This window comes from Eulemur rufifrons, chromosome 2, assembly GCF_041146395.1.
Source record: "Eulemur rufifrons isolate Redbay chromosome 2, OSU_ERuf_1, whole genome shotgun sequence".
Classification (NCBI taxonomy): domain Eukaryota; kingdom Metazoa; phylum Chordata; class Mammalia; order Primates; family Lemuridae; genus Eulemur; species Eulemur rufifrons.
The window spans coordinates 50,352,014-50,466,991 of NC_090984.1; the positions used below are offsets into that span (position 1 = coordinate 50,352,014).

At 45.6% G+C, this 114,978-nt stretch overlaps 7 protein-coding genes and 1 non-coding gene across 10 annotated transcripts; 3 read left to right on the top strand and 5 right to left on the bottom strand.

The window, feature by feature from the left end:
- Positions 1-2,899: 2,899 nt before the first annotated feature.
- Positions 2,900-14,748, top strand: PPP1R14D (protein phosphatase 1 regulatory inhibitor subunit 14D). Its single transcript, XM_069484584.1, has 4 exons — positions 2,900-3,221; positions 13,658-13,741; positions 13,933-13,965; positions 14,167-14,748. Exons 1-4 carry the CDS (start codon positions 2,964-2,966, stop codon positions 14,230-14,232), a joined length of 441 nt encoding a protein of 146 aa, XP_069340685.1. The 5' UTR covers positions 2,900-2,963; the 3' UTR covers positions 14,233-14,748.
- On the bottom strand, positions 8,605-8,711 carry LOC138381030 (U6 spliceosomal RNA). Its single transcript, XR_011232984.1, has one exon. It is a non-coding gene; the product is annotated as a U6 spliceosomal RNA (small nuclear RNA).
- A 935-nt stretch (positions 14,749-15,683) lies between the features above and the next one.
- On the bottom strand, positions 15,684-21,734 carry ZFYVE19 (zinc finger FYVE-type containing 19). 2 transcript variants are annotated; one of them, XM_069484593.1, is made up of 11 exons: positions 21,516-21,647; positions 20,117-20,238; positions 19,896-19,949; positions 19,385-19,503; positions 19,161-19,306; positions 18,708-18,816; positions 17,064-17,273; positions 16,572-16,651; positions 16,149-16,247; positions 15,890-16,017; positions 15,684-15,812 (listed from the first exon to the last, which is right to left on the bottom strand). In XM_069484593.1, exons 1-11 carry the CDS (start codon positions 21,567-21,569, stop codon positions 15,743-15,745), a joined length of 1,191 nt encoding a protein of 396 aa, XP_069340694.1. In that variant the 5' UTR covers positions 21,570-21,647; the 3' UTR covers positions 15,684-15,742. The 2 variants fall into 2 exon arrangements, with proteins under 2 accessions (XP_069340694.1, XP_069340703.1); XM_069484602.1 differs by lacking the exon at positions 17,064-17,273 and having other exon boundaries at positions 21,516-21,734.
- A 69-nt stretch (positions 21,735-21,803) lies between these two features.
- On the top strand, positions 21,804-56,285 carry DNAJC17 (DnaJ heat shock protein family (Hsp40) member C17). Its single transcript, XM_069484615.1, has 11 exons — positions 21,804-22,003; positions 43,899-43,968; positions 44,683-44,741; positions 44,983-45,070; positions 47,153-47,238; positions 47,502-47,598; positions 48,198-48,241; positions 48,681-48,758; positions 49,357-49,437; positions 50,262-50,372; positions 56,011-56,285. Exons 1-11 carry the CDS (start codon positions 21,926-21,928, stop codon positions 56,131-56,133), a joined length of 915 nt encoding a protein of 304 aa, XP_069340716.1. The 5' UTR covers positions 21,804-21,925; the 3' UTR covers positions 56,134-56,285.
- Positions 51,190-56,077, bottom strand: C2H15orf62 (chromosome 2 C15orf62 homolog). Its single transcript, XM_069484629.1, has one exon. It carries the CDS (start codon positions 53,606-53,608, stop codon positions 53,081-53,083), a length of 528 nt encoding a protein of 175 aa, XP_069340730.1. The 5' UTR covers positions 53,609-56,077; the 3' UTR covers positions 51,190-53,080.
- Positions 56,286-56,352: 67 nt separating the features above from the next.
- On the bottom strand, positions 56,353-60,287 carry GCHFR (GTP cyclohydrolase I feedback regulator). The gene is made up of 3 exons (XM_069484642.1): positions 59,831-60,287; positions 58,032-58,126; positions 56,353-56,834 (listed from the first exon to the last, which is right to left on the bottom strand). Exons 1-3 carry the CDS (start codon positions 59,864-59,866, stop codon positions 56,711-56,713), a joined length of 255 nt encoding a protein of 84 aa, XP_069340743.1. The 5' UTR covers positions 59,867-60,287; the 3' UTR covers positions 56,353-56,710.
- Positions 60,288-64,951: 4,664 nt separating this feature from the next.
- RMDN3 (regulator of microtubule dynamics 3) lies at positions 64,952-79,500 on the top strand. Of its 2 annotated transcripts, XM_069484654.1 has the most exons (13): positions 65,273-65,326; positions 65,681-65,874; positions 67,018-67,210; positions 67,626-67,769; positions 71,644-71,935; positions 72,777-72,879; positions 75,822-75,882; positions 77,423-77,498; positions 77,669-77,746; positions 77,955-78,053; positions 78,298-78,351; positions 78,490-78,570; positions 78,819-79,500. In XM_069484654.1, exons 2-13 carry the CDS (start codon positions 65,688-65,690, stop codon positions 78,870-78,872), a joined length of 1,422 nt encoding a protein of 473 aa, XP_069340755.1. In that variant the 5' UTR covers positions 65,273-65,326; positions 65,681-65,687; the 3' UTR covers positions 78,873-79,500. The 2 variants fall into 2 exon arrangements, 1 of the variants encoding a protein (XP_069340755.1); XR_011235186.1 differs by lacking the exons at positions 77,669-77,746; positions 77,955-78,053; positions 78,298-78,351; positions 78,490-78,570; positions 78,819-79,500 and having other exon boundaries at positions 64,952-65,326; positions 72,698-72,879; positions 77,423-77,497.
- A 3,718-nt stretch (positions 79,501-83,218) lies between these two features.
- Positions 83,219-109,377, bottom strand: RAD51 (RAD51 recombinase). The gene is made up of 10 exons (XM_069461489.1): positions 109,205-109,377; positions 108,045-108,127; positions 105,864-106,001; positions 101,714-101,831; positions 98,770-98,861; positions 91,425-91,519; positions 84,703-84,816; positions 84,205-84,334; positions 83,853-83,974; positions 83,219-83,374 (listed from the first exon to the last, which is right to left on the bottom strand). Exons 2-10 carry the CDS (start codon positions 108,123-108,125, stop codon positions 83,251-83,253), a joined length of 1,014 nt encoding a protein of 337 aa, XP_069317590.1. The 5' UTR covers positions 108,126-108,127; positions 109,205-109,377; the 3' UTR covers positions 83,219-83,250.
- Positions 109,378-114,978: the final 5,601 nt, after the last annotated feature.

Below are 114,978 nucleotides of genomic sequence, written 5' to 3' on the forward strand. Positions count from 1 at the left end.
CTGTGTGGTCCCCATGGCTTTTCCCTCTCATCTTATCTTGGGTCTTGAGCTCCCTTATCTTGGGCAAACTCACTAATGAATGATGACACCCATAGGCCAGTGAGGAGATGTGGGTCAATGCTGAGATGGAAGGATGTAATTAAGGAGCTTCTCCCTATAAATAATGGACATCGTGCTTCACAGTGTCCATGCTGCATGCTCATGTAGACTCTCCTCAAACCCTAGTTTATGGATGAAATAAACTCACAGGAACTCTGGGCATACATCTGTCTGTCCCTGCATAGGCATTCATGTTGCATATTTGTGTGTCCCCAATCCACTGCCAAGTTCTGTTAAAAATTACTCCCTAGATAGTTCTCCCATCTGTCCACTTCTTGTCATCAATAGCACCACCTCCCAGTCAAGCCCTACAGCAATGGCCTCCTAACTGGTTTCCACCAGCCCTTCTATGCCCTCTGATTCTCTTTCCATACAATAGCCAGGGTGATCTTTTGGAAATTTAAATCTAAACATGTCACCCTGCCCAACCACCATTGCTTAAGACTCTTCAGTGACAGCCCAGTGCCCTTAGGACGGAGACAGAACTCCTCAACATGGCTTATAGGGGCCCTTCTTCTGACTCATGGCCCATTTTTCCCTCCCTCCTCTGTTCTAGCCCCACTGGCCCTCTCTTAGTCGCTTGTACTCATTCCCATCTCCCTTCTGCCACAGGGCCTTTGCATATCCTCTGCCTGCTGCCAGGCCTATCCTTGCTGGCCCTTGTGCCTAGTTAACTCCCACTAATCCTTCAGAACTCAGTTCAAATGTCATGACTCTCTAGATTACACCCTCAGTAGACATTCTTATAGTACCTCCTACCTTTTCTTCAAGTCACTAAATGAAGTTGCAGCTTTATGTTCATTTGATTAGTTGATTAGTGTTTATTTATTTTCACATTAAAGCATAAGTTCCATGAAGGCAGGGACTGTGTCTCTTTTGGATCGCCAATCCCTAGTACTGGGCATAATGATTGGCAGACTAGGGAAGCTCATAAAATCCTTGTTAAATGAGTTAGTTAATGAATTAACAAAATCCAGTGACACTTCTGATCTGGTTCCTTTTCCCCGAAAAGGCTCTCAAACCCTCCGGAAGATAGGAATAGAAGAGGGAGGGGACTATCATAATAATGCCTGCTGGTCACAGAATGTCAGAATGACAGCTGAGTCTACAGGCTGCATGTTAGAGGCCTCCCTCCTCCTGCTCATCTCTGCCCTCTTCCAAAGAGGGCCAGGAAAAGAGCCACCACGGTGAAGCCTGGGGCCAGCCTTTGGCGACCAGAGCCTCACCAGGAGGCAGGGGGAATGGGAAGGTAAATAAAGGAAAGAAAGAATGAATGTCTACTGAGAAGGGACTCTGTTTGGATGCCATGCTAAATGTTTACACTAATCAAATCATTCCGTCTTCCCAACAATTCCATTTTGTAGATGAGAAAACAGACTCAAGGAGGTTATGAAACTTGGCCAAGGTTATAAAAGCAAGGCAGGGCAAAACTGAGTTTCACCCCAGATCTGTCAGCCTTCCTTCAAAGCCTGAGCTTCCCCAGGCTGCCATCCTCAAACACCTCCCCCACCTTGTTAACTTAGGGCCCAAAGTTCCACTGTTAAATACTCATCCATTGGCCTTTTTCTAAAGCTCTCTTTTACAAGTCAATGTATGTTAGTTGAAGTTGATATGTTGGAAACAGAAACTCAATAGCATAAAGGCAACCACTATGAGACCTAAAAAGATGTATATAAACAAAAATCGGAATGTGGACAGTAAAGGTGACGAGGAGTTAATGTGAATGAGTTAATTTCTCATCCTTCATATTGAGGAGACAAGAGATACCGTCTAATTGACAAATTCAGAAAGATATTACATAAAGATAACAGTGTTCACAGGAGAACTAAAAACAGAAGCTGTTGGTGAGGGTTGCCTCTGGGAAGAAGAGAGAAACCATCATTTTTCATTTGTTTGCCCTTCAGAACTGTTTATTTTTTAAAAAATTAATGTCCTATTCTGTAACTTAAAAAAAATCCTAAGTTCTTCACATATCAGGAAAAAAAAGTTGAGAAATTTTTCTTACAAAGGACTAAACAAACAAAAATAGCCTACCTTTAGAATGCGAGCATGTCTAGAAGTGTAATATTAGTCCTTGACACCTGAGTATAAGTTAGGTCTGCTGATTTTGTCTGTGTCAGGAAGTACCTGAATGGGGCGTAGGGGGGCCATGTTGCTTCAGGGGAACAGGCAGGTAAACTGGGCTTGATAAATTTGCCTTTACAAGCACACAGGGCCAGGCTGACACATTCAGACACACCCAGACACGAGGGGGCACTGGTCCCACGAGGGCCATGGATAACGACCCTCCAACTCCATCCACCATCCAAGACTCTGCCCACAGCAGGGCTGTACTTTGAACGGGAACCCCTGCCAGCTAGGAATCCTGCTCCCGTGGGATCTGTCTGACCACAGCTTCAGAGGGGGCCAGAGTGGATCCAGCCCCAGGAAGGTGGGATGCAAGGGGGATCTCCGGTAAGAGCAACCTCAGATCCTGTTCCAGAGTTGGCCACAGAGCACTGATCGGAGCCCTGTATCCCTTAGGACCCAAGGGCCTCTTCTTCCTCCCCGGGCAAGGCAGCCTCTTGACCTTTGCTCGCCTGCAGTTTATGTCCCTTTGGGCCCAGCAGCTGAAGAAAGGAAGGCTGGGCATGGCTCTGGAGTGCCACTTGCTGGCTGGCCGTGAGGAGCCAGGAGACTGGCATTCCCAGCACCAAAGCCCTGTTGATCTTTGACCCCCACCCCTCCCTGGGAGCCTTGGCCCTCCTCCTGCCTTCCTTTCTTGCCTGCTGGCCTCTCCCTCTGTTTGCTGTCTCCTCATTTCCTTCTGTGCCCTTCCTCTGACTGGCACGTTTTCCCACCCTCTGGCCCAGTCCAATCCTTCCATGCTGTCTTCAAGCCCTGCTTCCTGCACGTCTCCCAATCCAGACAAGGAGAACCCAAGTAAGAAGGTCCAGTGGGCTTCTGGGAGGAGGAGGAGGACATCATCCACAGACTCAGAGCCCAAGTCCCACTCAGACCCCTCCAGGGTGTCCAGGTCCCGGAGACCCAGCCGACTGACAGTGAAGTACGACTTGGGGCAGCTCCACCGCTGGCTGGATACGGAGCAGTGGGTGGATGCTCAGCTGCAGGAGCTCTTCCAGGTGGGTAGCTCAGGGGACAGCGGGGACAGATGTGGGCCCAGGGTTGGCCGAGGGTCTGAGGGAGAGGCTGCTCAGAGACCTTCACAGGAGCTGGAGGCTGGTGTGAGAGGCTCCCATGGACAGAAAGTGTTTCCCAGCAGGTGGGTTTGGAGTCTGGAAATCTGCCTGGCTCTGGTTTTGGCTGTGCCTCTAACTGTCTTTGTGATCTGGGGAAGGTCTTTTAACATCCCCAAGACTTAGTTTCCTAACCTATAAAATGGGGCCATCAATGCCTGTTATATCTCCTTTGTGGCACTTTTTGAGGCTCAAATGAGACAGAAGGGAAAATGCTTGGTCAGGCTATTATTCTTTATGTCTTTATTTACTCTTATCCTCAACATACATACATGTCTAGAGCTACATTTTCCAATACTATAGCTATCAGCCACATGTAGGTATTTAACTTTAAATGAATTAAAATTAAATAAAATTATTCAGTTCCCCAGCCACACTAGCCACATTTCAAGTGCTAAGCAGCCCCATGTGGCTAGTGGCTACCACATTGTCAGCACAGTTATAGAACTATTTCCATCATCTCAGAACGGATGGTGCTGGGCTAGAATGTTAGAGCAACCAAAGGTGAGTATTAATACCCTTGAACCTGGCTCTGACTGACTCCCCTTCAGCCCTACCCTGGGAAAAGGACGGGTCTTGGCCCCTGGTCACAGGAAGTGGCACTTTCTTACTTAGATACCTCCAAATCTGGATCCTAGAGTAGTAACAACTGCTGTTCTAGCAACAAGAATAACATTTCAGCACTTAGCTGTGTGCGAGGCACAATGCCAAGCACTGACATGCATTATTTCATTTAATCCTCTCCACAATTCCATTAGGTAGGCACCGTTTTACAGCTGAAGGAATGGAGGCTCACAGATGTTGAGTAACTTGCCCAAGGTCACACAAATAGGAAGCCATGGGACCAGGAGCTGCAGCCAGAGCTCTGGCTGCTGAGCTTGAGCACTTATTCAAGCAGCCAGTGGTACTCTACACTTCAAATACTTAAGAAAAAAAATGCTGATGCGCTGGCTCCACCTTAACTGAATTTAAATATGGTGGGATCCAGACATTGTGTATTGTTTTAATAAGCTCCACAAATAGTTCTATCATGTGGTCAAGCTGAGAACCACTGCACCAAGCCAGAGTACCTGGAGTTCACCTTGTCCACAATATGTGGTCCTTGTTTCTGCTTCTTGTTAACTCAGGTCCTTGTCTTTTGGGGCCAGCAAAGCCCTGTGATTCTTGTGGGTAGGGCCTGTCAGTAGTCCTGTGGTTGGGAGTGGGGAAGAGTAAGAGATATGGCCCAGTCCATTTTGAGGCTCACTGGATCATGTGTCAGTTTGGTCCAGGTGTTAACCATGTCCTCTGCAGCATCCTAAGCCCATTCATGGAGAGGAGGGAGATGCCTGGAGCTAGGAGCAGGAGAGGCAGACTTTGTTGGCATGTGTCTACTCTGACCTTGTGGGACACCTCCACTGCCTTTCCTTAATTCCAGCACTCCCTACCGAATCAATTTCAATTTCAGATTGTTTATTGTGCACTTGCATGAAAAGTCTCATATTTCAGATACACCAGGGCAAAATACTTCCAGGCATCAGAGAAAGACAGCAGCTAAAGAACCTTGTTTTGTAAGATAAAGGTGGAGGGTGGGAAGCTGTACAATATAATAAGCCCATAACACTGGAAAACAAGACATGTGGGAGGACCGCTCCCAGGCAATGACCGGAATAAAATGCCTGGCCTGTGGTTGCCATGGCAATTGTCCAAAGGTACCAGGTGACAGTTCCTCTTCCAATCCCTAATGTTTTCAGCAGGAAGCAGTGAAGTGGCTGGGGATTCCCCAGGTGGCTGGTCATCTAGGGCAGAGGTCAAGGCAACACAGTCTCCAGCCTTACTCTGCTCCAGTTCTACCTTCACAGAGCCCCTCCTCACCCACCAGGGATCTGCCCCATATACCCACGCTGGACAGCATCACTGGGGATGGTTCTAAGGATGCCTCACTCTACTGTGTAACTTAATGGGACCAACCTTCCTTTGTTAGAGGGCCCTATCTCTTCTACCTGGATGTACAGCCCAGTTTGGGGTCTTCAGAGGAACCATGTCTGGGAATATAAATAGACTTGGGGTCCTGGAGCTCCTGTGGTCCAGAGGTAGAGTGTGGATTTGGCTTCTAAGCAGCGACTTAAATACCCATGAGTTTCTCCTATTTTAAGGAGACCCTCATTTAACAATATTCCCCTCTCTAGTTACCATCCCCTATTTCTTGTCTCCTTAGAGCCTGACTGCTTACAGGATTTTTCCACACTCACAGCCTTTACTTTTTTCCTTCCTCTCACCACTTAATCCACTGAAATCTTGCTCCTTCTCCCACCATACTGTTGAGAGCTCTGGCCGAGGTCACCAATCACTGTGTTGGGGCTAAATCTGACGTCCTCATCAGCAGGGAACACTGTTAACCATACAGAGTTTTGAAACATTCCTTTCCTGTAGCTTCCATGACACTATCTTTTTCTGGTGCAGCTGGCATTTTGATACAACCCTTTTGATGTGGTGACATTTTCTTTCTTTTTTTTTTTTTTAAGAGCTGAGGTCTCACTTTGTCACCCAGGCTGGAGTGCAGTGGCATCATCACGGTTCATTGCAGCCTCAATCTCCTTGGCTCAAGCAATCCTCACATCTCAGCCTCCTGAGTTGCTAGGACTACAGATGCGTGCCAGCACACCTGGCTAATTAAAAAACTTCTTTTAATAGAGACGGGGTCTTGCTGTGTTGCCTAGGCTGGTCTCAAACTTCTGGCCTCAAGCAATCCTCCCACCTCAGCCCCCCAAAGTGCTGGGATTGTAGGCATGAGCCACTGTACCTGGCCTGATATGGTGACATTTAAGTAATGATCTATCAAACTTTCAACTGTAAAAAAGTATTGTCAATGAATGTGTGAAACAAACATTTGTTGGTTCATCTGAGCCTTATTCCATCGCTGATCCCCATGGTGGAGAGATCAGGAGGAAGGGGCCTCGTGTGGGGTGGAGGTGAGAAAGGGGGTCAAATCAGGTGGTGTCTGGCAGGAAACCACCCTGTGTAATACAGAGTCACAAGTTTACCACGCTTGTTCACCCCAGTAGGGGTTGTTATGTATACCTGCTTATTTTCTGAGACTTCAAAAAATACTTGAGGGAAAGAATATTTGGACTGTGATATGAGCCTATATTCTCAATAGCACACAGCAGTGGCAGTCTTACTCTCAGTAATACGCATAGCTCATATTCAATATATAGTCATGCCTTGATTAACGATGGGGATACATTCTGAAAAATTCATCATTAGGTGATTTTGTCTTTGTGTGAACATCATAGAGTGCACTTACACAAACCTAGGTAGTATAGCCTGCTATACACCTAGACCACACCTATATGGTCTAGCCTATTGCTCCTAGGCTACACACCTGCACAGCATGTTACTGTATTGACTACTGTAGGCAATTATAACACAATGGTAAGTATTTGTGTATCTAAACATATCTAAAGATAGAAAAGGTACAGTAAAAACACAATATAAAACATAAAAAATAGTACAACTTATAGGGCACTTACCATGAATGGAGCTTACAGGACTGGAAATTGCTCGGGGTGAGTCAGTCAGCGAGTGAGTGGTAAATGAATGTGAAGGCCTAGGACATTACACTACTGTAGACGTTAGAAACACGGTACACTTAGGCTACATTAAATTTATAGAAATATTTTTCTTCAATAATAAATTAACCTTAGCTTACTGTAACGTTTTTACTTTATAAACTTAAAAATGTTTTTAAACTTCTTGACTCTTTTGTATAACACTTAGCTTAAACCACACATTATATGGTTGCACAAAAATATTTCCTTTCTTTATATCCTTATCTTACATGCTTTTTTCTATTTTTAATCTTTTTTTTTTTTTTTTTTACTTTTTAAACTTTTGTTGTTAAAAGTGAATATACAAACACATACCTTAACTTAGGCCCGCACAGGGTCAGGATCATCAATATCGCTGTCTTCCACCTCCACATCTTGTCCCGCTGGAAGGTCTTCAGGGACAGTGACACTCATGAAGCTGTCATCTCCTATGATAACAATGCCTTCTTCTCAAATACCTCCTGAAGGACCTGCCTGAGGCTGTTTTACAGTTAACTTTTTTTTTTTTTTATAAATAGAAGGAGTACACTCTAAAATAATCATAAAACATACAGCATAGTAAATGCGTAAATCAGTGACATAGTTTATTACCAAGTATTGTGTACTGTACATAATTGTATGTGCTATATTTTTATACCACTGGCAGTGTAGTGAATTTATTTACACCAGCATCACCACAAACACATTGCTTTGTGCTAAAACATTATGACAGCTACATCATCACTAGGCAATAGAAATTCTTCAGCTCCATTATAATCTCATAGGATTACCATCATATAATACAGTATATCATTGATCAAAATATCATTATGTGGTGCATGACTATACATAAATTGACTGTCATAAATGATATAATAGTGGTTTTGGAGGCAGGACTAATACTTGTTTAGAGGCAAAGTTTTAATCATTAGAGTATATCTTTATTATTCTGCCCCACCCCCATGCCCCTTCTGAGATTCCAATTACACATATGTTAGACTACTTGACATTGTTTCACAGATCACCAAGGCTCTTATCCTATCTGTTGTTTTCCTCTCACCCCAGGTGTTTTTGTTTGTTTGTTTTTGTTTTGTCTGTGCTTCATTTTGGCTATATCTTTCTATGTATCTTCAACTGATCTTTCTTTCTGCAGTGGCAAATATACTGTTTATTCCACCCAGCAAAGTTTTTGTATAAAATATTGTATTTTTCATCTCTTATATTTTCCATTTCTCTCATTACTGTGTTCATGTCTTCTTTGCCTGCTAATTCCATCATCTGTGTCATTTTGGGATCTGCTTCTATTGACTGGTTTTTCTCCTAGTTGTAGGTCACATTTTCCTCCTTCCTGGAATGACGCTATTTTTTTTTTTTTTTTTTGAGACAGAGTCTCACTCTCTTGCCTGAGCTAGAGTGTCGTGGTGTCAGCCTAGCTCACAGCAAGGTCAAACTCCTGGGCTCAAGCAATTCTCCTGCCTCAGCCTCCCAAGTAGCTGGGACTACAGGCACGTTCCAACATGCTTGGCTAATTTTTTCTATTTTTAGTATTTTTAGTAGAGACAGGGTCTCGCTCTTGCTCAGGCTGGTCTCGAACTCCTGACCTTAAGGGATCCTCCCACCTCAGCCTCCCAGAGTGCCAGGATTACAGGCGTGAGCCACTGCACCTTGCCTAACTTTTCTTTTTACAATTTTTCTTTTTTTAAAATATGGAACGCTTTACACATTTCTGTGTCATCCTTGCACAGGGGCCATATTAATCTTCTCTGTATCATTCCAATTTTAGTATATGTGCTGCCAAAGCAAGTACATGACTACTAATTTTTGATTAGAAACTGGACATTGTGAATTTTATGTTTAGTAATTGGACTTTTTAAAAAATCTTCCTTTATTTAATTAATTAATTTATTTTTGAGACTGTCTTGCTCTGTTGGCCTGGGTAGAGTGCAGTGCTGTCATCATAGCTCACTACAACCTCAAAATCCTGGACTTAAGCTATCCTTCTGCCTCAGCCTCCCCAAGTAGCTAGGACTGCAGGTGTGCACCATGATGCCTGGCTAATTTTTCTAGTTTTAGTAGAGACAGGGTCTTGCTCTTGCTCAGGCTGGTCTCAGACTCCTGAGCTCAAGCAATCCTCCCACCTCAGCCTCCAAGAGTGTTAGGATTATAGGTATAAGCCACTGCGCCCAGCTAAAATCTTCCTTTAGTGGGTGTTTGGCTTTGTTTTAGTAAGCAGTTAAGTTACTTAGGGTTTAGTTTGATCTGTCTGAAGCTTGTTTTTAAGCTCTGTTAGGGTTAGAGTAGCCATTAATCTAGGGAACAATTTACCCTCCTAGTAAAATATGACCATTTGAGATGTGCACTGAATTCCTGCACGATCAACAATAACTGTCCACTCTGGTTAGTTGGAACTTGATTTGTCCCCAGTTCTGTATGAGGTCTCGGAACTGTTCACCTTGGTGCTTTCAGTGCTTTGTAGTACTTGGTCTTGTGAAGTTTTAGTGTGTGGATATGCACCTTAGTATTCAACAAGATTCGAGAGAATGTTTATGCAGATTTCTGGGGGTCTCTTTCTGCACAATTCCATCCTCTCCAGAACTTTGTCCAGCAACTTCCAGCCACCTCACTCACCCTTAACTCTGTCCCATCAATTTAGCAGGACCATTATGCTCTGTGTGGGAGCGCCGTCTCTGCTCTGTGATCTGGAAATTGGCTCCAGGAAGAAATACAGGGCAATTATAGAATTTACGTCTTTTGTTTCCCTCCTCTGTGGGATTACATTCCTGAGCTACCTGTTATCCACTGTGTGAAAACATTGTTCATATATTTTGTCTAGTTTTCTAATTACTTATCTTGTGAGAATAAATCTGGACCCTGTTACTCCACCATGACCAGACACATAAATATCTGATTAACTGTTACTCAGCCTTCAGGTCTCAGGTTAGAGATCACTTCCTCTAGAAAGCCTTCCTGAGCCCCAGGCCTGGCTAGGTCCCCCTCTCATGTGCTCCCATGGTATCTCATCAGTGTGCTGATCATCCTCCATTGTAACTGCTGTTGCGCTTGTCTGTATCCCTCAGGAAACTATTAATAGAAGCTTTTCAAGGGCAGGATCATGCCTGTCTCACCATATGGCCCCAGCACTTGTCACAACACTTGGTACATAGCACACACTCAATAAATAGGCATTAAATACTGAGTGAATACTGAGTAGGATGAGCTAGAGATCAAGGAAGCAAAGGGGAAAGTCTAGCTCTTAAGGTAAAAGGGCTAACTTAGGCACTACTTATTTTTATAGAGGTATGGAAAGATCAAAAGTGTTAACAGTGGTTGCCTGTTGGTAGTGGGAGCAGTGAGAGGGTAGATGAGATTTCTTTTTCTTTTTGCTTTATTTTCTTTCTTTCTTCTTTCCTTTTCTTTTTTTTTTTTTTACAAAATCAACTTTATTGAAGTATAATTGATATAGAATAATATTTGCCCTTTTGAAGTGTACATTTGGATGTGTTTCACCATATGTAACCAGCACCCCAATCAAGATAAAGGAACATTTCTTTTATCCAAAAAGTTCCTCAAATAGTGCTAACCTTTAAACATATTATATAACTTAATTACTTATAATTGTCTATTTTTATTATATCTACTTGACTGCCACCAATATGTAGGCTCTTTGAGGGCAGGATCTTTGTTTTGTTTACTGAAGTTCCCAAGTTCAGAGTGGCAGGTAAATAGTAGCCACTGGACACATATGTGTTGAACAGATTCCCAAGGATCTATACCAATCAAATGGAAAAGGTGAAATTCTCAAACTAGTGAAAAAATGCAAAGGCAAATATAAAATATTTGTCTAAGTCAGTATGGGAAGAACTTGCTAAGCATTAAAAAAGAAAGAAAAAAGATGCAATCCAAACTGTAAACTACCATTAGATGCAACTATATAAACATGTACACCTATTTCCCCAAACATACCACCCCAACACAAAAAATTTCCATCATATGTAGAATGCTAGGGTTAATCTAGTAATTTAAAAAGAAAGACTTACTAAATCAGTAAGAAAAATCTGAAGAACCCAATAGAGAAATGGATAAGGTAGCAGTTCTTGAAGGGTCGTCTGGTGATCCATGAGGGTTCCCAAGAATCTTTCAGGGGGTTCTGTGATTATTTTCATAATAATACTAAGATGTTGATGTCCTTTTTCACTATTTTGACATTTGTGCTGATGATGCAAAAGCAATGGTGACTTTTGGCATGAATCAAGAAAGTGGCACTAAATTGTACTAGTAGTTGTGTTTGTTCTTTACCACCATGTCATTTTCACTTAAGAAAGTCTTTGATGAAGCAGTAAAAAATTATTAATTTTATTAAATCTTGAGCTCATGTCTTTTTAACACTTTTATTTTTTAGGGACATCTTAGGTTCATGGCAAAATTGAGCTTAAGGTACAAAGATTTCCCATATACCTCTGCCCCCACACATCTACAGCCTCTCCCACTATCAACATCTGGCAACAGAGTGGGACATTCGGTATAATCAATAAACTTACTTACATTGACATATCATTATCACCCAAAGTCCATAGTTTACATTTGGGTTCAATTTTGGTGTTGTACATACTATGGGTCTGGACAAATGTATGATGACATGTAGCCGCCATTACAGTATTATACAAAATAGTTTCATTGCCCTAAAAATCCTCTGTGCTCTGCCTAGTTATCCCCCCCTCCTCCCTAACTCCTGGCAACTACTGATCTTTTTACTACCTCTAAAGTTTCACCTTTTCCAGAACATCATATAGTTGGAATTATACAGTATACAGCCTTTTCAAATTGGCTTCTTTAACTTAGTAATATGCTTTTAAGGTTCCTTTATGTCTTTTCATGGCTTGGTAACTCGTTTCGTTTTTGCACTAAATAATATTTAATTGTCTGGATGTACCACAGTTTTTTTTATTCTTTCACTTATTGAAGTCTATCTTAGTTGCTTCAAAGTTTTGGTAATTATGAATAAAGCTGCTATAAAACATGTGTGTGCAGGTTCTTGTGTGGACATTTTCCTTTCATTTGGGTAAATACCACAGCATGTGATTGGTGGATTGTATGGTAAGAGTATGTTTGGTTTTATAAGAAACCACCAAACTGTCTTCCAAAGTGATTGCACAATTTTGCATTCCCACCAGCAATGAATGAGAGTTCCTGTTGCTCCACATTCTCACCAGCATTTGGTGTCAGGGTTTTGGATTTTTGACATTCTAATAGGTGTGTAATGGTGTTTCATTGCTTTGTTTTAATTTGCGATTCCCTAATGACATATGATGTTGAACATCTTTTCATGTGCTTATTTGCCATTTCTGTATCTTCTTTGGTGAGGTGTTGTGTCTGTTCATCTTTTGCATTTTTTTTTTTTTTTTTTTTTTTTTTTAGAGATGGGATCTCACTCTGTCTCCCAGGCTGGAGTGCAGTGGCCCACTCATAGCTTATTGCAGGCTCAAATCCTGGGCTTAAGCAATCCTCCTGTCTCGGCCTCTCTAGTAGTTATGACTATAGGTGTGTGCCACGATGCCTGGCTAATTAAAAAAATTTTTTTGAAGAGGTGGGTTCTTGCTATGTTGCCCAGGCTGGTCTTAATCTCCGGCCTCAAGCAATCCTCCCATCTTGGCCTCCCAATGTGCTGGGATTATTAGGTGTGAGCCACCATGCCCAGCCATTTGCCCATTTTTAAATTGTGCTGTTCATTTTATTGTTGAGTTTTAAGAATTCTTTTTATATTTTGGATAACAGTCCTTTATATGTCTTTTGCAAACATTTTTCTCCCAGTCTGTGGCTCATCTTCTTATTCTTTTAAGCTTTCATTTTTATTTTTATAAACACTATTGTTTGATTTTTTCAATGACTATAACTTTTTAAAAGTTTTATTGAAATTTGCTTCATGTACCATACAATTCATACACTTAAAGTGTACAATTCAATGGCTTTTATTATGTTCACAGGGTTTTGCAACCATCACAATCTAATTTTAGAACATTTTATCCCCTAAAAAGAAATGCCACCCCCATTACAGTCATACCCCATTCCCCACCACTACCACTTCCAGCCGTAGCCAACCACTAATTTATTTTCTGTCTCTGTAGATTGGTCTATTTTGTACAGTTCATATGCATTGACTCATACAATGTGTGGTCTTTTATAACTGGATTCTTTCACTAACATGCTTTCAAGGTTAATCCATGTTGTAGCATGAATCAGTACTTCTTTCCTTATTGCCAAATAATATTGTATGACTGCAATTTATTTTATTTATTCATTTGTCAGTTGATTGACATTTGGGTTGTTTTCACTTTTGGGGTATTATGAATAATGCTGCTAAGAACATTCATGTGCAAGTTTTTGTGTGAATTTTTCATTTCTCTTGGGAATAGACCTAGGAGTGAAATTGATGGGTCAGATGAAAACTCTATATTTAACGTTTTAAGGAACTGCCATGGTTTTTCAAATCAGCTGTACCATATTACATTCCTAATAACAATGTATGTAACTTTTGACATTAAACATGGACATTCCTTAAAGAACCCTGGCACTGTTTCAGGTAGAACATAGTAGGTGTTCAGTAAGTTTGTTGCATGGAAAGCTGAACGGGCATTCCGAGCAAGGTGAGAAGTCTGAACATGGGAAATTGGAGGGAGATGGGTTGAGTCCAACAGTAAACTTCATTCCAGCACCATCTGGTCAGGCCTTTCTGAGCCCCATGTGATTCCCAAATAGGATCAAGCAGCTCCTTCTGAGCCTGAGATCGACCTGGAGGCTCTCATGGAACTATCCACAGAAGAGCAGAAGACTCAGTTGGAGGTAGGACGAAGGATGGAGAGGAGGGCTGGGGGTTGGAAGCTGGGCTTGGGCCAAGGGGAACCCAGAAACCTGGGCTCTGCCTCCTTGGATGTAGAGAACCAATTTAGAGGGGAGAATTTTTGGGAGACTGAGTGGGGGCTTGTGGGAAAGTGCTGTGGCTTGGGGCTTATACTCTGCTGTCTCTTACCCAGGCCATTCTCCAAGACTGCCCTCGTGCCACAGAGGTAAGGAATGTTTCGCTGATCTGGGGATAAGGGCCCCAGTGTGGGCAGGGAGCTAACAAAAAGGAGTATTTGAAAGGAAGTCTTGGCCCTGCGTCCTTCTCCCTTCCTTGGCTCTGGGGAAATAGGGTCGGGGGAGATTAGGAGGACAGTGTGGTGGTGGATGTGACCCCATGCCTTGATTCACTCTTGTTTCTTCCTTAGCCTTTTATCTCTGAGCTGCTCGGTGAACTCAAGAAACTCCGCAGACTCAGCCGGCCTCAGAAATAACCCTGAGACTATCTTCAGCAGCCTCAGCGCTGCCAGGCCTTCCCTGAACCTCCAGATCCCAGCTGAGAGGGAAACAGCTCCTTCGGACACAGACCACGAACATGGAGGACAAGGAGGGACATTTTGTACACCCCTAGTGTATGTGCAGTCAGAGCTGGTTTCTGTCAGCTGGGCTCTCTGGGAGCCAATCATGGCTGCTGCCCAATGCTTTCCTTGGCAGCCAAGTGGATAAAACCTTTAGGAGCCCCAGCTAAATGGAGTGTGGAGCCTATCTCTGCGGAGGGACAGGGGGAGGGAGAGGGTGAAGTGATACACTGGAAGGCCAACATTCTAAGTCACTAGAGGCTGTATCCACACACCTCATCCATCCATCCATCCATCCAAATAGGCCTTGAGAATTCAAAGATGAAGGTCATGGCTCTGCTTCACAGAAATCACAATCTAGCAAGAACCAGAGGCCAAGCAGAGGGCATCTGGCTGAGACACACAATATCCTGGCATCACTAACAAGAGGGTTCTCAGTAGCAAAGACTAGTTTTGAATCCCAGAGAGGAGGTAACAGGAAACACCTAGCTGGATCTGGGGGCATCAGAAAAGGCTAAACCCTCCTCCACCCACAAATGATGCAGAAGGCCTTAGGCTGAGGACTCTTTCTGGAGTTGGTTCCAACCAGAGGCAGAAAGAAAAAGCAGAAGCTATGCAGAGGGTGTAAATCGTACAGGCTGAGAAGCCAGGGGTTGGGTCAGGGGAGTTGCCATAAGTCAGATACTGAGTCTGAACGGCAGGTAGGTTGGGATGGGAGCCCTGGGACGTGGGGTCCTGCACGAGAAAGGCAGTAAAGCAGGGTATGTATCCTTGTTCCTGAATGTATTGTTTGAGTAGCAGAGAGGCTGAGAAAGCCAAGATTTTGGGGCCTGTGGCTAAGCTGGGCTGCCCAAAGAAGCAAGCACAGTTCAGGTGAATGAATATTCATGCTTACTTTGTATAAGGACACCAGGATTCCTGCCTGGTGAAGCTTATTGGATAGCTCAGCCTTTTCTCTCATTCCACAGGACTGTGCTTATAGCTTACTCTGCTCTTGCCACCTTTCACAGGGCTTAGGCTCAGGGCCCACAGAGTTCTAGACATAAGAGAAGCTGGGCCCAATGAACCAATAAAGCAGATACTTTATTAGATCCACTAAGTGCCAGGAGAGGGTCCTGAGCCCTGAGTGAGGTTACAGGGCTCAACTTAGATCAGTCTGGTCTTTCCCCATCATGCTTCTCATCCCCCATCTGGGCTTCTAGTAGGAGGGCCCCTACTTTTCCTTCCCCCGGCTCCTCTAGTCATCGTCTCAAATGGAGACTCTTTTCTTTTTCCAGGGATATGTAGGCTCAGGAAAGGGTGTATCCAGCAGCAGCAGTATAGCCGGACATACTCTCCCACTGGACAACCTGAGGCTGGGCCCAGAGGTGGGTGCTCCGGCCTGTGGGACTGCCTTTCTGGGAGGACCACAGTTTCCTCAGTGCTCTCAGCTTACGTGCAGGGGCCGGTAGGCAGATGTCTGGTGCTCTTTAAGATCAAAGGCATCATGGCCCTCCCTGTGGAGCAAAGGGATGCAGGTCAGGATTCCAGGCAGCCCTCCAGCCCTCCCGCACGACATGCTACCTGCACCCACCGGAAGCAGCGGACACAGTAGAGGTCTCCGTCACAGCCAGCACAGCGCAGGGTGGCATCTTCATTGCAGATGCAGCACCAGGGGAGCTCCTCTTCCTCAGCCTCAGGCCTGGGGTCCACAGCCTGGGCCTTTATGGACCAGAGAGGAATGGGAGAAGTAAGGCACCTGATGGTGTGTGGGAGGCTGCCATGGGAGCTGTCAGCCAAGCAGGCAGACTGACTGTGGGCAGCCTGGGGGATCTGTCTGGGGCTTTTCTCACCTCAGGCTCTGCCCTGTAGGCTTGGGCCCGGGGTTGGGGAGCTGGCTCCGCAGGGATGTTAAAGCCACTTGCTTCATCCAGGGCAGCTTCTTCAGTGAGCTGTGGACAGGGCGGAGAGGTAGCACTCTTTGCTTCAGGCCCAGCCCCCCACCCCCCACTCCCATCCAGTATTTCTATGCTCTGTGGCCTTAGCTTCAAAACTCAACTTCCTGGTCCTGCTGCCTGGGGCTGCTAATTCCCCAACTCAAGAGACTAGGGGGCAGGTCTGAGTCACAGGGACAACGTGGCCCCAATGAGAACAGCAGCTGCAGAGTGACTGCCCATCCAGCCCCAGAGTAGAGGCAGGGTGAATGGGGCCAGGTGAGAGGTGGAGCAATGAGGCAGCAAGACACAGGGTGCTCGGGTAGGTAAGCCAGGGCCAACCTGCTGCAGGACTCTCTGGATGGCTGTCTCCTCATCCTCATCATCATCACTGTCTGGGAGGCGATAGTCCTGGAGGGTCACTTGAAGAAGGAGAGATAAGAACAGGGGAAGGAGAACTGAGGGTGAGAGATTTCACCTGAGTGCCTGCCCTGGTGCCTCCAAGAACTGGTTCAGTTCCAAGGGGCACTTGTTCCAGAGCTGTGAAGCCTCTTCAGCCACTCGTTCAGACCCTCTCCCTCACTGCCCAAGCCCTGAAGGGCTGGGGGGCACCTAAATGGACTGAAGGTCCCCTGGCCCCCTGATGGCTGCCACTAATTCCCCATTAGCTGCTGTGCCCCAGTACCTTCCTCGTGGCTCTGGGCAGGACTGAACAGGTCTCTGGGCACTAGGATCCCCAGCAGCTACTCAGCTCTGGGAGGGAGAGCTTGGCCTGGGAGTGACGGGAGGCCTTGACCAATGGACATGAGTGAGTGGCTGTTTTCCATCCTTTACCTCTATCAGGGTCCTGTCCCCGCAGCACGGCCAGCCGCTTGGCAAGTGCCAGGATCCGCTCCTGCCTCGTGTTCTCCTCTCGCAGCTCAACTGCTGCCTCAGCCAGCAATCTGCTTTTCTCCTCCTCCAGGGACCAGCTGGCCTGCCCCTTGGAATTAGTGTCCTGGCTCCCTGGGCCACCCTGGCTCAGGTCATTCTGGAGAGAGGCAGCTGGAAAGACTAACACAGTCAGGGAGGCAGAGACAGTTCAAGATCTTTCCTCAGAAGCCATTGAGCCCATGTCTTAATTCTTTTCTAACCACAGATCATCAACTGTTTGCTCAGCATTAGCACCTGTGGTTTATGTTACAAATGAACTTTGTATGTCCTCCATTTTTCCAAAGTAGTAATCTTAGACATGCCCTTTTCAACCACATCCATCCCCACCCACCTGATGATACTCTGGCATGCTGCCCTTCATGTGAGTGGCCATGGTTTGAGAATCACTGCCCTTTTAAAAGGATCAGGATATGGAGAGGCCAAGGTTCAGCCAGTCTCTTTGCCTTTCAGGGCTGGAATTAACATTTCCTGGGAGCAGCACAGAAAGGGCATGAAGGAAGCTGAAGTCTTGTATATCACTGGGCAGGAAGAATTTTACCAGAGTAGGTGTGGCTCTTACAGTCACCTTCAGTTCAGAGTTTCGGAGCAAGAGGTTTGAAATCACAGCTTTAGGTTCAAGTCCTACCTCTGCCACTTAATTGCTGTGTGACCTTGGTCAAATTCCTTAAGCTCACTAGGCCTCAGTTTTCTCATTTATAAATAAGGATAATAATAGTACATACTTCATAGGATTATTGAGGATATTCAATGAGATTATGTCTCTAAAGCAGAGTTTCTCAATCTTAGTTCTATAGACACTTTGTTGTGGGAGGCTGTCCTGTACACTGTAAGATGTTGAGTAGCATCCAGGCTTCTACCCTCTAGATGCAGGTAATACCCTCCGAGTTGTGACAACCAGAAAGTCTCCAGATATTCCCAAAAATGCCCTCAGGGGCAAAATCATCCCTTGTTGAAAACCACTGCTCTGAAGCCTTCCAAATAGCACTAATAGAATTTTCTATGATGATAGAAACATTCCGTATCATGTTCTATATCTGTGCTGTCCAAGATGGTAGCCATGAGCCTGTGAGACTATTAAGCATCTGAAATGTGGCTGGTACCGCTAAGCAACTAAATTTTTAATTTCATTAAGTTTTAATTAAATGTAAATAACTTCTTCCTCCTTATTATCATCATTGCAGACAATATTCACTGAGCACTTACTATAAGCCAAGCACTTATTGGATTATCTCATTTACTCCTCATGACTTCCCCATGAGGTAGGTTTTACCATACATACCTCCATTTTACAGATGAGGAGAGTTTAAGACTTAGACTAGTCAAGTAACTTGCCCAGGGTGACACAGCTAATACATAGTAGAACTGGGAATCACTGTCTGATTCTAAAGCCCATACACTTAAGCCAGGCTCACACTGGCTCCCTTTGAGTAAGCACTTAATAAATGGTAGTTCTTATAATGTTGATCACTCTCTCATTTATGTTCATCTCCCATTTAGGGAAAGAGGTAGGGCAAGTCCCCGGGGGGAGCCAAGTGGAGGCGTTACCTGGGCCTCTTCGTTCGCAGCTTTCATCAATAGCCACCTCAGCTGTCAGCTGCGTTAGCAGATCCTGTGCCTGCTGGGCCTGGGTCCTGGTGTCTGGTGTCTGATGTGCCTGCCCAGAGGAGAGGGAACCTCAGTGGGGAGCAGGGTAGGCCACAGCAGTTCAGATTAGGGGTGGATGTTGAGGAGTTCTCAAAGCCCAAGCAAAGGGGATGGATCCAGGGCCCACAAAACTGGGTAGGTCTGCTAGTCCTCAACAGGACTGGGGTCCACTCTTTCCTGCTCTACCTAATCCTGCTGCTTGTCCCTGGTTCCTTGGCCTGGCAGCAGGCCTGAGGATCAGGAGTTAGGGGTGGCAGGCTTTGCCAACTTCTGCAAAGTACAAAGTACATGTATCTGGACTTATGCCAGGTCAATGCCCTAGGACCCCCTTCTCTCCTAAGCCATAGTACTCACCGGCTGGGGGGTCTGAGAAGGTGGAACTCTGTCCTGCAACGCGGCAAGCCGTGCTTCCATCTCCTGGGTAGAAGGGATGGAACCCTGGGGTTCATCCTTCAGTGCAGCCAGCCGTGCCTCTATCTCTGCCTGCGAGGCTACTAACTCTGCAATTGGCATGGGGGGAGCCTTGTAAGAGCCAGATGAATCCCAGTCCCAGAAGCCCCACATAGTCTTTTACTCACTGGGCTTGTTCTCCTGGCGAAGCCGTGCTAGGCGCTCAGCTATGACCTGGTCTTGTTGGGTCAGTCCCTTGCTCTGGGGAGTGCTGGGCTTCTGCTTGGCTTCCAAAGCTGCCACACGCCTGGCAGGATATGAGATAGAGGCTCTTGACTAAGGAAGAAGGCAGAAGGAATGGAGGTACCCACTTACCTACTGTTTCCCATTCAAATCATTTCTAGGCATCTAGGGAGGCCTCCAATGGGCAATCTTCTGTGGCCCTCGCTCATGTCACCTTGCAGCCCAACCCAGCTGACCAGCCAGAGGGTATGGCTGAAAGGGCAAGATCTACCAAGTGCTTTTTCTGAGGAAAGGGCTGATGAGCTGCTTTCTGAGCCTAAGTGGGCAGTCAGGAGCCTGAGAGGTAGGTATTCTGACTCTGTGCTCATCTGATCTGGAGGCTGGGAGGATAGTCCTACCCCATGCCTCTCTTGTCCTTTCCCCATCCCCATTTGTCTTTTTCTCTTCAGCACTTACTTCTTATAGTTCTGAGGTGGTGACCACTTGGAGTCATTGGCAGGAGAAGACCCACTATAGAGAAGAAATCTAGTGTCAGAAGTCCTGCCATCCTGCCAGTCAATGCCTCCCACCTCAAACACTTCCTGGGCTGACTCTAGCCACAGGGCCCAAGGCTGCAAAGGCTGGCCAGGTGCCCACTGCCACACTTGGCTGAACTTTTACCCAGATCCGCTTCTCACCTGGTCAGTACCTCGTGGCACTGCTTGCAGACTTTCTGTTGGGTGGTTCCAGTCCGAGGCACTGCTGCCCTGAAGCTGAGGCAGCCAGAACAGAAGGCCCGGCCACAATTCTTACAGCCGTACTATAAGAAACATGAAGCAGGAGGATCCACCTCTTACCCCCTCCCCAGCAAGCTGCTCCCTGGGACTCTCCAAACACATAAAGAAAGAAGGCACTGAAGTTGTGACCCAGTTGCTGGGAAGAGGAAGAGGAGTGGGCCCCTAAGGCCTAGGGAGAGACAGGGGCAGAAGGTAAAGCAACTTCTTGGTTTCCAGTCTTTTATTCTAATCAAATAAAGCTTTCTGCAGAATTCCCATGTTTTATACCCTGTTTTCAATTCCCCAGCACAGGGGTGTAGAATACAGATAGGTAAAGCCCCATGCTGTAGGTCACTGACTCTTCAACAAAGGAGAATCAGAGAGAGTGAAGAGCCCATGACTTCTCTGCTCTAGCAGCGATGGAGGGAGGCTTGGCTCAGGATGGGATGATAACAATAGACTCCATTTATTAAGTACACACTGTGTGCCAGGCACTAAACTCAGCACCTAACATTCATCATCTGATTTAATTGTCACAATTTACACATATTATTTTATTTATCCTGGTGCCCACTAGTATTATCCCTATTTGCCAGGGAGGTTATATGACTTGCCCAAACCAAGGTCACCCCATGAATAAGACAGCAGAGCTCCAATTTGAACCCTGACTCCAAAACCCAGGTTGCTAAGTGCTACACGTCCTGCCTCCCTAAGCACTATTAATTCATCCCATCTGGGCCCCATTATCTCCTGGTCTGATGCCCTGGCCACAACGGAGGCAGAAGCCTGCAGTTTACTAGAGGAACTTGGCAGGTCTGTGCTGAGGACAAGAGCCTTTGCCCTGCTGCCCTGGGAGCAGGAGTAAATTTGGTAATCTAATTCCAGAGACCTGGGAAAGGGAGGCTGCGGGATGAGGAAGGTTTCAGAGCAGAGAGAGTAACCGGCTTGGTGTAATAGACACCTCGTTTCAGAGCAGAGAGAGTAACCGGCTTGGTGTAATAGACACCCGCGCTGCAGAGGAGGAGCAGGGCGGAGAGAAGAAACAGCGGGATGCTACACTTGACCCACAGAAAAAGCACAGCTTTTCAAAAACGACAGCAACGCTCTGGCTCAAGCCTGTAATTCCAGCACTTTGGGAGGCCCAGGCAGGAGGATCGCTTGAGGCCAGGAGTTCGAGACCAGAAATGGAATCTGAGGCTCAATGACTTTATCAAAATCTCACAGCTGGAAAAAAGCTGTAAGACCAAGTCTTCAGACTGCAAGTCTTCCCTCCACTCCGCGTCCTCCCGGACCCTCTATCCCTGGGGGAGAGAAGACTCGCCTCCTTCTTGAAGAGGGTGAACTTGACAGCGCAGCCGTAACATCGGCTCTCCATCGTGGCTCCCAGCGCAGCAGAATCGGCAGAGCTGAGGTCTCGTCGGCCAGATCCAGGGCCCCTAGGACCCTCACCCAGCCCCGCCCTGCCCCACACGCCCACTCGCGCTGTCCGGCTGCGGCCTCGGGCGGGGAATCCGGACGCTCCCCCACCCCCAGCATGAAAAAGGCAGCGGCGGGAGCGGGGGCTGCTGGGAGTCGTAGTTCACGCACGACTGTCGGCCTCCCTCTGAGTCAGTCAAGCCTGACTCAGAACACGACAATTCCCAGGGGGCAAAGCGCCACTCACAGCCGGCAGGCCTCACCCACGCTTAGACTCTTGGGAGTTGTAGTACGAATCCAGTCTGGGTTGGAACCATGGCGGTGACCAAGGAGCTCTTACAGATGGACCTGTACGCCCTGCTAGGCATTGAGGAGAAGGCGGCAGACAAAGAGGTGAGAACGATGGCGAGGAAGGCTGATCCTGAGAGTCCTGCCGGCCCTTCCTGTCCTGGCGCCCCTTCCTGTCCTGGCGCCTCACTCGCAGCTGGCACCCACTCTCCAGGTTCGGTTGGGCCCTGGGCGGGGAGCGAGGGTCGGCCCCATGGCCTCAGCAGGCGGGCTCTCAAACATTTTCTGGACAGTCTGAGGGCCTCACGAGGAAGGAGGGCACAGAGGACTCCCCGCGTCGGTGGCCATGCTCTCCCTGTGCTTCCTGTCGGGTAGAGGCCGCGGGGCGAACCTGTGAGGGAACGCTAGCCGCCTCTGCGCCTGCGCAGTCTCAGTCTCGGCTTTTGCTTCTCTCTTGATTGTGGCTAGAAGTTCTTCATTTAAGTTTCTCCTTCAGGCTGTTTTAACTCCACTTCTAGCCTAAGGCAGAAGAAAGGTCAGATCTGAAGGCTCCTCCACTCCGGCTTCATGTCCCCTTGCTGGTGTGTCCTATGACCTTGCTGTCTCTGTTTTATTTTCCTCTCTGGCCCATTGACTCTTTTTCAAGTAGCAGAGCTCAGGCGTTGCCCTTCTCAGCATGTAGTAGGTAGTGGGCCAAAAGCAGGAGGCTCAGAGGGGTAAGGCAGGTGCCCTGGAGTTCTGTACTACCTTAGGTATTGATAAAGGTGCCAAGGGGTGAAACACTTATCAAGCTGGACTTAAGATTTCTGTTATCACCCCTGGATCATGGTGGTGGTTGTAATAATATATGAAGGGAAGGTATTCATTGGATGAAAATTAATCCACACTAATGCTCCTGTACTTTTGGGCTGCCCTGCTCATGGAGCGAGTGACTTTGAGAAGAGGAAGCTCTGGGGCAGAAAAGCAGAAAGACTCAGAGGACTCTTGAGGAGAGATGCTGTCAACCTGCACAGAAATGTCTGCTGCAGCTGCAGCTGAAATCAGAAGTGGCCACGGGGTGTCTACGGTGCACCAAAAGTCTGCTCCACCTTTCTCATAAGTCTTAATATTTTAGTGCTAATAATGCCTGACACCTGTATAATGCTTACTGTGTGCTGGACATTAATCTTAAGTGCTCTACATGTGTAAATTGCTTAATTAGTACTTTATTAATAATGGGAAACTATTTGGGACATTTACACAAGATCCAGCGAGTGCAAAATCTGGAGTTTGGAACCCTGAAGTTGAAAACTCCTGAGAAAGGCATTGGGGAGCCATTGATGTATATATTAATCAGAGAAGTGACATAATTAGACTTTAAAGAAAAATATCCAACATCAGTATGCAGAACGGACACTGGTGAGGGGTGAAGGGGCTGTCACTAGGAGGTCAGATGGGGCTAGTGACAAGGAAAGAGACCAAGGTCTGAGCTGGGCAATGGTGGCTGGGATCCAGTTCTCACTTAGATGAGGTAAGGGATATGTGTGAATGCTCTTTATAAAAGGTAACAGGTGCTGCTCCTGCCTTTTAGTAGGGGAGGCAAGATTCACGCACAACTATAATACAAGGGAATCATGGCAAGATCCTTAAGAGGGATGCAAAGTATGTGGATGTTCAGAGTAGGCGAAGATTGCTTTTAGTATGAGAGAAAGGGGTAGGGGAAGTAGAGAAGGCATTTGAGGCTTTGAAAAATGGGCAGAGTTTGGACATGTGAAGATGGAGGAAGGGCATCCCAAGAAAGAGGAGAGTGTTTATAATTCAATTTATCTGGAGCATAAGCTAAGAAGAAAGAGTAAAAGAAGATAAACGTTGAAGAGTAGGTGGCATCTTCAGAGAGGCTTACCTATTCTCTTTCATAGCAGCCCATTCTCTTCCTTTCCAGCACTTATTTCCATTTGCACTTTGACTACACTGGCTAGCTTCATAGTAATGGACACTTTTTAGTAGAAAGCAAGGGAGACCTAGGCCCTGGTGTCCCTTCTCCATGGTTTAATACCTGTGATAATGTCTAGGGCAGCGGTTCCAACCTTTTTGGCACCAGGGACTGGTTTCATGGAAGACAATTTTTCTACAGACCAGGGAGGGGTGAGAGGGATGGTTTCAGGATGATTCAAGCACATGACATTTATTGTGCACTTTATTATTATTACATTGTAATATATAATGAAATAATTGTACAATTCACCATAATGCAGAATCTAATGCTGCCACTGATCTGACAGGAGGTGGAGCTCAGGCGGTGATACAGCAGGCGATGGGGAGCAGCTTTAAATACAGATGAAGCTTCACTTTCTCACCCTCTGCTCACCTCATGCTGTGCTGTCCAGTTCTTAATAGCCCACAGACTGGTGCTGGTCCATGGCCTAGGGGTTGGGGACTACAGTTCTAGGGGAACCTGGAGGACCAAGAAATATTTAAAGTGTATACAAGGAAGGCCTCCTAAACTTCAGTTGTCTGACCATATAGCCTAAGAGTTCTTAATTTAGCCTCTATGGAAAGGTTCCAGGAACTAGATGTACCGCTGAAATCATGTATAATATTTTTTGTGTATTTATTTTGCAGGAGAGGAAGTAATTTTTATCCAAAAAACATTAAAGAAGCCCTGATCTAGGCAAAGCTCCTTGTGTTACTGGTGAACCTGAAGTTCAGAGAGGGTGGTTAGTGACAGAATTGGAATTAGAACTCAAATCCCCTGATGCCCAGCTCAGGTCTGTGCTCCTTCCGCTGTGTCTCCCTAGCCGTATCCAGCGTATCCAGCATCGTTCAGTGGTAATCATGAGCACCAACACTAAATTTAACCTTTGTTCAGACCACTTCTCTGAATTCCAAATCCATATATCCATCTGCCTATTTGATCTCTCCACTTAGATGATTCATAGGGGTCCAAATTTCATTACATCCAAAATTGAACTCTTGAACTTTTCTCTCCAAACCTGCTCCTTCCTTGGACTTCTCCATCTCAGTACATGGCACCACCATCCATCCACTCAAGCTAGGAACCTGGAGTCCTTCTCCATAACTCCCTATCCTCTCTCCCCTGCCATCTAATACATCACCATGTCCTAATGAGTCAACCTCCCAGTAATTCTCAAACCTGTTCACTCTCTCCATTTCCACCACCACTGCTGCAGCCCGAGCCCCCATCCACTCCCAAATGAATGTTTAGAGTAGCCTGCTACCTTATTGCTCTGCGTTCACTCTATTCCATTCTAATCTATTGTGCCTCTCCAATCTATTCTCCTTACAGAAAATGGAATGATCTTACTACTCCCTTAAAACCCAATTTAGCACTTTTAACAAAATACTCAATAGAATTTTTTACCCCTTCATACATGCTTTTCCCTCTGCCAGGAATGTTCTTCCTCCCCTTCTGTTAATATGGTTTGCTTTTATTTATCCTTCAGAACTCAGTTTAAACAGCACCCTTATAAAACAACAACTCAAAGTACTGGGGAAAAAAAAAGGCACCCTCAGAGAGCCCTTGCCTATTATTCTCTTTCATTGTAAGCTGTTCTCCTTTTCAGCACTTATTTCAATTTGCAGTTATATATTCATCTGTGTAATTATTTGTCTCATGCCTTACTTCCCTTTGTACTTCTACCTGTGAGGAGCAGATCTGATCCATTCACTTCTGTAGCAGCCCCTTACTTGGTGACTGGCACATAGTAGGCTCTCAATAAATATTTGTTGCCTGAATGAAGTAGTAGCTAAAGACACCACTGCTTGAGAATCAGGAGACCTAGGGTAAATCAATGCCTCTCTCAAGGCCTGACTTTCCCCAAATGTAAAATGAATGGTTTGAGGGGTCAGATAGCTTGTAGCCTTTTTCTAAATGGCCTGTGTTCTAAGAATGATTTTTACACGTTTAAAGGAATGTAAAAAACAAATACAACTCAACAATCAAAAAACAAACAACTCGGCCGGGCGCTAGTGGCTCACGCCTGTAATCCTAGCACTCTGGGAGGCTAAGGCAGGAGGATCGCTCGAGGTCAGGAGTTCGAGACCAGCCTGAGTAAGAGCGAGACCCCCGTCTCTACTGAAAATAGAAAAAAATTATCTGGCCAACTAAAAATATATATAGAAAAAATTAGCTGGGCATGGTGGCGCATGCCTATAGTCCCAGCTATTGGGGAGGCTGAGGCAGTAGGATTGCTTAAGCCCAGGAGTTAGAGGTTGCTGTGAGCTAGGTTGATGCTATGGCACTCTAGCCTGGGCAACAGAGCGAGACTCTGTCTCAAAAAAAAAACCAAAAAAACAAACAAACAAAAAAACAACAACTCAAGAAATGGGCAAAGAACTTAAATAGACATTTCTTCAAAGAAGATATACAATTGGCTAATAAACACATGAAAAGATGTTCAATTTCACAAGTCATTAGGTAAATTCAAATCAAAACCAGGCTGAGATACCACTTCTTATGCATGAGGATAGCTATTATGAAGAGAAAAAAACTTCAGAATATTAAAAATGTTGGCTAGGATGTGGAGAAATTGGAACCCTTGTGCATTGCTGGTGGTGCAGCTACTGTTAAAATAGTGTGGTGATTCCTCCCTCAAAAAGTTAAACATAGGCCGGGCGCGGTGGCTCACGCCTGTAATCCTAGCACTCTGGGAGGCCGAGGCGGGTGGATCGCTCAAGGTCAGGAGTTTGAGACCAGCCTGAGCGAGACCCCGTCTCTACTAAAAATAGAAAGACATTATATGGACAACTAAAAATCTATATAGAAAAAATTAGCCGGGCATGGTGGCGCATGCCTGTAGTCCCAGCTACTCGGGAGGCTGAGGCAGTAGGATCGCTTAAGCCGAGGAGTCTGAGGTTGCTGTGAGCTAAGCTGACGCCACGGCACCCACTCTAGCCTGGGCAACAAAGTGAGACTCTGTCTCAACAAAAAAAAAAAAAAAAAAAAAAAAGAAAAAAAAAGTTAAACATAGAATTACTGTGTGATCCAGAAATTTCCATATGATCCATATGGTAATTAAATATAGAATTAATATGATCTAGCAACCAAAACAAACAAAACGAAGAAGAACAAAGACCATATGTGGCCCCTAAAATTTTTACTTTCTGGCCCTTTATAGAAAAATTTACTCACCCCAGTTAAAGTTAGGGATGAGATCAACTCTCCGTTTCTGTACGTGGAACTAGCCCTTCTGCAAACATTTTCCGCTCTTACCAGCACAAACCTAGGAGGCCCAAAAGTGGGCTAACACCACCCTTCATGGGAATTTAGAAAATCAACAATTCCTGTTGTTCCCCATCCAGCCCTAGAAGAGACAGGAAGGGCAGGGTATTGTTTTCTTGTAGGAAAGCCTTGAGTTGACCTAGGTTTCTGGTGGAAGTGCTCCTGAGGTGAGCATCAGTCTCCTGCTAGAGCCTGAAGCAGTAAGCCCCAAATTGTTACATACATACTCATGGGGCAGGGCAACACAGCCTGTCAAGATGAAGAGTAGATCGCGAATTAATGCTGTTTGTAAACCTTCAAGAGAGATTCCAAAGTAATCTCAGGAATTACTTGGGTGACTGCAGTGGCCTAACCTTTTCCTATTTCTTTTCTTGCCCCTTTGATCCTTTTCACACAGCAGCCAGAATGAGCCTTTAGAATGTAAATCAGATTTTGTCACCTATGGTCATAACTCCCCAGTGGCTTCTCATCAGTCTTCCTCTGGCCCATGAGGCCTTTATTGCCTGTCCTCCATGTTGCCTACCATTCTCCCCTTTGCTCATTGTGCTCTAGCCACATTAGTCCTCCACATTTGAAAAAAATGACCCACACTTCAGTTGTGGTAAATATACATACTTAACATAAAATTTACCATTTTAATCTTTTTTGAGTATGCAATTTAGTGGCATTAAGTACATTCACGTTGTTGTACAACCATCACCACCATTCATCTCTAGAATGTTTCCATCATTCCAAACTGAAACTCCATAACCCATAAATAGTAACTCCCCATTTCCTCTTCCCCCCAGCTCCTGGTAACCACTATTCTACAGGGTGTCCCAAAAGTCACCATACATAGGCAAAATGGGAAATTGTAGCTAAATATACATTTATTTACAAAATATTCAAAATTTCAAAATTTTATAAAATTTTTCCTTTGTTTGGAGACTTTTGGGACACCCTGTACTTTCTATTTGAATTTGACTGTTCTATGAACTTTATATAAGTGGAATCATATAATATTTGTTCTTTTTGTGTCTGGCTTATCTCACTTAACATCATGTTTGCAAGGTTCATCCATGTAGCATGTGTCAGAATTTCTTTCTTTTTTAAGGTTAAATAATATTCCATTTTATGTATGTACCACATTTTGTTTATCTATTCATCCCTTGATGGATATTTGGGTTGTTCCCATCTTTGGCTATTGTGAATAATGCTAGTATGGACATGAGTGTACAGATCTGTTTGAGTCCCTACTTTCATTTCTTTCAGGTATATGCCCAGAAGAAGAACTGTTGGATCCTATGCTAATTCTAAGTTTGATGTTTTGAGGAACTGACATACTGTCTTCCACAGTGGCTGTGCCTTTTAACCTTCCCGCCAGCAATGTACAACAGTTCCAATTTCTCTACATCCTTGCCAATACTTGTTATTTTTCAGTTTTTGGATAATAACCATCCTAATGGCTGCGAAGTAGGCCTCCTGTGATATTTTTTCAAACTCACCTAACACAGTCATGCATCAGGACCTTTATACTTGCTAATCCTTGTGCTAGAACATTCTTTCTCTGGGCAGTTGTATATCTCACTCCCACACCTTATTCAGATTTCCATTGAAATATCACCCCCTTGGAGAGGTTTTCCCTGACCACCTATTTAAATTAGCTGCCCCCATACCATTACCTGCTGTGTATTTCTAAGTAGTAGATCCCACTATCCTATACGTTATGTTACATACCCATTTGCTTACCATTGGTCTCCCCCATTAGAAGGTAAAAAAATCCAGGAAGGAAGGGACCTCCTTTGTTTTGTTTACAACTGTGTCTCTAGTGCCTAGAACAATGCCTAGCCCTTGATATATGCTCAGTAAATCCTTGCTGAATGATTGAATGAACATGCATTATTATTTTCTTAGGCTGTAACATTTTACGACAAAGTGAATTACTAGAACAAAATTAAATATATTTTCAAAGTTTTGATTCATAATGCAAAATTGCCTTTCAAAAAGGTTGTACTGACTTCTCTTCCAACCAGGTAAGTAGAAGGTTGCCCATCTCTCTGTTTGCAGTCCTGACTCTGGAGAACAGCATGCTCTGTGCCCAGTGCCTTACCCAGAGCAGGTATACACTGAACCTTTTTTCTTTTCTTTTTTTTTTTTTTTGAGACAAAGTCTTGCTCTGTCACCCAGGCTAGAGTGCCGTGGCATCAGCCTAGCTCACAGCAACCTCAAACACCTGGGCTCAAGTAATCCTCCTGCCTCAGCCTCCCGAGTACCTGGGACTACAGGCATGTATCACGACGCCCAGCTAATTTTTCTATTTTTAGTAGAGATGGGTTCTCACTCTTGCTCAGGCTGGTGTCCAACTCCTGAGCTCGGGCAATCCTCCCTCCTCAGCCTCCCAGAGTGTTAGGATTACAGGCGTGAGCCACCATGCCTGGCTGCACACTGAACCTTTATTAGATCAAACTTTATAATGTTCTTCCTGGTTCTTTTTCATTTCCTTTTCTTTTCTCCATATGTGTTGTAGAGGAGGGTAGAAATATTTCCTGTAAACAACATTTTTATTAAGTGCCTACTGTGTGTCAGACTCTGAGCCTGGTGTTGGGCTGCAAATGTGAACAAAAGCGGTCACTGTAGGGTTTCCATATCTTGTCTGTTTCTTTTTTTTGTTGTTGTTGTTGTTGAGACAGAGTCTCACTTTGTTGCCCAGGCTAGAGTGAGTGCCGTGGCGTCAGCTTAGCTCACAGCAACCTCAGACTCCTCGGCTTAAGCGATCCTACTGCCTCAGCCTCCCGAGTAGCTGGGACTACAGGCATGCGCCACCATGCCCGGCTAATTTTTTCTATATAGATTTTTAGTTGTCCATATAATGTCTTTCTATTTTTAGTAGAGACGGGGTCTCGCTCTTGCTCAGGCTGGTCTCGAACTCCTGACCTCGAGCGATCCACCCGCCTCGGCCTCCCAGAGTGCTAGGATTACAGGCGTGAGCCACCGCGCCCGGCCCATATCTTGTCTGTTTCTAGCTTCTCCATCTTTTGCTCTTGGGGCCCATCATTTTGAAACACAGAGGCTAACAGTAGTTCTTCTAGAAGTTCATCTCATTTTCAATCAGATGATGATTTCCTAGAGAGGAACGTGGTATAGAAAGTAACAGTTTTTATAACTAATCTTTAACAAGTAAGGCCAAGAATTGTTGCTTGTCACATCTACCATGTGCTGAGAGGAGATGGAAATCATAATACAGGACTTGGAGCAGTGCTGGGAATTGTAAATGTGCCTTTATAATAACCTTTGTACTTATCAGCAGTTACAGTTAAGAAAGTGAACTTTGGGCTGGGCGCGGTGGCTCACACCTGTTCCTAGCACTCTGGGAGGCCGAGGTGGGAGGATTGCTTGAGCTCAGGACTTCGAGACCAGCCTGAGCAAGAGCGAGACCTGTCTCTACTAAAAATAGAAAGAAATTAGCCAAACAACTAAAAATAGAAAAAATAGTCGGGCATGGTGGCTCATGCCTGAAGTCCCAGTTACTCGGGAGGCTGAGGCAGGAGGATTGCTTGAGCCCAGGAGTTTGAGGTTGCTGTGAGCTAGGCTGATGCCACGGCACTCTAGCCCAAGCAACAGAATGAGACTCTGTCTCAAAAAAAAAAAAAAAAAACAGAAAAGTGAACTTTGGAGTCAGACTTCCTGGATATTGGCTCCAGGACTTACCTAGTTTGTGGCCTTGAGCAAATATTTAACCTCTGTGCCTTGGTTTCCCCATTTGCAAAATGGGGTTGATGATAGTCATCCTCCTTGATAGCATTCTGAGGCTTGGTCCACACAAGCACTTGGCACAGTGCCTAGCACAGAATGAGTGCTCACTACCAGTTAGGTCTTGCTGTTTTCACTATTAGTGCATTTTCCTTACGCTGTAAGCTTTAAAGTCATATGTAAATCGCCCTCAGCTTGTGTCCAAGGGTGCCCTCGACTCCATACCCCTTCTTTACTCATTCCAGTCCTGACAGGTCAGTGCTGTCAGCACACCAGTGGTTCTCAGTTGAAGCAGTGGTCAGGGTAGACAGGAGGTGAGGAATCAAGAACAAAATTGAGGATTACCAGAGTTCACTATTTGTTCAAATCAACAAATTAATGGAGTATATCACCATGGATAAGGTACTCTGTGGGCATGGTGGGACTTTAGGGCTGAGTAAGAAATCACTTTTGCTTTCTGACAGCTCACCCAGTGTAGTACTTGGTGAGCTCTGAGGTAGAATGAACGAGGTTCAGTAAAAGTCTACAAGAAAATGCTCAGCCTGGGCAACATAGCAAAATCCTGTCTCTACAAAAAAATAAGAAAATTGCTGGTGGTCTCGTGGCTAAACATTTAAAAAAGCAAAGGAAAAGAAGAGGGAAAAAAATAAGAAAAATTAACTGGGCATGGTAGTGAGCATTTGTAGTCCCAGCTACTCAGGAGGCTGAGGCATGAGGATTGCTTGAGCCAAGGAGTCAAGGCTGCTGTGAGCTATGATCGTGCCACTGCACTCCAACTTGGATGATGCAGCAAGATTTTGTCTCTAAAAAAAAACAAATTAATAAAAAATAAAAGAAAAAAGAAAATGCTGTAGGAATAAAAAAGAAGACATGATTCATACGATTGGCAAGATCAGGGAAGGCTTCCCTGAGGTATTTTCTGCAGGACCTTGAGGGGAGAAAGAATATATTACAGCAGAGTTAGAGGGATCTTGGTGGACATATACTGTGTTCATTTATAGACAGGAGGATGGAAGTCCAGAGAGGTTAGGAAACTTCTCCAAGACTATCCAACAAGTGAGCATCGGGCTCAGACTGGAGCCCCAATTTAATATTCTTTCCACTCCTCTGCAGCCTACATGTGTCTTTCTCTTCTCTCTGTAGCAGCCTTGCTTTTCATGTGAAGCCCTTTGAAGAGTATGTAGCTCACTCTATCTTGGCAGGTATTACTTGCGGAAGCCAGGTGCTTGAAAATGCCATTTCATCAAGTCTTTCAAGACTCAATTTTTTTTGAGACAGGGTCTCACTCTGTTGCCTGGGCTAGAGTGCCGTGGCATCAGCCTAGCTCACAGCAACCTCAAACTCTTGGGCTCAAGCGATCCTCCTGCCTCAGCCTCCTGAGTAGCTGGGACTACAGGCATGTGCTACCATGCCCAGCTAATTTTTTCTATATACTTTTAGTTGTCCAGATAATTTCTTTCTATTTTTTTGGTAGAGACGGAGTCTCGCTCTCGCTCAGGCTGGTCTGGAACTCCTGAGCTCAAACGATCCGCCCGCCTCGGCCTCCCAGAGTGCTAGGATTACAGGCGTGAGCCACCGCGCCCGGCCTTCAAGACTCAAATTTTAAGTCTATTGATATTTTAAAAACTACCAGGGAAACTTAGTATTGACAGTTTCAGGGAGGGAGGTTATATTGTAGCAAGGCGATTTTATCTGTATGCTAGCTAAAATATACATATTTCTCTTATGCTTTAGAGTGTGGTGCATCAACATTGCTTCTTACAAATTTAAGAAGAATCTGGTTTTGAGGATAGAGGATGGAGAAGAGCTTAAAGGAGCAGCAGGAGCATGAAGGTGTAGCAGTAAAAGTGCTTAGCATGACAAGGAATGGGCATCACCTAGGGTTTGTTGAGGATGTTGCAGGAGATGAAAATGAAAAATGTGGCCTCTCTGCCCTAGGGCGATTAGATGAGATTCTGTAGCCATCTGGGGGCCATTTCTGGATTTGAGGTGTGCCTGATGCAGTTTACTGTCTCCAGAGGGAGCCTTTCCTGTTGTCTCCAGACTAGGCACTGGGGCCTTGAGGTTGGGCACTGAGCCTGGTTTCACTTGAAGATGGTCATTCTTCACCAAGAGCCTGACCAGCTCTGGGTAGATCTAGGAGTCAGCCTTCAAGGCCTATTGGTATCTCTGATGGTTAACTCACTCTTAGGCGAAGCTGTCTGGCCAAGGCTCTGGATTTTTGAAGTTACTTGGCTGCCTGTTAAGTCAAAAAGAATGATTCATTTGTGTTTGTAAGCTGTAAGCTATTCATTAGCATTCAAGATAATACCTCACATTTATATGACACCAAAGGGCTTTCACATAAATTATTTGATGTGATCTTTAAAACAAGCCTATGAGGTAGGTAAAGGACTATTAGCTCCAATTTATAGATGAGAAAATCAAGACTCAAAGAGTTTAATTGATTTGCCCAGCATAAGGTGGCTAGTAAATGCAAAGCCCCTGCCCAAACCTGAATTTTCTGCTCCTCTTTTAGAGCTTTTTCCATGATCTGCACTTCAGGAGCAATTAGAGCAACAAGAGACGGGTCTGACTCTCTAAGTAAAGCTGCCTGACTTGGGTAAACCTAGCAGGTATTAAGCTGCTCTGAACAGCTTGAGGGACAGTGTTAAAATTTGTGTTAAAACTACTACAGCACAATGTCCATTTCACCTCAGGCAGTATTCAGAATATTTTCCATTTGCATAGCTGCTTTCCCTATTTTTTTGTTCTTCCTGAGTACTTTTATTTGGTTGTTTTCATTAAATCAACTCACTTCTTTTTACTAATATAAATTTGTTTATAAAGGAAACAAGTGCATTAAGGGAAAAAAAGAAATGAATGAGATGTAGGAAGTACCAGGGCCCAGAGGGAAGGAGTTCTACCCCTGGGAAAGGACAGAGACTGGGCAGAGAAAGTGGCTCTGGGGTTGGGGACCCAAGTCTCTAGGGGTTGAGGGTGAGAGTAGGCAGTGGGGAGAGGTGAGGGGAGCCAGACCCAGTGTACCCAGGCAGATATGAGGGGTGGGAATGTACAACCTGAGAAAAGAAGGTGGGAAAGGATTTTAGGGTCTGATCCTAATACAGGGGTACTTACTGTAAGGGTGGGAAGAAGGAGGCAGGGCCAGAGAGAAGGGTGGTGTCTGAGAGAAGGAGGGCTGTAGATGACTCCAGGTGGGTAGCTGGTTTGGGGAAGTGGTCTGAGGAGGTGGTAGGACAGGGGTTGAGACCCCGGAGGGAGTGCTAGGATGGCTAAAGGAAGGGTACCTGGAGGAGAGCACCAGAGGAATGGGAGGAGCTAAAGGGTGAACTCACCTGAGGACCCAGAGCTCAGAGGGGGCATAGGGGCCATCATTTGGGGAGAAGCAGGCCAGGCCCAGTACATGGTCCCATTTGTTCCAGGTGGCACACCTGTTCTGAGTCAGGACCATCGGCCATGGCTAGCAGCCTGAGAGAGATGTTGGTGTGAGGTGTGGGTTCCCCCAGAATCATCTTGATATCACCAGCAGGCCCACATATTAGGAGCATTGAGCTAAGGGGGCTGAGCTGGGGGTGGCTGATTCCCTGCTGTGCTGCGCCTTGGGAGCAGCCAGCAGTTTCTACAGTGCTCAGGCATTTGGGGATTTCTCTGTAGGGCTGTCTCAGAGGGGGCCACAGGCTGTAAGGAATGAAAGGACCGCAGAGGGGACTTTTAGGTAAGTGTCCAGAGCTCTGTGGTTTGCTTCCTTCCTGTGACATCAGGTAGTCACATAACTTCTGGTGTTCCTGCCAGTGAGGGGATGAGGCGATATCTGCCTCCCCCAGGCTTGGGGAGAAATGACTATCCAGGCTGTGTTCCTGACTTCCCATTACTGGAGCTGGGCCTAGTAATGGATTTCTAGCTGATTCACCCAGGATGGTTTGTTCATTCAGTACCTGTTGTCACCGCCTCCCTGTGTCCTCTTTATCTGAATCTAAGCAGTTGGCCTGGCTTTTTGAGAACTAGACCTTACCACTTACCTGGCTCCAAGTTTTATTACAAGAAAGGACAGCAGCCTTTTAAAAAAAGATAATGATGCCTTCTTTGTGGGGCCCCTTTCTTTTAAGTTAATGACGGCTATTTTCTATTTATTGGCCCCTTTAGCACTTTGCTTTTTGGGGTGAGTCAGGAGTTCTTTCCCCTCAAGAGGTGAAACTGGAGGCAGGTGGACTGTCTGTCCGAGGCCCTGCCTTGTGCTTGGGGCAAAGCCCAGTGCAGGTGGCTGGAGACCCAGCTCCCAGCCTCCTCCCCTGCTCTGGGCTCAGGTTGCTGAAAGTGGTAGAACAAGTTATGGAGCTTCTGGGGAAGGGCTGGGTGGCTGCCAATTCCTTACTCATTCTTCCCCTCTGTGATGTGGGCTGTGGGGGGATAGCATTTAGTTCCCACTGTGGTTATCCTGGCAGTCTGCTTTAGTAATTTCTTCCCTTTTCCAGACTTGGTTTTTTAAGAGAAAGTGTTAGCAGGGAGAAGGGGAAATTGTGAAATAGTGGTAAGGTCTCCTAGGGTCAGGATGGCACCCACTTCCCTCTACTCCTCAGTGTGCCTGAAGTAATTGACATAGTTGAGGCTTTCTAATTGTGTTTTGGTTGAGAACAAATCAGTGTCTGCCCTGTTCATTCAACAGATATTTATTGTGTGCCTAACTAAGTGCCAGGCTGTTCTGTGTACTGTTCTGGGCCCTGGGGAGAAGCAGAACTCCGTCTGCTAAGCACATGAACTTTATTTGGAAGGGGAACCCCATCCCTTCCTATACCTGTGTGTTCTCATTTGAGGTACAGTTATCACCAACTTAACTGTTTTTCCAGACCATTCTAGAAAAGAAGCAGCAGATTAGAAGCACTTCTGTGGAAGTGCTGGCATCTGACACAGTCTAGTAGTGGCTGACTAGGGAAGAAATAGAAAAACTATAAAAAGAGTAGAATTTAAGATCCTCAGTACCTGGAGAAGCATAGGAAAAGCCTGACTCTTTGCTCTCAGTAGCAGTGGAATATGTTGTACTGTTCAGTAGTTTATGTTCTGTATGATGATCCTGAGACATCAAAGACAGATTAAACTCAGCTAGGATCCTAGGATGAGAAAAGGGAGGTGGTAGACAGTAAGATTTTAGAAGGATATCAGGGAGCTGGGTGCAGGGGCTCACATCTGTAATCCTAGCATTTTGGGAGGCTGAGGCTAGAGGATCGCTTGAGCTCAAGAGTTCGAGACCAGCCTGAGCAAGAGCAAGACCCTGGTCTCTACTAAAAATAGAAAAATAGCTGGGCGTCGTGGCATGAGCCTGTAGTCGCAGCTACTCGGGAGGCTGAGCCCAGAAGTTTGAGGTTGCTGTGAGTTAGGCTGATGTCACAGCACTCTAGCCTGGGCAACAGAGTGAGACTGTGTCTCAAAGAAAAGAAAAAAAGGACATCAGAGGAAAGACCAAACTTAGCAAACTGGAGTTTAGACTTCTTATGGAACTACATTCATCTGAGATCTTTGTCATTTGGGCCTGGGCCTTGGAGACAGCCTAGCCTGGTCCTATGAAAAACCATGATCTGGACAGGAGACGTTGGTGGGGAAGCTCTTGAACTGTTACCTTGTTCCTCCTTTGTGAAGTCTCAGGAATGCAAGTATTTCCAAGTGCTAGGTAGACCAGGGAATTTGGGGGAAGCTTATGGGTAAAGAAGGAAAGCTGCAAGCGTTAGAGACAATCCTGGAGCCTTTGGCAACTTGCTGTGGCTGCTTCAACCCTGCCTGAGTGATCCCAGCACCTGCAGACACAGTCTCATGGCAGAGCTTGGAACCTGGGATTCCTGGGTTTCAACAGTCCTATCTTTATCCTACATCATTACATGGATTATCCCTCTATTTCTTTGTTTTTCTGAAAGTTCCTCTCCTTCCTAATTTGATCAAGTTAAGAAAAATATTGTTTCACCTTTTTACCCTGAGTCTAGCCTATTGAGCTGCTCATAAGTTAGGATTATTTCATAAGAAACACTATTGAGACCAGAAGCTTTTTCAAAGGCCTGCTTTAGGGGAGTTATGTTTACATCATTAGAAATTCTTCTGGCAGCAGTCACTCCAGGAGGGCTGGACAAAGCTGGTAATCCAGTTTGTAACACAAAGCACCAAACTCCAGGCCAACTGGTTCAAAGTCAAAACTGGCCTTCCAGGCTAAAATGAAGGAATGAGCCCTGCCCAGGGCAGGTTTACAACTAAATATAGTAATAACTAGTCAATCAGGACAGACACACACTTGACCAGCATTCTTAGGCCTGCTGAGTTTTGATTCACAGCCATTCTGGAAGATTTCAAGCTACCTACCCATGCCCTCTACTCTTTGAATGAGAGTATTTCAGAGACCCTGGAGGCTAACCAAGGGTTGAATTTTAGGACTGCCCCCAAGCAGTCTAAAAACTATCCCTGTCCACCTGAAGAATTCAAATGGAGTTGACCTGCGTCCTCTATGGACCAGGGTCCATTCCTGGAGTTCCTGTCAGGTGGGCGTCCTACTGGGCTATTGTCACAGTTTACCCCACTTCCAGGAGCAATTGAGGGAGAGATATGGGAACTTGTAGTGAATGCCTGGTTTTTGCTATGTGCTTCATATGGATTATTTTCTTTAATCCTTCTAACAGCCCTATGTGTAGAGGTTATTTTTCTCACTTTGTTGTTGAAGGACCTGAGACTGAGATTCAGTAATTTGCTCAAGGTCATGCTGTTAGACCTACATACATCTGTCAGGCACTAGAACTTTCTTTCAGTGAACCATGCTGCCTCCTAGTTTAGAATAGTAGAAAGAGGCTAAACAACTTTATCTCTTAACAGTTTTGAAAAGTAATACAAGTTCGTTGTAGAAAGTAAATATCAACTATAACCCTCTCTTTCATGGACATTTTTATATTTTTGTATTTACATCTGGCAGGGAAGAAAGTCCCAGCTCCCTATTTGGCCTTCTCTGATACCACTCTGGTGGAGGTTTGGGGTACTTGGTTACAGCCTGGTGAGGTTGGAAATCTAGACTCCCCATTTGGCATTTTATGGCATGGATGGGGTTTGGGCCACTGTTTTTTCTGTGGTTTTTGCCTAAAATAATGATTGCGTGGTTTTTCATTGAATGGATTTTCAGTATCATAATTATGTCAGTTTCCTTGTTTATAAAATGAGCATAATAATAATTTCTACCTCATAGGGATTTTGAAGGTTAAATAAGTTAATATATGTAAAGCACTTCAAACAGAGCTTGCCATATGATAAGCATTATATAAGTGCTAGTTACTGTTTTTATAGTCATTTTAGAATTTAAATGATTTCTGACTTCTCTGTTATGAATAATGATATAAATGAGCAGCAGTGTTTATAAATATTATATGAATTTCTAAATATTTCTTTAGAATAGACTCTTAGGTAAGGCCTTGTTGGGTCAAAGGGTCAACTTTTCCAAGCTTCCTAATACATACTACCAGATGTGTTCCAGATTCTTATGTTAGTTTCTATATTCACCACACCACCACCAGCATTAAATATTATCCTTTTTTTTCTTGTTGTCAACTGATAGGTCAAAAATGGCTTTTAATTTTTGTATGTGAGGTCAGGAGTTTGATTTCATGTTATTAACCATTTATGTTCTTTTATGAGGTATCTCTTCATGTTCTTTCCCTATTTTCTTATAGTTTGTTTTATAGCAAGAATTGTGTTGTCTGTTGTATTTCATTCCAATACTTCCCTCAGTTTTCATTCTTCCCGTCTTTTAATTTTGGCTATGATTTTTGGCTTAGAGAAATTTAAAAAGTTTTCATAGTCAAATCCATTCATTGTATACATGTGTATGAGAACATGTGTGTGCATGTGTGTGTGATTTCTTCCCTTGCTTTTATGTTTAGTTTCTTTAATTTTAATTTAATTTAATTTATTAAGAGAGTCTCACTCTGTTGCCCAGGGTGGAGTGCATTGTCATGATCTTGGCTCACTGCAACCACTCAGGGGGCTCAAGCAATCCTTCTACCTCCCGAGTAGCTAAGACTAGAGGTGTGCATTACCACACCTGGGTAATTTTTCTTGTTTTTGTAGAGACAGAGTCTCAAACTCCTGGTCTCCCAAAGTGCTAAGATTACAGGTGTGAGCCACCATGCCTGGCCGCTTTTTTATATTTAATGTTTTGAACTGTCTGAAATTATATTGGTATATGGCTCAAGATAAAGATGTAACTTTTTTTTACCATTTTGTGATAATAAATTTTAATGGTAAATTTTACCACATACTGAATTTTTATACTTATTATGATTTGGTTTTGGCCAGGCTTATGTTCCATTTGTCTTGCCTGCTGCTTTTGTGCTTTAAGAAACATTTTCCTAGCAGACAGAGAACATTGAGGTTCAGGTTGTTTGGGCTTGGAGACCTCATAAGCCTTCTCAGTCATCCATCCTGGTTTATTACCCTTGAACTCAGGAAGCTGTCTGCATCCAGCCCTGCTCAGAATGAGCACCATGGGGCCTTCCCTTCTAATTGTTCTACTCTCTGTTTTATGAGTCACATATAAACTCTATATTTTCAGTATCATACCTGAGTTAACGTTATCACTTTTTAATCCTTGTTTTCTCCTCCTCTTGACCTGGTTTGCATTTCTTTGCCTATATGTACACTACTCTCATACTCTAGCATTTCTTCATCCCAAGTCTGTACATTAAAATCTGTTTGTATGAATTTATTCTTTTCCTACAGTTTTCTTGTATTTTCTTTGGTTGAAGTGTTTTTTTTTTTTTTTTTAGACAGAGTCTCACTCTGTCACGAGCAGTGGTGACAGAGTAGCAACAGAATGGGGTAGAGTGCAGTGGCGTTATCATAGCTCGCTGCAACCTCAAGCTCCTGAGCTTGAGCAATCCTCCTGCCTTAGCCTCCCGAGTAGCTGGGACTACAGGCCTGTGCCACAACTCCACGATGCCTGGTGAATTTTTCTATTTTTTGTAGAGATGGGGTCTTGCTCTTGCTCAGGCTGATCTTGAACTCCTGAGCTCAAGAGATCCTTCTGCCTTAGCCTCCCAGAGTGTTAGGATTATAGGCATGAGCCACCACACCCGGCCTGGTTGAAGTTTTTTAATTAACCAAAGCATCCTTTGACAAAAGAACATTATTTTTATTTCTGTGTTTTATTGCAGCCGTGTTTCTTTCTCTTTGTGTTTTTTTCTGTTCTCAATACCTTTTCTTCATTAAAGTAAAACTTTTCTATTTCTCCTCTAATCTTGAAGAGAAATCTAACCTCTTTTATATCCTCTGTTTTGAATTTCCTTTTAGGTTCTCTGCTTGGAGAACTTCTACTCACCTTTGGAGACCCATCTCAGATATTGCCTCCTCTGGGAAGGCTTCAGGGCTAAATTAGTCACTCCTTTCCCCTGTTCCCATTCTTATGGACCACTCTTATATCTCACACACTGTAATTGTAATTGATTGTTTTCTCTGGCATCTTCTCTGCTAAGCAGTGTCCTTCCTCTTCAGTGTCAGGGAACATGCCTGATTTTTCTCTGTATTCCCAGGCTCCAGATCAGCCCCTACATGTCCTAGATGCTCCATCAGTGCACCCACAGGTGGGGTGAATTCAGTGTTACACTGAGGGGCTCCTGGAGAATTGTTTTTTCCATCCTTAGATGTCCCTCTCTGGGAATGAATACCAGCCTTACCCTGACTTTCTGGACCTCACCTCTCTCCCTACTAATATCTAGCCAGTACATGAGAGTGGTAATTTTTCCTAGAGGACCTTAAAATGTTCAACCCGTTCTACCTTTAAAAGATGGTTTGGAAATTGAGGCAGAGGCCAGGCCTTGAGGGCATGGGGTCCAGGATATGTCAGGTTGATTGAGGCAGTTATTTCTGGTTGTAAATGTTGGGAGTGTGGGAGGCTGGAGGGGTGAGCGGTAGGATGGGTTCACCCAGGTGGGGCATGAGATAACCTTGGTATAATTGTACTAGTTGCATCAAAATCTGATCAGACTATTATAGACATTTGTCAAGGGAACATATTCTACAAAGAGAATTGACAAGGAAGCAAATTAATATATGTAGATTGATTATTACGTAATTTTTTCAGTGTGAACAATTTTATTTTTCTATTTAAGTAAAAAATTAATTTTCCAATATAGAACATCCAAAATAAATTATAAAACATAAAACACTTATTATTATTATTTTTTTTTTTGAGACAGAGTCTCTCTCTGTTGCCCAGGCTAGAGTGCTGTGGCGTCAGCCTAGCTCACAGCAACCTCAAACTCCTGGGCTCAAGCAATCCTTCTGCCTCAGGCTCCTGAGTAGTTGGGACTACAGGCATGTGCCACCATGCCTGGCTAATTTTTTCTATATATATGTTTTTAGTTGTCCATATAATTTCTTTCTGTTTTTAGTAGAGACGGGGTCTCGCTCTTGCTCAGGCTGGTCTCGAACTCCTGAGCTGAAACTATCCACCTGCCTTGGCCTCCCAGAGTGCTAGGACAAAACAATTATTTATCATTCCTTCAGAATAAAATTCAGAAAGCATTCTCTTTATAAAAAAAAGAAGGAAAGAAAACAAAGGTGGTACCAACACTCAGCCCACCCGATGCCCCTTTTGTCTTGCTTTCTTATTGCTCCCTCTCGCTCTTCTCTCTCTCTTGTCCTTCTCAGGTTTATAAAAAGAACATAGGAACCACTTTAAAAGAGTCCCATGATACAAAAGAAAAAATCTGGGCCGGGCATGGTTGCTCATGCCTGTAATCCTAGCACTCTGGGAGGCTGAGGTGGGAAAATGGCTTGAGGTCAGGAGTTTGAGGTTGCAGTGAGCTATGATGATGCCACTGCACTCCCTCCCAGGTGACAGAGTAAGACACTATCTCCAGAAAAGAAAAATCTTCCACAAAATCCCGCCAAATCAGTAGGGCAGCCCTGCTAGTCCTAGTCCTGAGGAAGTTCATCCCGAGGACACTGTTGCAAGGTAAGGTCATTGACCCCCAGGAAATCAGTTGCCTCCAAGACTCTGGGTGCTTCCCCCCACCTCTTCTTCTCACCCATCTCAGAGAGAAGGTGGAGATGGGATCAGAGAGGTGGGGTTGAGGGGCCAGGAACAAAAAATCCCAGCAGATCCCTGTCAGTGTGCAGGTGCTTGTATTTGTTGGAATGATCAAGGAGGATGGGTTAGCGGGACACCCACCATCCAGTCAACTCTGGATTCTTGGTGTTAGAGGGCTGGGGAAATGGGAAAGAACATTAGCTTTTTAACTTTCTCTTTATGTATTTATGGTATTGTTTTGCTTATTGAAAACAGCAAATAAAGGGCCCTAAAATGTAAAAACTGTTTCATAAAGTCTTAGTTTAAAATAAAAAGGAAATGAGGCTGGGGCATAGTAAAGGAGGCAAAAGAGAGTGAAAGGGAGAAAAGACAAATGATAAGGGACCTAAAGAGCAAAGACGACATTGCAAATGTAAGACTGCATATAAAGCTAGCACCTCCCCTTCCCTTAGTATTGTTATTTTTTATAGTGAAAGCAGAGCTAGAGAAGGGAGGGTGAGGGTGGGGAGGTGAGCAGCAGGTCAGGTGTGCATGGGGTGATGGGGAATGTGGGGTAGGGCAGAGAGGCACATCCACAGTCTTGCCTGAGGCCTGTCCTGGGAGGGGTTCCCGCTGCCTCCAGCTCAGTCATGAGAGCCATACTGGGCTTGGGTTGCCCTGGTGGTGAAGGGGTGGTGCTGGCTGTGGCCCAGCAGGTGGCAGCACACCCCCAGAGATCCTAGGCAGGGTGGCAGCCTCATGGAGGTAGGAGTTGAGTCAGGGCACCTGCCGGGCAGACCATCCCTGGCAGATGCTGGCTGCTGGCTGCTTACCTCTGAAGGTCCTTATTTAGCACACTTGGGCACAGAAGCCTCTCTTGGTTCTGTCTGGGAAGTTTGGAAAGCCAGTCTGCTTAGCTGTTCCTCCAGGAGGTTGGAGCTGTAGGTAACACATACAGAGCAGAATTGAGGAGGCAAAGGCCTTGGGAGGCAGGGGCCAGATTCTGGGATTTCATACTTTGTTTTCACTTACAGCAGCTATGTAGGTAACACGTGAAAGAGAATCTTGATAGCTATGTTTGTCTATTTTTACTAATATAAGAAATATTAGGGTTTTTTCTTTTTAATACTGAGAGATATGAAGATAAAAATTTAAAATGGACTATAACATCCCCACTAAGATAAATCCTTTTGGTGATAAAAAGCAACAATAAAATAAGGCCTAAGTTTTGAAATTTTGAACTACAGAAAGGTATAAAATGAGAAGTAAATGTTTCTTTCCTCCCTACCTTCATCTTCTCCAAAGGAAACCTCTATTAAGTTTCAGGATTGCTTTGAGAAAAAAATAAAAACAAAATGACAACTATGCACATGCCCAAGTATCTGTAACTATATTTCATTTATTTGTTCAATTTAAACCCCAAAGTGATCATACTATATATACCATGTTCTGAGCCTTGCTTTTTTCACTCATTCTACCCTAAAGATCTTTCTGTGTCAGCACTGAGAAACCTCTATCTATCATAATTTTTTTAATGGGTCTCCCTATTGATGGAGATTTTGGCTGGCTCCAGTAGGGGACTATTCTAAACAGTGTTGCAATGAATATCCTTGTATATTTATTTTGGCATACTTCTGTAAATCCAAATTCCTAGGACTGGGTCAAAAGGAAAGTACACTTTAAAATTTGATGTCTAAAGTTTCCTCCAGAAATGTTGTCCCAGTTTACATGCCCACTAAGAATGTATAGAGAGTACCTCTTACCAAGTGGCTGTAAAGAAACCAGGATACTGTGCTCCTACCTCTTCCAGGAGTCCCTTGACATCTAGATTGAGCACTCAGCAGGAAGTAGGCCTGGCTTCTCAGCTGGGTGGCAGTGGCCAGCCGCCTCCATGGCTTTGCCGCCTCCCGGGAGCCTCTCTCTTATGTGGGCATGGGATTTCCCTTATGGCTTGAGCAAGGTTTTTCTTGATTGTCCCTGGGGTGAGAGAATGAATGACCATGTCTTCTTTCTGACTCTTGCAGGTGAAGAAGGCGTATAGGCAGAAGGCCCTCGCCTGCCACCCAGACAAAAATCCGGATAATCCCAGAGCGGGTGAGACCCTCCTCCTAAGGGGATAGGGAGAAAGAGACCTGCTCACCTGGGCATTGTTTCTCAATCTAAGTTCTGTGTGTGGAGTGTAGGCGCACATGGCCAGGCTCTGGGCAAGTGGGTCCCAGGGCTTCCTTCACATGTTAGAGGTGTCCAGTCAGTTGCTGATGTGCTCACCCATCCTTGCTGGTCTGTCATCTGCTTATGTCGGCTTTTCTGCCCACCCTGTGGCTTTTCTTTCCCCTTGAGACCTTTTTTCCCAAGTAACCTGTGGCTGCTTTGAAGTGGTTTTTGTTTTGTTTTGTTTTGTTTGTTTGTTTTGAGACAGAGTCTTGCTATTGCCCAGGCTGGAGTGTAGTGATGCAAATTAGCTCACTGCAGCCTCAAACTCCTGGGCTCAAGCGATCCTCTTGCCTCAGCCTTCTGAGTAGCTAGGACTACAAGTGCATGCCACCACGCCTGGCATATATATATATATATATATATATACTTTGTAGAGGCAAGGTGTTGCTGCGTTGCTCAGGCTGGTCTTGAACACTTGGGCTCAAGTGATCCTCCCACCTTGGCCTCCCAAAGTTCTGGGATCACAGACGTGAGCCACCATGCCTGGCTTGAAGTGGTTTTTTTTTTCTTTTTTTTTTTTTTTTTGAGGATGCTCACCATCGCCAAGGCTAACTTTGTTTTTTTCCTTTCTCTCCTTTTGATCCCGATGTGTAGCTGAACTCTTCCACCAGCTTTCTCAGGCCTTGGAGGTGCTGACTGATGCTGCAGCCAGGGTAAGTATATCTTCCTTTAACTGAATTATCCCCCATGGTTAGAGACCACTGCTGCCTTTCAACCTCAGTCCTCTGCCCTCTGCCATGTGGCACAGTCCTTGCTATTTAAGCCTTCGAGACCCAGTCACCAGGCTGCTTTCCTGATGGCTCTGCAGCTAGGAGGCAGGGGCCAGGCAGATTGCTGGGGCTCTGTCCTTTTTCTCTGGTGGACCTGCTGCCCTGTGTTCCTTTCTCCTGCCAGGCTGCTTATGACAAGGTCAGGAAAGCCAAGAAGCAGGCAGCAGAGAGGACACAGAAACTTGATGAGAGAAGGAAGAAAGTGAAGCTTGGTAGGTGATGTCGTAGTGCTGGATGGTCTGCGGTTTCCCTTGGCCATTTTCATTCATCCCCCTCACTTTTCTTTCTGGAGCTTTATTTCCATCAACTCAAAACCTCTTAGCTCAGGCTCTGGGCAAAACTTTGTTCTTAGAGGTTGGTTCCTATTATTCTTAGGAATAATAACGACTATATTTACTATTAGCTAAGCACTGTGACAAATACTTCATTGACTTCTTTTTTTTTTTTTTTTTTTTTTTTTTTTGTTGAGACAGAGTCTCACTTTGTTGCCCAGGCTAGAGTGAGTGCCGTGGCGTCAGCTTAGCTCACAGCAACCTCAGACTCCTCGGCTTAAGCGATCCTACTGCCTCAGCCTCCCGAGTAGCTGGGACTACAGGCATGCGCCACCATGCCCGGCTAATTTTTTCTATATAGATTTTTAGTTGTCCATATAATGTCTTTCTATTTTTAGTAGAGACGGGGTCTCGCTCAGGCTGGTCTCGAACTCCTGACCTTGAGCGATCCTCCCGCCTCGGCCTCCCAGAGTGCTAGGATTACAGGCGTGAGCCACCGCGCCCGGCCCATTGACTTCTTTAGTTATCACAACTATCCAAAGAAGTGGGTGTTACTAAATCCAGTTTTTAGGCAAAGGACTTAAGGCACCAAAAGCTTAAGAACTTGCTGGTGCTGGGATGTAAACTCATACAGTGTGAATAAAATCAGGGGTCATATTCACCATCCCCAGCTGGGTGTTTTTATTTGTCCCAGCCTCATTTCTGCCCAGAGCTTTCACTCTGAGAAGCTCCCTCAGAAGGATTCAAGGAGGTTCAGGCTTTCTCTTCTTTTTTCACAGCTTTATTGAGGTATTATTTGCATATCATAATGTCAGCCCATCTCAAGTATACAATTCAATGATTTTTAGTAAATTTACCATATGATGCAACTGTGACTATAAATCAATTTTAGGCCGGGCGCGGTGGCTCACGCCTGTAATCCTAGCACTCTGGGAGGCCGAGGTGGGAGGATCGTTTGAGCTCAGGAGTTCGAGACCAGCCTGAGCAAGAGCGAGACCCCATCTCTACTAAAAATAGAAAGAAATTATATGGACAGCTAAAAATATATATAGAAAAAAAAAATTAGCCGGGCATGGTGGTGCATGCCTGTAGTCCCAGCTACTCGGGAGGCTGAGACAGGAGGATCGCTTGAGCTCAGGAGTTTGAGGTTGCTGTGAGCTAGGCAGACGCCACGGCACTCACTCTAGCCTGGGCAACAGAGTGAGACTCTGTCTCAAAAAAAAAAAAAAAAAAATTTTAGAACATTTTCATCAACCCAATAAGATTGGCCCAAGCAGTCTTTACTCAGTTTTTCTCCCTTTCTTCTTGCCTATTCAATATCCATATATTTTAATGTGTGCATATACCATCCCAATATATCCATTTCTCTATTTAAAAAAAAGGAGGGTCTAGGTAAGTAAAGTACACAATCCACAAACCTCCCAGGCCTGAGAGAAGGGCTTGCCACAGTAGCTGGTGTGGCATAGGGCTGCAAGCAAGTTTCCCCTGGAAGGCAGGAAGGGCTCTGGGACCTGGGGTAATGCCTTCCCACAGTCTGCCCATCCCTGTAGGAGCCACTGCAGCCCATCCACAGTGAGGCTTGGTAAATGTGAGTTGACGGGGGAGGTAAAAGAGACAGTGAGAACTTGAACTCAGTGGTAGAAAGAGAATCAAAACCAAAGCAAGGTCCGAGGTCAGGCTAAGGTGCCTCAGGCACAGAGGCCAGCAGCTCCACCCACTGGCATCCCTGACACATGGTCCTGGGCTGCTGGCATAAGCACCCATCTGTGCCCTGTTCACTGATTGGAAAGAACCAGCTTGGTTCTAGACCACTGGCCACTCCGCTGGAGCCCATACTTCAGTGCTATGATTTTTCTCAATGGGAATTAACTCAGGGGCATATAGGCATAGAAGGAGAGGGCAGAGTTACTGTATGCTCTTGTCCTGTATAAGACTTTGGGGAAGGAGCCAGAGCTGAGGTGGGCTGAGGCCATGTAGAAAGTACAAAGACTAGTAGTTGGATCATGTAACCCTTGTGCTCAGACCTAGAGGCTCGGGAGCGGCAGGCCCAGGCCCAGGGGAGTGAGGAGGAAGAGGACAGCAGGAGCACCAGGACACTAGAGCAAGAGGTGAGCATCTAGGCACCCTGGCCTGAGGACCATCTGCAGGAGGAGGAGGAGGGGGAAGAGGAGGAGAATGGACTTGGGTGGCCGTTGTGGCTGGAGAGGGCATGCTCTTTCCACCTTCTTCTGTGGGATCTGGGTAATTTGTCCCACCCACAGGTTGCTGAGCCCTAGCTTGCAGGTGGAACCTCCCAGGGACCTTTACAAGGTGAGCCAACCTGGAATTGGATCTGCACAGAATTGTCACCCCTCCACCTCCCGCTCTGCAGATCGAACGCCTACGAGAAGAAGGTTCCCGGCAACTACAGGAACAGCAGAGGCTGATCCAGGAGCAGATACGCCAGGAACGTGACCAGAGGTTGAGAGGTGAGAGTCCTTCACACCCACCTGTCTCCCCCTCCAAGGCAGCTGCAGATTGCCAAAGTGGCCACACTGGCTGCTTGGTGGAGTTGCTGTGGAGGCTTCCACCTGTTGGAGCCCTGAGGGCACCCCATGGCGCCTCACTCTGACACAATGCCACCTGTCCCTTCTTTCTGCCAGTTCTCTGGGGCCTATTTGCTTTTTACTCTGAGATCTCCTGGCTGCATTTGTCTTAGTCCCAAGCAGAGGTGGCTCTATTTGGAAGCAGATCTCTGGGGACAAAGGCTCTGGGATACTTTGTTTCAGTAGAACTGCGTAGTTTGTGTCTCTGCCGCCTGTCCCCAGAAGGTGTTCCTAGCTCTTCATTTGGAGAATGCTAACAGGTGGCCCTCAGAGAGCGGGAAGACCACTCCTGGGGTGGCAGCTTCTCTGGGGATGGGAGCACTACGTCTGCTTTCCCCTCCAGGCCCTCACAGGGCAGGGCAGATATTGCTCTTGGTCAGGAGTGACCTTTTCTAGGTCCTTCTGGCTCTGGGCTGCATCTCCTTTGGGAGAACCTCTTAATCCCTCATATTCCACCTTTCTTCTTTTCCCAATATTTCTAGGAAAGGCAGAAAATACTGATGACAAAGGAACCCCCAAACTAAAGGTGAGCACAGGCAGGATCCATGGGCCTCATACTCAACACCACCTCCTCTCAGCCAGAACAGTTGCATCCTGTGGTTTGAGGGGTTCTGGTGGGGCACTGGATCTCTGAGGGGAACCAGCACGACTGTCGCTTCCTTTCTGTCCTCCAGCTGCCTGGAGACCATACTGCTTCCCAGAGCTTGCCATGAAAGGCTGCTCTTAGCCCTGACAATTGCAGGGCAGCATTCCCCAGAAGCCCTCGGAGGGCTGAAAGCATTCCTGGGGTGAGCAGGCTGCCCTGCCTGTGTTTCCAAGGGGAAAACATGTCTTGGTGGTGCTCTCTAGATTGCAGGTGCCTTGGAGAGTCAGAGGGTGTCTGCTCAGACTAAAGCCCAGTTGTGGGGTTACGTACCATTTGCCATTCGGCTAAGGGTCAGTGTTAAATGCTACTGTCTTTTCAGCTAAAATGGAAGTGCAAGAAGGAGGATGAGTCTAAAGGTGGCTACTCCAAAGATGTTCTCCTGCGGCTTTTGCAAAAGGTCTGCACCTCTGACTTCCTCTCTTTCCTGTCACCTCAGTCCACATCTCAGCCCACACCCTAGGACTCTATGCTTGAACTTCACTTAACATCTCTTCTACCTGCTTTTTTTTTTTTTTTTTGGCTATCTCATAGACCATAGAACAGCCTAGAAACTTCTCCCCAGGCCATGGTCCTCCTTTCTCTTATGTTGCTATGTGCCTCCTGCAGCTTGGTCTCTCCTTTGCTATCTAGGTCTGTCCCCTGTCATCCTTAGAAACAAAGGGCTTAGCTGGGTGTGTTGGGAGAGAGGAGGTGGGTGTGTGGCACGAAAACCCTGCCCTCTTCACTACCTTCAACCAGCAAGGCAGCTGTGTGATTATGCCAGTCCAAGTCCCCAGTCCTTTGCGTTTACTCTCCTTTGCTGTCTTGTGTTCCTAGAAAAAAACTTCTTTTTTTCTAATCTCTGAGCTCACTTCCCTGACAGTCTAGCAATAAGAAGTTATCCCCCAGCTGAAAATGCTGCAGTGGGCCTCAGGGCAGCCCAGGCTTGTCTCTGGCACGAGCTGGGCCATCCTAAAAGCCAAGCCGTGCTTACTGGGACTCCCTTGTCCCCACAGTATGGTGAGGTTCTCAACCTGGTGCTTTCCAGTAAGAAGGCAGGCACTGCTGTGGTGGAGTTTGCGACTGTCAAGGCTGCGGTGAGTGCTGCATGAGGCTTGGGGGCCACTGGTGGCCCTGTCATTCTAGGGCAGGGACCCAATTCTGTGGCCCCTCTGAGTTTGATGATCCATACTCCCTAGGGATGCTGGGCCAGCTCAGAGCCAAAGCTCCCTGAGAGGCTCCTGACTTCTGGGGATAAAAGTGCTGCATGTGAAGGGGTGGATGGGAGAATGCCGTGGGCATGGAGGGGAGGGCACACTGACTCTTCGTTCCCTGCTGGCTGGCTTCACACCCTCCACCCTGCACCGCTTGAGGTAGTGAGCCCCAGCCCTGCCTTCCCACCCTGCATGCTTCTCACTCCCCCAAATCAGAAGGTGCATCCCCGTTATTCTACAAGAAGGAAAGTTTTTTTTTTTTTTTATTTCAGCTTATTATGGGGGGGTACAAAAGTTCAGGTTACATACGTTGCCCATGTACCGCCTATCCCCCCAAGTCAAAGCTCCAGGCGTGTCCATTCCCCAGACAGTGCGCATTGCACTCATCATGTAGGTATACACCCATCCCCTCCCCCCACCCCCACCTCCCCGAGTCAGCACCTTCAAGCGTGACCATTCCCCAGACGGTGCGCAACGCACTCATCATGTAGGCATACACCCATCCCCTCCCCCCACCTCAGTCTGATATCCGAAGAAGGGAAGTTTGATATCAAAGCTTTAAGGCCCCATCGTTTGAAGGTTGCTGAGGTTGCCCAGCTCAGCTGAGAGGACTAGAATGCTGGTTCTCTCTGTTCTGTGGGGGTGGAGAGAGCCTCTTTATAGCTGGTCTGATGGACAGGCCCAGGACTGGATGCTATATTTGGCAGGAGCTGGCTTTCCAGAATGAAGTTGGCCTGGCCGGTAACCCTCTGAAGATTTCCTGGTTGGAGGGACGGCCCCAGGGCACGGCGGGCCCCAGCTACCCAGGCCTGTCAAAGGTAAGGAGTCAGGCCTTACCCAGCTGGGTCTGCCCAGCACTCAGGGGAGCTCTTCCTGTTTGGGCTCCTCTAGGGGCCCTTTCCTCCCAAATTCAGGTCTTTGGGCATAGAGTGAGATTGGCTGGTCCACCACCCTGAGCAGGAGGGACTGTGGTTCTACCGTGACCCCTTTTACTCTGAGGGCCCGAAGGACCCTCCCCTACACAATATACTTAGACCTTGCCTTCCTTCCATGTCCTCCACGATCTCCTGTTGGGACTCTTGTCTTTACCCAAAAGGATCTTCCTGGCCCACAGATTGCTTGGCTGTGTGTGATGTGAGGCATTTGGAGCTTAGCCGACCTAGTGCTGTAGGAAGGGGCAGTGACGAGGGCAGCTTGCCTCCCCAGCTCTTCAGTTTTCCAGATGTGTCCCTGGTGCCCCAGGCAGGGGCCGACTGTCAAGAGGCAGTGTCTCCAATTTAAAAATAACACTGGGCCGGGCGCGGTGGCTCACGCCTGTAATTCTAGCACTCTGGGAGGCCGAGGTGGGCGGATCGTTTGAGCTCAGGAGTTCGAGACCAGCCTGAGCAAGAGCGACACCCCATCTCTACTAAAAATAGAAAGAAATTATATAGACAGCTAAAAATATATATAGAAAAAATTAGCCGGGCATGGTGGTGCATGCCTGTAGTCCCAGCTACTCGGGAGGCTGAGACAGGAGGATCGCTTGAGCTCAGGAGTTTGAGGTTGCTGTGAGCTAGGCTGACGCCACGGCACTCACTCTAGCCTGGGCAACAGAGTGAGACTCTGTCTCAAAAAAAAAAAAAAAAAAAATAACACTGGCTACCCTGCTGACACTGGAGCGCCGCCTGCCCAGAGTCTGGGCACCCTACTGTGGTGTAGACCTCCCAGCTGATGCCAGCCCCATGCCAGCTGTTTGTCCTCACGGTTCTGTGAAGGCTTGTGTTCAGCACCCCCACCCTCCCACCATGGCCGTGGTATTTTCTGGCTGGGATGTGGAGGCTATTGCTGTAGGGCTCCTGGCCGCACCTATACCCACCTTTGTGCGACAGGTTGCTTTGGGGGCAAGAGCTAGCAACCTGGCTCTCGCCTTCTCTGCAGTGGCCTGGGGCCTGTCTGCAGTTCCTCAGCAGGCTGGCAGGCAGGAGGCCGTTCTTACTGCCCTCAGCCATGTCACCCTGCTTTCCCTGCCCCTCCACTGCCGCCTCCCAGACCCTGGGCAGGGGGGAGCACAGACTGGTCTTAACTAAACTTGAGACCGTGCTTTAGAGACCTCAACTCTTCCCCCTGCTTTAAGTCCCAGCATTTCATGGCCCCAGATGACACTCCACAGATTGTTAGAATTTTATTCATTCTTTCCTATATCCACAGAGGAGCCTTTCAGTTCAGCACCTCTAATGAGAGAAGCAAAGAGGGAGGCCACTGATTTGGGTTGTGGAAGCGGTGTGTGTAGAAGCCTCCCTCTCCCCCTGCCACTCTTGGAGAGGCCCAGCAGCCAGTACCATGTGGCCCAGCTGAGCGCTGCTGGGCTCTTGCTTCAAGTCTTCTGGCCAGGCCACAGGGTGGGGCAGTAGCACACAGCCTGTGGCCTTGACCCAGTGGCCCTGGCTTGGTTGGAAGGCCCATTGTCAGAGGGTTCGGGCAAAGCAGAGCTCCTCAGTCCTGGCGGAAGATTCTGGATACCAGCTGTGTCTCTCCACCATTTAGTGTCCATTTCCTTTCCAGTCCTCCTATCTTCTAGGAAAGAAATCTGCCACTGTTTTGCTGCATTTCCCAAGGGCTCCGATCACTAATAATTCTGGGAATTCCCAGAACACCCCTTTGCAAGCTGTGCCTGTGCCTTGGCATTCCTGAGCGCTGCTTGCCTCAAGCACCAGGGATTGCTCTGGTGGCTGTGTCGGGAGGTTGAGTCTCTCGTGGCTTTTTCCCTGAGTTGCGCTCTATATCTCTACCTACCTCTCTCTCCCTACTCCGTCAGCCCCTCCCTTCCCTTGCAGCCCCCATATCCCTCCCCCTTGCCTGCCAGGGCTCCGGGCTGTGCTCTAGCCAGCGCTGTCCAGTAGGACTCTGTCCCGTGATGGAATGTCCATTCTGCACCATCCAGTGTGGCAGCCTTAATCATGTAGGGAGGGGCTCCTGAACATTTGAAACTGAGAACTTAATGTTTTATTTAATTTCAGACTCAATTTAAATAGCCTCATATAGCGAGTGGCCACCAGTTTGAACAGGGTAGGGCCTGTCTCCCTTCTCCTCTCAGGTCTGCCTGCTTTCCTCTTTGGCCTGGGTTGGACCACTTTTGCCTAGGCTTGTCCTGTGACCTCTCTCTGTTGACAGTGGCTTCCAAGGGGGTTGGTGCAGGGCACCCGTCTGTTCTGCTGTGTCCTCCCACTCCCTTACTCACCCCCATGCTGCTCTCTGGCTCTGCTGGCCTCTGCCTGGTTCCTGTGGTTGCAGGGCGTGGCCTCCTTTTCTAGGCCCAGCCAGCTTCCCTCAGGGCTGCTGCCATGAGGTACCCCCCCAACATTTCCAGCTGGCCTCTGTCTCTCCACTCTGGGGTGACTTGGAGAACTGTTCAGGACCCAGAGGGCAGCCAGAGCCCTGGATTCCTATTGCTGCCCATTCCTTAATCCATGATTGTCCCCTCCTTCCCTGGGTCCCCAGGCTCTGGCTCTTCCAGTCACCCCAGCTCTGCCTACCCTCACCCCATTCAGAAGCTGGGCTCGCTGGGAAACTGTTCTCTCAGCATTTGTAGGACTTCCTCAAGAAGTGAAATCCCCAGGTCCACTTTGAAGGAGAGGAAGGGATCATTGAGGTCTGGAGCAGGTGTCCTCTGGAAGGGGGGAGTGTCCAAAAGGTCGTCCTCTGAGTATTGGTGTAAGGCGTCCCCCAGAGAGAGTGCTGACGGCAGGGTGGCTGAGTAGGCAGCAGAGTAGGCGGGTGGGGGCTCCAGGATGTTGGGGCAGCTGGAGCTCTCTCGGTAGAGGCGTGGGGGCTTGGGTGGGGCCAGCAAGGTGGCCCGGGGCTGCTCATCCCCCCACAGTGGCAGGCGCCGGCCATCTGGCCTCCCTCGCAACTCCCGTATGACCTCTCGGTTGCTGTACTCCTCGTGGTCACCACCAGCCGTGCTGGCCTGACTAAGCACACTGCCCTGACGCCGGAGTCGCCGTGGCCGCCCCAGGCTCAGCCGCTTGAAGAAGGAGGCATTGCGGAAGGAGCCTTTCCGCCAGGTCTCCATGGGGCCCAGGGCAGCCGGCAGACAGGGGTTCAGGAGCAGCTGGTGAACATTTGGTCTGTGCTGGAGCAGTGAATGCCAAGAATCAGGGAGACACCCCTAGTGGGCCAGAAGCAGAGGCCTCGGGGGTTCTGCTCAGCACAGACTTTTGGCCGTGTCTTCAGTGGTGAGATGAAGTCCCAGGAAGAGGGTGTTTTTTTGTCCAGGAGAGCAGAGAGCTGGGAGTTCTGGCAGCAAGTTTCCCACAGGGACAGGAGTGGCCTGGTTACTTGAGAGGGCAGTGGAAAAAACCCCAAGAGGAAGCAGCAGCACTTACTGGAGCTGGAGTGAGGGCAGCTCCGGTGGCAGCAGAGATGGATCTTGGGCCAGGCAGGAGCAGAGGGGCCTGGCTCCCGTGCCGTCTCTAGGCAGTGTGTCCTCTCTGCCGGCGGCTCCCGACTCTGATTAGTGGCTTGGCTGTTTGTGGCGGTGAAGATGTGTTTGTGTTTTCAGCTGACTCAGTCAGGTGGGAAGCTGGGTTTCATGCTCTTAGGTAATTGCAGCATCCGCATGCAGGGATTGGGGCAGCTGTGACCAACACCCCAGGGCAATGGGGAGCTTAAGATTCCTCTGGGGACTTGTCTGGGGGCAGCCCTGCTTTATGTGTCACCACAGTGCTTCCTTTCTCATCACAGCCCCATTGCCCTGGGCCCAGCAGGCAGGCAGGCTCCCCAGCCCACAGTGTGTCTGGGTGGGAGGAGCTCAGGGAGGGTGGGAGTTAATTGAAAGGCAGGCGTGTGGAACAATTGTGGAAGGAAGAGACCTGCCACTGGTGCAGGTGACTCAGCCCTGGGGCCCTCTCAGCCCTCGTTAGCAGAGACTGTAGGAATGGGGGGAGCAGCCCCACGCCTGTAAAGGGCTCGGCTCCTCCCAGGGCAGGGCTGGGGGCATGCCAAGGGTGACTCCAAGTTTTCTTGGCAGAGCAGCATTGACTTCGGGAGGGGAGAATTGCCCTCCCCTTGGCCTGCCGTCCAGTCTGGCTGCTCTGTTTCCTTGTCCTCCCTTGTTTTACCCAGATGGCCTCCTGGCAGGAAGAGAGCAGTGGACGGCCAGGGTCCTGCCTTGGGGTCCCTCTTCTGTGAAAGGGGTGGGCCATGTGGGGCTGCCATGAATTATCAGCCGTGCTCTGGGCCAAGCTTAGCAGGTGGGCCTGGCTGGGAGGCCAGCTCTCCTGGGAAGAGAAGGGTGGGGCTGTCGGGAGGAGCAGGGGCAATCCAGGCTGAGTAGCACTTCCTGTTTCTGTACACCCCTCACTCCAAACCAGTTGGCCAGGGCCTGGCGTCTCAACCTCGGCCACTCCTTTCTTATTCCCCAGGTCACTGACCACATTTTCCTCCTGGCTTGTTTGATGAGAACACCAGTGTGGTGTGCCATGGAGCAGGGCTCAATAGCTTTGCTGTGGACAGGTCACCGCATCTTGCAACCCCTGGCCTGGCTCACTTCTGTGCCGGGTCAGGTGGGCTTCACACTTCTCTAAGCAGCTGTTGGGACCACGTGATCATCACATAGCTTCAGCAGCACTGAGGGAGGAAGTGATTTAATTCCCACCGCACACCTTATCAGGGCGTGGGGGTGGCAGCTCAGGGCTCTGCTGCGGAGATCCACCCCACAGCCTTAGCCTGTTGAGGTGGTTGTTTGTTATTCTTTTGATTATTAAAATATAGTACTTCTTAATCCCCTGCGCTGTGCTGGCAAGACCGTAAGAGAGAGCTGCGGGCCCTGCCGCCAGGAGCTCTGCTGCGCGTTTAGGAGGGAAGCCGGCTGGGCTGCGCAACCGCTCCTCCCTGCTGGGGTGGCGCTGGCTGAGGCTGTGTGGAGGGCAGGTCCCTCTGCGTCCTCAGCGGGAGCCAGGCCACAGGGAGCTGAGCAGCGGGAGGGGCAGAGCCCAGCGCATCCCTGCACCTCAGGCGGCTTCCCTTCCTCGGAAACCTGTAAAAGGCAGAAGCCCCGGCGGGAGGGACGGAGTGTCAGCTAAAGGGCTGAGAGGAAATGAAGGGAGATCAGGGCCTGGCTAGACCGCAGGAAGTGATTCGGTGGTTGGCGCAGGACAGGTGAGCCAGAGCTGGCCGGAGATGTGAGGGCCTGGGTAAAGGGAGGGTTAAAAAACTGGCCCACATAACTGGCTGAGAGGGACTTCAGGGGAGTCAGCTGAGGAGAAACTGGCCTGGAGGCCAGTGGCCCACCTTCACTGGGGGAACGTGGATGAGTGAGATTCCAGAAGGATGTTCCAGGGTCATTCCCTTCCTCTGCCCTCCTCCCTCCTCAGCTCTTAGACAGCAGTGTGCTTAGGCCCCGTCCTCTGAGTCTGGAGTCCATGGGTCTGTGCCCTGGTGTCCCTAACCCCTCCCCATCCCCTCTGTCCCCAGGGCTCAGTGCTGTCAGAGAGGGACTACGAGAGCCTGGTCATGATGCGCATGCGCCAGGCCGCTGAGCGGCAACAGCTGACCGCCCGGATGCAGCAGGAGGACCAGGAGGGGCAGCCCACATAGCCTCCGGCTCCAGCCTACCCCCAGCCCTTTCCTTAAACATCGCCAATAAAAAATTTTTTTAATAGTCTACCTTTACTCCATACATAGGTATAGGGTGCTGGGCTCTGTCTCAGAGGGCTCCTCCCAGGCCTGGGCTCCCCGCCAGGGAGTGAGCAGACCCCCAGGGCAAGGCCTCATGTGGCGAGTGTGCGGGCACAAGCAGAGCAGAGGAGCAACCACTCATCACAGCCCTTTATTGGCTTGGACTAGCTTCGCAGGACCCACCTGCCAAGTCCTGGCACCATCCTCCACTGGAGTGCCAGCGCGCAGGGGACGCCTGCCCACAGAACATGGCCTCTGCCGAGGCCCTCAGGTCAGGCCTGAAGCAGGAGGGCAGCTGGGAGCACTGGGGCAATGGGCCCTGCCCTTCCCCGATGACCAAGGCAGGGTTGCAGAGGCCATTGAGTACCCACTGGGGATGGGCTGGGGGCAGGGACAACCTGGGACAAGGCAGGCAGTGAGGCAGGGGATTGGGGGAGGGGCCCAGGGCAGCCCCTTCAGAGAAGGGGTGCCCCATCCACAAATCACTGTGAGAAGGTCACTCCTTGTGCAGGCACCACACCAGCGTCTGGCCCACCCCTGTCATGCTTAACACACGGAAGCCCCTGCGTTCCAGCTTGTCCAGGACTATGCGAGGAGGGTCATTGACGTAGTACTCACAACTGCAAAGAGACCAGGGTGGGTAGTGTGAGGAGGGGCACACAGAGCAAGTCCCTCTACGAAGCTAGTGTCTGCTGAAGGCCAGGCCTGGGCAGGAGCTCTCAGCGTGGTGACTGACATTTGCTGGTGCCAGGCTGAGTGCACATTCACTGCCCCTCCCTGCTAAGCACTTCACATGAATTATTTATTCTTCCCAACAACCTAGGGGAGGTACCATTAGTGTTCCCATTTATACATGAGAAAAAGGAGAGGGCTCAAGTAGCTTTCCCAGCATCATACCCTGTGATACTCTGACAGCAGCCACACCTGCCCTGAGCACTCCGCTGTTCCCTGGAGTGGCCTGTGCTCCCTGACCTTGCTCCTCACCCAGGCCTCTGGGCCTCTTGCTGACCTGGCTGTCCTGTAGTCCTGGAGCAAAAGGGTGGCCCCTAATAGCTCCTGGCTCTGTGTGCCATACCCTGGCATGGAGAATGCTTGGTTTCCCTTCTTTCAGGTTTCGTTGATGCTGAAGGGCCACCACGCAGATAAAGGGCTCAAGCAAATGCCTCACGGCAAAGGGAGGGAGTTGGGTTCTGCCCTCCAACTTTGACCCAAGGGGCTAAGATCAGCTAGCCTTCCCTTTCCCCCCCTTGAACTGGGACTCACTCTGGCAACTCTTCTCAGGGCTCCTGAGCCCGGGTAGCCAGGGTTCTCCCTGCCTACAGATAGGAGCGGGTGAGGGAGCAGAAAAGGAAGCAATGGTCACAGTTCAGACACAGAGATGGTGTGAAGGATGCCAAGGGAAGTGACTGGCAGCAGCCAAGCTGGAAGTTGGAGCCAGGCTTCCTGTTCCGTTTCTAGGGCTTAGCTTTGTTACTCAGCCAACTCTTCAAGGCAGAAGCCTTTCTCTCTGCACCTGTCTTTGCTGATGGGTCCAGCTTAGAGATGAGGGCAGGACAAGGAACAGCCCACTTATGGTGTCCTAGACCCAGGGGACAGATCTGTCCTGGGGTTCCACTAATGATGGGCAAGCTTTCCAGTGGAAAGGCTTTCAGAGCAAGCCTCAGGGGGGCTGCAGATGGGACCACCCCTACAGAGGACTGAGCCCCAGGGTGCAGGCTCTGAGGCTGCATACTGTCCTGGGCTTGGAGGTTGTATAAAGGGAACGGGCAGGTCTGGGGGTTGGCAGGGGGAAGATACCGAGGGATGCCACTACTTACAAGTTGTTTCCCAGGACACTTCTCTTGGAGGCCCCCAGATGCTGCATCAGCTCTGGATCCGAGTGTTCATCGCCCACCATGGTGGGGCCCACCTCCTGCAACATAAGCCATAGTAGCTCCTTGGCTGGCTGCCAGGTAGAGGTGGCAGGCCTGCCTCTCCTTCCTCCCCTGCCTGCTGGCCTGGAGAGCTTCAGGTAAAGGCTGGAGTTGGTGGCGAGGATCCTGGGGGAGCCTGTCAGTGATCAGGAGGAGCAATGTGGGGCCTCCCTGGCCCCTTAAAACTGAGCTGGGCATTGCATGGCTATTGGCACCTTCATGGCAGGCACGGCCACCCACATTTGTGTGTACCAGAATCACACAGAGAGCAAGAGAAATGAAACATGTCCACATGCAAACGTGTACACAAATGTTCACAGTAGCATTATTCATAGTAGCCAAAAGGTAAAAACAACCCAAATGTTTGTCAACTGATGAACAGATAAATAAAAAGTAGTATAGCCATACAGTGGAATCTCATGGCAATAAAAAGGAATGAAGTACTGATACATGCTGCAGTATGGATAAAACATGAAAACATTGCATAAGTGAAAGAAACCAGACACAGAAGAGCACGTGTCACCACAGAAGGTAGATAAGTGGTTACCTAGGGCTGAGGGACTTGGGAAAAATGAGGAGTGACTGCTAGTGGATACGGGGTTTCTTTGGGGTGTTGGAAATGTTCTAAAGTTGAACGATAATGGTTGCACAACTCTGAATATGCTTTTTTAAAACCATTAAATTGTACACTTTAAATTGATGAATTCTATGGTATGTGTGTTACATATCAATAAAGCTGTATTTTTTAAAAATGAAGAATCACACATTTCCAAGTGTGGATCCCCAAGCCCCATACATAGAATTTCAGGAGGTCTGGGAAGGGGCCCAGGTATCCACATTTTAACAACTGCACAGGTGGCTGGTTCTCAAACCACTGCTCTAGAACGTTGTGGAGACCTCTCCTGCCTGGTCGTGAACCCACCAGCTAATTTTCCTCATCCCAAGGGAGCTGTGTACCATCTCTGCTGGATCACCTGAGCACTGAGGAATGGGAAGGGGGAGAGGAGCACCCTGCTACCCAGCTGGGGGGGCCCAGTTATCATTCTGAAGCTAAAAGAGGACTTCAGGGCAACCAGAGCCTTCTTTCTACGGTTGAGGAAACTGCGCCCCAAGTAAGGAGCATGACATCTGACTCCTGGATGGTATCACCCCACCTAAGCCCACGGCCCCATATCTCCTTCCTTCTCTTCCTTTCCTAAAACTTCAGGGACAGCCCTTCCTGGACATGCCACGGGTGTAGCTAGTGGCTGTGTATGGGCCAGGGACTTGGCACACGGGTTTTAGAGCCTTGGCACGTCCTTTTCTTTTCCAACCCTCTTTCCCTCTGGTTATTCCACGTTTTTCCTGTGGAGCGGCTCTGTGCGGGGCACTGGTGCTGCACGTGTGAGGCGAGGGCTCCCCAGGTCCGTCCCGCGGACAGGTAGGACTGGAGTCGGAAGCGCCGGGAGGCCGCCCAGTCGCCAGGACGCACGCATCTGACCCCCTCCGCAGCCATGGAGCTCCGGGCAGGCCAGAGCTCACTGAGCCCGGGGTCGCGCGGCACCGGCTTCCCCAGCTACTTCCCGGCGGCCGAGGGGGCGTGTCCGGACGGGTTGCGGGTCCTGTCCCCTGTGGGCGCTGCCCAGGAGCGAGGCGCGAAGGCACGGTTGCAGACCCCCTCGGGCCCGGAGCGGGCTCCGAGTCGCCGGGCGGGGGGTACTCACCATGCGGATCTGGGTGCTGATGAGCAGGTAGGGCATGGTGCGCGCGTCCCGTCCGGCTCCCACCCCGGGCTCTGGGCTCGGCGCCAACGCCAGCCCCTCTCGCGTGGGGACTGCGACCCGCGGCCCGGAGTCCCGTTAGTCCGGCTCTGGCCGCGGGCGGCGCCAACCCGGCGGCTCCCGGCCGGTGACCGCCGCGGCCAGCCAATCAGGAGCGGAGGCTGTGACGCGCCCCGCACTCTGCGGTTCGGGGCCCGCCCCTGCCCTTCTGGCAGTGGACTTGGACCCCCGGCTGACCCGCGGCTTCCGCCGGGTGGTCCAGCCGCGGGGAGGAGGGGTCGGGGAGAAGGAGCGTTCCCGCGGCAGGGAGGTGAGGGTGGCCCGGTGGACTCGACTTGGCTGCAGCGGCCGTGGCGCAAGCCCGCGTGTTGACTCCGCGCCCTCTTCCTGCAATAGCTCCCGGTCAGGTTCCAAAGTCCTGCTGGTCCCGCCCGGTCCCTGTGATGCAGAGCAGAAAGCAAACGGCGACGTTGCTGAGGCCTCCCCAGGCTCCAGTGTACCCCGTCCAGGGAGGCCTCTACACCTTTAGCGGGTCCCCAGTTCCCCTCGCCAATACACGTTCTCTAGACATTCCTTAAGCGCTCGGGACAGCAGGGCAGGAGGCTTGTGGCTAGCCCTGGGTGCTACGGCTTTAATACCACCCGGCACACTGCGCGTTCCGGCCCCCAGACTCTAATTCCTAGTACAGCGGCGGGTCAGTGCATTTCTGCGGCCTTACAGGTAAGTCTGTAAAGGATCTGAGCGCTTGGCTGGGTGCCAGGTCTGGAGTGACTAAAGGAAGGGGAGCTGGCGCTCCATCTGAGGAACTTCCCGCGCAGCTGGAGATACGCGGCGCACGCGCAGGTGGTCACAAGGCAACACCTGCGGCAAATGAAACAACTTCCCCCGCACCAGCCGCCAGGGAGCTCCCAACTATGCGTCCATGCCCTCATCCGATGTATCACAATCTGACAGTTCATTCTTTACCTGCCTTGTTGTGATTGGTTCTCTAAAGAAAAAAAGCGAAACAAAAACAGCCTATAACCTTTCCTCCCCAGCCCTGGAAAAATCTTCGCTTCCTTCAGGGGCATTTATAGGGCGTGCTTGGTGCCTCCAACACTTTGACAGACATGGAGAGAGCTATAAGGGAAGTAGGAAGTTGTAATCCTAAAGGATCTTAACTGAGCTAATTTATTATTCTGTGGTCCCCACCCCTACCCTCTCTACCTGCTGGACTAACAATTTAGCCAGAGAGATAAAACACATTCATGCTTAACAAAGGATTTGTTAAAACAGACAATGCCCAGGACCTGTAAAGAACTCCAAAAATCAGTGAGAAAAAGGTAAACCAATAGAAAAACATGGGCAACTGTCTTGAATAGGCACTTCACAAAAGAGGAAATGGAAATGACACCAACATAACATTATGCTCAATATCGTTAGAAATCCGGAAATGCAAATTAAACTACATTTTAAACCACAATAAGATATTGCCTTAAGGATTAGCAAAAAATAAAATTAAAAACATCTGTAACTATCAAGTGTTGGTGAAAATGTCTAACTATCCCACTACTGTTGGGCTTGCAAATGGTGTGATTGATACAATCAAATGTGCATACCCTATGCAGCCAAATCTCTCTTAAACCTTAAGAAAACTCACCTGCATCAGGATACATGTACAAGCATGTTCACATCAGCACTGTAATTAGCAAAAAACTGGAAACAGCCCTTATAGTGATCAAAAGCAGACTAGATTAAAAGTTTCTGGTAGGCCAAGGTGGGAGGATCGCTGGAGGTCAGGAGTTCAAGACCAGCCTGAGCAAGAGTGAGACCCTGTCTCTACTAAAAAATAGAAAAAAAATTATCTGAGTAACTAAATATAGAAAAAATTAGCTGGGCATGGCATGCACCTGTAGTCCCAGTTACTTTTGGGAGGCTGAGGCAGGAGGATCGCTTGAGCCCAGGAGTTTGAGGTTGCTGTAAGGTAGGCTGACGCCACGGCACTCTAGCCTGGGTAACAGAGCAAGGCTCTGTCTCAAAAAAGATAAAAAGTTTCTGGTAGAGTCATACAATAGACATTGTATGACAATGAAAATGCTGAGTGAAAAAGCAAAGCTTAGAAAAAATATAGAATAATTCTAATTACATAAAGCTCACAAACATGCAAAACTAATACATTGTTTGGGGATAAAAATGTGTTCAAATTATAAGGAAAAATAAGAGAATGATAAATATAATATTTGGGGAGCAGTTAGTTACTAGTAATAGTTACCTCTGAGAGAGACAGGAAAGGGATGCAATATGGAGGAACATGCAGAGGATGTGATATTCTCTTTCTTACACCAGGAGGTGGGTGCAAAGTCTTATAAATGTATTCTTAATCTGTATACATGCATTATTAATATTCTTTTATAGCCACTAAATAGTTAATAACACTTTTTAAAAATAAGAACTTTTTATTATTTATTTGTTTGAGACAGGGTCTTGCTCTGTTGCCTGGGCTACAGTGCAGTGGTGTCATCAAATGATTCTCCTACCTCAGCCTCCCGAGTAGATGGGACTACAGGCATGTGCCACCATGTCTGGCCAAAAACTACTTTTTAAAGCGTCAAGAATCTTAGACATTATACACAAGGGGTAAGGCTACAATCCCAAGGCATTTGACTTGTCACCTCTCTTGGAAGAGCCAGGAAGTTGAGGCAGATGTTCTGGACAGAGGGCAGGACAGGAGTTTGAGGTCTGCTCTGCTCACCTCTCTCATGCTGGGCTCCGGAAGGGGTGGGAAAGAGAGGGGAAGGGAGGGGAGGGGAGGGCATATCTCAGGCTGCCAGGGTTTTATTGCATTTGCAAAACTGTCTGCAGATGCAGCATGAGATAAAGAGCTCCATCCACAACCACCTACCACACGGCTGATTGCCCTGGCAGCCACACGCCTGCCAGATAACATCTTTAATATCCAGGGGGAAATGAATTCCCCCATTTAGTCTGTCCATCTGGCGTAGTCTCTCACCACAATCAGTTTATCTAGCAGAGCTGCCTCCCCTGGTAGAGAGGAGAAATTGTTCTGCAAATGAGCTTTCCATCACATCTGAGAAAGCACGGTCAAAGTGGCAGGGCCTGGGTGTTAGTCATTCCTTCTCTCCTTCCTTCCCCCATTCACCTTTTAGGGATGGTTTCTGCATGAGAGCTGTGCTAGGCACAGGGGACATGGAGATGAAGCAGGGATTAACCCCATCCTGGAAGAGTGAGCAGTGCGGTGGGGTACACAGACTAGAAAGCAAATAATCACAGAACCAAGTACAATAGAGGTAACAGCCTCAGGAACAAAAAAAGATAAAAAGATTAATTCCACCAAGGTGGTGATCTGGGAAGGTTTCTCAGAGGAAATGAGCTTTTATTTCCTCAAAAATAAAGTTAATATTTTTTATTACACAAGTGATGCATATTTATTACAGAAAAGTGAGAAAAATACTGGAAAAAGATATTAAATACACTCTTTTCTCACCACCAAAACAATCATAGTTAATCCCTTAGTGTATCTCAAAAGGGACTAATTGAACTGAATCTTTAAAAATGAGTAGGAGGCCGGGCGCGGTGGCTCACGCCTGTAATCCTAGCACTCTGGGAGGCCGAGGTGGGCGGATCATTTGAGCTCAGGAGTTCGAGACCAGCCTGAGCAAGAGCGAGACCCCATCTCTACTAAAAATAGAAAGAAATTATATAGACAGCTAAAAATATATATAGAAAAAATTAGCCGGGCATGGTGGCACATGCCTGTAGTCCCAGCTACTCGGGAGGCTGAGGCAGGAGGATCGCTTGAGCTCAGGAGTTTGAGGTTGCTGTGAGCTAGGCTGACGCCACGGCACTCACTCTAGCCTGAGCAACAGAGTGAGACTCTGTCTCAAAAAAAAAAATAAAAAAGAGTAGGAGTTTCGAGTCTCATCTGGGTCGCCAAAAATAAAAAATAAAAATAAAAAGTAAAAAAAATGAATAGGAGGTATTGGTACTGTGGTAGGTACCTCAATGCACTTACAGTGCTTCTTTACAATGCACATATATATTAAATGTATTCTTATATGTGTAAAATATCTCACAGTTAAAAGGTAAATCAATATAAGACCTAGTCAAGTGTTTTGGGAGGATAGGCCTAGATATTTCAGCTGTCACTAAACTAAATTTTAACTCTTAAGAAATGTTAGGCCAGAAGCAGTGGCTCACACCTGTAATCCCAGCTCTGCGAGAGGCCGAAGCAGGACGATCACTAGAGGCCAGGAGTTCCAGACCAGCCTGAGCAACATAATGAGATACCATTTCTACAAAAAATTTTAAAAATTATCTGGGTGCGGTGGTGTCCACCTGTAGTCCCAGCCACTTGGGAGGCCGAGGAAGGAGCATCGCTGAGCCCAGGAGTTTGAGGTTGTAGTGAGCTAAGATGATGCCACTGTACTCCAGCCTGGGCAACAGAGTGAGACCCTGACTCAAAAAAAAAAAAAAACCAAAAAAAAACCTGACAATAAAATTAGAATCATAGTTCGTAAAATCATGGTCTCTTTGGTTTCCAGAAATACAAGAATTTGCACAAAATCACAACAGTAAAATGAAATTATAAAAGAATCTATGGGTCACTAGTGGACACAGAAAAACTGATCAACACAGACTCAAAACAAATTAAAACCTGAAATGGTTCTCAATCAAATGTTAAAAACGTTATCATCAGATAAATAAATTTCAAAGATTCTATCCATTCTGGAATAGAAAAAGTTTATATTAACCTGTCCCTGGTTAATGTAAAAACGAGAAAGTTAGGTTTAAGATTTTTTAGTGCTGGGTGTGCAGCTATAATTTAAGTGTCATCTGGCAGATGCTGGCCCTGGGGAATCGTGGGACCTCTTGTGGATAAGCAATAATTTATGTTCTCATTCGATCTTGGAGCTATTTTCAAAGGCGCTATTGTTGGGGCTTAGTACATGGTTTTAGTAAAACATCTGTAAACGATTAAATTAAGCCGAAATGAAATAAGTCTGAGCCATGACAGTGTCAAGGAAAGGTGGTTTTCCTGGTAGAGAAGGGGTCAAGTGAAAGCAGAAAGCTGAGTACGCTGAGCCTATTCCGGGAGCAGCAAGTAAGCTGGTGTGGCTGGAGGGAAATGGAATCTCAGCTGTCCAGACCTGAGAGGTGGGGGTTACAGCTCGAATGTCCGCCCCAAGAAACCTACCAGCTTTCCTGCCTTTTTCCCTCCCTTCTCCTGTCTTCCCGGTTCCCCTTTCCCGCTCCCTACTGGCTCCGCCCCTCTGGCGCGCCCGCGGCCCCGCCCCGCGAGGACAGCAGGGGCGGGAGGCGGAGCCTGTGTGGTCATCTCACCGCGCCTTCCTGCGGTGCGCGGAGCCCGCGGCGCCGTCTGACTGACGTCACGGTTATTGACAGGCTGCGGCGTCTGCTGCCATGGTGGCTGGCGGCCGGGTAAGGATCTGGGTTGCTCTCTTGCCAGGCCAGAGCGCCTTCGGGGACACGGAGGAGGCCAGGAGTTTGCAGGAGGGTGGCGGGTTTGTTGTCTGCAGTGTGGTGAGGCTGAGGTGGGGGCTGAAGGCTCAGAAGCTGGACTCAGTGAACCGGGTCGGGAGTGTGCTGGAGGAGAGGCTACGTCCAGGCTGGGTGAGAGACGAGGTAGTCAGGCCCAGGGGGCTGGAGGAATCCCTAGGGTCCAGATTGGGGTGAGCGTAGTCAGGGTCTAGGCAGGGTTCGGCCTTGCGGGGTGAGTTTACCACGCTCATGAATCTCCCCCCGCTCACCCGCGGTGGCTTACGCGGGCTACAGGTTCAGCATGTCTAGACTGGGGGTCCTGGGCGGTGCCCGTGCGGGTCTGGGACTGCTGCTAGGCACCGCCGCCGGCCTTGGATTCCTGTGCGTCCTTTACAGCCAGCGATGGAAACGGACCCAGCGCCATGGTCGGAGCCAGAGCTTGCCCAACTCCCTGGACTACACGCAGACTTCAGAGCCCGGACGCCAGGGTAGGAGTCCATCTCCTCAATCCGCGGTCACTGCCCACTAATGGGTCTGGGGTCCGGACTGCTTTTGGTAGATCCTGTGGGAGGGGGTGCCTGAGGGCTTCACTTTTTCGGAAAACTTATTGGAAAGGAAGTCTTCGTTTTCTGCACTCTTTCCCTATATTTCGAGGAAATTGTGAAGACTATTTAGCTTTCACTTTTAGTTCTGGCTACAGTAGTGCTATATCTGTATTAAAGGCACTTCCTTAGTCTTGGGTGAGGTGTATAATAAATAGAGGAAAATATCCAAAGGAAGACCAAAAGAATAATAATCTTGCAAGGATTAAAAGTCATGAGGTTTACATGTGAATTAGAACTTGAAGGAACTTGGAGACTATTTAATCCAAGTTTTATTATCCTTCTTATGAGGAAACTGAGATTCAAAAAGATTGTGTAACTTTCCTGAGATTGTCACAGAGTAAGTGGCAAGGTTGGGCCTGGGCACCTGGCCCAGTAGGCTTTCCACAGTATGGGGCTGGGAGAATACTTCAGCTGAAGCTCAGTGTGACTGGAAGCCAGCCACAGCTGAAATGGGTAGTACTTTCAGTTTTGCAAAACTTTCAGGTGAATGCGTTTGAGCAAAGCATTTAGGGCTGATTCAAACTACTCCTCTCATCTGTGTCTGATTAGATTATCTCACCCCCATGTTAATTGGAAATGAGTGTTTTCCCTGATTACCAATGTTAGATGGTTCGGAAAAGTTTGGAAGAGTTTTCAAATAGTTATCACCTTAGATTGCAACTGATTTGTCAGCATTTTATAACCTGGTGGTAACCTAGTATTGCAGGTATGCTTGTCATTCCTTCCCTTTTCTTGTGTTTTGTTAATTTGTTTGTAATTTCTTAGCAGTATTTCTTCTCCTGAGGTTGAGAGAAAGTGGCCACATGCCCAGGGATCTTTCCTACTCTACATTCTTGAACATTTTTCTGGATAGTTACTTGGAGCTTGTTACCATGACTTAGCTGTGAACATATGCTATCTGAGCCTCAAGGGTCTTCTCTGTAAATTGAACTCCACTGAGAAGCAAGCGTTCTTGAATTCTAGGCGCAAGATCTTTTCCTCCTCATATCCCGTGGGTGTCACTGTCTCCTGTTCCCCTTCCCTCAGTGATGCTGTTGCGGGCCGTCCCAGGTGAGGCTGGAGATGCTGCGGTGCTGCCCAGCCTTCCACAGGAAGGGCAGGAGAAGGTGCTGGACCGCCTGGACTTTGTGCTGACCAGTCTCGTGGCACTGCGGCGGGAAGTGGAAGAGCTGAGGAGTAGCCTGCAAGGGCTTGCTGGGGAGATTGTTGGGGAGGTCCGGTGAGTAATGCAGCCTTCTCTCCTGCATGGCCCCCCATCCTCAACTTTTCCCTGCCCTTACAGCTTTTTCAGCTGAAATGTGTTCTGGCCTATGATGTCAGTCTCAAAGAAACCAGTTTTATAGCTTCAAACCTAACTTGGGGGGAAGCTGTACGTTTGGTACCTGACCTTGTGTAAGCTCCTTGCTGCTTCTGGGCCCATGGTCTGTAGCAGCTGAAACTTTGTTCTGCCTAATCTAGTCTGCGCCTAGGTAGTCTGGGCTTAGGGAGCTGCTCTTCTTATCGTCTGAGACCCGGGATTTTCTCTGCTCTTGGCCCTTTAATGAAGGGCCAAGTAAGAAGCTCCCCCAGAGTAAGGGGAAAGACAGGCTGGATGGAGCCTAATGGTACCCTCTGGAATGGGGCCTGCTTTCCAGATCCCACATGGAAGAGAACCAAAGAGTAGCTCGGCGGCGAAGGTTCCCGTTTGCCCGGGAGAGGAGCGACTCCACTGGCTCCAGCTCTGTCTACTTCACGGCCACCTCGGGAGCCACATTCACAGATGCTGAGAGCGAAGGGGGGTGAGTTGTCTCTCCTGGAGGCAGCTGTGGCTGCAGCCAGGTTGTGTTTTGGAAAAGTATTATTTATCCATGGAAAATTCAAACCAAGCTGCTGTAAATAATTTTTGGAACAAGGTAAGGTATAAATAAATAAATACAGAACATTTGAAACCAAAAAAACCCCAACTGTAACCTTGAACTGGGCTCAGTTGGTTCTCCCGATTCAGCCTCCCGAGTAGCTGGGACTACAGGTACATGCCACCACACCCAGCTAGGCTCTTCTTAATTATAGCTGCAGCAGGTTCAGCCCCGTGACTGATCCTGTGGCCTGTGAAAGCCAGTAGTGGTGCAACACTCTGGTTTAGCTGGCTGCTAGGTAGGGCAGCAGCCATGGCGAACGATTCTTTTTGCCATGGTCAGTGCCATATTGATTGAAGGGGAATTCTGGGAGAAGTGCACAAACTCTGAAATGGCTTTGAACATGTGGTGGGCGGGCCTTGGGGCAAGGAAAGCAAGGCAGGGGCTGCTCTGTTTGACTGAAGACTATCTTCCCACTTTCTTCTAAATAAAATAAAATAACTTTGAGCTCCTAGGAGATTGACCGAGTGTGGCAGAGGCAGAATGATTGTGCCTGTCTGTGGGCTTGTTTGCTGGGCACTGTACCAAACACAGGTTGAGTTCCTGTCAGAACCCAATTTGTCTTAAAACACTAGCTCCTCCAGCAAACCTTCCCAGGGAGCCCGGCTAAGAGGGACTGCCTGCACCATCTTCCTCGTCACTCCTTCTTGGGCATTTGTCTCCCCACCCACTGACAGCCTCTTAGGGCCGAAGCCCATATGCCTGGTCGCCTTGGAATGGTTGACACGCAGCCCCTCTACTGGGCTTAGGCAGAGTTGAAAGAAGCTTAAGAGGGGATGCGTGTGTAACTGCGTCCTTGATTACCGACTGTGGAACAGGAGGATAAGTGGGCCTCCTTGCTCAGAGGGAGCCTGGGTTCTCCAGCTCACGGTGGGAACAGTGTGTTCCTTCTGAGTGCACAGGTCCAAAGGGCCTTTTCAGAGGTCCCCACTTGCCCCTGGCAGATTGCAAAAGCCTCAGGGTATGTTAAACGAAAGGGCCACAGAAGGGTGGTTTTCTCCAGGGGCTGGGTGGCTAGTCTGGGAGGCAGAAGGTGTGACAATGCGTAAATGCAGTAACGCTGGCACATGATTTTAATCTCTCCTGAGACCCCAGAAGTCCATGGGGCTGATGCCAGGTGTTGGGTTTTCAGACTGGTGAGGCAGAGCTCCTTGAAGTGAGGCTGAGGTACGATTAAAGTCCTCCTTGTGCCAGCCTCGCCAGAGCCTTCCTGCCTCAAAGGGCTCGGCCAGCTCTCACTCTGTAGGTGGTAGCAGGGCCCTCCTGACCTCTGCATCTCCTTGGCTCTGTGAGCTCCAGCCTTTAGGACCCAGAGGGATGGCAGCATTGTAGGACTCTCCTGGCTCAGGGCCCAGGGGAGACTGTGCTGATGCCAGTGCTCTAGTGGGGAAAAGAGCAGAGGTCCCTCCCTGGGAGTGCCGAAGGCACAGAGACTCCTGTTTGGAACTCATCGGCTGAGGCAGCGCTCAACCCAGCAGCAAATAGGGTCTCCCCCTCTTCTAGCAGAGGGAGATGAGGAGACTCAAGCTTTCCATGCTAGATAAACTGTTTACCCATTTTGCCTTTGGGCCTGGCTGGGCAGAGTAGACTCTGGTTTGATTTTCTCATTTGGGACAGGTTCACTTGGGAGTTTCTTTCGGTTGCCCGTGTGGTCTTGCTCATCACTACCCAGTTTGGTTGTGAAATCTGATGTGACTTTTCTTTGTCTCTTTAATTTCTAGTTTTTAATGCAAATTGTAAGAGGGGAAGATACTTAGATAACCTCTTAAAAAAACAAGGTGAGACTCGGTGCAGTGGCTCACGCCTGTAATCCTAGTACTTTGGGAGGCTGAGGCAGGAGGATTGCTTGAGGTGAGGAGTTCAAGACCAGCTTGAGGAACATAGTGAGAGACCATCTCTACAAAAAATAGAAAAATTAGCTGGGTGTGGTGGTGTCATGCACCTGTAGTCCCAGCTACTTGGGAGGCTGAAGCAGGAGGATTGCTTGAGCTCTGGAGTTTAAGGTTGCTGTGAGCTGCAATGACGCCATTGCTCTTATGATCTGAGCCCAGGCAACAGAGCAAGACCCTGTCTCCAAAAAACAAAACAAAAAAAAGTGAGGTTAGGAAGTTTTTTTTCCTTTCCCCCTGAGACAAGATCTTGCTCTGGAGCCTGGAGTGCAGTGGTGCAATCATAGCTTACTGCAGCCTCGAACTCTTGGGCTCAGGTGATCCTCTGGCCTCAGCCTCAAGAGTAGCCAGGACTACAGGCATGCGCCACTGCACCCAGCTGATTTGTTTTGTAGCTAGGAGGTCTCACTATGTTGCTCAGGCTGGTCTCAAGCAACCCTCCTACCGAGGCCTCCCGTAGTGCTGTGATTACATGCATGAGCCATCACGCCCAGCCAGGAAGGTTTTAAATACCTTACAATACCTTCTTGTAGTAGATGTTCCTGGGGTCTCTTTTTTAGATGTGACTTGAAGCTCCTCTATAAGGACTCAATCAGCGTGGATTGGGCCCCAGGTGTGGGTGCTCACTTGGTACCACCTTCCAGAGCCTGCCCCCGCTTGTTGTCTCTGGTTTTCTGGAAGAGAAAGATGGCACTTTTGCCTGCGACATTCACCCCAACTTTAGGCTGTCTCGTATTGACTTTGTTTGTAGGCGTTTCCCTCATCTCTCCTTTGGTTCTGTTTTGCTCCCGCCATAGGGCACCTGCTCTTATCTTTTATTTCAGGATAGAGGAAGGCTTATCACTAAATGATCCTAAGCTATTCTCTATGTTTCAGGACCTTCTGGCTCTGACAGACCCTGCTTTTCCCTCCCTCAGCCTAGAGAGCTCTCTGGTGTCTGCTCCTGGCTGCTGGAAGTCCTACCTTCTCCCTTGCTCAGTTACTGTATGATTCAGTTGGCAGTTAGGGAAGTAGCTGATGGCATCAAGATCCAAGAGAAACTCGGCTTCCTCTTCAGTGGCTGCATCAGGGTTGGGGCTTCTAGGAGCCCAGAAATACCTTCCCAAGGGGTCTGTCTGCATTTTCTTCCTCTCCTGCTTCCAGCTGCAAAGTGCCCATACTACCTCCCTCCACACCCCCAAGGTTCCCAAGGGCTACTCCTGTTGTGGTTTAGGTTTGGTTATTGACTTGGGTCAGAGACACAAGTTTGAGAAAGAAAATGTGCGTATGTGTGGTTGCCCGTGGCCCCAGAGGCTGGCATCCATGCATGTTGGTTCTGGCAGGTATCCTTGGCTGATAAAACAGGAATTGACAAATGCGTATGCTAGTAATCAGTCTAGCTCAGGAGCTCAGCTCCACCTACATCTTAAGGTTTTTATCTTAAACATTTTTACTTATAAAAAGAATATATGCTTACTAAAGCAATCATACACTATTAAAATTTAGAAGAAAAATTACCCTTAATTCATCTGCCCTAAGAGATCTACTGGCAGCATTTCGTACATAACTTTCTTGGCTTTTTCTTTTTTTCTGTTTTCTGGTAGATTTGGTGGTGGCTAAACAAGGGGGTTCTCATATTGGCCCTGACTGCCACAGGGCTCCAACTGGTTGACTACTTTTTCCCTCCCGGATCATTTTCCCAACCCATAGTTCCCTTAGGAAGCTTTCCCTTGGAGACGAATTTCTACCCTTAAGATGTAGAAATGACTGTTATTTGGTACTTTGAAGGACAGTGCCACATAGAGTCCCTCTTTGGGGCTAGGGGATAGGCCCTTGAGGCTCAGAGCTGAATAATCCCCTCCATTGACCCTGTCACATTTCTTTGCCAGTTATACAACAGCCAATGCCGAGTCTGACTACGAGCGAGACTCTGACAAGGAGAGTGAGGACGCGGAAGATGAAGTGAGCTGCGAGACCGTGAAGATGGGGAGAAAGGATTCTCTGGACCTGGAGGTGGAGGTGGAGGCAGCATCGGGTCTGGTGCCCAGTGCTCTGGAGGCTGGAGGTTCCCTGGGCCTGGAGGATGTGCTGCCCCTCCTGCAGCAGGCGGACGAGCTGCACCGGGGCGATGAGCAGGGCAAACGGGAGGGCTTCCAGCTGCTGCTCAACAACAAGCTGGCGGTGAGGCTCCAGCTGCCTGCTTCCCTCCCTCCCTCGGCTCCTGACCCCCAGGGAATGAAGGAAGGTCCAGGTGGTTGCTGACCCTGCACGGTGACGCGGGAAGGAAAGTGGGGGTGAGATGGCTGGTTCTGCCTCTGGCCAGCAGGTTGCACATCGTCTTCCAAGGAGGCCCGGCGTGGATCCGGGGAGCAGTGAACTGCTTGCCCCAGAGCTGCTTCCCTTCTGGGGAGGAGGAGTGCGGTCTCTGCCTCTTCAAGAGTTACTGCAAAAAAGAGCTCCGCCTCTCACTTGTAGGGGGAAATATGCAAAGAACTGGAATGGGGTTGTTTTCCTTTTTTTTGTTTCCCTTGAGGCAGAGCCCAAGCTGCCTGTCTCACTTGGAAGTTTCTGTTGCAAGTGATGACTGTGTCGGTCACTCAACCGCAGTTCCCTTCTCAGGTTCACTGACAAAATTTATGTTCACTCAGGTATAAGTGCCCCCTCAAAAGTTAGGATTTTCCCTTTTCTTGGGCAAGTTCACATTTTTTTCATGTGTCAGCGGCTCTTTCTTGCTGTGCCTCATGACATCTTCTTGGAGTTGACTTTTCCTTCTGGCAGAATTAGGCCAGCTATGCCTTCAAGCTGCAATTGTGCAAGCTATTGCTAGAGATAACGTGTCATCAGTTAACTGCACGTGGGAAGCGGTGGGCAGGGGAAAGCTGTGCAAAGGGGCTGGCCCAGTGTCAATGCCTGTAACATGCTAGCTTGGAAATATGAACCTAGTGTGTTGGGGGAAGGCCAGGGCCCCCATTCTCCATGGCTGAGGGAAAAGAGGACTTACCCCTTTCTGTTTGGTCTGCAGTATGGAAGCCGGCAAGACTTTCTCTGGCGCCTGGCCCGGGCTTACAGTGACATGTGTGAGCTCACTGAGGAGGTGAGCGAGAAGAAGTCATATGCCCTAAATGGTAAGTGCTGACAGTTCCTGGTAGGACGGTGACCGACTGATTCTCGGGGTGGAGCTGGCCCATCTGCCTGAGGGAACCACCAAGATGTCAGGGCTCTTGTGGCTCAGCTACTCAGTAGGGACCACCTCTGGCTCCCAAGGACCTTTGCTTCCACCTCTCAAGGAAGATAATCTTTTGTCTTCCTTGAGGAAAAAAAGATCACAATCTTTGCTCATCTGCACAGCATGGTGTATAACACAGGTGCATGTTTTTATTTATTTATTTATTTATTTAAAGAACTGAGGCTGGGATGCGTAATTTTTTTTTTTTTTAATTCAGTTGTAAGAATTCCTTTTTTTTTTTTTTTTTTTTTGAGACAGTCTCGCTCTGTTGCCCGGGCTAGAGTGCCGTGGCATCAGCCTAGCTCACAGCAACCTCAAACTCCTGGGCTCCAGCAATCCTTCTGCCTCAGCCTCCCAAGTAGCTGGGACTACAGGCATGTGCCACCATGCCCGGCTAATTTTTTGTATATATTTTTAGTCGTCCAGCTAATTTCTTTCTATTTTTCAGTAGAGATGGGGTCTTGCTCTTGCTCAGGCTGGTCTCGAACTCCTGACCTTGAGCGATCCTCCCGCCTTGGCCTCCCAGAGTGCTAGGGGGATGCATATGTTTTTAGAAGTAATTGTGTCGTATTAGCATCATTCTTTGTTCTTGTTCCCCAACCACAAAGAGGGAGCTAAAGCCTCCTTTCTTAACCTGAGGTTTTTTGCTGCTATTTAGGAATCTGGTTTCCTTTATGGAGCCTGTGGGGCAGGTGTTCTAAGAACAGTGAGTGGAGTATGTATGATGAGCACTTAGGAGAACAGTTTGGGAGATTACTGCTAGCTTAGAAGTGCCTGGGATCTGCTTGGCAAGTCTGTTGGCAAAGTCTACTCTGGAAGGTAGGGTGCACCTGGCCTGTGTCAAGGCTCAGGGTTTGGCCTTGTCTGTCTTGAGATCAGAGAATCCTCTAGGACTTTAAAAAGAGACTGATGTGTCCTGCCTAGCCACACACTGAGTCAGGCACCTTCAATGGGATTCCAGGTCTGTGGTTCAGTGAATTATCTACAGTCGATTCAGGCCAGGAGCAGTGGCTCACTCCTGTAATGCCAGCACTTTGGGAGGCTGAGGTGGGAGGATCACTTGAGGTCAGGAGTTCAAGACCAGCTTGGACAACATAGACCTTTTTGAGACCTTCGTCTCAAAACATTCTGCTTTCCCTCCTAAATTTCAGGTGAGGATTCTGATCAGCTTTTGGGCTGATTTTTGGACCCTTAGTGTCAACAACAACCTTTCCTTTCCTTCTGATCATTGATCATCTTATTAGTGCTTGCAACATGAACCCTGAAGGTAGAGGTGGGGGCAGTGGTTAGAGGAGCAGCCACACTCAGTGACTGTTTGGTCTGGCTTCCTGAGCTTAGCACCCTTTAGCACATCTGACCTGCTGGAGGTCAGATGACTTTGGAGTGTCTTTGAAGGTCCTGCTCTGGGATTGTAGCCTTTAGAGAACTGTCCTTGGGCCGGGTGTGGTGGCTCACACCGGTAATCCTGCCACTCTGAGAGGCTAAGAGTTTGAGACCAGCCTGAGCAAGTGAGACCCCATCTCTACAAAAAATGGAAAAATTAGCTGGTTGTGGTGACATGTGCCTGTAGTCCAGCTACTCGGGAAGCTGAGGCAAGAGTTTTGCCTGAGCCCAGGAGTTTGAGGTTGCAGTGAGCTACGATGATGCCACGGCACTCTAGCCTGGAAGACAGAGTGAGACCCTATCTCAAAACCAACCAACCAACCAACCAAAAAAACCACCATCCTTGCTGGGTCTAAAGTTCATTTTGTCTTTCTCTAAAAACTGGAGGCAGACATTCTTTGGGATCCCAGGCAGTATCTTAATCTACCCCACTGTCTGTCTAGCTTGGCAGGAACGGATTGTCTCATACTTTTCTGTTACTTTTCTAATGCGACAGTGCTTTGAAGGGGGCAGAGAGAACTGCCCTAAGTGGTAGTGTCCCATATTGGTGGGGCCATATGGTCCTGCTGTTGGGAAAGGGGCATGTGGAGTCTGTCACAGCATCAGTTGTCTTAAAAACGTATTTGTCATCTAAATGTTAATACCGTAATTATCACTCAAATGAGGCATTTCGGATTAGCCGGCCTACCACCATAACACATTATCTTTGTTCCGTTTTCTCCATGTTCCCTCCCAAGCCCTCTCCATTTTAATCAAAGAAGTCCCATTTCGCAGTGTGTTCTTTTCTCCAGTGCACAGGCATCACGGTCCTCATCTTATAGTCTGTAGGTTCCAGTCTCCTTGATATTCTAAGGGATGACCTTTGTCATAATTTCCTGTGTTTGGACTTTGATTTCTTTGTTGGAAGACTAAGAAAAAGTCACCTCTGGTCAGACCTCAGTCCATTTGGCTCTTGTGAAGGAGTTTTGGCCTAAAGCTGTGATTATCACTCTTGGATCATTGATCCTTCCTGAGAACTTCGTCAAAGCTGTAAACCCTCTCTCCAGTAAAATGCACATATACCTAAAATTTTACACAATTTGAGATTCATGGACGTCCTGAAGCCTGTCCATAGACCTCAGATCAAAAACCCTCCAAAGTAAAGTCCCTTGGGGAGTTTTTTATTGTTGTCGGGTCCTTTTATATTTAAAATGCTGAAACTGGCTTCAAGCATATCAGGTGAGTATTATAAAAGGAAGGTACCTGGGGCTGCTGATGACACAGATGGGGAGCCTGAGGCGAAGCAGAAGTCATCAGAAGCTGTATGTGGCCTTTCATTCTGTGCCAGTTCACAACTATTCCCGAACGAGTCCAAGTTGGGCAGGGATTGGTGAGAGGCAGAGCAGTCATTCTTCCCGCAGCTCTTCCTGGGCATTGTGCATGGGAGCCCTCAACTCTGGATCTACCTTTGTCTTACAGGAAAAGAAGAAGCAGAGGCTGCTCTGGAGAAGGGGGACGAGAGTGCTGAATGTCACCAGTGGTAATAACACGCCGCAGGGTTCTGGGAAGAGCCAGCAAGGGCCAGAGTAGAGGAAAGCCCTTTGCTCTGCTCTGGCCACAGAGGCATTTGCCAAAGGAACCAGGAGAGGGAGCTCAGGCTTGTTTCCACAGGCCTTACTCTCCCCGCAGCCAGTTGGCCAAGTTTTCTTTGGGAGGTGCCTTGGGTGTGAGGCAAGGGCAACTACGAGCTTTTTTCTGACGGGGCTTGGAGAGATGAGTAGCCTTTTAAGTTATCCCAGCTACAAAACTTGTGAATTCTTGGCTCCTCACGGAGGCTGGGATAATTGCAGCTCTTGTATCAGCTCTTCTTTCCACTAGCTGTGATCTCTGGCTGGTGGTGGGCTTTGGCTTCTTTGCTTGGTTCGCATGAGGAAGTGGACGTGAACTCACCCCCAGGGAGTTCAGTGGTCAATTTATTAGCTTATAAAGAAAACTATCAGGCCTTTTTGTGGTCTCATGTCAGGTAAATTTCAGCCAACTTGTATGGGTCAGGGCCAACTCACACCCTGGGGGCCTGGTTCCAGCATCTCAGAGTTTTAGTGAAAATGTTCCTTCCATATCTCCACCCACAGATTGTGAGCTATGTGAGAGGCTGTATTTTTCCATCTGTTGCTAAAACTTTGTAGTAACCCTTTCTTGGGGGTCACCGCTTCCCTGGACTCCCAAAGATGGAAATTGGCCTCACACTTTCTTGGCTATTCCTAAGGAACAGCTGTTTGGATTAAACATGGAAATGAGCCTCTGCAAGTATCTGATACAAATATACCCCAGATATTTAGCAAATATCTGAAAAAGCAACTTGGGCCTGGTTAGACACTCATCTAATGTCAACTGTACTTCTAGGAATGGTGCTGGGCAGTAGGGATAGTAAGACCTTGTTTTTGAAGACAGAAGATGGGAAGCTGGGTGGTTTGTTGGGGTTGGCGGGTGGCGAGGATGTAGAGGGGATAGGTGTGTCTTCCTTTGGTTCTGTTGCTCCAAAGTTATCATTAGAAATTCCTAGAGTATCCCCTCCCAATTTGACTGTACTAAGTAAGACATTGCTTTTTGTCTCCTAAGTAGACACTAAAAGAGGGACTTACTGACCTTGGGAGTATACAGATGTATCATTGGAACTTGGCACACAATGTACTCAGTTCTCTTATACTTTGATACTGATCATTATTTGATGCTTTTTCAAGTTTTTATGACACCTGTGGCTATATTCTTCATGAGAAAGGGGAGATTTGGAGACTTGGACTGAGACCTTGCCTAAATATTAAGTGTAAGGGGGAGAGTTACTGTGAAGAACCCAGCCTTTTTGTGCCCAGAACACACTGGAGAATTGTAAGCCTGTGTGTTAAAGAATACTAATTGGGGCCACAGGTCAGTGGAGAGAGAATTACACAGATGAAAACTTTATTTTCAGCTCTGGTGGGAGGGGCAGGGGACAGTGCGACTAGCCTGTGGGTGGGACGTCCGTTCCTTGCAGTGATGGTACTTGTCCCTTGTCCCTGAGCTTGCTGCTGCTTCCCCCTTAGGTATGCAGTGCTTTGTGGTCAGCTGGCTGAGCATGAGGGCATCCAGAGGCGCATCCAGAGTGGCTTTAGCTTCAAGGTGAGGACGGGTTCTGCCTTCCCTCGTGCTGGCCCTATTCCAGATTTCCTGCTTTTCCAGCTTGCTTTGCAGAGGCCTATGTGCCTTTCTTCCCTTTAGCAATTCTTGTGTCTCTTCCCTTTAGCAATTCTTGTGTCTGATACGAGTTTATATTTACATTTTCCCCTTAGGAACACGTGGACAAAGCCATTGCTCTCCAGCCAGAAAACCCTATGGCTCACTTTCTTCTTGGCAGGTGGTGCTACCAGGTGAGCTTATTCTAAGATTTTGTCCTATGACATTGATGTTCTTGCAGGAAGAACAGCATCCTTAGCCTGGTCTGGCTCAGGTTCCATTTCCTTTGAATACTCACCTTGGTGGTTGGACTCAGCCCTGTTTGACTCTGTTTATTTTTAGTACAGAATATTCAGTGTTCCTAAAGATAACCTTTAAAACCTTTTGATCTTTTGGTGGCAGGTCTCTCACTTGAGCTGGCTAGAAAAAAAAACTGCTGCAGCCTTGCTAGAAAACCCTCTCAGCGCCACTGTGGAGGACGCCCTCCAGAGCTTCCTAAAGGTACCGGGGAAGGGAGGGATGGCTGGCAGCCGTTTTCCTAAAGACGTTATTAGGGCTCCTAAGGGGAGAGGTTTCTCGTAGGGGGCAATTTTGTGTTTACCTGTTTTGTGGGAAAATCAGAATCACCTGCAGAACTTATTTCCTGGACCCAATCACTCATCAGGGTGGAGACTGGAAATCTCTAATAAACTTCAGCCCAACTTGAATTTGGAAACTTCTTACTGAAATATCTTTTCTTCTCTAGGCTGAAGAACTACAGCCAGGATTTTCCAAAGCAGGAAGGATATATATTTCCAAGGTAAATTCAACTCACCTGTCTACTTAAAAATGAAGATGTTTATGTTGACAGTATTTCTGGAAGTCCTGAAAGCACACCTACTCACGCCCTTCTAGTTTCTGATATTTCTCCCAGGTTTTCACTGTTGTCTCTTCTCAGTGTTACAGAGAACTAGAGAATAACTCTGAAGCTAGAAGGTGGATGAAGTTGGCCCTGGAACTGCCAGATGTCACTAAGGAGGTAATACGTCTATAAGAGCTTTTTAAATACTAGGTTCCATCATTGAGTCATCATGTCACCTTTTTAGGAAAGAGTCTACCCCTTTCCTTTGCACAGATGCCCTTCTAGGCTAGGGTAAAGGCTCCAAGCTATCCTGAGAAAAGAGAGATGGTAACAGCTCAGGAAGAAAGCAAAGGGCCCCTCTTCTCTGGTTCCAGTGGGTTTGGGAAAAATTTTGAGTCCTGGATTTGTTCTCTTTCTATCCCTAGGATTCGGCTTTCCAGAAGGACCTGGAAGAATTAGAAGTGATTTTAGGAGAATAATCAAATTTCAATGGCCTTCATGACACCACTTCTTAAGGGGGAAAAAAATCAAGGCTTTCTTCCTTAGACTCTACTAAGATCATCTGGTTTAGGATTCCCCAACTTCTTGTCTTTTGTCAATCAGTTAATTTATTCTAATCTCTTACCTAATCTAAAATTGGGGAAGTACTTGCCTGCTCTCCCCCTTATGTGAATTTTTGAAAAATCAAGACTAGTCTAGCACCTGCCCTAGGGCTAAGAATGGTGGAGCCCTGAAGGCTGCCAGAGCTGAGAGGATGAAGTAGCAGCACTGTGCTGGTGAAGTGGATGGACTTCAAAACACTACAGGACCAAAGCATAGAACTTGTCACTCTAATCTTTTTCACTAATACTCAACACCTATGTATACACAGTCCTAAGATCACTACTTACAGGGTAAGAGGAGAGGTCAGAACAGCCCACGGATATTGCTGCCTTATCACCTATCATGTGGATTCTACCTGTATTTCTGGGCTGGACAACTTGACTTCGTGTCCTGGAAGCTCTTGAAATGACAGCAGTGGCATAGGGTTTATGAAACTGTAAAACAATGATCTGAAGAGTTGCCTGGAATATATTTTGGTACAAACTTGAAATAAAATTTGATTGGAAGTGATTATATTCTCCTTTCTCTATTTCAGTTATCAGCTCTTTATTCTTGCTCGACACCTCCATACTTGTTTCCTGCTACAGAGGCTATTGCACACAGGTAGGAAAAAAAGGGCACTAAATACTTAGTTTAGAATAAGCTCTTTGGTTAGTTACATGTAAAATACAGGCAGAGAGCTTATTTTTAATAACGCCCATTTCGGGCCGGGCGCGGTGGCTCACGCCTGTAATCCTAGCACTCTGGGAGGCCGAGGTGGGCGGATCGTTTGAGCTCAGGAGTTCGAGACCAGCCTGAGTAAGAGCGAGACCCCATCTCTACTAAAAATAGAAAGAAATTATATAGACAGCTAAAAATATATATAGAAAAAATTAGCCGGGCATGGTGGCACATGCCTGTAGTCCCAGCTACTCGGGAGGCTGAGACAGAAGGATTGCTTAAGCCCAGGAGTTTGAAGTTGCTGTGAGCTAGGCTGACGCCACGGCACTCTAGCCAGGACAACAGAGCGAGACTCTGTCTCAAAAAAAAAAAAAAAAAAAAAAAAAAACACGCCCATTTCAACTAAGCAAGGCCAACAGCACAAACCATAATTCCACCTAGAAGAAAAACTGAGTTCTAGGTCAAAGTCTCTTAAATACCTTATATAATAGTGTCCCAATCTTATGGTCCTATAAGAGCCAACCTTTAACTCCCATATCTGTCACTGGCTTTATACCATCCCAGGCTGGTTTTGTCATATGAAAACAAAGAGGGGACCACCTAAACTTAATTCTGGGGATAAAATAGTTTTTGTGATCTAAAACCCAGATTCAGTGGGCCTGGGAATCTATATTTTTGATAAATTGCAGGTGATTCTGCTTTTCCCTACAGAACAGGCAAACACAAATTGCTTCCTCCCCTTAAGATTTCCAATAACGTCCTCAGGAAGAAAAGGTTACTTGTGGGCTGCCATCCATCCCTCCCTTCCTTGATACCTTTAGGAAGCTCTGGAGGGCGTCCTCCACAGTGGTGCTGAGAGTTTTCAAGCAAGGCTGCAGCAGTTTTTCTTTCTAGCCAGCTTGGGTGAGGGACCTGCCACCAAAAGATTAAGATGTGAATAAAAGGGTTTAAAGGTTGTTTGTCAGGGCCGGGCGCGGTGGCTCACGCCTGTAATCCTAGCACTCTGGGAGGCCGAGGCGGGTGGATTGCTCAAGGTCAGGAGTTCGAGACCAGCCTGAGCGAGACCCCGTCTCTACTAAAAATAGAAAGACATTATATGGACACCTAAAAATCTATATAGAAAAAATTAGCCGGGCATAGTGGCGCATGCCTGTAGTCCCAGCTACTCGGGAGGCTGAGGCAGTAGGATCGCTTAAGCCCAGGAGTTTGAGGTTGCTATGAGCTAAGCTGACGCCACGGCACTCACTCTAGCCTGGGCAACAAAGTGAGACTCTGTCTCAACAAAAAAAAAAAAAAAAAAAAAAAAAAAAAAAAAAAAGGTTGTTTGTCAGCTGGGCGCAGTGACTCACGCCTATAATCCTAGCACTTTGGGAGGCCAAGGCAGGATTGCTTGAGCTCAGGAGTTCGAGACCAGCCTGAGCAAGAGTGAGACCCTGTCGCTACTAAAAATATAAAAATTAGCCGGGCATGGTAGTGCGTGCCTGTAGTCCCAGCTACTCGGGAGGCTGAGGCAGGAGGATCACTTTAGCCCAGGAGTTTGAGGTTGCTGTGAGCTAGGCTGATGCCATGGCACACTGCTCAGGGCAACGGAGTGAGACTCTGTCTCAAATAAGTAAAAAATAAAGCTTATTTGTCTCTAGGAACACTGAATATTCTGTACCGAAAACAAATAGGATCAAACAGGGCTGGGTCCAACCACCACCACCAGTATTCTAAGGAAATGACACCTTAGCCAGACCCGGCTGAGGACGCTGTTCTTCCTGCAAGAACATCAGTGTCATAGACACTTAGGACCATTTCACTATAGTAACCATTTTAATATGTATAATATACCTTTATAACATTATGTTGTATACCTTAAATATATACAATAAAATTAAAAACAACAACAAAAAAAAACAGAAACTGAGCACTTTGGGAAAGATCTGGATTAGAAGTCCTAATTAGTGAAGACACTAGAATTTGACAGAAGAAAAATGGGAGAAATGAGGTAAAGTACATAAACTTAGGAAAAAATAATCCTGTAAACCCACTTGGTATCTACTTTCCAGGGACACTGACAAGGCTACTTTTATTTCATTCCCTGATTCTTAATCTTTAAATTTAGGGAATAGAGCTACTTTTAAGACAAAAGGTAGGCTGGGCACAGTGGCTCATGCCTGTAATCCTAGCACTCTGAGAGATGGGTGGATTGCTTGAGCTCAGGAGTTCTGAGACCAGCCTGAGCAAGGACTAGATTCTGTCTCTACAAAAAATAGAAAAATTAGCCTGGCGTGGTAGCGCGGGCCTGTAGTCCCAGCTACTTGGGAGGCTGAGGCAGGAGAATTGCTTGAGCCAAGGAGTTCAAGGTTGCAATGAGCTATGATGATGCCACTGCACTCTAGCCTGGCAGACAGAGTGAGACCCTATCTCAAAAAACAAAAAAAAAAACAAAAAAAAAAACAAAAAAAACAACAACAAAAGCTGCATTAAATTGACTTGTGTCTTCCTATCTCCCTACATACAGTGGGACCAACATGGCAGCAAGACAGATGTTCACTGCCTTTCCTCCCAATACTAAGTGAGAGGTCCTTTGAAATTTGGAGAGTTGGTTAAAACTTTATCTCGAGGAGAAGTTTGAAAGGAAGAGAAATATTTCAAACCACTGAAGTAAAATAATGCAGGCAAGTATCAGACCTCTACAATATGAGACTTATGGAATAAAAACAAAGGCCACAGGAAAGCCATGATGTATCTTATAACATTTTCCATTAAGCTGAAGGACAAACTCAAACATCTGAATGTAGGACCTCCTTTTCAGTTTTCAAATCTTAAAAAGCAATAGAAACTGATCACCCCTACCCAGTGCCAAAAAGATATGGCGACCCTATCTTGAAATATTGTTTACACTAGAATAACTACCATAAACAACACATTCATTACAAGTAACTACTTTATTAGCAGCCTATCAATCTGCTTACTCAGCCTTTGAAATACTTCAGATTCCAGAATTATCTTGAGTTAGTGTTAGCAGTAAAAGACCAAGCAAGCAAATGGTGAAGGGCTGATGGCTTAGCAGGCCTTGAGCAAGACTCTAACAAAAAACAAATTCTTACATGAGAGTGTTCAAGCATACAACTTAAAAACCTACTTCTGATTGATGGGAGAGTTGTACTGACAGAGAAAAAGAACCTATGCAGAGACCCGTTCCTTTTGCTACATACATAGCTCAGGCATTTTATTTTACCATTATTCAGAAGTGAGAGAAGGGTCAGGTCTCCCCAGCTTCAGTTCTCTTGGAGACATAAGGTTGTCCAATACACAGCTGTTAGACCTGAGTCAATCCCAAGGCACCATATCAAAGGTATTTCATACCTCTCCTCCAAAACTATAGAGAAATCAGATAGAGATTAATGCACTCCAGAAGGAATAAACATTTCAGATCAGTCTGTGACTACTGTTTATACCATCAGAAAAGCTGATACAATAGCTGTTTTTCCTGGAAGCCTTTTCCTGGCAGTCACAACAGGAAGAGGCCTATATAGAACTCCAGCAGGTAGTCCTCTCCATTAGGCTGCAGCACTTAAGGTTTATCACCGGGGAAAAACCAGTGATTCAGTCTTTGGCATCTCCCACTCCATCTGCATTTATGGCAAACATAGCTTCAGCTTCAGGAAGACAAGGAGAGTCGTAGATTTTGCAGATTCTGGTTTCCCCTCTTCCTTTTCTCAGGTACAGTCTGACCCAGAGACACAGACCAAAGTACCAAGTTATTATAACTAAACGATTCCATTCCTGACTTTATTTATGATAGAGCTAATCATTTTTTAGACATAATGCTTTCTAGAAGGACCCTGGGGATGTTTCTGTACTGTATTCCTTAGTGCACTTCCAAACTGGAGGAGCCCGTTTCTGCTCTGCCCCCTTTCTGAGTGGGTTGTCTCTACTGAAACAAACATTTTCCTTTAATAACCAGGGTGAGGCATATCAATTATTCATATTTATTCTTCCATACTTGTGAGTTTTTAATTCCTTTATGAACTAAAAGCAAACACCTATCCCAACCAGAGCATGACAATTAGATTTAGCAAGAATTCCTAAGTATCTAATTCTATAACAGTAGCTTTAACAGGGCTGAACTGGAAATGTTATATCTTCATGTCTATTTCACAGTTAATATGACATTCCAAAAAGAAGCATCTATCCCATCATTTTACCTGGTTGTTGATGCGTGGGCAATGATGTTTCCTCCAATAGGTTTTTTTGGATCTGCAGCAAACATGGCTGCTCCATCCACTTGGGCTACCACCTGGTTGGTGATTACCACTGCTACACCAAACTGATGGGGAAAGGATCAATGTCAGTTTTGTGCCGCAGACATTCCAAGAGCCCTAATGTTGCCACCACTTTCTTCCACAAAGCAATGAATAACTAATGTCTCTCTTCCTCCTTCCTTTCTCACTGATAAGCTTGATGACACCAGGCACTGATGTTCTGATCTCCTAGCAAGGCTCCTGGAATTCACAGTCACTGAAAGTAGGCAGTCTCAGTCTCTACCCCACAACTTACCTCATCAGCAAGTCGCAGAAGCATCCGCAGGAACCTGGCCAAGTGCATCTGCCTGGCTGAGAGCTCACCTCGGCCGGAATAGTCTGTTCTGTAGAGGGCGGTGGCACTGTCTACAATAAGCAGTGCATACCTACATGGAACAAAGATTGTCTGAAGCCTGTGTCTAGCCTATGCCAGACTTTGCTCATTCCTCACCACCCTAAAATCTCATATTCATAGTTTCACTTGTATATAGAGGTTTTATTAAAATAATTGTACAGCATTCACATCTGAGACACTGTTTAACAAATTAAGACTTCCAGCAAGTTCAAGTAGATCATGGCTTCAATTTTTTAATAGTGACTTGACTAAATCACAAAGTAAGAGTGTCAAAATAGGAATTAAACTTAAATCTCCCCATTTCTAATTCAAGCTACTATCAGTTTGGCCAAACAACCTTTACAAGATTCAGGGTAAGGTCTCTAGCAACATATTTAGTGTCTTGTACTGAGCACATACCTCGATTCTACCATCATGGCTGACGCCTGATACAGGAGCTGGGTCTGGTGGTCTGTGTTGAACCCTCGAGCATATGCTACATTATCCAGAACATCACTGCCAGAGAGGCCATATCTAGAAGAGAGGAGAGAACAATTGTGGGCTGTACACAGAACTCAGGCAGATGAGAAATTCATCTCTAACACTTAAATTATCTGGCTGGATAGGTAAGAAATGGTATTGACAGTGGTTTCAGGGCCAAAGAATATAATTCCTTTCTATTAGGAAGTTCAGGCAAAACATATATACAGAGGCCGGGCGTGGTGCCTCATGCCTGTAATCCTAGCACCCTGGGAGGCCGAGGCAGGTGGATCATTTGAGCTCAGGAGTTTGAAACCAGCCTGAGCAAGAGTGAAACTCCGTCTCTACTAAAAATAGAAAGAAATTATATGGACAACTACAAATATATATAGAAAAAATTAGAAGGGCATGGTGGCACATGCCTATAGTCCCAGCTACTCAGGAGGCTGAGGCAGGAGGATCACTTGAGCCCAGGAGTTTGAGGTTGCTGTCCTGGGCAACAGTGAGACTCTGTCTCAAAAAAAAAAAAAAAAAATGTAGTTTACCCTTTATAAACAAATATAAAGAAAACATATATACAGAGATGACCGGAACAACTACTTTGGAGTAGATCTACCTGGCAAGAAATCAGGATAAATTAAATCTATTTTTTCTTTATTTTTGAGACAGGGTCTCGCTCTGTTACCCAGGCTAGAATGCAGTGGCATCATCATAGCTCATGGCAACCTCAAACTCCTGGGCTCAAGTGATTCTCCTACTCAGCTCCTGAGTAGCTGGGACAGACTACAGGAGTGTGCCACCATGTCTGGCCCAAATCTATTCTTTGAAGACTCCTGAACTAGAATGAGAAATTTCCAAATATAAAGAAATAACATTATCCTGGAAAAACCAAAGGCAATGACAGAAGTGGGACAAATAAAAATAATGAATCATTCAAAGATCAATTAAATTCATATTAAAAGACGACAAATTCTTTCAGAGAAAAGACTGGGCTGGGCCTCTCTACCTACTAGTACATTTTACATACCTAGTAAATTCTGAATAAATGTTGCTGAATGAAGCCTTTAGCCATAACCCAAACAAAGAAAGAATCATGTACCATCACTTTAACACAAGTAATGTTTTCATAGCTCAGTAGCAAATTTGTCCAAAGGATATGTATATGTTGGATTTTTTTTTTGTTTGTTTTATTTACAATACACAAAAGTCTGGGGGGTTTTTTGTTGTTGTTTTTTTCCTGACAGGATCTCACTGTTGCCCAGGCTGGAATGCTGTGACGTGATCACAGCTTGAACCACTGTGACAGTTCAAGCTCACTACAGCCTTGAACTCCTGAGCTAGAATGATCCCCCTGCCTTAGCCTCCCAAGTACCTAGGACTACGGGCACATGCCACCACACTTGGCTAATATTTAAAATTTTTTTTAGAGATGGGGTCTTGTGTTGCTGAGGCTGGTCTTGAACACCTACCCTCAAGCAATCCTCTTGCCTCCTGAGTTGCCAGGACTACAGGTATGAGCCTCCATGCCGGGCTCCATAACACTATTTTTGTTTGAGACAAGGTCTTGGTCTGTTGCCCTGACTAGAAAGCAGTGCCATCATCACAGCTCACTGGGGCCTCAAACTCCTGGGCTCAAGTGATCCTCCTGCCTCAGCCTCCCAAGCAGCTGGGACTATAGGCACACGCCATAATGCCCAGCTAATTTTTCTATATTTTGTAAAGACAGGGTCTTGTTCTTGTTCAGGTTGGTCTCGAACTCCTGGCCCCAAGCTATCCTCCTGCGTCAGCCTCCCAGAGAGCTAGGATTACAGGCATGAACCACTGTGACCAGCCATGTTTTGACATTAATATTACCTAAAATCATTACAGTACAAAAGTATAATAGTAACTCCTTTATGTAATAGTTCAAAGGAGAATGTTTAAATCAAATCCAAATGTGTTATACTTCTTTGAGCTATGTTCTAGGTTCATGATTCCATCATGGGATAAGAAGATGAAGTGAAGATAGAGTTTTATCTTATGATCCCGACTAAATAAAATGTCAATAAGGAGATAAACATTTTCTCTATTTAAATCATGGTGTTAAGGTAAAAAACAAGATACAACAGGCCTTAGTACTGTATTGCACAAGTCTTCTAGTTTTGGTTTTGCCTCAGGAAACATTGATATAATCTTCTATCAGGAAGGGAGATGATTATCTTTTTGCTATCAGAACACTGAAAGTTTACCAGAAAAACAAAGAGTTAACCCAGCTTTTCCTTCAGCAGCACTTACAAAAAAGACTATGGGAATCTCTGTGCTTAGGTTCCAAAAGCAGGATGTGAAATTTTCAATTCCCACAGCTTTGAAAAAGTTGGCTAGAAATAGCATCCTCTCTCATAGTGTTTCTTGAACTTCCTTAAAGATAAGAATAATCTGGAACACCTGTTAAAAAACAAGTTCCTGGACCAATATAGACTTAATGAATCATAATTTTCAGGGAAGAGGCCTGTAATTTGTGTATTAACAAATACCTCAGGTTATTCTTAACACGTAAGCTTAAAACACTCAGCTCTATCACCCTAAAGGGATTCTGTCACTCTCTTACAGTACTTAAAAGAACTTTCATAAAAGGTGGTGATTTTATAGCTAGCAATGGTGGCCATGGTTCTCAAACTTCAGCAAGCATCAGATTACCTGGAGAGTTTTTGTTAAAACAGACTGCTGGATCCTATCTGAAGTCTTTTTATTTATTTATTTTTTTTTTTTGAGACAGAATTTCACTCTGTTGCCCGGGGTAGAGTGGCCTGGCATCAGCCTAGCTCACAAGCAACCTCAAACTCCCAAGCTCAAGCGATTCTGCTGCCTCAGCCTCCTGAGTAACTGGAACTACATCTACAGGCATGCGCCACCATGCCCAGCTAATTTTTTCTATATATTTTTAGTTGTCCGGCTAATTTCTATTTTTTACTAGAGATGGGGTCTCGCTCTTGCTCAGGCTGGTTTTGAACTCCTGACCTCAAGTGATCCTCTACCTCGGCCTATCAGAGTGCTAGGATGACAAGCATGAGCCACCACCGTGCCTGGCCCTATCTGAAGTCTTTGATTGCCTCTGGTTCAGTAGACCTGTAGTAGGGCCAGAGAATTTGTATTTCTAACAAGTTAATGCTAATGCTGCTGTTCTGAGGACTACATTCTGTGACTGCCTGAGCTGTGAAGGTGAGCCAATACTCTTCAACAGGGCATGGCAAAAGTTAATCAGTGAGGGCTGTTCTGTTATGAATCAAAATTATTTTAATTGATATTAGCTTAAGGAGGCCTTGTGACTTTCTCACAACTATAATTTAAATGTAATATATATAAACAGAAATTCAACAAATTTTTCTCTTGATAGGTAGACCGGATTAAAAAATTAATGAAATTTCTATTTAAACATATTTTTCTTTTCATTGGCAAAACAGCCACAAATATGGCCCTAAATTAGTAAATATTAATTCACTCATTAGCAAATACTGAATGCACTGTTCTAGGGCTTGAGGATACAGTGAGTGAATAAAACACTGTCCTTGTTATCATGGCCTATATTCTATTATACTATCTCATCTATCCTATCTGAATAGTTCTTTATGCTACTAGACAAAGTCTCAGTGACTCTGTCGAAAAGGAGGTCTTTATTTTCTTTGAGACAGGGTCTCACTCTGTTGCTTGGGCCAGAGTGTACAAAGTGCAGTGGTGTCATCATAGCTCACAGCAACCTCAAACTCCTGGGCTCAAGCAATCCTCCTGCCTCAGCCTCCCGAGTAGCTGGGACTACAGGCATGCGCCACAATGTCCGGCTAATTATTTCTATATATTTTTAGTTGTCCAGCTAGTTTCTTTCTATTTTTTTGGTAGAGACAGGGTCTCGCTCTTGCTCAGGCTGGTCTCGAACTCCTGAGCTCAAACGATCCGCCCGCCCGCCTCGGCCTCCTAGAGTTCTAGGATTACAGGCGTGAGCCACGGCGCCCGGCCTATTAGTGTACTTAAAATGTGAATTCTGTACAAGATTGCCAAAAACAAGTTCGGGAGGGCAGACACAGTTCAGTATACACATCTTCAGAAAACTAACATCAGGTTGAATAATTCTTTTTCCTTGACAGGAATTTTGTAGGCAGAGGCAAAGGTAGCAATTACTGTGTCAACCTAATTTTATGTACAACTGATCAGTTGGACTGCTCAAATTATAAGCTGGGAAAGACAATTTGATTATACAATTATAAAACTAGAGAGAATATTCTCCTGAACTTAGCCAGACAGTTTCCAACTTGAGTCTGACATCTCAACATGCAATTAAATTCTTTTTTAATCACTGGGTTTTAGTAAAATGTGTGGCAAGAACTAATTTACCATATTTGACCCTAGACAAGGGAAAATAAGTAAAATAATTTTGAGTATTTGAAAGCTGTATTAGATATAGAAACTTATCAATTCTTCACCAGCTTTAATGAGGTATAATATACCATAAAATTGACCTGTTATAAAGTTCCATGAGTTTTAGTGACTTTGCAGTTGTACAACCATGATCACAATCCAATTTTAGAACATTTTCATCACCCCTAAAAGCTCTCTCAAGTCCATTTGCAGTTACTCCCCATTCCTACCTCCAGTAACCACTGTCTACTGTCTCTTAAGATTATGCCCTTCTGGAAATTTCATATAAACAGAATCATACAATATATGGCCTTTTGTGTTTAACTTCTATCATGTAGCATGTTTTGAAGTGCTGCAACATGTATCAGTACTTATGTTTCTTATTTCTGAAGAATATTTTATTATATAAACATTTCGATTATTCATTCACCAGTTGATAGACATTTGGGTTATTTCCTGTTTGGAGCTACTGTAATGATACTGTAAACATCCACATACATGCCTTTGTGTAGACAGGTTTTTACTTCTCTTGGGTACATAACTAGAGTGAAACTGCTGGGTAATATGGTAAATTTAACTGCTTAAGAAATTGCCAAACTATTTTCCAAAGTGACTGCATCATTTTATACTCTCACCAGCAATGTATGAAGTTTCAGTTTCTCCACATCCTCCCCAACATTTGTTGCTGTCTTTTTAATTATAGCCATCATAGTGGGTGTGAAGTGGTATCTCACTGTGGTTTCACTTTGCATTTCCCTAATGACTAATAATGTTGAACATCTTTTCATGTGGTTATCAGACATTTGCATATCTTCTTTTTAGAGAAATATCTATTTAAATCTTTTGCCCATTTTTAAATTGGGTTATCTTTTTATTGTTGGGTTACAAGAGTTCTTCCTAGCCTGTCTTGATTATTATTGTAACTTTACAGCAAGTTCTAAAAGAGGTAAGTCTAAGACCTATAATTTTGTGGGGTTCCTGTCCCTAAGAATGCTTTGGCCATTCTGGGTCCTTTGCATTTCCACATGAACCTTGTGATTAGTTTGTCAATTTTTGCAAAAAAGTTTGGTAGAATTTTGACAGAGATCGTGTTGAATCTATAGATCAATTTGAGGAGAACTGCTATTTTAATAATATTAAGTTTTCCTGTCCACAAATGTGGAATGTTTCCCTTTATGTACATCTTCAATTTCTCTCAGCAATGTTTTGCTATAGTTTTCAGCGTACAAGTCTTATTCTTCTTTTGTTAAACTTATTCCTAAATGTTTTCTTTTTCATGCTACTGCGAATGAAGTTTGTTTTCTTCATTTTATTTTTGAATTGTTCTTTGCTAGTATACAGAAATACAATGGGGAACGGGGAAAATAAATAAATAGAAATACAATGGATTTTTGTATAGTGACATTGTATCCTACAACCCTGCTAAACTAATTTAGTTCTAGTTCTTTGTGTTGATTCCTTAGGATTTTCTACACAGCATGCCATCAGCAAATACAGTTTTACTTCTTCCATTCCAATCCCGATACCTTTCATTTAATTTTCTTGCCTGACTACACTGGCCAGGGCCTTCAATACATTTTGAATATAAGTGATAAGAGTGGACATCCCTGTCTTGTTCCTAATTTTAAAGAGGGGAAACCATTCAGAATTTTATCATTAAGTATGCTAGCTGTAGGTTTTTTGTAGATGCCCTTTATCAGAGCATCTGACAGATGTCCTAACCATTACTGAGTATGGGATACTGAAGTCTCTATCCATTACTGAAAGTGAGATATTCGTCCCAACTATTATTGTAGAAGTGTCTATTTTTCCCTTCAATTCCACCAATTTTTGTTTCACATATCTTGGGGCTCTGTTGTTAGGTGTGTACGTTTATAATTGTTATATCTTCCTGATAAACTGACCTTTTAACTATAAAAATGTTCCTTTGTCCCTAGTAAAATATTTTTGTCTTAAATAAGTCTATTTTGTCCTATATTAGTATAGCCACTCAAGCTCTTTCATAGAATATCTTTTTCCGTCCTTTTACTTTCTGAAGTGTTTCTCTGGAAGACAAAGGATCTTATTTTTTAATCCAGTCTGACAGCAACTCATAGATTGTTGACTAAAGAATAATGCCTTTTTTCCACCAAGGAAGGTCAGTCTTATGAACCACATATACAACTTTGGGATGTGGAATAATAGAAGAGACATTCTAGAGCCAAACTAAACCCTGGCAAATCGCTATAGTGACAGATGCAGCCATACTCTCTTGTCTAAATCCAGTAACCTACCTCTCAGCCACTGCTAGCAGCCGTTCTGGCCTAAAGGTACCCTCGGTGTCAATGTACATGGCCTTTCCTTCACCTCCACCACGGTCAATCGGAAGCTACAGACAACAAAAAACAGTGGAAATGAACGCTCTATTTCTGATAAAGCTGACCAAGTTCCCCATGACGTCTCTATAATTCCTCCCAACCCCAATAAGGCAAAGGGAAAAAAAAAAACACTTCAAAATGACAATCAGATAGGCAGGAGGCATTCCCTTCTGACAGAAATACAGCCAGTAGTAGATGTAAAGTTCATTGTGCCTCATAGTACATGCAGCTATAGTCTTGTCAGAATTGGATTGCTTAGAAATATAGTCCAAAGTAGGGGATAAAATTCTATAATTGCATACCAATACAAGATTGATCAATTCAAAAACACAAACATTTGGAAGACCTTTAATCAATAATGGACCCTAATCCAAAACCCAATTAATTTTAGCATGTCTAGACCAAACTTATACTTCACTGTACTGAGTAGAGTTCATTTCTAAAGGTTACAAAACGGGCTTGTCAATGCCCCAGAAAGATCTATAGCAAGTTTAAAGTGTGAGCAAGAAAGAATAAAAAGGTGTTTGCTCCTATATATAGATGCTAAAAATGAAGAAAGGGAGAAAAAGAAAAAATAAGGAGTAAAAATTAAGAGTTAAAAGAAAAGGAAAGAAAAGAGAAGAATATGGAGTATAATGAAAACTGCCTCATGAGCCACTCAGGGAAATGTCTGCTTTAGGCTATCCATTCCATGTCAGACACTTTTGAATCCTTGTACAGATTTTAAGTGAATAATGCTAAAGGGTAATTTCCACTTTAGAAATCTACTCTGGAGCCATAATTCACCTTTACATTTGGAGGGAAATCCCCTAGAACTGCAGTCCCCAACTCCTGGGCCGAGGCCCAATACCAGTCCGTGGCCTGTCAGGAAGCAGATTGCGTACCACCACCTGAGCTCTGCACCACCTCCTCCAACCCACGACACCCCATCCCCGCCAACCCTCAGTCCGTGGAAAAACTGTCTTCTATGAAACCAGTCCCTGGTGCCAAAAAGGTTGGGGACCACTGCCCTAGAACATTTTACATTAAAGGACTGGTAGCATGGAATTTTCTTTCTTTTCCTATTTTTTGAGAAAAATTTTTACAAAATTACAAAAAAACTATATGCTTGTAATAAAATGTCAAACAATATAGAATAAAAATTGAAAATTCTTGTTCACCATTCTCCATCTTCCACAAGTAACTTTCCAGATCATTTTCTATGCATTTTCATATAAACAGCTTTTATATGTGGTTCTGCCACTTACTATGTGACCTTGAGAATATTGTTTCCTTTTCTGTAAAATGTAGATAAAACTCACCTTATGCGATTGTTTTAAGAATTAAATAATTCAGGCTGGTCCAATGGTAGTAGGTTATCAGAACTTATTAACATTAGTGTCACTAAAGTTGGTATACAACCCCCCACTGTTAAATTTGACTGGCTTTAATTTAAAAAAAATTAATTCATGTAAAATGTTTATCACAGTGCCTGACATAACCAAAGTACTTTGAAATCATGATGCCCCCAACCTTTAGGTCACTGATTTTAGTGTATATTCAGTTATGAAAGGCTTTTGTTAATTTGGAAAGGAAAAAATACCATCTTTTGGCAGGTTGGCAGACAAAATCTTTCATATCATGGGAATCCACGGAAGGAGCAAAGGACAGGTATATAACAAAAGGGGGCCTTGATTGAGGAAAGATTTGGAAACACTGGTCAAGAGGACAGAAAGCAGAAGTTGCCTCAGTTTCTTAGAGAGGAGGAAATCTTGACACTCTGAGGACTAAGTTCCCAGGAAATAAGATAAATGAGGTTTCCCTTTCTCTCACCTTCTGCTATCTTCAGTGCTATCATGAGGGGATTCTTTTCCAACTGGGTGGGCCTCCTGGGCTGAAGGGAGGCCATAGATTGGGCATAGACAGGCTGACTGACAGCCAGGGAGCAGACAAGGTCCCAGTGTACTGTTGGGCCAGTGGCAACCAGGAGCCAACTCAGGGGCATGGACTACATTCTCTGTTCTCTAGTCTATTTGGTTCCCTCCACTTTGCCCTCCCAGTGCCTCTGTAGCCGTCTTGTGTTATTGGGCTGGGACATGACCCCGTTCTTAATAACTGTTTGGGACCATAATTTAACTTTTCTTCCTGTTTTACAGTGATGTAGGTTGTTTCTAACTTTTACTATTTTAATAATGCTGTGGTATAAACTCTTTGTACATTTATCATTGGATATATGGGAAACGTTCTGTAAGACAAATTTTCTGTCAAAGGATATATGCTTTTAAAAGTATTATTTATATTAAATTGTGTTCTCAATTTAAAAATTACTCTAGTACTTTGAACAAGCATAGGCTGTTCATTTTTGTAACCTAACTGTAGCTCTCAACTTTATATAACTTCATTATTAGAGATCTAACACATACTGGGGTTTCACTCAGTAAGTTGAGAAAATCTGAACAATGAAAGCAGATAATGTTTAGATTTAAGTATTAATCTAACATCCTCTCTATAACTCTGGTTCCAGCTCTTAGGCTGGTGAAATATAATCCTTTCTATTATTCAAATTAGCATTCTTTTTCTTGGGGGAAAAAAAGTCAAAGATATATAGTTCTTCAGCCACTTGTACATGATATTTTTATAGAGAGGCTATATTTACTTGAGAATTTTACTTCACAGTTTATTGTTGATGGACATTATCTAACTACTTAATAACATTCTCAGGCTAGGATTCTATTTGTAAAACTTTAGAGTGTAAGCCTGATATGCTGAGTTCCCATGGCAACTGTGGATATCGTGTACTGTACTCTAAATATTTATTCCACATGAATCTCTGTCAAAACAACATAGAGAAACATTTCTATTTAAAAAGGTCACACATCATGTCAAATGACCCATGTCAGGGTGATATTTTAAACAGTCGTCTTTTCCTTTAGCTATCAAATTTCTGATGGGGCTCAGGCAATAGCTATAACTTCCACCTTTCCTCTTCTCAGTGCTTCCTCCCTGATTATCCTAAAAGTTCTCTTACACACCCCCCAACCCCAAACGCTTCCTTCCTCAGAATTATTTACGAGGAGAGTCAACAATGGCTTAGGTCCATTTGACACTGAAATCCTAACTTAGCTGTCTGATAAAATATAGGGTAACACTTTGGCCTGCAAAGAAGGATCAGTGGAGCAATTAAGGAAAGAAACACAATTAAAATGACAAGTAAGAAAGGAAAATAAGAAAAACAGGAGACTATCAAGCGGGGTCACTTGACGATAGATAAAACTTAAAAAAATTTTTTTTGTAGAGACGGGATCTCGGCTATCACCATTGCCCAGGCTGGTCTCTCACTCCTGGCCTCAAGTGATCCTTCCACCTTGGCCTCCCAAAGGGCTGGGATTATAGGAGTGAGCCACTACACCTGGCCTAGATAAATTTTTATTCATAAAGAACCAGAATATTTCTTAAGAGATATTTCTTAAGAAATGGCACTCACAACCTCAAAAGTGGTAAATGATGAAGGACATATCTGATAATAATGAGATACTTTCTTGGGTGACTTGAAAAAATCAGTCTTGTACTATTAGTCTCTGCAGAGACATTATGTTTTACCATGCAAGACACAAGGTCCTAACAAAATCCACATCTTTTGTGACATGTACCAACTTTAAAAATAGCACAGCATTACATCAACATAATAAAATTTTTTGGTAAAGAACTATTTAAATTCAGAATAAATTCTGAAGGATATAGTTCTTAATTTTTTATAAGAAAAAAACACAAAAGAGAACAATTTATATTTGATTTCTAAATTTATAACTGAGTTTCAAGAATTTCTGTTGTTTTGTTCAGAATGTAAGAACTCACACCAGAATGGAAAAATACTAGGAAGCTTCATCTATCATCATGAAATTTGGAGGCAAATTTCATTTCAGCTATTCTTGAACTCCATCAATAAGTTGTGTCCATGGTAGAAGTGACTATAATCTATCTAGATTAAAATAGTGCCATTTTCTTCAAAATACCTAAAATTATAATAAAGCCTCAAAAGAATATAACAGAAGAGTTGGACCATTGGCATAAACCAGGTTCTAGGTACTGTGTGGACCAGTCACTCACAGCAGTATAATCTTAAAGCCAGAGAATGCTGGGACTCACTCAGAAAAAGAAAAGGGCTCCCCCTGTTGCTGCTTGAAGTTGTAGAAGAGGGAAAAGTTTGTTAGTTTTCTCTTCTGTATATTACTCCTTCTTTCTCACGTATCTTTCCGTTCCAGAGATTCCATTGTTAATTCTCTGTATGACTTCCTTCTACATCTCTCAATAGTATTAGACATTTTCACTTGGGGTTTGTTGCCTCAAACCTATCATCTCTAAAGTTGAAGTCATGTTTCCATAAAAACTATCTGCCCCTCCCAAACACTTTTTAGAGTTTACTATTAATAAACTGTAATACATTGTTGGGCTGGGGTGTATTTTTTTTTTAATATATGAAAGGAGGTGGTGAGGAGGAGGGTTCAGTTTTCTCTTTTCTGAGAGTCTCACTCTGTCACCCTGGCTAGAGTGCAATGGCATCATCATAGCTCACTGTAGCCTGAAACTCCTGGGCTCAAGTGATCTTCCTGCCTCAGCCTCCTGAGTAGCTGGGATTACAGGTGGGCACCACCACGCCTAGCTTATTTTTCTTTTAGTAGAGACGGGGTCTCACTCTTGCTTAGGCTGGACTCGAACTCCTGAGCTCAAGCCTCCCAGAGCACTAGGATTATAGGCGTGAGCCACTGTGCCTGACCTGAGTGTATTTTTTAATTGTCAGTCATTAAGTGCTGCACTTTACATTTTCTCCCTATGTTCTTTCAGGGTCACCATTTTAATTTAGTCCTGATCAGTTAATGGCTTGTAATAATCATACATCAAATATCCTTAGCTCTACCCTTTCCTTTCAAATCCATTCAACAAGTTGCTACCACAATATTTCTGAAAGTTTTGCTTATGCTGCTCTTCTAAATAATCTCTACTCTTTAAAAAATTGTTTAAACTTCTTACCCACACTCAGGACCTTCTAAAATGTGGTCTTGATGTATCTTTTTAAGGTTTATCTCCTACAACTTTTCTACATAAACCCTGAGCTAGGTAAATGGGATTATTTATTGTCTTCTCATACATTATGGCCTCTCCATCCCCAGTACTTCTGTTCATCCCATTCTGTATAGTTAAACGCTTTTAATTTCCTTCCTCCCCAACCTTAGCATTCTTCAGGAGTCTTATCTAGTATCTTTTCTCCATCAAGTAGTCCATAATCACTCTAGGGTAAAATAATTCCTCTCCTTTTCTTTCTTTTTTTTTCTTTGGAGACAGTCTCACTTTGTTGCCCAGGCTAGAGTGAGTGCCGTGGCGTCAGTCTAGCTCACAGCAACCTCAAACTCCTGGGCTTAAGCGATCCTCCTGCCTCAGCCTCCCGAGTAGCTGGGACTACAGGCACGCGCCACCATGCCCAGCTAATTTTTTTCTTCTATATATATTTTTAGTTGGCCAGATAATTTCTTTCTATTTTTAGTAGAGACGGGGTCTCGCTCAGGCTGGTCTCGAACTCCTGACCTCGAGCGATCCACCCACCTCGGCCTCCCAGAGGGCTAGGATTACAGGCATGAGCCACCGCACCCGGCCTCCTCTCCCTTTCTTAAACAGTTAAAGTATTTCCTCTATACCATTCATTTTACAATATATCAGGCATGCCTTTGGACATCTATTATCTCCATCCATTCAAGTTATTTACTGAGCATTTACTAAGTGCCAAGCACTGCCTTAGGTACTAGAAATATAATGGAGAACACACTAGCTATGGGCTCTACCTTATGAAGTTTTAAGAGCATGGGCTCTGAAGTCTGGTTTGATTCTAGTATTTACTACTTACATATGATAAATTAGAAAATTCTTTTTCTTTTTTTTAGACAGATCTCACTCTGCTGACCGGGCTAGAGTTGCCATGGCATCAGCCTAGCTCACAGCAACCTCAAACTCCTGGGCTCAAGCAATCCTACTGCCTCAGCCTCCCGAGTAGCGGGGACTACAGGCATGTGCCACCATGCCCGGCTAATTTTTATATATATATATATATATATATATATATATATATATATTTTTAGTTGTCCAGCTAATTTCTATTTTTTTAGTAGAGACGGGGTCTCACTCTTGCTCAGGCTGGTCTCGAACTCCTGAGCTCAAAACGATCCGCCCACCTGGGCCTCCCAGAGTGCTAGGATTATAGGTGTGAGCCACCACGCCCGGCCTACATTAGACAATTCTTTAACCCACTCTGTCTATTTCCAAATCCACCCATGAATGGGAGTATAAATAAGGGAAGAAGAAACTAAAGGGGCCCAGGGAAGGTTTTTTCCCCAGTGGAGGAGATACTAGGCACATTTGTATATTGAGGGAGACAATCTAATAGAGAAGTAAAACAGAAAATGGAAGGGATAGTCCTTGACAAGGTGGCAGGAGATAATAGCCAGATCACACTAGTAGGACAGGACTTTGAGAGGAAAAGGAACACTTTCTTCATTGTAACCTGAGATAAGAAAAGACAGGCACAAATGTAGGTGGATTTCTAGATTTGATGCAAAGAACACGTTAGGTCATTGGCTGAGAGCGAAGGTTGAAGAGGAGCATGGTGGTTTGAGGAGAGGACAAAGTATATCTGACTGGGAAGGCACACCTAAATGGAGAAACTCAGTAGACTGATTTGCAAAGAAGTACTGAATGTTCACCCAAAGTTTGTCATCTTTATTTATTTTTTTAATTTTTTTTTCACCTCCCCACCCTTAATTTTTTTTTTTAAAGGTTCGGAACAGCACCATCAGTCATCTCTAAGTTACAGTGAAGTCAGTCACCTTTATGATATTATGATTCTTCTCCAATATAATCAGTAATTTAGGAACAGGCACTAAGAAAATAGATGGGATTAAACTAAGGTTGTCATCTTTTCAAGTGGATATGTGCTGAAGGTATGTGTAAGGGAATTACTTTAATCATGGGTCATAATATCTAAACTAATGAAAAAGAGAGCACATAAACCCAGCAGAAGCCTGGTACAGTATTGGAAATCAATAATTTAAAAGTATTGGATATCAATAATCTGGAAGTTTTTATAATGTGGAGGAATTTTGCAGTAGGAGTCTATCTTTTAGCCATTCTTGGGGACAGAGAAAGGGCTTTTTATGTCCATCCTAACAGATGCTTGCAAATAGCAGGAATCAACTAATTCTTGCAGATTTGATTAACCAGAACTCCCATAACTCACCTGGCATGTTACAGCCAGTGTATGACAGATCTGGGTCTTCCCAGTTCGAAATTCTCCAAACATCTCTGTGATAGATCCAGTCTCAATTCCACCTAAAACAGTAATGAGAAACACATCTTAGTACAACACAAATGTTTAAGAACCATAATCATAGAAATATTCTTGGAGCTCATCAGAAAGATGTTTATATAATTTGGAAATCCAATTTTCTTTTTTCTTTTCTTTCTTTCTTTTTTTTTTTTTTGAGACAGAGTCTTGCTTTGTTGCCCGGGCTAGAGTGAGTGCCGTGGCGTCAGCCTAGTTCACAGCAACCTCAAACTCCTGGGCTTAAGCGATCCTACTGCCTCAGCCTCCCGAGTAGCTGGGACTACAGGCATGCGCCACCATGCCCGGCTAATTTTTTTTCTATTTATATTTTAGTTGGCCAGATAATTTCTTTCTATTTTTAGTAGAAACGGGGTCTCGCTCTTGCTCAGGCTGGTCTCGAACTCCTGACCTTGAGCGATCCACCCGCCTTGGCCTCCCAGAGTGCTAGGATTACAGGCATGAGCCACCGCGCCCAGCCTAGAAATCCAATTTTCAACAATAATTTTTGAAAAACTTATTTTGAAATAATTACAGATTTATAGAGAATTGCAAAGAAAGGTACAGGGAGGTTCCGTGCACTCCTCATCTTGTCTCTGCCAATATTAACATCTTGCATAACTACACTATTAACAGAAAACTGACATTAGTGCAATCCACAGTTTGTTCAGATTTCTCCTGTTATATATGAACTCGTTTGTGCTAATGTATAGTTCTAAGCAATTTTATCACATGTGTAGCTTCATGTAACTACAACAATCAAGATATAGAACTGTATCATCACATGTCAGTAAGCAGCAATTTAAAAAGAATTATAGCTGGGTGTGGGGGCTCATGCCTATAATCCTAGCACTGTGGGAAGACAAGGCAGGAGGATTCCTTGAGGCCAGGAGTTTCAGACCAGCCTGCGCAAGAGAGAGACCCCGTTTCTACTAAAAAATAGAAAAATTAGCCAGGCATGGTGGCACACACCTATTGTCCCAAATCCTAGGGAGGCTGAGACAGGAGGATCGCTGGAGCCCAGGAGTTTGAGATTGCAGGGAGCTATGATGACGCCACCACACCCTAGCCCAGGTAACAGACCAAGACTCTGTCCCACAAAAAAAACACCAAAAAGAATTTTTTTTTTTTTTTTGAGACAGAGTCTTCCTCTATTGCCTGGGCTAGAGTGACGGCACTTTTTTTTTTTTTTTTTTGAGACAGAGTCTTCCTCTATTGCCTGGGCTAGAGTGCCGTGCCGTCAGCCTCGCTCATGGCACCCTCAAACTATCCTCCTGCCTCAGCCTCCCAAGTAGCTGGACTACAGGTGTGCGCCACCATACCCAGCTATTTTTTCTCTATTTTTAGTAGTGATGGGGTCTTGCTGTTGTTCAGGCTGGTCTCAAACTCCTGGGCTCAAGTAATCCTCCCACCTCGGCCTCCCAGAGTGCTAGGATTACAGGCGTGAGCCACTGCACCTGGCCAAGAAAAAGAATTACCAATAATCTAATTCTGGGGTCCTCAACCCCCAGGTTGAGGCCTGGTACTAGCCCATGGTATGTTAGGAAACGGGCCCAAGTGTCATTGCCTGAGCTCCACATCACCTCTCCACAACCATGGCACCCTACCCACGCCCCACCTGGTCCATGGAAAAATTGTCTTCCACAAAACCAGTCCCTGGTGTCAAAAAGGCTGGGGACCGCTGTACTAAATGTTTCTGATGTACCTGGCATTGTGCTATGGATTTTATGTATCATTCGATTAATTCCAATAACATATAATGTAAGAAGTTCTTTTATCCTCATTTTGAAGCTAAGAAAACTAAGGCATAGAGATATTGAATAATTTTCATCATATACTATAGCCAGTAAATGCTGGGAGGGGGAACATGGGAGGGCTAACATTCAAAGTTGAGTATGATTCCTGAACCCATGCTATTTTGTATCCCCTAAAAAACGGAAAATTCGAAAATTAGCTGGGTGTGGTGGTGTGCACCTGTAGTCCTTGCTACCTGGGAGGCTGAGGCAAGAGGATCACTTGAGCCCAGGAGTTTGAGACTGCAGTGAGCTATGATGATACCATTGCACTTTAGCCCCATAACAGAGAGAGAACCTGTCTCAAAAATAAGTAAATTAAATGAGAGAAAATTTGAGAGTTCAGAGAACTTCCTGATACCTGAACATGTGGAGAATCCTGGAAGACAGTGCACTGGGAAGGGCATGGAAGCTATACACTCCTTCCCTTATACCTTGCTCTATGTATCTTTTCATCTGCATCCTTTGTAATATCCTTATAATAAACAGAGACAGGGGTTCTCCCTATAACTATGCTGCCCACACTGTTCCCTACCCGCCCCCCCCCCCCCTCCGGCCCCGAGACAGAGTCTTACTCTGGCACCCTGTCTAGATTGCCCTGGCGTCAGCCTAGCTCACAATAACCTCAAACTCCTGGGCTCGAGCGATCCTCCTGCCACAGCCTTCCAAGTAGCTAGGACTACAGGTGCATGCCACCATGCCTAGCTAATTTTTTCTATATTTAGTATAGACGGAGGAGTATCACTCTTGCTCAGGCTGGTCTCTAGCTCCTGGGCTCAAGCGATACTTCCGTCTCAGCCTCCCAGAGTACTAGGCCCACAATGGTCTCGATTTCCTGGCCTCAAGCAACCCTCCTGGGTTAGCCTCCTGGAGTGCTAGGGTTACAGGTGTGAGCCACCTCGCAAGGCCTAATTTTATTCAGCAGAAGTTTTATTTCTTCAATGTGGCTATTTCCCTTATCTCTTAATCATACCTAACATGTAAATCCTACCCAAATATTTTAGTATTGTTCTATGACTGTGCTTTGCTAATTAGCATTCACAACATAGGACGAAAGATTACCATACCTTGAAGTAGTTTGTCAAGCTCTTTGGAGCCAGTAGTAATCTGTATGATCTCTGACCGCCTTTGGTGGAATTCAGTTGCAGTGGTGAAGCCCATCGGAACTAATTTAGCCGCCTCAGCCTGGGAAAATAAGAAATCTTAAATCGACAAAACAATAATAAACAAGAACAAAGTGTACAGTGGGAAAAGGAAACATCTAACAAAATTGCCAGAGTGATTTCTCTTCAGAAAGTCATCAAAAAGGATAATCTAATCCAGAGACGTCATGAAGATCAATTTTTTTATTTGCCAAGAATATATTCATGTAGTTTAAAAAAGAAATACTATAGATCCATGCATATGTGCCATGCCTGATTTATCACAAAAACTGGAATACAGTATATATTTATACTTTCATTTCCTGTTCCACCAAGCACAGACTATATGTTTTCACTTTCTATTTTGTAAAATAAGGACATTTGCCCTTCTATCTTTTCTCCCTCCATGTCTACTACTTCCCATCTCTATCAGCTGTACCTTTTCTTTTACATCGTCAAAGTTGAGACATTCACGTCCTATTTTACAATTACAGATAAATCTGCTATAATAAGACTATGGGTTGATTCTAAAATTTAAAAATAAATGCATTCACAAATATACAGAAATCAAACCACCCACTCCTAAATAACCAACAAGTCAAAGAAGTCACTAAGGAAATTAGAAAATACTTTTTCCATGAATGAAAATGAAGACACAACATATCAAAATATCTGGCATCAACAAAAACAGTGCTTAGAGGGAAATTTATAGCTGTAAACACCTATAGTAGAAAAGAAGATCAAGCCTGAACATGGTAAGACCCCAAATCTACAAAATATAGAAGAATTAGCTGGGCATGGTGGCACATGCCTCCAGCTACTAGGGAGGCTGGGGCAGAAGAATGGCTTGAGCCCAAAGAGTTTGAGGCTGCAGTGAGCTATGATGACACCACTGCACTCTAGCTCAGGTAACAGAGTAAGAACCTATCTCAAAAATAAATCATAACCTGACCTTCCACTTTAAGACACTAGAAAAAGAAGAGCAAACAAAACAAAAAGCAAAACAGAAGGAAGGAAATAAAGGTGAGAGTGGAAATTAATGAAATGGAGAATAGAAAAATAGAAAAACGAATGAAACCAAATGTTGGTTCTTTAAAAAAGAATCAACAAACTTGGCCGGGCGCGGTGGCTTATGCCTGTAATCGTAGCACTCTGGGAGGCCGAGGCGGGCGGATCGTTTGAGCTCAGGAGTTCGAGGCCAGTCTGAGCAAGAGGGAGACCCTGTCTCTACTAAAAAAATAGAAAGAAATTAGCTGGACAACTAAAAACATATAGAAAAAATTAGCCGGGCATGGTAGTGCATGCCTGTAGTCCCAGCTACTCGGGAGGCTGAGGCAGGAGGATCACTTGAGCCCAGGAGTTTGAGGTTGCTGTGAGCTAGGCTGATGCCATGACACTCCGGCTTGGGCAACAGAGTGAGACTGTCTCAAAAAAAGGAAAAAAATCAAAGAACAGCTGAGCAGGGGGTTTGTATTGTTCTCTAAACTTTTCTATATACTTAATACTTCATTTAAAAATTCATTACATACCCCAGCGCAGTGGCCGAGGTAGGAGGATCACTTGAGGTCAGGAGTTTGAGATCAGACTAAGCAACAGTGAGACGCCATCTCTACTAAAAACAGAAAAATTAGCTGGGCATGGTGGCACATGCCTGTAGTCCCAGCTACTCGGCAGGCTGAGGCAGGAGGATTGCTTGAGCCCAGGAGTTTGAGGTTGCTATGAGCTAGGCTGATCCCATGGCACCCTAGCCCGGGCAATAGTGTGAGACTCTGTCTCACAAAAAGAAAAAAAAAAAATCATTACAATGTTTGCATTATAGATAGCTTTGTAAATATAATTCACTGTAGAACCAAATGGTATGCTAGAAATACAATTACTTCACTAAGGTTCCAATATTATGTCTCTCAAAGGTTTCCACTGTCAAATTCAAATGAATTTGTTTTCTCATATGCCACCAATTTCAAATCATACTTCATCTTTCCTTGCTTTATATCTAAACAATGTCTTTTTCTCTAGCATTCTGTGAATTTATCATTTGTCAAGTCTTCCCAACCTCTCAATCTTACTGAGCACCTCCTCACTTTCTACCAGAGATATGCTTTCCTTCTCCAAACTGGACTGTCTACTTTCTAGGCTAGCTATTGTCCTGGGCCTTCCTACACTGGGTATCTGAATTGGAGCCACTCTAATCAAGAGTCTATGTTTTCTGTCCTCATTTTAGTAAAGTATATCCTTAAGTAACTTCCTAAGAGTAGGTGAAATGTTCTGAATCCTTGCATTTCTGAAAATGTTTTATTCTGTCCTAACACTTCAGTAACAATATTGGCCAGGCAAAGTGGCTCACGCCTATAATCCTATCACTCTGGAAGGCCAAGGCAGGAGGATCACTTGAGCTCAGGAGTTCTAGACAAGCCTGAGCAAGAAGAACCTATCTCCACTAAAAACAGAAAAATTAGCTGGGTGTCATGGCATGCACCTGTAGTCCCAACTACTCTGGAGGGTAAGGCAGGAGGATCACTTGAGCCCAGGAGTTTAAGGCTACAGTGAGCTGTGACTGTGCCACTGTACTCTAGCATACGCCACAGAGTGAGTCCAAGTCTCAAAACAAAAACAAACAAAAAAGGCAAGAACTACCAAACCCTGGGACACAAGGCATAGAATGGCAAGTAAAAGAAAAATATTACACTAAATATCCATGTTGCATCTGTCAGTGCTATCATGGTATACCAAGAGAACATAGCTCAACAAAAGTCAATTACAATTACATTAAACTTTGAAAATGTGGAAAATGCCACAGAAAGAATCTGGTACCTTCTGAATAAATTATTTTAGTCACAGTATCTTTCTCTTTCAACCTTTTTTTTTCTTTTTGAGACAGTGTCTAGCCCTGTCACGTGGGTTAGACTGCAGTGGTGTCATCATAGCTCACTGCAACATCAAGTTCCTGGGCTCAAGCAATCCTCACACCTCAGCCTCCTGAGTAGCTAGGACAACAGTTATGTGCCACCACACCCAGCTAATTTTTTAACCATTTTTGGTAGAGAGTAGGTCTCAAACTCCTAGCCTCAATCAATCCTCCCGCCTGGGCCTTCCAAAGCACTAGCATTACAGATGTGAGCCACTGTGCCCAGCCTCAACCATTTTGGTTTATATTCTGAAAGTGGGCCAGGCGCAGTGGCTCATGCCTGTAATCCTAGCACTCTGGGAGGCCCAGGCCAGAGGGTCGCTTGAGGTCAGGAGTTTGACAACAGCCTGAAAAGAGCAAGACCCCGTCTCTACTAAAAATAGAAAAAAAAAAAAAATTAGCCAGTCAACTAAAAATAGAAACAAAAAATTAGCCGGGCGTGGTCCAAAAATTAGTGGGCGCCTGTAGTCCCAGCTACTCGGGAGGCTGAGGCAGGAGGATCGCTTGAGCCCAGGAGTTTGAGGTTGCTGTGAGCTAGGCTGACGCCACAGCACTCTAGCCTTGGCAACATAGGGAGATTCTGTTTCAAAAAAAGGGGAGAACACAAAAACTTCAGAGAATTGAGGCAAAAAATAAGAACTGCCCACATTCTTAACCATCCAGAAATAACAATGTCAACATTTCAGTATATTTATTCCCAGCATGTGGTCTCTATATACATATATAAATATATACATTTTTAAAAACAAAAATTAAATATATATATATGCTTTATTAACGTGCTTTCTTATACCAGGAACATTTTCCTTTATCAATAAATATTCTTCTAAACTGTTTTAATGCTGCATACTAATGAATAAATTTCTAAGATCATAATATCTAAAAAGACAAGGTACCACCAGTCACTGCTGGTGGGAGTGTAAACTGTTAGTCAATTTCGCAGTATTTATGTCAAATCCCATGATACTAGAATTTTCTAGAGAAAATCTGAATTTATGAAAGGAGGCATATACAAAGATAAGAAACTAGTAACACAGTCAGTTCTGGAAAGGGAAACAGGATGACAGGAGAATGACAGATGGAAGGAAGAAGAGCACCTTTTACTACTTGCCCTTTTGTACTAGTCCCACTAAGCCCTCCCTAGGTCAAATACATAGTACTTATACTTACTAGAATTTTATCAGCTTTGGCTTCACTAATTCCCTTAATATTTATTAGCTCCTTCTTTGGTGCATAGGCAACAGCCTCCACAGTATGGAATCCAGCTTCTTCCAATTTCTTCACATCATTGGCATTTATGCCACATTGCTGTAAGTGAAGAAAACCATGGATAAATTTAAGCTTTTCAGTTCTCTGATCTGTCTAAAGCAGATAATATGCATCCTACGTATTTCACAGGTGTTTGAAAAATTGTAACACAGTCATCCCTTGGTATCCACCAGAGGAGTGGTTCCATGACCCCCAGCAAATACCAAAATCTGCAGACTGTCAAGTCCCCTATATAAAATGGCATAGCCTTTGCATATAACCTACATACATCCTCCCATATGGTTTAAGTCATCTCTAGATTACTTGTAATACCCAATAAAATGTAAATCCTATGTAAATAGCTGTTATGCTGTATCTTAAAAATTTGTATTATTTTTTATTGTAATTTTTTTATTGGTTTTTCCCAAATATTTTCAATCTGTAGTTGGTAGAATCCACTAATTCGGAAACATGGATACAGAGGGCCAATTGTATTATACGCAAAAGCTGAGAAGTGTACCCTATATATGACATATTTAATAACAAATTATCAACCTTTTTTTTTTTTTTATCAAACCCAGTAGTTTTAAACAAGTACTATGTCATGTATTAGGAACTGGGATTAAACCAGCAACTCCAAACCTTTTATGAGTGACTGTAAATGACCTTTGATAACTTGGACCCTAAAAGGCCACTTTAAACCAGTGTTTCCCAACACTTTCTACAATAAGCACACATGGAAAATGATACTTTTACACTATGCTAGGGTAAACGGATAAGGCTACCCCCAGAACTGAGGGACGCACTATCTTGGCATACCCATACTCTTTTTGTTGAACAATGACTGGAAAGCTCTGCTCTCACAAATGACATTAAGAGTGGGGAAAACTGGCCAAGTGTGGTAGCTCAAACCTGTAATCCTAGCACTTTGGAAGGCTGAGACTGCAGGATCACCTTGAGGCCAGGAGTTCAAGACCAGCCCAAGCAACACAGAGAGACCTTGTCTCTACAAAAATTTAAAAAATTAGCCGGGCATGGTGGAGTGTGTCTGTAGTGCCAGCTACTCGGGACACTGAGGCAGAAGGCTCACTTGAGCCCAGGAGTTTGAGGTTACAGTGAGCTAGGATTGTGCCACTGCACTCCAGCCTGGGTGACGTAGCAAGACACCGTCTCCAAAAAAATAAAATAAATTACCAGCCTGATCAAAAGCGAGAGCCTGCCTCTACCAAATATAGAAAAAATTAGCTGGGCATGGTGGCGCACACCTGGAGTCCCAGCTACTCGGGGGGCTGAGGCAGGAAAATCCCTTTAGCCCAGGAGTTTGAGGCTGCATTGAGCTATGATGACGCCACTGCACTCTAGCCTAGGCGACAGAGTGAGACTTTGTCTCAGAAAAGTTATGATTGAACTGTCAAAAGTTTATCACAAATCCATTTAAGTAACTTCTAGAGTCTTAAATCTCAGTTTGAGATGCAAGGAATATGCAAAAGGAGACAGAAGAGCCAAGGCTTTCTCTCCTACTTCTTTCACCCCAAATCAGCCACAGTCACAGAGGGACTTCTGCACAATGGGCAAATAATACAAGGCCCCGGTTCTGGTGCCAGGTGATCTTGTGCAGAGTCCTGAATTGGAGCGTGGCTTTTATACCTTAACAACTCCAAGCCCTGCTCCCTGCCAAAGACAGCTGTCAGCACAGACTGGGTCAATGAGGGGAAGGTGCTCTCTCTCTCCCTCTGTGTAACTGGGCCAGACCACTGTAATTCCCTGGACAGCATTTTCATATCTGGTGCAAACAACACAGAGACTGCACTGTGGGATCCTAGGCCTAATTTCTGACAATCCAGGTTTTAGAAAGAAAACTGATAATGTAGGAGGAGAACTGTTGACAAAAAAGGCCTGGTCAGACATTTTTAGCAACAACCTTAAGTGTTTCCACAGGATCCTTGATAACCCTCCTGAAAACTATTAACTTGGGTCTTGACCTTAGTGGTAAACCTACGGTTTATGTAAAAGTTGTGTTATCTCTCATTAAGCTACTTCTACAACTAGGTGGAAGAATCTAGTACAGCATTATAATTCCAAAATTAGCAACTAAGCACATACCTCTAACCGTGAAATAGGCTGTGGGCCAAAGCTTTCTTCTTCCAGTGAAGTATCTGCATTTGCTTCAAGCTGCATAGCCATTACTGAAAAACACAGATGGCCATCAGTATGAACACTAGAGAAACAAGGTGGGGGTTTCAGTGCTGCAAGCTGCAAGCTTACTTTTGCAATAACTCTCTGAAGAATTACTTTATAAGCTTTTGCTCTAATCACTGACCTACCCACAGCAGGAAAAAGAACAAACTTGTTATCTACTTTCCTCTCCATCTATCTAGACAGCTAGCTAGTTGTAGCGGAAAGACTTTAGGAAGAGCCAAGATCATTTATTCTGCTTCTTAAAAATGCACACCTTGGCTGGGCATGGTGGCTCACACCTGTAATCCTAGCACTCTGGGAGGCTGAGGCAGGAGGATCGCTTGAGGTCAGGAGTGCGAGACCAGCCTGAGCAAGAGCGAGACCCCGTCTTTACTAAAAATAGAAAAATTAGCCGGGTGTGGTGGTACATGCCTGTAGTCCCAGCTACTCGGGAGGCTAAGGCAGGAGGATGGCTTGAACCCAGGAGTTTGAGGTTGCTGTGAGCTAGGCTAATGCCATGGCACTCTAGCCCAGGCAACAGAGTGAGACGTTGTCTCAAAAAAACAAAACAAAACAAAACAAAACCAAACCAAACCCCAAAACCAAATCTCACTTCACATCATTCCCTAAGCATCACATGAATAGTTTTCCGCATTAGATGATCCAAATATCATTTTGTCAATTGGAGGTTGATATCTTATAATCAAAATTAAGGTGCAATGTAAAGAAGACTGACCAGGAATCCGGAAACCCGGGTTCTGACATTAAAATAGCTGTGACTGCACCTCTCTGGATTTCGACTTCCTCACCAAAACCCATAAAATGGGTGTTGGACATGAAGGTTTATAAGGTTTCCCCCTCTAGCTCTAAAGACTGAGGTCTGCTTCTGTTTCCCACAATGAGCTGTGACGGTCGGTTGAACTGGGGCATGCCCTGCTCCGCCCCACCATATCCGGGTTTCTTACTTGGCGCAGAGGCCTCAAAAGCCTACTGCGGGAGCACGGGCCGGGGCCGGGGCCCGACCCCGCTAACGCGGACGAGCCGCGGCTGTGGGAAGGGGCCCGGCCTGCGCCTCTCACACTCACCTCGGCGGGCAGCACGGCTCACTCGTGGGGGCCTGGCGCTCCGACTTCAGTCCGCTGGCCTGGCACGCGCCCAACTCCGCGCAGACCCCCACCCCCCGGCTTGCGCCCCACTTCTCTACTCCCTTGTCCCGGCCTTCTGCACACAACCAGGCGAGTTTTAGCTCCTAAATACGCGCCTCGGGCAGCTCCTCGGCTTTCCTCAGGACGCGGGCTGCGGCCGCAGCGCACACCCCGTCCGGCGGCTTTCGGAAATCCCGCCAAAGCCTCTCGGGCAGGGCCACGCCGCGTCAACGTAACGTCTCCCCGCCCTTCTGGGATCCGCCCTCTGGCCGCTTCCGCTACGATCGCAAGCCTAGGGATAGGCTCAGGGACTTTGAGCCTGCAGGATATTAAGGATCGTCCTCTTCCCTTTTCCCCTAAAGACTAATTCAAACTGGGAGTTGCCACCTTCTTTGCCAGATAAAGGACTACAACTCCCACGAGGCAGTGCAAGACGTAGGACTACATCTCCCAGTGTGCACGGCGGGCGCCGCGGCTTCCGACCTTCCGCCCCTCTGGGAAGTAGCCCAGTTTTAAGATCTCTTGTTTCTGCGGTGTACGTACGTGGGTCTCTCTGAGCCCTCTGACTCAAATTCCAGGAGCCAGGTGCTTTCCAGGCCCCCTGGTGGTGGAGCTGAGGAAGCTCGATTTAGAACTGGGAAATGGAGCTAGTGGAGAGGAGAAAGAAATGGCTGAAATATTAGTCAGTGTGTGGTGCTTTACTGGAGATTTGCACAACCCCGAGAAAGGAGGCATTGAATTTGATAAGATAAACCTTATCATGGTTTACCGTAAAGTTTGGCCTGTCATTCTAGTTTTAAAGGCTGAGTAGGATTTCCCAGGCAAAGAAATGGAAGACAAAAGCAGACAGAGCCTTACGGGCATAGAAACGAACAATGTGTTTTAGGAGTAGTATTCTCTGGTAATCACAGAGAGGGAAAGTACCACAACGGGTGCTGAGACTGCAAAGTTAACGTTTGGTTCAGGCTATGAAGAGGCTTAAGATCGTGTAAGGAGCTTTGGTCTTTATTCTTAAGGTAATGGGGAAAATCACTGAAAGATTTTTAAAAGGCGACTCCTATGGTTTTTTTGCCCCTACTACTACTTTATATTTATGGAGTTCTTTAAAGTTGAAAAGGTTTTTATGCAACCCTCACGCCATTATCTTGTGGCATTGAAGGCTAGATTTTAGGAGAGTGAGAGTGAAGACAGCAAAAAAACTTTTCGGAAACTCTTGCAATATTTTAGGCAAGAGATGAATGCTTGAATTAGAGCAACGACAGAGAGAACTGACTCAGGAAGCTTTCTGAATATAGAAACAACCTGTTAGGGATGTTCCTACCGAGGGCTAAGAAAGAATTAAGATAGATTTTGAACTAAGGGTTTATTTTACTTTCCAAGGGAGGAAAGGGTACAACATGAAAGGAAGAAGGAATGCTAGCCCAAGGATGAGTGTCTTTTTATGAATGGGCTTTTTATTGCAGTTAGAAAGAGCAGAGCAGTTGTTTTTGCAAAATGGCAATGGAAAGCAGTTGTTTTCTCTTAGGCTGGTTTTATCTGACTTTTCAGAATGTGATCTAGCAGATGCTGAGGGGCTACAGTGCCCTTTTCTTATCTGCTTAGTACTTTCCCAGTTCTGCAAAAAAAAAAAACAAGCCACAGGTGGTCAAGCAAGAAGCAAGCCATGGGGGCCAGTGAACCATTGTGTGCAGTGATGTTTTTATGTTTGATGATTTACTAGCAACTCTGTCCCTTCACTAAGAGTGATTATACCCCATAATATTCTGAAATTTAAAAAATAAATAAATAAAAATTTAAAAAAGAATTATTACAGATAGTACCTGGGATAATAGTGAACTGACTTCCATATCAAAGCTGTCCTCTTTTGGCCAGGTGCAGTGGCTCAAACCTGTAATCCTAGCACTCTGGGAGGCCCAGGTGGGAGGATTGCTTGAGCTCAGGAGTTCAAGACCAGCCTGAATAAGAGGGAGATCTGGTCTCTACTAAAAATAGATAAATTAGCCAGATGTCATGGCATGCGCCTGTGGTCCCAGCTACACAGGAGGCTGAGGATGGAGGATCGCTTGAGCCCAGGAATTTGAGGTTGCAGTGAACTACAGTGATGCCACTGCACTCTACCTTGGGCAACAGAGCAAGACTCTGCCTCCCCTCGCCCCCTCTCCCCCAAAAAGCTACTGGCTTTTGCCTCCCATTCTTTTTTTTTTTTTTTTTTTGAGACAGAGTCTCACTCTGTTGCCCAGGCTAGAGTGAGTGCCGTGGCGTCAGCCTAGCTCACAGCAACCTCAAACTCCTGAGCTCAAGCGATCCTCCTGTCTCAGCCTCCCAAGTAGCTGGGACTACAGGCATGCACCACCATGCCCGGCTAATTTTTTCTATATATATTTAGCTGTCCATATAATTTCTTTCTATTTTTAGTAGAGATGGGGTCTCGCTCTTGCTCAGGCTGGTCTCGAACTCCTGAGCTCAAACGATCCGCCCACCTCGGCCTCCCAGAGTGCTAGGATTACAGGCGTGAGCCACCACGCCCGGCCTTGCCTCCCATTCTTTACATGACCTCTACTTAGAGCATCTGCAAACCTACAGCCCCTCCTGGCTGGGTGAGGTCACATGACTCTAACCTTTCTGGCCATTGATTGGACCAGCCGTGTTACACTGACCCAAAGTTGGCCAATGATATTCCTGCTCCTGGAAATTTGGATTTGGGATTTAGAGTCTAGTCTAGTCTGAGCTCAGCAATTGGATGAGTGGATGTAAAACCAGAGAAAACTACATCTGCAGAAAGATTAAGAAATTGAGATCCTAAGAAAGTGGGAGAAGGCCAGGCACAGTGGGTCACACCTGTAATCCTAGCACTCTGGCGGGAAGATTGCTTGAGCTCAGGAGTTGGAGATAAGAAAGTGGGAGAGAGTCCGAGACAGAAACCGTTTTGAATTCTGACTCCTTTCCAATTTCTAAGAATTTCCAGCTGCACTTACTGCTCTTGAGTCCTATGAATTATCCGTACATCCCAATAAATCTCTCATTTTTTTCTGTTTAAACAAATTTAAGCAGTTTTTCTTCCTTTCCTCCAAAGCAATCCACTAAGAGCTTGGAAATAAGGCAAGCTAGATTTTCCTCTAATAGTTAAATTGGCAATCCATGAGAATATTTATAAATGTATAATTGAAAAATTTGGGATATATGCTAAACTACAGTCTCAGTAACCTATCTGAAATTTCAAGAAGGCAACTCTCATAAGACCAAAATTTAATCAGCAGAAACATAAGCTTTTGTCTGAAGAAAAACAATCTTAATGAGACAGCCTGGAGCATAGAAAGGAAACCCCAGAAATGGAAATGCAGTTTCATGCCAGGTGATCTGTTCTAGTAATGTAAGGATGATTCAATATCAAAAAAATCTATAATTATAATTAGCTATATTAACAGGTCAAGGAGAACAATCATATGATCAATTCCATCATTTTGAAAAAGAATTCAATAAAATTCAACCTAGCCTTTTCCCTGCCACAGGGATGTGTTCAAGATTCGACTTCACAGGTAACCCACCGCCATGGCCAAGGAAGGTATTGCTGCTGGAGGTGTAATGACTTTAATACTGCTTTGCATGAGGTGCTGAAGACCACCCTCATCCACAACGGCCTTGGACATGGAATTTGAGATGCTACCAAAGCCTTAGACAAGTGCCAAGCCCATCTTTGTGTCCTTGCATCTAACTGTGATAAGCCTGTGTATGTCAAGTTGGTGGAGACCCCTTTGTACTGAAGACCAAATCAGGGGCCAGGGGCCGTGGCTCATGCCTGTAATCCTAGCATTTGGGAGGCCGAGGCAGGCGGATCGTTTGAGCTCAGAAGTTCGAGACCAGCCTGAGCAAGAGCGAGACCCTGTCTCTACTAAAAAAAAAAAAAATAGAAAGAAATTAGCTGGACAGCTAATATATATATATATATATATATATATATATATAAAATTAGCCAGGCGTGGTGGCTCGCGCCTGTAGTCCCAGCTACTTGGGAGGCTGAGGCAGGAGGATTGCTTGAGCCCAGGAGTTTGAGGTTGCTGTGAGCTAGGCTGATGTCACAGCACTCACTCTAGCCTGGGCAACAGAGTGAGACTCTGTCTCAAAACAAACAAACAAGAAAAACCCCAAGAAACTAGGGGGATGGGTAGGTCTCTGTAAAATTGACAGAGAGGGAAAGCCCCGAGTGGTTGGTTGCAGTTGTGTAGTAGTTGAGGACTGTGGCAAAGAATCTCAGACCAGGGATGTCACCAAAGAATACTTCAAATGCAAGAAATGAACAAATAAGACTTTGGCTCACATTCAAAAAAAATTCAACATAAATTCCTGATGAAGGGGGATTTTTAAAAATCATCTGTTTTCTTAATATGATCGACAGAAAAAAACAGATGTTACAAACAGGCTACCATTATCTGCTTAGCGGTGAAATGTTAGAAACACTTTCATTAAAATCAAGAACAAAATTGTCTATTGTCCCTATTATTTACTATTGTTCTGGAAATGCTACTAAGAATAATAAAGAATGAAATAAAAGATATAAATGTTGGAAAGGATTTATAGATACATATTTGGATAGCTCAAGGGACAATAAAAGATTATCTTGAAAGGGGCGGCCTTGCAAAAATAACAGGAAAATACCTAATCCCACCTAGGAAAATGCCTAATCCTACAATTTCCCTAGTACAGTTGGTTAAAGATCAATCCCATGAGTTTTCACACTAACAGGCACCCTGCACAACTTCTGAAAAGAGCCAAATGAACAGAAAAGAGATGTAACTCTCTCCTTCAAAAATTTTTTGAGAATCTTCTTTTACAGAGTTCCTGAGTAAACGGCAGAAGAACGAGCTACGGCCTCAACCGTATCTGGAGGACAGAGTCACATCTCCTGTGATAATCCCTTCTCCAAGGAAGGGCAGGAAATCAAGTCTCGGACTTTGTCATCTTAGCAGTTTTATTATCTACCTGCTGCCGCTTTTGTTATCAACTGCATCATTATTTTTTTTCTCTTCGTCACCCTTAAAATCAGTGAGCCACTTGGCCTCACTGCTGGCATCTCCCTTCCTTTCTTTGGAATGCCACACTGCTGTCTCCCTGCTCTCCTCCCCCCACTCTTTCTTTCTTATTCTCTCTGTCCTTCTAAAGAATAAAATAAATTTTACTTTTATATATTCATCTCTGAGTGAGAAATCTTTCTCCACCTGCTCTGTGAGCAGCTACTGAGCTTTCCACCCTAACAATATCAGTGTAACTAATTACAAAATATAAAAGATCAGAGCTGGCTGGACATGGTGGCTAGGCCTGTAATCCTAGCACTTTGGGAGGCTGAAGTGGGAGGATTGCTTGAGGCCAGGAGTTTGAGACCAGTCTGAGCAAGAGCAAGACCCGGTCTCTACAAAAAAATAGAAAAATTAGCTGGACATGGTGGCGTGCACCTATAGTCCTAGCTATCTGGGAGGCTGAGGCAGGAGGATCGCGTGAGCCTAGGAGTTTGAGGTTGCAGTGAGCTGTGATGATGCCACTGCACTCTAGCCAGGGCTTTGTTGAAAGACCCTGACTCAAAAAAGAAAAAAAAAAAAAGTAACAAAACTATAAAATGCCTATAAATAAACTTAAGAAAAGCACACATCATATATCAGGGAAACTAAGATGTTACAGAGTACACAAAAGAGAAAAATCATACTATCTACTTGTAAGACTCA

Excerpts from the sequence above, each read along its gene's own strand:
- PPP1R14D (XM_069484584.1), top strand. The coding sequence starts at position 2,964 with ATGCTGTCTTCAAGCCCTGCTTCCTGCACGTCTCCCAATCCAGACAAG. Across the intron at positions 3,222-13,657 it reads AGCTGCAGGAGCTCTTCCAG|GATCAAGCAGCTCCTTCTGA; the intron begins GTGGGTAGCTCA and ends ATTCCCAAATAG. Across the intron at positions 13,742-13,932 it reads AGCAGAAGACTCAGTTGGAG|GCCATTCTCCAAGACTGCCC; the intron begins GTAGGACGAAGG and ends TCTCTTACCCAG.
- ZFYVE19 (XM_069484593.1), bottom strand. The coding sequence starts at position 21,569 with ATGGAGAGCCGATGTTACGGCTGCGCTGTCAAGTTCACCCTCTTCAAG. Across the intron at positions 19,950-20,116 it reads TGCCACGAGGTACTGACCAG|TGGGTCTTCTCCTGCCAATG; the intron begins GTGAGAAGCGGA and ends TCTTCTCTATAG. Across the intron at positions 15,813-15,889 it reads TACTGTGTCCGCTGCTTCCG|GGAGGGCCATGATGCCTTTG; the intron begins GTGGGTGCAGGT and ends TTTGCTCCACAG.
- DNAJC17 (XM_069484615.1), top strand. The coding sequence starts at position 21,926 with ATGGCGGTGACCAAGGAGCTCTTACAGATGGACCTGTACGCCCTGCTA. Across the intron at positions 22,004-43,898 it reads AGAAGGCGGCAGACAAAGAG|GTGAAGAAGGCGTATAGGCA; the intron begins GTGAGAACGATG and ends TGACTCTTGCAG. Across the intron at positions 45,071-47,152 it reads AAGGAAGAAAGTGAAGCTTG|ACCTAGAGGCTCGGGAGCGG; the intron begins GTAGGTGATGTC and ends CCTTGTGCTCAG.
- C2H15orf62 (XM_069484629.1), bottom strand. The coding sequence starts at position 53,608 with ATGGAGACCTGGCGGAAAGGCTCCTTCCGCAATGCCTCCTTCTTCAAG.
- GCHFR (XM_069484642.1), bottom strand. The coding sequence starts at position 59,866 with ATGCCCTACCTGCTCATCAGCACCCAGATCCGCATG. Across the intron at positions 58,127-59,830 it reads TCAGCACCCAGATCCGCATG|GAGGTGGGCCCCACCATGGT; the intron begins GTGAGTACCCCC and ends CTTATGTTGCAG. Across the intron at positions 56,835-58,031 it reads AGTGTCCTGGGAAACAACTT|TTGTGAGTACTACGTCAATG; the intron begins GTAAGTAGTGGC and ends GTCTCTTTGCAG.
- RMDN3 (XM_069484654.1), top strand. The coding sequence starts at position 65,688 with ATGTCTAGACTGGGGGTCCTGGGCGGTGCCCGTGCGGGTCTGGGACTG. Across the intron at positions 75,883-77,422 it reads AGTGCTGAATGTCACCAGTG|GTATGCAGTGCTTTGTGGTC; the intron begins GTAATAACACGC and ends CTTCCCCCTTAG. Across the intron at positions 77,499-77,668 it reads AGAGTGGCTTTAGCTTCAAG|GAACACGTGGACAAAGCCAT; the intron begins GTGAGGACGGGT and ends TTTTCCCCTTAG.
- RAD51 (XM_069461489.1), bottom strand. The coding sequence starts at position 108,125 with ATGGCTATGCAGCTTGAAGCAAATGCAGATACTTCACTGGAAGAAGAA. Across the intron at positions 106,002-108,044 it reads AGCCTATTTCACGGTTAGAG|CAATGTGGCATAAATGCCAA; the intron begins GTATGTGCTTAG and ends CTTCACTTACAG. Across the intron at positions 101,832-105,863 it reads CCAAAGCTGATAAAATTCTA|GCTGAGGCGGCTAAATTAGT; the intron begins GTAAGTATAAGT and ends TTATTTTCCCAG.